Consider the following 144,179-nt stretch of genomic DNA (forward strand, 5'->3'; position numbering starts at 1 on the left):
CGGACCCCAGAGACCCACAGAGAGAGAGGGAGAGAGAGGGGGAAATAAACAAGATAAACACATTTACTAAGGCTGCGATTGTGTAGAAGAGTGATAGGGGTTTACTTCTTGTGCAATAAAATAAATTATGCAGCACAGTGGTGCAGACTGTAGCAAAGATCAACATAGCGGATGCACCGCCTTCTGAGGCGATTCTTAAAACACACTGAAGCTTAATGCAGAGACATGTGGAACGTCTCAAGGGATTTGCATGAATCACAGTGCTGTGTGAATGCCACTAAACGATTCACCAATAACCTCACAGTTATTCTTTCCTGCGGTTTAATCATGATAAGCCAATGCCAGTTAGTCAGACATCTGCTGTATTGTTTTGTGCTGCAGTTAACAGCATACAGCTACAGTCTGTTGCTGTAAATGAAGCCACAAACTTGTTTGATGACCCCTGATATATATCAATTATATTTATGATTCAACTGTGAATAATGAAATATTAATTGTTCTAAACATATAGTGTCATGTTATATCCAAGAATAATTCCTCTGGCAGTGTATATGTGGTTAAAATATTTAGAAATGTTTGAAATTGTGTTTGTTTTTCCTGAGGTCAAATTGACCCCATACATAATACATGCTACTGTCCTTGATAATGGAAAATGCTTTCACTCCAAATATTATAAATAACACAAACTAGTACTTGTATTAATAATATAGTAATATGGTTACTTTAAAACACACAAAAAAAGATCCAATTTTTAGGTAAATTGGTAAGATATTTGTTTTTGTTTTTTGCCTATATTTCCGAAGTCACATTCTGGATGTATAAGGAGGTGTTTGAAGTGCTGCTAAAATGTTATTTAGGTAGTCAACAAATACCCACAATCTTGAGTAATAACTTTGATTATGATAATTTTCTGGATGTTTAAATTGCTGGGGTCAAATTGACCCCAAGGATAAACGGTGTTAGCGGAATTTGAGGGTAACAGGAGGGTTAAATATAACTTTATGTCAAACTTATATGGTCTTTAAACTGAAACGTTACTGTAGTGCTGTTTATCCATGTAGATTGTTTTGTTGCTAGTTGCTGAGTTTTGGCGAGATCAACAGTAGAGCTGTCTGCCTTCTCTTGAATGTAATGCGACCAGATGGCGCTCGGCTCGTGGTGCTCAAAGCGAAAAAGTAAAATAGATAAATATTACATTTGAAAGACTTAACAGCACTGTCACTTTACAGAAAATGCAAAGTAACTGAAGATGATCCACAGACCTAAGTCGTTTCATGTTGGCGACAAGTCAGCCAACTAAGATAACTGAGCTAGCTAAATTTACAGCTCGGCCGAGGAGAACATCATTAATCTTGACCGTAGTTATTTTAACCCTAAGTGTGATGTTTTCTTAAATCACACCTAGAGGTTTTTGAGCCTAAACCTAACCAAGCATCATGATATATCACAATGTGTTAATTGTTCGTTAGTGAGCTTTATTTTGAAAGTCTAACCGGACATTGTTTATTACGCATTGACATCATTATGTGCTTAATGTCACTGACCGAGCTGCCACATTTGATGAGCTGGGAGTGACAATGTGTTGCCTGTCAGGGTTAGATATATACTGTGACCTTAAATGTAACCTTTGACCACGTTTGAACCTTGTGCTTCACAACACAGTTCCAAAACAGTCTTGAATGAACACAGCAAATTGTGACCGCAATTTCATGTCTGAAATGACATGCCCGTATCTTCACCCACATTGCGTGAGGTTGTTACAAGGGGCCACATGTGCACTAAAGAGTGTGTTAGAGGATATTGCCCCAGGGTTGATTTTTGCACATCACTGGACTAAAGTGTCAAGAAGTCCAAAAGTCCTGATCAGAAAGTCTGTTGTAATGAAAACAAAAAATGTGCACATAAACCCGAGCCCACATTAACATTAGCTTCCTCGTGATCTCAAGTGGTCAATATTGTATCTGTATGCTCGTCAGGTTTGATGGCCGGGGGTGGTGGAATGACTGATGGCATGTAAAATATGACATCATGCCAGTGGGCAGCTTTTTTGAGCGCGCTGCACCAGTGAGGTCACTGGTCTCCTAATGACTTCCTCGGGGTTTGGAGCCAGCCTCCTTCTCTGCAGCTCTGAGCCTCCCAACCCATCCTGTACGTGGCCATCAACACTTAGCTATAACCTCTCTGCTTATTATTCTTAACCTATAGTTAATAAAAGGACCTATGCATTTATGGAGCAACTGAAAATAACATTTATGTTTTAGTTCACATCACATTGAGTGAATTTTTGATATGCGATATCTTTGCTTTTATTATGTTCACTGTGTAATGACATGCAGTGTGTTGTACAAGATGTAAAGTCCCGTTCAAGTCCCTGTGAGAGAGACCAGCTTGATGGTGTTTGCTAGCCAAAACTCTGGTCGCTGGACAAATATGTCCTCGGTATAACCGCCTCACATCTGTATTTGTTCTGCTCTGAATCATAGGTGGCCCAAAGCTGTCTTGATAAATAGCTACTCCAGGCAAGTATGGTGTATGCTCTCTGACACTATAGGTCACATAACCTTGTTGTCGGGACTAAGACTAATGCAATGTGAAGTGTCAAGTTATTATACTGAAACTAGACTGTGGAGCGGAACCTGAGCCACTGTGGTGATAGCAAGTAGGTGAAACAAGGCAAGGTGAATGTAAAAAGGTCATAAAAGGAGGAGATACTGAGCAAATGAGAGGGTACGGGAGGGAAAATATTCGACACTAAGTGGGTCTTGTTGGTAGTGAAAAGGGGCACGGAGGTTCTCGGCAGTCGACGTAAATCATAATTGGCTGCTCTGAGCTGGAGCGATGCAACACAACACAATGCTGACTTGGTAGTCGCACATGAAGCCGGGAAGGGAATGTGTTTGTTTATTTCAGGAGAACTAAATAATGCAGTAATAATCCTCCTCACCATGTCTCCCGAGCAAATGCCTCAGCACCTGTCAAGAATTTGCAGCATGTTGTCTATTGAGAGAGTTGCAAGAAGAAAACATGTTATTATTACAAAGCCAAGTAAACTAAAGTAATTGTCTGCAGATGGCAAAAACAAGCCACAGCTGTTAATACAGTGTGAAACATAAGATATGAAATATAAATGTAGCAGCGAGGGACTGAGAACAAACTGCATCAGACCAAAAGCTAATGACTTCCCATTACACGATGTAGCCTATAGCCACACTGCACAATATAGTGCATGGAGGAGGGAAAATGTGTTGCAAAAATGTGTTGTTTTTTTCACTTAATTACCAGAAACAAAGCAGCTGGTTGGTGGGTTTCAGATTTGAGATATTTCAGGAAAATGTACATTTTTTACCGTTATGAAATGCAGCTGTGTGTAGATGTTCACTGTGCATTTCAAACAATGCTGTGAGCTCCGACTCATTCTAATAGAAATGACAAGAAACTCTCAGTGAAGACATCACAGATAACGCAATAGTCAAATATTTAGCAAAATACGAGCTCAATTCCACTGTAATACCTGTCTTGAATTAGCAACACACTACAAAAACTCAAATACTTACCAAGTATGCTGGTCTAATTTATTCTAATTAGACTTAATGAAGACCCAATCGCAGAGAATGTAGTATCTTAGTGAGATGAACGAGGCTTGTTTTACATTTTTGGTTCAGTTTGTATTAATTTTTGGGGTAATTTCTGAAGTGAATTTTCACTCATTATGCTGAATAAACGGCCCTTGTCATTGTTACATTATTTTATAGTATATGGTTTGATTATTACTGATGCATTTATATGTAAGCGGCATTTTAAAGTTGCACTGTAGTAATTCAAGATGGAGCAAGTTTTTGCTACTTAAGTAAGCTTAGTTTAGCTTAGTTTACCTTAGCTTAGCATAGCTTAGCTTAGTTTACCTTAGCATAGCATATCTTAGCTTAGTTTAGTTTAGCTTATCTTATTTTAGCTTAGCATAGCTTAGCTTAGTTTGCCTTAGCTTATCTTATTTTAGCTTAGCATATCTTAGCTTAGTTTAGTTTAGCTTATCTTATTTTAGCTTAGCATAGCTTAGCTTAGTTTAGCTTAGTTTACCTTAACTAATCTTATTTTAACTTAGCATATCTTAGCTTAGTTTAGCTTAGCTTAGCTTATTTTAGCTTAGCATAGCTTATCTTAATTTAGCTTAGTTTACCTTAGCTTAGCTACTGCAAAAAAAGAGGAGACACTATAAAAACGGGTGGTAACCAGTGCAAGTTTCAGCAGACAAAAAAAACATTTTAACATTCATATGTGTCATATCAACATTTTTACAGTATATGAAATTCATTTTAATTTTTTCCTACATGTTAATCCCCAGAAAAAGTGTAGTTAATGGCATGGTGTTAGCTGGTGGGAATCCCAAATAAATAAAAATGCACCACTGTCTAAGACAACTTTTAAATCACAAAACTGGGTATTTCAATCAAATCATGAAATATTAAGTTTCAGCATATCCAATTGTTAAGTTGAGCTGAAACGACTTCTGTGTTGCAGCGTCAAACAGTGATGAGGGTAAACAATGAGGTCCATCTTGGTTTTAAACCTCAAATAGAACTCTCACTGTAGAGTTCCGTAGCTCAAAACTGCTCTGAGTACTTAAAGAAGCTTTTGATAATCTTTTTCAGCATGTTGTCATCTTACTTTGAATCACCCCACCTCCAGCATGAGAATATGTAGCTAAGGGTATTTAACAAGCCATTTTATGTCTTAGAAAAAATAGCAAACATCAGAGGCATCTAGCCTCAAACATGTTGTCACTTTAGGTAGACCTGTCACTTTATACGTCCTTTAAAGCTTGTAAATGAATTTAGTCTGTTGTCTGGTATACTCATTCAATGACCCACTTGCCTAATCTGGGATAACAAATAGGTTCAGCTGCTTTATCTTTTTTCCAGAAGTTGACAACGGGATCATTTGTTTTTGGATGTCAGGATATTTATCCAAGAAAAAGACAGGGAGACAGCGATGAGACACATTGGGAGGGAGGAAGAAGACATGAGACAAAATCCTGGACAGTATTTGAACACAGGACATTTACATATTATAATTTAGATCTTTAAGCCACTCGAAGAACAACTTTTTATCATAAAATGCCACCAAAGTGACTGTATTACTTTATAGAAAGACTGGATGAATCAATGGAATCATTGTTTGTCCTGATATATCTGCATGCATTTTAAAGGTCTACAATTTTCATGGTAAGTTGGTGGTAATTACAAGCCAGAAATTTGAAATGTCTTTAAGATTACCCCCTAATTACCATCATAATTACCTCAAAATTGATTGAAAATCACCCCAATGATATTTGGTGATAACGTTCTGCTATTTCCCAATAGGCAGTTGATAAATATCCGGTCATTTCTTTAATACATAAACAGGAAACTTCCGACTGGTTTCTGCTTAACTTCTGCTGATCATGCTATGTTAATTTTAATGCCTAAGTTCTGCAAGCTAGTAAAATGAAATGGATTATTTAACCATTGACATTTTCAACTCTTTCTATCAGCAGGTCCGTCCAACTTATGAACCATTTTCCTTTTATGAAGTTGTTTTAGCCTGCGATTAGCAACTCATGGTGGCGATCGTTAAAATAACTGACTTTAAAGAAAATGGTTCCAAAGTTTACATTTTTACCTCTTTTTACCTAAATAGTAGAAGCCAAAGAGATTTGTGTGTCCCATTCTTGTGACATTTTTAATGTCGCAGCCGTTGTCAGAGCACAGGTTAACGGTGTACCTTGATTCAGCACAACTTTTACTGTTCCCTGCCAATATAGAATCTCCTGCCAACTCATACTCTTACATGCCAGCTGTGTCTTCTAGAAATTATGCTTATATAAAACACAGTCCTGAGCAAGTTACATTTTCTATTAATATAATGAACAAGTGTAGCTAGTCAACGTACCAGGCAAGTCACAAAAATGTTGAAACTGAACGTATCAAAGGAATGTTCATTTACAACATATTTCATTTGTTTACCGCTAAATTCTGCAATCTTACAAAACACTATCCACGCATTCAAAATGGCTACAAGTCAAGAGGTTCACATATCAATCTTTAGTGTCATTAATAGGTCATTAGCACTCTGAAATCATCTGCCTAATGAAGTCAGCCATAAATAACTTTTCTCTTTTCAAGAGCTGACAAAGAAATATCTGGCCAAATTATAGGACAAGCACCTACATACGCCTGCATTTCTAACATTATTTTGACAATCAAAATTTCGTGGATTTGTTTGTTGAGTTTAATTCATCCACATATATGTTACATGTGTTAAGGGTTTTTGTTTTGTTGTTTTTAGTTTTTTCCCTGCTTACTTGGATTCTATGCAATGTTGTAACACTTGTACTCTATCATGACCTCATCCTTAATTTCTCTTGTTTGTGGACCATCGACTGCTGTGTTCTCCAAGTTAAAATTTTTGTCAAAAAATGGGGCCCAGGTTTAAACACATGGGAAGTGCCCTTTAAGCCTCCCACTGATTCCACTGAAACATTAGCATGAGTGTGACGGGCATGCAAAGCTTCCCCTAAAACACATCTTTCATAATTTATCTGTAGAAAAATGACACATTAACTAACATTTCCTTAAAAACAGAGAGGATTATGTATGAATGAGGTCACAATTTAATCAAAAGCAGATGCTGCACCTCTATAGATCAAATGCATTAAATAGCTGTCACTATAATCAGTTTTATATTACGGTACTTGAACCTTTGGTGGCTTTATATGAAACTGTGCTCCATACTGTAGGCTACATCTATCATCTGACTTGGTGACTTGCGCCTGCTTAAGTTATGCCGTTCAGTGAATGGTGAGACACTTTGCTTGGTAATGAAGTCAATACCGATAGTTACACAATATAAATTTTGGATTTGTATTGTGCAACTCACTTATATGGGTTTATTAGAGAGAGACAGTAACACACAAAGACACAGAGAAACACAGATACAGGTCCTGTTTTCTGCTGTTTCTATTTTTTTGACTCGGTGTCAGTATATTTGAGTAGCACAAAGGCAGCCCTTGCTTCCTGACACGCGTCTGCTAAGAGGTAAGGCAAACATCTGTCTCCTGTCACAAGCCTTCACATGCCTGCTTTTGCCCAACAAGCTATGATAAGCCACCATCAGTTCAGCGATGAGGCTACATGTGATCGTGAAGCAATCTTCCAGCACCAAAACGAGTGAATGGGCTGAAATGAAATCGAAAACGAGGCTCTAAAGATGTAAGGAGAGGTAGGATCAAATGTTAATTAACTCCCACTGTTTTAAGCTCAAAGGCCACTCAGGACTCATCTCTTAATAGAAGCCGGTGCTGCTGAAGAGATCAGCGCAGGAAGTCTCTGGTCCATTATACTCCTGCTCAGTAAATCAAACTACTGTACAGTATTCTCAGGCTCGTGTGTGCGGGTTTATGAGCACCTTATTAAGCAAGCTCTAACAAAGCAAAATCAGGGTGACATGAAATAGTAGATTAACCAGATGAAAACGGAATTGAAGGGAGATCATAGATTTTCTTCAGTTTTTGTTTCTCAAAACAATTTTACAAAGGAATGTAAGCATATGATTTTAGATGAGCTTCACATTTTGAATATAATATATAACTGCTGTTCAGTTGCTTTTGCTCTAGGGCCTCAGTATGTCAAAGATATGAAATATGTAGGTTCAACCTTTTACCAAAAATAGAAATTTGGTAACAATTAATTATTACAAACATTGAAATGCTTTATAAACTGTGTATTTAGCAATTGTTGTTGTGAAGTTACTGCTGATGTTTAATATGGTTAATAAACATTGTGTAATCAATCTAGAACCATTGACTAAATGGCCGATATGAAGTTACAACAGTGTTTATAAACCTTTACAATTGATTAATAAATGGTTTATGAAGCATTTCATTGTTTGTGAACAGTCAAATATACATTTTGTATTAATGTCACCAAATTTAAGCGGTATATAAAAAAACATTAAATGGTTTAACAAACAATCTCTTTATAAGCAGATGACCTGTTTATTAATACATTCATCTTTAAAGTCCTCCTCCTGTTGGAACTCACACAGTAATGGAGGCTGATGTATAAACTGTTAATGCATTAAAATATAGTAAAATACAGTTCTAATAGCAAACAATATGTCTAAGGAGAAGATTGAATAATAAACCAGACAAAAAGCACAGCGTTAACAAAACGTAAAATTAAAAAGATATTTAAAGAAAGCTCTATAAATAGCTCTGCAGTTCAAAAGTAATCAGAGAAAAGAGAAAAGACATTTTCTGGTATCCCTGCCCACTTTATCCAATCAGGACAGAGTGTTCCATAAAGAGGCGGTCCTTTCTGCTGGTGAGCACACAGAGCAGGATCCTCCTGAATGGGTAGCGGGGTAAACTAACAATGCCAGTGCTAGCGATGACAGCTTACACTACCATATACAGCAAGCTAAGACAAACGCTTGAAGGAAAGGAAGTGTCAAACAGAGCTGCCTCAAATAGAAGAAAGGAACCGTCCAATTGTGGTGACATAGAGAGAAAGGAGGGGACCACTAACTGCAAAATGGACAGGAAGTTAGCTAAAACGACAGCAATGCCTACAGGAGCTTTAGGGTTATTGCAACATGAGGTGGTGTTTCTAAATGTAATACCAAATACACTGAAGGATAATGGCATTATTCTGTCTTGTAACAATATAAATAAATAAATAGACTCTGAGTTGGCATCTGGCTCCCATCGCATTAAAAGTAGCTGGCTCGTTCACGAACAGCAAACATCTCTACACTGCACGTGCTGCTTTGTGTGTCTGAACATGCATCTGTCTCTTAAAATCTGTCCTTTTCTCTGGCGGTTGTCGTGTCTCTTGCTTGACATCTCAGATACAGTATGTGTCTTAAGGTCATGTGTATTAAGTGTTTTTATTGTGGTTTGTGGCCGGATAGGCAGGACAGCTTTCTGGTACCTGAAATGTATCTGCTGCTGCTGATTAACTGATATCAGCTTTTATGATCAACCTGCTTTATATTCACCAAACTACTAATCAGTTCAATAGTATACTACTATTAAGGTTGCTCAGACTGTGCATCTGTACACATGTCAGTCTTTGATCAAGGATCAAAGCTACAAAATATTGCATTATTGTCTTCAACTAACTTATCTCCTTCTGATATCACATTCCTAAGGCTTATGGAAAGCAGTTATTATCCCAATCAAATCTAAACTAGAGAACAAAGTAGTCGCAGACACTAATGGTGTTTTTAGGTCTTTGTGTGTTCACTGCAGTGCATATGGAGTCCCATCTAAGAATGAAAAATAGATATGTGGCAGCTTTTGAATTTCTGTTTGAACCCCCATACCAATTTAATTTAGCAGAAGTTTAATGCAATTACAGCTTTTTACATTTTAATATAAACAATCTCTCTGTTGAAATACAGTATAACATGGGTCTGTGAACAAAGCGCTATAGGCTATAAATCAAACTGTGAAGGAATTACATTTTACATTTAATCTAATATGAACCCTACCTTAATGATATAAATGATATCTTTCTCTAATTTAATTGGCACTAGCTATGTGCATATTGCTAATATAACTCTGGATTTCCATATTTAATGATGCATGCTTTTCATGGTGAATTTTACTTAGAAAATGTCGTCTTTAATGAACCTTAGAAAAATCTCTAATAGGCATAATCTCAGAAAATGTAACTTCTCTATTTAAAAGGTTCTGAGGCCAATTTTGCTGAGTGCAGTACTTAAAATCCAATAGTTGAAGTCTTGGGGAAGAAAATGTATCTATTTGTAAAGGTAGAATGAGCAAATAGATTGTAATCTAAATGGCAGCGTACAGCAGTGCTGGACTTAAAACTCTAAATGCTTTCATAATTCCTGAGAGATGGAATATGTATGCATATGCACGTTCCACTTTATTAGAAAAGAATGGTGGTATGCAGCATTATCTGGTATGTTGCTCTAAATGTTAAATGTTTCAAAACCTCCCTCAAGCAGAATTCAATCATCATTAATAATCAGAACAAAAATAGTGGTATGCAAAGTAGTTTTCAGAATCCATGATATTTCTTTTTTTGATTTACCTCAAAGGCTATTCTTTTAAGATTCAAATTGGAAAGAATTCATTTGGAAGTGTGTGTGATGGGTGTGTGATATCAGGATAGAGATATGATTTCCAGAGAAAGGTGTTCAATGAAGTTCTACACTGGTTGAGTGGACAAATGTGCTCTCCCGGGAAACCGTCTGTGCTTTGCGCTTGAATTAAACTCATGCTACGCTGTAACATCTCTTTTTTCCTTTTCCCTGTCTATTGACACTCATACGTAGGAATCAAAACAGTGAGCGTGCGCACTTGCATGCACAAAAAGACAGAAGCTTCAAATGTATCTGCACATCATGAGTGGAGATGTTCTTTATCAGTTGCAGTGTACAGACGCACTGTGTTCGCACTGTCAAAAATCCAATAGGGTCCATGACTGAGAGACACAAACAGTGGACACAAGCTCGGGAGGAAAACAGGAATGAAGAAGTCTGCTGAGAAAATGAGGATAAATGGATGTCAATCTCCATGTGGAATTGGTAACCAATGATCCATTAAGGCAGCCTTTCCACAACAGACAGACAAAATAGCCTGAATTAGAAGTGCCTGACATTTCAGTTAATTGCACTAACCATGTCAGCTCCACAGTAGCTGCAAACCAGGTTAAGTCTTCTATAACCCCCATATGAAACCAGAGCAAAGGTCTCGTACACAGCTTATATGTGCAGGGATCACTGCATGTTCACGGTGAAGAAATGGCTTGAAATCAGAGAGATTTCAAAAATATAGTCAGAAACAAACATTACTGAAGCGATAACGTTTCAACACCATGTGCATCTTCGTCAGAGTCAGACAATACGTGACAATACATGTATCCTCCCCTCATAGGACCGAATGCACTCACACAGACACAGGCTGGGTAAAAGGGGAGGGGGGCAATCACAGAGCAAATGTAAAATTGCAACTTTGAATGAGCCAGACTGAAACTAAAGGTTTTCCTGAATCAAGTGATGTATCAGCACGCTGATTCTAGAATATGGTAGGAAAATAAAACAAATTGAGGAGAGGGAGGCGCCCCCCCACCCCAAAATTTTTTCTAGGTCTTTTAGGCAAAATCCTCCCCTAATGAGGACACAATCCAGTGCAGGCTGGAACAAAGGGGAGGCAGCAGTCACCTCCATGTAGGCAGGTTTCACAATTAGAACAGTGAACTTGTCAATAATAAAATTCACAGAAAATGTAATTAGTATGAGTAACAAAAAAATACAACAAATACAAATAATAAACTGTTTACTATTTGAATTGGCTTACCTGCAGTCGATTGCCTCCTTTCTATTCCTCCAGCCCGTGTTGAATTATATTCTTATTAGGCGAGCTTAACCAAAAAGATGTGAGATGTTCTGTCGTTGTTTTAATTTGTAGTTCATTTGTGTTGGTAATTTATTCATTGTTGCATTTCTTGCAGCTGAGCACAGATATAACTTAAGTACTGGTTAGTAGTCCTGATTATTTTTCTAACAGTGTCAACCCAACTAACAACTGGACTAACACAAGGCAGTCACCTGGAAACCTGGGCATTGTAACTGAACTTACATTGACACATTAGCAGTCTTGTTCAAAACCTGTTATTTATGAAACCCTTGCTATCCAAAACCATATTGATAAACTCATCCACACCCTCATTTCCCCCCACCGCCTACACTACTGTAGGTCATTATTCATTTGCCTGAACAGTTCAGCAGTCGCCTGTCTACAGCTGGTAGGCCGACAGAAAACAGCAGCAGCATATCTCACAAACAGAGAACGCATCACTCCGGGTCTGTCCGAATTACACTGGCTACCCATTCACTACAGAAAAGATGTGACCGATTACTTTTTAAATCCCTACATGGTTTGACTCCGCTTTACATTTCTGAACTACTACCCCCTTATTCTGCTTCGAGAGATTTATTATTCGAAAAAGATTAATTAATAGAGATTTGGTTGGTGTCCATGTATTGTTTGACTCTGAAGTGCTCCAGTACACTCACAGAAGGACAATAATTCTTAAGTTCCTCCTGACACTAAAATGTACAACTGAGAGCACTGAGCAGGCTTTCAACCTCCTGTGAAACGGCTTAAGTGCATTGAACTTCTTCCATAAATGACTTGAAATAGTAGTCTGGATTTATATTTAATCACCACGGATGAGAAAATGGCTAAATAAGCAAGGTAAAATTAGTTTAGAAAATCAATAGCTGCATTTAAAGCTTTGTTTTTATCATCCATGAGGGGGAAATAAAAGTTACAGGAAGTAGCGGATGTAAAGGCCTAAATGACAAGAGCCCAGCCTCTCCTGCTGAGTCAACCCACAGGAAAGAAAGCACAACTTGGGTGTCATGAAAGCAAAAGGTTTATTCATGTTTGAAATCACACAACTACCACAAGGAAGACTTTTCAGTCCAGGGCGTAGTCTGGTTAGAAAGTAACACTAAACATCTTTAATACATTAGAATCACTGCCACAAATCATTTGTCATGACTTTTCAGTTTCAGAATCACATACAATAGAAAAAAGAGAAAAGAAGTTTGGAACCCTGTTGAACAGAGCTGAAAATGTACAGTTCTGAATACTGAAACCTCTATGCATTACAGTTTTTATAGTGATTTTTTTCTTTTCTTTTTTTGCATGATGTAGTAACAAGATGATCAACATTCAAAATGTTTTTTTTTTTTCTTCTCAGTATTTACAACAGTTTCACTGTTTGGTGTTAATTTATCAACAATGTTCATATCGCACCCCCCTCGTAAAAGCCACAGACAGACATCTTCTTCGCCCTCTCCCTTCCCCTCCCCAAACCCCCCACCCCACCCCCCTCCTGTCCATTTTCATGGTATTAATATTGTTATCATTTTCATTTTTTTATCTTTGTCATTTTGAGTTGCGGTACGGCAACAGCATTTTATTAAAAGATTAAAATATACATTAGATTACATAGAGAATGGAGAGTTTACAGTGTTACAAGATGTGATCAAAATAACTACATAAAAACATTAAATAAGGGCAAAAGAAAAAACTATGGTGGTGAAATTGTTTAGAGGTAGTAAGTGAGCACTCTAAGCTACAGAAATGTTGGAAATTATTGGTTTGTATGAATTCCAATGAGGTAATAAAGCTGTGTATTGATTGGTGGGATGTATAATTACTCTTAAGCTATATTATGTACAACTTTTCCTGTGTTAACGGGGGCCCGCTCCTGTGTGCCATGAAGGAATGATCTACTGTGGGGGGAACTGTTGATAAGCAGTACAAAAAAAATAATAAAATGTTTACATATGTACATACTAAACATCAAATTATAAAATATGGAATGGTGTCATGTTGAAGTCAAGCAATCAATTACACTTCTTTATGTTGCAGAGTTTGAATTTCCTTTGACTAATGTATACGGCTGTAAGGCAAAAATAAATCTTGAAAGTAACCACAAAGCTGCCATTGAGCTGTCAACAGTAGCATTGTTGAGTTGCTGGACAAGATTGCGAGCACATTACAGTCAAAAGAAACAGCTGCTTTAATCTATGTATCGCATGAACTGAAAGAGAACCCAATTATCAAGATGGAAAGTGGTAATTAAATCAAAAAATCTAACAAATTAAAATGTCATAAAAGAAAAATGAAAAAAATAAAATCAAGTAGAGTGTCATCCGGTATTTTAACTTCGGGTCTGGAGAGTGGAATCATCTGAGGGCTGTTTTCTGTTTGTACATGTGTGTGCTTACCCCTACGACAAACAAAGAAGAGCGTGGTGATTTATGAGGACAGAAAGAAAACACTGAATGATCAGGAAACACTGTGTGTTACTGATGGAGGTGTGTGTGTGCGTGTGAAATTTCGAAGGTACAGGGGAAAGAATCTGTTGTGAAAAGTTTTTTTTTTTTTTTGTATATCCTCTGCCAGTTAAAAGAGTCCATGCCCGGTTTGAGGCGAAGATGCATTAATAGCGGATCAATTCGAGGTATCGGAGTGCACACTTCCTGGTCCTTCTGTCGGAGAAATTACAGAAGACGGAGTCGTTGCATCTTGCCATCCCCCATTAGCCTGGAACACAAACGGAAAGAAGGAGATTACAAACACGTTCAGTGCAACATGAGCCTGGCACATTTGTATCCCTAAAACAAAATGGAAATGAGTCTTATAGTGTCTGGTGTTGTCAGCTGATGTTAAAACTTCTGACTAGAAATGATACTGTGTGATCAGTCCAGCGTTCTTTGCATTACAGTAGCATCAGCAAAGAGACTCTTGGAGAACAAATTTGTCTCGTGTCCCGGCCAATGGGAGCAGTCCCTGAAATCAGTGTCTAAGCAGATTTCTGCAGCGGCCGACAGCTTGTCGCTACATATTCTCCTGTCAGTCAGGAAGAGGGAGGGTTCGGGCCGGCTGAGGTGGGGAGAGCTGAGTGAAAGTGACAGGGCAGGGCCTCTCCAAGAGAGCCAGTCTTAGCCAGCCTGACTTTGCTTTGCTCCAGGCATGACCTAGCCTTTACTGGATCCTTCTACGTCACCACCAACAAAGCTAAAGGTTAGTCTATGCTAATATATCTATAAGGCACTTTCAGGGTTGCTGCTACAAAAAGGAGCTTTAAGCCACAATTTGACTCATTCAAAATATTTTTTTCACTGTGTTACTCTTTATTTCTGATTCTCTCTTTTCATGTGCTGAGGTTGTTCAGTGCTGCTGTTTTAGTGGGGATCACACGGAGCTCTGGTGAGCCAGTAGGCACAGGTCTACACTGCATGGAAGTGAGAAACCTTGTGAGAAAGTGAAAAAAACACTTGATCCTGGTAGGAGTTGACGTGTCTAAAGAGCTTATAGCAATAGGCTTCAGCAAAGCTGAAATGACACCAAAAGCACCGAACGCTGACAACAGCCCCCGCCATTTGTTTACAGAAAATGTGTTAATTTCTTTCCACAGAAATCTTTTTTATTTTCATTTTTTTTTATTTCCAGTAACACTGCTGCAAATCTAATACCTTACTTTTGATGCTTAAGCTTGAAATAATATTAGACTGAGAACATGCGTGCGTTTTCCCCAACAGGCATAACAATATAAAGAGCAAATACTGAGGTCCTGATACAGTGCAGAGAGTGAGAGAGAGAGAAAGCTGTCTGATACTATTTCTCTCTCTCTCTCTCCCTCTCTCTTCATCATCTCTCATCAACAAAATTAATCTTTACTCTGATAGCTTCAGATTATGCGCTGCTTTCCAAAAAGGCGCCATATCAAACCTCATCAAGGAAGATGGAATTCATGTCTGGAAAAGGGCTGCAGGCGATCACATGTTCATATTTTATCATGAAGATAAGGCTATGGAAAAATTCTGTGAAGCATTTCAAAACAGCTAAATGCAACAGATACTATGCAGTACACTCCCTCTTCTATATACATATTTTATTTTTGAGTCAAACAATGTATTAAAAGATGTTTATTAAAGTAAAGTTGGAGGTTTTATTAACCTGCTGTGTAATGTGTTTCATAAATACAACTTATTGGGTGACAAAGTAAGAAAATATGTCTTATATTGTAAGGCACAAACATATGGGTCAGTATCTACAATGTCTGTAATGCAACTGAATATAATGTATCATCATTAAATATAATCCAAATATAACTGTGCAGCCTATTTTGATATGAGTCCCTATTTTAGATGGAATGTCCTTTTTGCATTTCATTTTCACTGAAACAAATATTATGATGTCGATGTGATTTCCCTTACATCTAGAGAATCATGATATTTAGGCAGGTGGGGTCTCTGTAGCACAGCAAGGCTTCATTTAAAGATTTTGCAGTATGTTTTAACCAGTGATGAAATGTAACTGAGTACATTCAATGCACTTGAGTTAGATTTTAAGATAGCCTGTGTGTATTTTTCTTGAGTATTTCCATTTTCTACTAGTTTGTACTTCCCATCCACTACATTCTGGATGAAAATATTGTAGTTTTTACAACATTAGATTCATGTGATAACTTTAGTTAGTAGTTACTTTGCAGATTACATGCAAGTACACGTACAAGCAGTGCATTCTAAATTTCAATTTTAAATGTAATGCAATTATATATATATATATATATAATTGCATTACATTTAAAATTGTAATGCAATTATATATACACACACATATATATATATATATATATATATATATATATATATATATACCAGGTATATACCAGGTATATATATAAATATATATACCAGGTATATATATATATATATATATATATATATATATATATATATATGTATATATATATATATATACCAGGTCCATAATTAGTCGACCCGAAATATACAGTATATGTAAACATACTGTGTGTTTGATTTACTTTTCCTTTGACTTCTTTTACTTAAGTACATTTCATTAAATATCAGATATTTTCTATTCCTATTCATCTTGGGTGAGTTTCACTTTTGCCAAAGTCATATTTAAACCAGATTTTTTTAAAATCTATGAATAGGGTATTCTTTACAACACTGGTTCTTTTTACCTTCATGAAAACATTACAGCTCCTGCAATTTGGATACTGCATTCTGCAATATCATGATTTCAAAAATATTTCAATTATTTGTTCAGCCCTTAAAATATTACCCAATTTCACACCGCCTTTGTCTCAGCAATCTATGAACAAGTGGAACCAATCAAAGCTCTACTTACATTCAAGCCGTGTGGACTATACATCGTGTTTCCCCCGAGAGCATCATTGTATCCTGCCGTCTGACTGATAACATGGCGCAGGGTATCCACCTGAGGGGACAGACAAGGTGGACAAGCTGGTCAACTCAGTGTCCTGACGTAGGCCAACACTAACTGTTAACATGCTCAGTGAAGCAAAAGATACTGACTAGTGTGAAATCACAAAGGGAGTCCTGAGACAGCAGATTTGTAACATATCTAATAGATAAAAAAAAAAAAAAAAAACCTACTGACAGTACTAGCATGCTTGTATCTATTGGATTTTCTATAGTGGCTATGGAATAATAAACAAAAACAAAAGTGACGAATTAACAAATAAATGGCTGTCTTTAAAATTAGCTTTTATTTTTTACCTCATTCATGAATGAGCATAGATTGTTTTATGTGCATGGTAGCGTAATTGTGTGTCTGTTGTATAGCAGCATTAAACTTACAGAATGGAAGACATCAACAACACACAATAACAAGATGAGACAGGAAGATACAGAATACAGAAAAAAGGGGGGGAGAACACAGTACCAAAAACCCAATACCAACCCAAGAGTTCAAGTCAAAGCCAAATGCATTCACTAAATCTTTCATTAAGTTGTTTGGAATAGTATTCAGTAAATTGTGGCATGATAGCAGTGGGGTGGGATTATATTTTGGCTGCCAAAATATTCCATCCAAAGCGAAATAGTCAGTCAACACGTTAGTCAATCACTCGCTGAGAAAAATTTGAACTGCCCCTCGCACGGGCAGCGTGTTTCTCGTATTTTCTGTCTATTTTTGGTTGTGCTTCAGACTGCACTGTGGATGGCTCAGTACACAGGCAAGACAAGGACAGCTCTCTGCACTGGTAGTCAGGAACTGTCCCCGTTTGTTGATCCTACCTGTGACTGTACATTGGCTCCGACTTGTGCCCCTTGGTAAGAATCCCCATTCAGACTCTGCATGCTCAAGAACATGTCCCCAGAGTTTGGGAGGTTAAAAGAACCTGAAGAACCTGGAAAGGGAGGATGTAAGTAGCTGAATACATGAGAAGGCTATAAAGGGAAAGCACAGAGGCACACACCCACGCACAAAGAACGCAGACACACACGCCACGCACGTGTCTGCACGCACACACCCAACTCAAGCAGAAAAATACACTGAAGAGAGACTACCATAAAGCAGGCAACTACAAGGGTGGAGGAAGGAAGGCAAAGAAACAAACAGAGGAGGACGATATGCAGGAGGACTCAGGAGGATCTTTTCACGAATGCGGTGGACACAAATGAAATGAAAATCACATGACACAAGGGGGCCGGCTCTATATGCGGTTGGTCGCTTAAGCTCCCAATTGTTCCACATCACCTACTTCCAATCTAACATTGGCAGGGAGGTATCACATGGTAAATGACAAGGACAATAAGAAGCTTATGAAAAGACCAGTACCAGTAAACATGTTGGTTAAAAGAGTGTTTTTGCTCTCTGCAGAATCCAGCTGAAACTCTTCATCTTTCATCTGGAAGCCTGGGTGCAAGAAAAAGGGACCACTTCATAAGCTTACCACATCCCGACGCAGGTCAACCTAGCCCAAACTCAGCATTACAATACTCATTAAACCGGACTAAACATTCCCTTTAAGGCTTCCTGTCGTTACATGACTCTTATTCAATATGAACTGCATATAATGCTATTTTTATATCATACTATTACTGTATCTAAAAATGCTCCCAGCAATTATGTTTCACTTTATTTAGCAAAAAAAGCATTACCATTCAGTGGGACTACATACCATTACATTACAAATGACAGGAAGTTGACAGAAAGTCAAGGGAAAACAAATCCCATGGCATCCTTCTGAATTTTTTTTTACTGTGCCAAAAATACATGTGTTCTCGGTTCACAAGTCAGGAACGCTCTCTTTATGCATGAGTTTGCTTGGCATCAACTGTCTTATAGACAGGAGACACTGTGATCCCCAAGCTGGGAGCAGAGCCTGTCACTCTCGCCTGTGTGAATCGTGCATGAGAGAGTGAGGCAGGTAGGCAGCGGGTTAAAGGCTGAGGTAGAGGGCAGATATTTATTTTTTGTTTTGTCTATATGCAGGAGTGCCTACCGGAGTTAGGTGTGGTAGGGGAGTTGGCCTGGCTGTTCTGCACTGCAGCGGCTGCAGCGTGTGCCGCATTTACAGCAGTCTTGGCGGCATACAGGTTGGCTTCTTCCTGAAACTTGCCGATATTTTTCTTGTACCGGATCCTTTTGTTGCCAAACCAGTTGGATACCTGTGTGCGAGAGCAGAAGGAGGAGGAGCAGAGGAGTCAGACGTCAAGCAGCCACAGCACCGTGCACTGAGCAGTGTGATTGTTTCAAGATGTCATGTTTGGGTCCATCAAGTACCCAATTCCCAGCCCCTGCAGTAATGTCCGCCGGGTACACAAGCTAATTAAGCCATAATCAGGAGCCACTTGTGTCTTCTCATGGATGGGAGCATGACACGCTCTCAGATCTGTCTCCTGACAAAACTAAAACACAAGGGGCTCCGACTGCACAGACACTGAAGTCAATGTATTGTACATATTTCTCATATCAGGGCTGATTATTAAAGATACAAATCCCTCAGTGAAATATATTATTGTTCATATTTTACCCTCTAAAGAATACACACTGATTCCATATCAGTGACTCGAAGTGGTCGACACCCACTCATGTTAAAACATGACTATTAAATGATTAAATACTACAGGACAGAGGAGTAAATACAGCCAAAAGTCTGGTGACACTTCCTATGAAGCCTGTGTTTCTAATGACTTATAAGGCATCCTGAACGTACTAAAGATGTGCTATAATGCCCTCATAATGGCTCTGGATATCATAGTTTTAAACACTATTTTGACAATATCAATATAAATTCAAAACATTGTTTTGTTCTTTTGTTTTGACCCTTTCTGTATTTAATCTTATTTTGCTTCACTTTCCTTAAGGTAAACATGACTGCTCATAATGACTTCAAACCAGCTTGTAATGTATAACATCTGCCTATAACACAGGGATTTCACTGCTTTACTTAAAACACCCAATTGCCACCTACGGTAACGTATGATCACACTACAATATGATCCTTGCAAAAATGGTGAGTGACCAGCGAGTATGAAGTATTGATACTTGACTTTATAAATCATCATATAATTCTTTATAATGTGCATGATTATTGTTATAAAGCATCCTCAATATTAGTAATTGCGTATAACTGAAGAAACACTATAGCACATTAAAGTATGTTACAGACATTAGCGTCATAATGAGTTAAGATTATTGTTATAAATCATTAGGAACATTCACGACTGCTTATACCTTCGATTATACAGGGCTACCGTTGCATTACAAAGCGTTATGAATTTGTTCATTATGCATTATAAAGCTATATGACATGGACAGAAAAATGGAAAACATTGTTAATCCATGTTACATGTTCATATTTGACTCAAATTCTTAACTTATAATGTACAGTGAGCATTCATTAATGGCTGGCCTGGGTAGCTGTAGTTAATGCTTTTGTTTCTAAAAATAGCAACATTAAAACTGCAATGAAACATTTTTGTGTGTGAGGGTGTGTGTGTGTGTGTGTGTGTGGGCTAGTGTATGAGTGGTGTGAGTGTGTGTGTGTATGTGTGTGTGTATGTGTGTGTGTACGTCTGCATGCTCAGTAATCCGGGAAGCAACTTTTGTTTGTAATTAACAGAAACAAGAGTTCGGGGGTAAAGACCTGCAGACATGTGAGGCAGTACACATAGATTATCGGAGCAGTATTGTGTTAATTGTTGTCTATAAAAATATACATTTTCCAGAAGTGAAAATGGAACTGGAGGAAACACTGAGATCAAATGAACATCTGAATCTGGGCATGCTCAGATTTTGAGCGGTTAAATGCTAATTTTATCGAATTGAAATGATGACATCTGACATCCGTCAGAAAAGTTGCAATGAGGGGTGAACCTTATGTGTGAATGCTGGCTCTGCAATAACTGTGGAATAATAATGAGGTGATGCTTGTTTTTAATGGTTCTATAAATTAGAGTGTCTTGTCGCGGTGCTGCTGCCCCCCTCTCAGGCCCTGCAGCCCACGGCTGGACCAGCCAAAGAGCAGCTGCCCCTAATGATGCTTTATTTAATTTCCACCCATGTGCTTAAATTTTAATATCCCCAGCAGCCCGCCAATGCTGTTGCGTAAAAACTGACTGGATTTGCAGGACATCAGATCATTTCTATCCTGCACGTCTCTGTGCTCTAAATCTTTAATATCTAGGCAATTAAAATTAATGACCATTCAGCCGAGGCCCACTGTTGGCAGGGTTTCCTTGACATCAATTGTTTGATGGGTTTACCTAGAGGTTAAACTAACAAGCAAGGTTTAATTGGAAGCAATGAAAGCCCTGGCCATCATCCTTTTTACTTAACCTGCTTATGGTGGATTGTAGAGCCAAAGACGATGCAATATTCTCGCTCTTTTCGACAGCTCGCAAAGTGCCCACAAACCCCAGGAAATCATGGAAAATGTTCTCTAAAGCTCATCAGTTTGTTTAATTGAGGGAAATGTGTGTGCGAACAGTGGATTACACAGAACTACATTTATTAAAATGTCAGTTGTGGTGTTTCTACATGAAGACATATTTGTATCATAAAGCCTGGAAGTTGACAGTGGTCGATATACACTGTTTTTTTTACATACACCAATATGGCAATAATGCTAATTCTGCAAGTGTCTTTATTATTGTAATTATTTCACAAGTTAGTAACAGTTGCAACATAAACTTTTAATTGAATCATGTCCTTGATAATGAAGTGTGTCATGACTGTGTTCTGCAGCTATATGGTGTTACAAGCCTGGACAGGCATCGAATCCTCTGGACGTTACACCACCCTTTTCCGTTCCACACTTTCCTCTCCTGCCCACTGAACTCTGGCTTTAGTGATTCTCGGGTTCAGCTAAATATTGAACAAATGCACTGCACTGTAAGGTGTGGAGCACAACCCAATCTACAGAACTAATTCCCTTTTATCTTGTGGCAGGCCATGCATTCAATTGACTCCTATGTGTGGTGAGAACTAGGTTGTGAGATTGAATTACCTGACATCAGCAGCCTCAAAGGCAGCGATTGTATAATGACCATGCAGACTCCTTGCAAGAACACGATACTGTAGCCTTTCGATGCTGCCCACTAGAGAGGCCGCGGAGCTGTAGTTAATAATTCAAACTATTTCACCCTATTTCAGGTCAATACTGCTCGCTAGTCAATGTAAGGCAATGCATGATCTGTCTATGATTTCAATATATGTGAGGTTACAGCGCCCTAAGCCTTAAATACATACACAAAGGTGGTCTCGGTAGCTGTGATACCATCAATTATACAGGGAGCATTAATAATGAATAAGAACTCTTGGCTTCTCTAAATTCACTATGATCTGAAATATTGAAAAGTGTCACTCAGAAGAAAAATGTAAGCAATGTAGTAGTCTTTGCACTGCCTTAAAGGATAGGTTCGCCCCGGAATGAACATTTTATCGTTATCTAGTCAGCCCACTGCCGATGGAAAGTGGGGTGAAGTTTCGTAGTCCGCAAAACATTTCTGGAGCTTCACAGCAAAACAATGATGCAGCGTTCTCCTAAAAAGCTGAAGGGGCTGGGGACTTTTTACCAAATTGATGTACACCTATGAAGCAGAGTCAAGCTTGTGCAACCATTAGAGATGAGGTGCATGCTAACCCTTTTAGCTTAGCGTCTACAATTAATATTTCGGATTAAAAAAGGCGGTAAATAATATCTTTTCAGATCTAATCTTGATACTAAGATTATGCCAGAGAAGCTGCATGTTTGTTTTTTTTGTTTTTTGTTTTTTCATTTCATAACTAATCCCCATCTACCTCATTTATTTAGGAGAATGCTGCAGGGCTGTTGTGCTGTGAAGTTCCAGGTATGTTTTGTGGACCGCACAACATAATCCGATTTTGGCATTAGGGTGAGTAGATAATGACAGAATTTTAGTTTTGGAGTGAACTTATCCTTTAAATGGCGACCACTGACACAGGTCATATCAAATCGCCTCGATGAACCCTGACACAATTCAATTGTAACAATGTCAATACCTCATGTGTTGGAGCTGTTTTCTATGAACAAGCAGGATTCACTATGCATCAAATCAGAAACACTGACTTAATCAGATAATGTATACATTAAATATGTTTTTTTTTTTTTTCCTTCGAGGTTATCACTGTAGCCTTACGATATAAATAAAATACTGGCTTTGAGCTGCAGGGATCTCCTGAGGTAAAGGGACTTTTGCATCACTTGCATTTTAAATGATCTCCTGCTAAAATGATGCAGGGTGTTTCGTCAGCGATGATGTATTGTGCAAGGTCGCGGACCGTTATTGGCATACCATTCACGACGGATGGTTTTTACTTAATGAACTGCTTATGCAATCAACAAAGCCTGCAAAAAGTATTTCGGGGGTGTCTGAAGGATTACTTAGCCGAGCCCTCAGCGTGGCCAGCGTGGCGTATGGGACTCTTAGAGGCAGGGAAAACGGTGACTGATAACACACTTACGGTGCACCCGGCATCACGTCCAGCCTCCGACTTTGTTACTCACTTAAAATGAGCCAAAGCACTAAGAATAAGTCAATAAGAATGTCTGCCGTGGCCTCCGCTCGTCAAGGAGTCCGCCACTAATGGGGCCTGAGATGAGTTCAAGTGAATTTTTAAAAGCCCTCTAATTTCTGCACAGACTGATTTGTTCTCATGGGAACGAGTACAGTGGCCTGCTCTTGTGAGTGGAGCTCCATTTGTGAGGGGTCGGTGGCCATTTCTTTAACTGCCACAAAGCACACAGTAATCACGTGGTGGGTAGATAAAGAGTGCAGTTTCAAAAGACCACACAATTAGTCGACGCTCTACAACAAAACAAAATAAAATAATGTGGTGAACAGTAGCCAAAAAAGTAAAATTTCATGTGACACATTTGTACACACATAATATGGTGAGAACATGGGTGTAGCTTAAAAAATATGGATCAAAAATAGTCTGTGTTCTTGTGGGACTTAAGGTGGGATGCAAATGCTTAAAATCCACTCTTTTTCAAAATGTAAATTCAAACGTCAAATGCTGCAATTCATGATAGCATTAGCATTGATCCAAAAGTGTGAGGGAGGGAGGTTCTGTGCAGTGTGAGGCTATTACATACAGAAACAAAGGAGGTACAAAAAAATGAAAACAGTGGATCAGGAGAAGTTATGACATACCTGTGATACTGTGATGGTGCTTCCCACCCCCTGAAGGCAAAAAAGAATGGGCTTTTACAGTATCTGACTCTTCACGACTACACTCAATATACCCCTCAACACCCCCTCCCCACACAGAAAAAAACACTGCAGATTATTGTATAGATTCATGTTTCTCTGATATCGTGTCTCAGAGGACAACCATAGAACAATAGACCATCAAAAAATCTAGTCACAGTCATAGCAGAGAAAGAGAACACAGGATGATAATACTTTGGATGTGGGGGTAAGGTGTGAGAGATATTGCCTTCAGGTTTACCCAACAAGGAGATTATACCATATGTTTATATATATATATATACATATATAAATATATATATATATTCAAAGTGGGAAAGTTGCATCTTTTACTCTTAAATAGAACTGTGAATTAGCAGAGTCCTGCAAGGTCACTTGAACAGCAAACATACAGATAAATACCAGTATCATCGGGTGTTTTGAAGCACCAGACTTTAGTTCTTAAAGTAATGGCTGATGCCATTTTTCTTCCCAGCTTATGACCTGAGCGACTGACCAGGCAACAGAGGGAGCACACATGGTGGATGGGAATGAGAGGGGCAAATGGCAGGGGAGCCAGCGTTGGGGCGACTAAGGAAGGACAGCATAGTGCTTTGATTGAGGCCAAGATGATATAGGCCTCCCCTCCCTGTGGCCCTGCTCTGACTGGCTGGGACCAGCCTTGACTGAAGCATCATTAGGCAGCCACAATGTCAAGGTTAGCTAAGGACATTGTGTCTTGGTGGTGTGACCTACGGTAACTATCCCTCTAGGCTTTAGCCTTTCCCACCCTGATTACCCACCAGCTACTGTTAGAGGAGCACTACCCACCTGGGAAACTGTGATGCTGCACTTCTTGGCCAGCTCCTCTTTAGCCTCCTCGCTGGGATACGGGTTGCTGAGGTGCGAGTAGAAATATTCGTTCAAAATTTCCGTCGCCTGCTTGCTGAAGTTTCTCCTTTTCCGCCTGAGTGGGGAGCAAAACGAGAGAAAGGCCGAGTGAGCCTATTAGCGGGACCAGCATTAACTCATCCATTTGGATCGCACAAATTGCACAATCAATCTCACACATAAATGGTGAAAATAATGAGGAATGGGCGCTAAGGGCCCTCAGGAGCAGAATATCGTGTCCTGCTCCAAGAGTCGCGTCAACACACAGAAGACCAGACTCCAACCAATAAACTGACACGCACACACCCACACACACTCACAAACAAACGCAGTCACAAAACACATACAATGTTTAATTTGGTCTGTTGGTCTCCAATCTCCAGTCCAAGCGTGTAATGTGTAGAGTTTAGTGCAGCGGATGGGTGGGCTTTGTGATGGAGCGCAAAGCCCAGTCGGAGTGCATCTCGGTACATTATAGAAATCACGGCATGCACAGTTGAGCATTGTTCCTGAAGTGCCACAGCCCCAGGGATCTCCAGTAGAAACAAGCAAACTCTAACTAGATCTGGGTCCCCTTCCCTCCCAAGGGCACTACTTATCATGTTGTTGAGCATTTGCTTATTTTGCCTTGTTTACCGCGCTTCACACAGGCAGTGGGCAGCAAATGTGCTTCCACTTGGCTTGTTTGGCCCCAACTTGTGCCACTCTCTGCCGAGCTCCACACTGCACCACACTGTTAGTGATTAGAGTAATCCACAACACCTGCCGATGACCTCCCCTCCATCCATTACACATGACTCGCCCCCCATTTCATTTGGTCTTAACTGCTCTCAGGTGTGGGGCCATGATTGTCTTGAAAATGGATAATGCATGGAACATGGACACTATTAAAATCATGCATCTCTAGCAGAGCTCATACTGTGTGCTGTGCCAGAAAAAGTGGGAGAGGAAACAAACTTTCGGGCCTGCGCAGAGTCTAAAAATGACCTCGCCCACCGGATTTGCTTATATGGGTCATACGGAAGCGATAAAAGTTTCTAGATACCAAACACACACATACACACACATATATATGTATGCTACACACACGATCCACTGACCTGGCATCGAGGAATCTGGAGCGCAGGATCATGACAGCCTCACAGGTGCTCTGTTTCAGTTGCATCTGGATGGAGCTGAACTTACGGTGGATGATTCCCACCATGCGCTCGATCTCTTTGGGGGAGATGGGCCGCGTGCGGGACTGTTCCCTCAGCAGGTTCATCACATGGGTAGTGAATTCGTTACACGCCTGCCAAGTGACAGAGACAAAAACAGCCAAAGTGAGTTCAGTAAAACATTTTTACGACTGACAAAAAAGCTCTATGACTGATATTCTCACGTTGTAACATTTTTCATATATGAAATGAGTTCATTTACACGCAAGCTCTCCGTGCACTTTTTATATATTACACCGATGACATAATAGGTGAAGTCATCTTTGAATATAAATGCAGGTTTGCAATTTGGCTCGGCCCTAATGCAGAGCGAATTTAAACAGCTTTTCGTTAAACCAGTAGTTCATACATGATTAATTAGAATAACTCATTTACGTAGTGCACACTTTAGCTCATTACTCTGAGTAAAATTCGTTAAGTATTTACATTTAGATAATTAAAACCTGGAAACACCCTTAAGAAAGATGCATTTACTCCAGGCGAAGTGTTGTGTGCCCCCGCATACCCACCTCCTCTCTCAGAGTGCACCGAGTAAATTAGTCTAATTTACCTCACCGGCTTGCTGAGGCATCACTGTTACACCTTCTATTTTCACCCATAATGCCTCTGTGTTTAATGGCAGGCTCAAAGTGCTAGGTGAAGAAGCTGATCATACTTTCATTTAACACAGATGAATAAGGCGCTGCGTTGGATCTCTCTAATCTGCCACGATACAGTGAATGATACTGCAATTTCTTTCCCAGCATATTCTCTGCAATTTTCTGGCTAATGCAGGGAACGAGCTGCTATGGCTGCTCGGAGCTGATGTTAAGTATAAGGTACAACTCAAAAATGGTGTATTTGAATACATCTGAACAGTTCAAATAGGGAGCTATTTAAACCTTTTAGTGTTGACAAAATGAACTGAATGTATGCTATCCTCCTTTACTCGCATGCAGAGCAAAAGTGCCCTAAGGTGGTGTGATATTTCAAGCAGAGAGACTGTTCTTCTCCTCACCTGTTCGTATTTCTCCAGCTCTGTGTGGTAGATCTGTCTGATCTGGGTGAGTTTGGCTCTGTAGTCGGAATGTTCGATGGAGTTGTCGCCCGCCCCGCCCGAGGCCGCGGCTGCAGCTGCGGCGGCGGCAGATCCGCCCCCTTTCTCTGGTCCCGCCACGCCCTCTGCCAGCAGCATGTTGTCTAAACGCATGAGCTGAGGGTCTGGGGGGTCCTCCTCCTGGGCACCACGGATGCTGAGACCTGCAGCGACACACAGACAGGAAGAGAGGGTCAGCTAATGCCATGACGGGGGAAAAAATCTTCTTATAATGGAAAATAAAACAAATCAAAGGGGTCCAGTCTGAATTGTTAAGTGCGATTAAAAGCATCGCACCTGCGTAGTCTGTTATAGTGTGATGTTTCCCCTGCAGGTATGAACTGGGTGCCTCTTGTGTTTGTGCTGTGTTCCTGTCGCCCATGTCTATGCCTGTTCTCTTTTATTTACACACTGCGCTGCACACTGTGTGTACGGGAAGGCTGACATGACAGCAACATCCATAAACTGACAAATGCTCAATGGTGAAGTGGCACTTCTACTCTGTGAAAGGATGCTAAACAGAAAACTCTACCTCGAGTAAGTCTCTGTCTTCGACACAGTGGCTGCTGGGAACTCCGACGAGTAGCTGCTGCTTTCCTCATTTCTATTTGCTCATAAGGTTTGAGTCTTGTATTATTTTACAATCCGGATGTTGCAGTGAAGTAATAAAAATGTGCTGGTGAAATAAGACTCTAAACAAGGCAAAATGAGTGCAGAGTCAATTTTATGTAAAGTGCTCATGAATTTGTTTTTTTTGTATTTTTTGTTTTTTTCCAAATGTCTCTGCTCTCAGACCCTGCTGTTTTATTTCCTTCGGTTTTTTCCGTCTCACCAGTCTGTCAGCGAGTCGTAATCACCCGGCAGACAGCGCGCACACGCACACCTTGACGCATTGGCAATGCAGCCACAATGCCAGGCTTCACAAAGACCAAACAACAACAAAACCACTGCGGGTCAGAACTGCAACAAAAACAAGCCCGAGCAATCCACTCTAATAAGTGGATAGAAATGTGGCTCAATGGGCAGTAAATACTGAGTGGCTACTCGAACGTTATGATTACCAGAGTTGTTTCAATTCAATAATCCCTCCCGCAATTCAGGGATTTTCAACAGCTCATTACAGCTTCATTAAGATATGGCCAGCCTCTGGATTCTAAATAAGAAGATTAGTGCCTCTATTGTGTCAGCCAGTAGGCATGCAATCAGAGGAGCCCTTTTACCACGCTTTGACCGACTGACCCTGCACGCCATCAACTGGAGTAAATACTAGAAAGAAAACACTCTTTTATTCTCTCTCTTCCTCTCACACAAACACATTCTTGAATAACAACAAAAAAAAAATAAAAAAATAGGAAACACATCATATTGTAGCCTCTGATGTTTTCACCTCTGTTGGTATTTTGTTCGACTGCAGAGCCACTGAAAAACAAATTTGCCTCTATTTATGGATCGGCTGGCTTTGAGTCTTTTAGGTGTAATGGTGTGAGAGGAGTGGATGAATGTGGCTATTTGTGTTGGAGACATTGAGATGCTGGACAAGGCTCCATCAGGCTTGCAGAGCCAAGCCATCCATGTGGACAATATGCCGCTGCTCCACTAACCCTCGTCCACATCACACTGCATCTGCACAACTCCACCCAAAGCCCTCGTTCTGGACGGGCTCGGCTGTTTCTCTTCCAGTTTGTGCAGCATGAAACAAAAGCGGCACATGACTCAAGTGCTGACTGACCAGATGCCCGGCTACATATCTCAACATGCTCTAATAGCTGGTGGTTTGTCTGCCGCTACAGCTCATATTTTCCTAATTCAGTATTTACTCCCACTCTCTGATTCAACACAAGCTCAGCAGGCTGCATTTTCCCTTTGTGCTGCGGGTGGTGGTAAGTAGGTAGGCATGTTTTTCATGTCAGGTATATTAAATATAACTCTGGGACGCAGCGTACATTTCCACACCAAACCCAGTTGTCACTTTCACTCCACTCACTCTATATCCAGGGGAAATGCAGCTGGGGGAATTTACAGGGCTTTTCAGCTAAATGGGCATAAATCACTGGTTTCATTCAAACTAAATAATCACAAGCCATAAACGGCTACTAGTCTCTTACCATATATTACCACAAAGTTCCTGTGTGCAATAATGTGGCCATTCACGGCAAGAGGAAAACAGAGCGAGACATTGGAAAGTGACATGTAATCCTGTTAGTCCGCTGACATGTGGAGTGGCCGTGACATTTTTATCATACGTGTCCATTTCTATTTGGGAAATCAGCAGGATAAAAATGATTACTGGGCTGCCCCGAGAAGCACACCGCCCTGCAGGAGTCCACCAGGGTGTATTTGTGCCAAAGCAGCTACAGCCGGCCATTCATAACACACGCGAGTTGGGAGAGATGGCGCGTCTGTTTCAGACACATAAATACTAAAAGTAAAAAAAAAAAAAAATAAGACAACATAGCCTGCAGAAAATATCTTTAAAAAAAACAAAAAAACAGGTGTATCTCGCTGTCTCTTCCTGTGCGCCTTTTGTTGGAGGAGCGAAAGATTTGCGGATTCACTGTCTAAGCTCAGCATCATCACACAACTTCCACAAAATAGGCTCCGGCGAGATAATATCTTTAATTTGCTGTGTGGTTGACAAATCTGTATAGTAACTTGCAAAGCCACAGTCACATTCTAGCACTGCAATGCTGCTCAAATCCTTATCCTGTTTTTGTCTGATGATATGGGTATTAAAACAAGTTTGGGCACCCGAGTTGAGCTCTAATCCACCTCCACAGTCAAAGTGGGATTAATCTCGGTGCAAAGGGAAAGTGTGGGAGTCGTGTCACCTTGGTAAAGCCTGCGAGCGAAAGGGAACTTAAGAATGAAAAATCCATATATGGTCGAGTTATTTCACAGAACTCGGATGATGCCGGCTCACTTAATTACCAGAACGAATTTAATGATGTAAAAGAAGAAGAAAAAAAAACTTGAAATTCTTATAATAATGTAACATGTCCTTAATCTGCCTCATTTGTCATTTAACAATACAGGTGGAGGAGCTGGGGAAGAAGCACTTGCCTATATGATTGCCCCTCATTTCTCCTGTGTGACGGAGACAAAAGGAGACACTGTGATTAATCCATCCCTATCAGTCAGGGGTGGTTCTCCTTTTCATTTTTTACAGGTTTCACCGTCGGTATCAGATCCGAGGAAGTAACAAATTTGACAGATAAAGACAATGCAGCCCTTTTCTCTCATATACTCTCCCCTGTTCTCTGTTTATAATCATTTCCGGTCCTGGGCTGTTGTCTCGTACATCATTCCCTGCTTGAAGCCCTGACAGTGATCTGAGCACTGCCTCGGGCCGCTCTCCTTTCCTCCCACCTCTTTTTCCCCCTGTGCCCTCTTTTATTCTGTGGGCTTAGCTGACCTTTGGCCCGCTGCTTGTTTACTCTCATCACTGAAGTGTGAGCAGGAGAGCCATAAAGGCAGAGCCCTACTGGGTTAATGTGGCCTGCTGAAGAGGGAAGGGGTGGCTCTGGGCTTCTCCACCTCATTCTGCTGCACTGCCTGCACTGCCAGACGTCAGACGATGCGCTGGAAGAGCGGCGCGTCTTACAGGCAAAGTGAGAGTTTCTGTTTCTTTTTATGCGGCCCTTTTGTTTTTTGGCAATAACTGCTAAATGTTGATTGCAGAATGCGCCGACACGACACACACTTCCACCACCGTTTCCAAAACATCCTGTTCATTACGAGTAACCCTGACCTCCTGCAGCTCCTCTCCTCGCCAGTGCCTCCAGTGAACGGCTCCGGCCACATATCGACACTCTGTTCATCTAATTGCATTGATCCGCAAAGGTCTCCCAAAGCTAACTAATCGAAACAGAATTTATTTTCTGTCAATATTTGCAAAGGTCATCTCTCTTGAAGCCGCGGAGTAGACGGCGTGAGTGGAGAGGAGGAGGCTCAGAGGGAAAGGAGGAGGAGGAGGAGGAGGAGGAGGAGGACCGTGGCATCTAGCCTGTTACTGAGGCTCGTCCAAGGTGAGCTTTAACTCTGGCTTGGCACTCAGGATCCAAGGCTTCTAATCCACCGTGTTATTAAAACCCGCTGCCAAAGCAACACACTAGAGACTACAGAGGGCTTAGAGTATCCATTTCACAAAGAGGCCAGTGTCACTACAGCCGCGTTCCACGTCTCCTTTGACTTCATATCATCTCCTTTGTCGTGGCGCCTGGATCAGTGACTTTCAGCTGCAGGAGCAGGGAGCTGGATCAAATTACCATTGAAAATCTTTTGTTCTGACAAATGAAACATAAGGATCCTCTTTCATCGATGTTCTTAAAGCCTTTTTTAAGCTTGGCCTACATCCACATGGCACAAAGAATCTGAGAGAATGCCTGCGGGCTCTCTCTAGCATGTACAGTAATTAACATGCCATTAACACATTAATACACATTAACTATTCCCAATGTTAATGGCAGAGTAATTACCATACCTGATGCCACACTGTGGGGAAGCCGAAGCGCATTTGCCACTTTCACTTTCTTTGTTGAAGTGGGCTGAAAGGAAGAATTCGGGAAGATGGCTCATTCTGTTTTCCTCACAAAACAAATCAGCGTGCGTCTGCATATTAAAATGAGGAGTGCCTTAAAGGGTAAGCTCGTCGCAAAATTAAAATTCAGTCATTATCGTCTCACCCCCACGTCGATGGAAAGTTGGGGGAAGTTTCGTAGTCTGCTAAATATTTCTGGAACTTCACAGGCGAAACAGCGGTGCAGCGCTCTCTTTAACGACTGAAGCGGCTGGAGACTTGTGTGAGATCCTAAAAAAACAACCTAAAAAAAACATAAAATGGGTCCGTACAGCTAGTCAGGTGTAATCCAAGTCTCCAGAAGCCCAGAGATGCAAAATCGATTTGAAAGAACCTTATTACACCCTCGATAAACGGCCGAGATCATGCACCCACTTGAGATGGGGGTGGGCTAATCCCTTTTCCTTAAAAAGTGGTGTAAATAATAACTACTTAATAATATTAACTTTTCAAATCAGTTTGGGAGCTTGGAGCTTCTGCAGACTTTGATGAAGCTGGACGAGCTGTGTCAAGCCATTTTGTGATTTTATTTTATTTTTTTAAGTCCTAAAACAAAGTACCCCCTCTACTGTTTACCAGACTTTCCATCAGCATGGGGCTGAGTAGCTAATGACTACATTTTCATTTTATGGGTGAACGTATCCTTTAACACACTGATGTAGCTGCTCTGATTTTACTAAAAAAAAAAAAAAAAAAAAAAAAAAAAAACACCTGATAGGAGTTGTCATTGCAAAGCTCAGAGGACCGGCTTTAGAGGTGAGGCTGAAATACTGGAGGGGACAGAGAGTTTGGTGATTAAATGTGGAGTAAAAGGAAGCAAGGAACGGGCCCTGAACTGGGGAATCCCTGTCTAGAATGATGATGTATTTCCTCCCAGTGTGGTGACTGATAAGCTAATCAGCCGCGCTGACAGTGAAGTGTTACAGCCCCTCAGTGCTGGGTCAAGACTTCTCCCATCATACACCAACAGCACACACTAAACAGACAGCGCATGGAGGTGGTGGGGTGGGGGGGGGGGGGGGGGGGGGGGGGGGGGGGGGTGACAAAAAGTGGCTCTGGTCAGAAAAGAAGATCTCTGTCAGTTCAGGTAGCCTTTGTCCCTCGATGATGATGAGCCCCCGCCCGCCCACGTCCCAGAGGAGGGGGAGGAGGCTGTGACAGCGGGGGCGAGGGGCGTGAGGGAAGGAGGAGGGGGCGCTTGCCACTCTCGACCCACGACTCCAAGACACGAGGGGAGCGGGGGTGGGCAAGGGGGTGGGAAAAGACAACCCAAACAAACATCTTGAAGACATTTTGCCAAGCACACCAAAATTAATCACTGTCCCATGGTGGCACTGACATTTGTGGGAAGTGACACACAACATGACAGACTAGAGGGAGAGGATGAAAGGAGAGTGAGGGAGGGCGGGAGGGCCGGGTAAACAAGAGCCACTGTCACTCGCTGTGATCATGTGTGCATGTGTGTGTGTGATGTGTGTGTTTATATGTGGACGTGTGAGTGCCCGCTTTGTTTCCTGCCCTCTAAGACTCGGAGTGGGCAAACGGCCAAGTGGTGCGGTGATGGCTGACCAGGCCTGGCTGTGGCGGCCGCACGCAGCGGTCGGGGAGACTGGCCAAATGAGTGGACAGGACCTCCGCTACAGATCAGCACACTGACTGACCCTACAGAACACATACAGCATGGGGCTCCGGCATCGGGCTCACATGGTTCACATGGTCTGCTGGTCACAGAGTGAGCCGCGATCACTGAGACACTCGCGTGTTATTAAGGCAGACAGCCCAAATCTGAGATGAACATACAGGAAAACCCACTCAATAGACCAGTCTAATAATATTTTAATCTCAGTTCTGTAGGTGGTCTGGGACAGTTATTGTATCTTGTGTTTCAATATTTCATTTTATTGTGTTACCATGTTTTGCTTATTTCTTTTTCTTCACTTTCATTTTATATTTCATGTATTGATGGTCTAGCTGCTAGCCTCAATTTGCTGCAAAGGTAGGCTGATTTGTTATTCAGACCCCAAGCAAATAATGCAAATGTGGCACTGAAAGCCACTTATGAAATACCCAAAGGCAACTAATCACTCCTCCTCTCGTTCCAGCCTTTCTGCAGCCTCCTAATTAGAAGATGGAGATTGCATGAAACCAGGTCACACAGCAGGTCTTGTACACACCGATAACCAGGCAAATACGCAGGCAAACTTCATCCAGACACCAAGCCAAGCATGCATTATTTTAAAGGCTAGAGGTGAAAAAAATAATGCTATTCAGGTTATTAATCCCATATATTTCACTGTATGCTCCCAAAGAAAGGATTTGGGGCTTGAAGCATTTTGTGTATGTGCTCTGTATCTGTGTGTGTATCGGTGCGTGTGCATACACTCGTGTCTGCTTGTGCGCGCGCGAAGGCTACATGCTCGCATAAACAAAGAAACGGCATTGGTAGCATACAGCCAGCCATGATCCACTGCCAGAGAGATTATTCTTTGCAGTGGCATTTCTGCAAGAGAGTTGACAGTCCATCATTTAGATTTTGCAGTGTATCTACGAAAAGGCTGCATTGCCTGGAGCAGAAGGAGCTGCTCTTTCCTTCAGTGTCTTTTATAGAAGAAGAATTCAGCTCCAAATTGTGAAGCCAGAATCCTTTGCTAGCTGTGCTCGCGTGTAAGGACTCTGCTACGAGGCAACTGAGGTTACGACACTGGGATAAGTCTGCGCTTGACGTGCTCATTCTCGGAGCATCTCCTCGGCGAGGACTGATAAAGCTCACAAAAACACATCCACCTCCAGTGTCTTGGGCTGCACGCACCTGAACAAGAGTGCTGTTTCTGCAAGCAGCCTGAGCCTGATGGTGCAGGTTACTGCTAGGTCTATAGAGTGCAGTGCAAGGAGTGGATGTGCGGATCAGGTCCGGGCCAAACAACAGCTTGTGACAGAAGCAGGCCAAAGAGGATGTTGAGACACGCAGAGACTTAACAGGCAGCCGGCCTGCCATCCACTCTTTTTCAGCTCTCCTTATACTCAACACATCACTTCGGATCCATCGCAAGTGTCTCTCAAATAACATGGCAAGAATAGAGTTTCACATTACCATGAGAAAGGGGTGAAACGGCTGTGGAGTTTCCAAAGCAAATGAGCGAACGACCGCGGGGAGGAAATCATCTCCCCCGTTTCATTTGACCAGCCGAATCGTTTTTATTGCACACCTACAGATGATGCTCCACCTTTTTTTGTTGTGCGAACAAGGTAACAAAAAAAAAAAAAAGGTTATTTGGTGCTAATTATTCCCAGCATGTACTTTACACACCATTTAATGAGTTAGACTGGAGGCATGGCCATTGGCTGTGACTTGCTCGCCCAGTTATCCAAGATGAACCGTGCAATCTCCCGCACGTCACCCCTGTCATGTGTAAGTCCCCCTACACATCCAATTCCCTGCTAGGGCTTCACTGAAGCAGAGACGAGGCGCCACTGAAGCAACACAACAGCTCCCGTAGCGTCTCTGCACACCGGCGAGGGAGGGGTTGGGGTGGGGTGGGAGGGGGTGCTGGAGCTGGGAGCTCACTCTCATAATTACAATAATTAACAGTTGCAGATTTAATTGGAAGGGAAGGCATTAACAGGAGGAACATTGTGGCGGCGCGTGCAGAGGGAACCTTTGCTGCAAGAAGCTTTTGTCTTCTCTGTACCTAATGGTGCCTCGGCTGCGGTTGGCGAGTGCTGACACAACACAACACAACACCACCAAGCTGAGGGTTCAGACGGTGGGGCTTGTCAGGACTCAGACTGGAGGCAGATAATTAGGTGCCAGGTTAATGAGAGCACGGGCTCTTGATGGCATTTGGTTACTGTATGTGGGCAATTAATGACTTTGTTTTTGTGTTTTTATTGCCCACTTGAGTGGAAAACATAATACATTATTCACCTCAGGCCTGTGTGGCGTTTGATGGAGTAGCTCTGACTCTGGCTAAAGAATCCGTTTCATTCATTGGGGCGAATTCAAAAGCAAAGCAGCATGCTATGTGGAGTACGCAAAATGGAATCTCAGCTCACTCGCGGCTGCTGCGCCGCGTGACCTTTTCAGAGTGTATTGCCTCATGGTCGATGTCAAACCGACGTTGAAGCAGCAGGTCAGGCGCAGGACAGTGTAGCCACGAAAACACACCAGAACAAAGAAACCAAACCCTGTGGCCAGAAGTGTGCAGTTAATTCAGCGTATCAGGTTTCATAATGTATTTACGAAATTCCATACCCCCCTAGAAAAGCCCTGCTTTCATCCCAGAGGATTTATTGGCAATGAATCCACTGAGAGGTCTTTAGACATCCTCTTCTTTAGCCCAACCGCTCGACGCCTCCTATTTTGGAGTTAGTTGTTCTCTTGCCTGTGGTGGCCAATTAGAGTGCTATAAGATAAATGGGAACCCACAACTTTGATGTCCATCTTTTTAATAAGCTTTGGTTAAGATGACATCTGTGTGAAAGAGTTCAATATCTTCACAGTGGGAGAGAAAAGAGGTTTATTCTAAAATGAAATATCATCTAAATACTGCTGGAGGTTTAGGCTGGGTGGGGGGGATCATAGTGTCGGCTGCGACTCTGGCGTTGCATTCATTATCTTCCGCTGCAGTTGTGCAGATTAGTCAGCGAAAGATGATTTTTAGAGCCTCGTGAAATCTGTGCTTTTATGCTTCTGAATCAGCTTCAGCGTAAAGGGAAAAAAAAAAAAAAAAAAAAAAAAAAGCTTTTTTTTTTTAATGCAGTCTTTAAATAGCCAGAATTCATCAAGTCTGAAAAACTAAATTCTTTATACACATTTAAAAACTGGAAAAAAAAAAAAAGAAAAGAAAAGAAAAAAAAAGAAAAGCCATTTAATTAGCCTCCATACAAACACAACCAAAATCATTCAATGTTGGGCATATGAAGCAGTAATAGAAGAAAAGTACAGTGTAACAATATCCAAAATGGTGGGGTAATAAAATGGTGCATGAGAGAGGTGGAGAGAGAGCATATATCTAACCTAGCCTGCGGACGTGCTCCTTTATACGTGTGTGTAACTCAGTCAGGAATAATGTAAATGTCTGGAGAGTCTTAAGACTGAGCAGGCCCGTATAAAAGCACCCTGTTTCAGGCTAGTAAAACAAGTCAATAAATACAGCGGAGAAGCCGGTGCTGTCTGCTGCACTCTCCTGAATGAAAACAGAGGTGAACTGCTTATTTTCAGTCTGGCACCAGAGGTTGACAGCAGCATAATGGGCGCTCATACATTCTGACTATCACTCGTCACAAGCTATATCTGTCAATATTACACTCAAGTGCGTTTTAGATGTAAAACGAGCGTTCCCTGGGAAAGACTATTTATGACCTGACGTGGTCAGCTGCTAAACGAACTAAATCCTCCCCGCAGCAGCCACTGGCCGCGCTATGATGTTTTTAAAACTCGATTCATCAGTTCGTCTTTTTGTTGATTCGCGCGGGCAGAGCAAACACCGAGCCTCGGCGGGCTCGGCGTTTACGAGAAGGCAGATCCTTCCTGCCTCTGCTCCAAATGGGAAGCCGATGACACAGACTCCCACAAAATGGAAACACCATTAGGTAGGCAAACACTTCACTGCGATAACTGCTACCTGATTACAGCGGGCAAAGCGCCGGCATGGTTCTGCTTTTTTTTCATACTGTGTCAACACTTTGGGAAAGCAAATATTTCAGTGACTACCCTCCTTGCGCTTTAATCCATATGGTGCATTCTGTTTGTCACCACAGATGTTCCACTCCCAGGATGGGATTTTCAGAATAGGAAGAACGACTCCTCTACAAGCGCCGGCTCACCTGCTCCGCGCTGCACAATGAATACACAGAGGTCACACACCGTATCACAGCGGGGCCAGCGTCAATCCTTTATTAAATTACCTAGCTATCTTCTTTTCTGTCACCACACTGATATGAGGGTTATCTTTTTCATTTACGTAGCGGATTTCCAAGGGATTATGCATTAAAGATTAAGGGTGTGTATACCTAACACCTCAGCACAACAAAAATGCAATACCTCAGACGGCGTACGGCTGATGTGTGTAAGGCAAAAGGAGGTGCTATAAAACAAATCTTCGGCAGCCAGAATCGGACAGGGTTTATTCTCCTCAGACAATACGAGCTGTGACTATACAGAATGTTTCAACCCCTAAAATACTGTGGTAAGCAATACAAATCCCTTGGACAAAATGAAATGTATTAAACATGTGGATTTCATAAATCTCCCTTTCCTCGGTCTGGGTCAGAGGTATATTCACTGTAGAGCTCAGCAGGCACTTTTCCCTCAGCATTGTTACTCGGAGTCGCAAGTGCTCCGAGTGGTTTTCAAAATGAATGTCAGCAAAAGCTGCACGTGTATGGCAAACAGCAGATCCTCACAGTGAAACAGCTCAAATCACTTACCCCTGCTACTTTGTAAGAGTATTACAGCGGTGCGGGGATTTAAAGGTCTGCTATAGAAATATTACAGCGGGGATGGTGAGCTAGGATCTACATTGTGGGTGTAAAAAGGCTCCAAAGACGAACAGTCCTGTACAGTTCTCCGGGATCACTCTCCTCAGTGCAGATAGTGTCAGAAAATGGGAGGAAAAAAAGCCATCCGGATCCGAGCACAACACCGTTAAACACCCAACTGGGATCCCTTTAACCTTGAGTAGCATACCAAAGGTAGAGGCAGCCTGGGGCTATGGAGGGACTGGCTACCACAACTCCCAGTGCCATGCTGCTCCACAGTGGGGGCCCAACATGGCCAGATTGCCAGAGAGGCCGGCAGAGGTGGTGCTCCAGAGTGAGCCGGAGCTGATCATTCGTCTGCTGGAACATTCACTTAAGTCGCTCCATTATCTGTTTGTTTTGTTTTTCCCGAATCTTTTCTGGCCACCTCGCCGAGGAGACCGCCGCGTTCACCTCGTGGGTGTCGGAGCATCTGTCGGGGGGGGCGAGTTCACGAGACGTTCCCGCTAATTATTTAGCTAGCCTGTGATCATTAAAGATCAGAAGAGCTAAGAAAAGATTGGTAGTAATTATCATTGCTCTGTGGGTCCCCGCTAATAAGTGGAGGGCTTTGAAAGTAGCACGTATACACAATTAAATGCCCTGTCTTCTGTCCTTTTTTTTTTTTTTTTTCCCCCCCCATCTGCTTCAAACTAAGAGCTGGTAAACAAAAGTGTGAATGATGTATGAATGTTATACATGATTCTGCCTCGTGTGGGGGGCCTTGGAGGAGAGATGAATAAAGATGGAAGATGAATTAGCGTGCGAACGGATATTCTCTCCCTCAAGCTCACGTTACGGCTGAAGCAAAACAAATAATGAAGCCTACAACCTATGAGTCACTTCAATCCCATTGTATAATTCAATCATTTCTGTGACAGCTGACGATTACTTCATCATCGCATAAAGACAGATTAAAAAGTTGTCAAATTAAATATTAAAGAGGGACTGCAGGCGGCGGTGAATTTTTAAAGGAATAACACAGATTGGAGATGAAATGAGGCACCTATATGCATATTTTATGCCATAGGGAACGAATGCATATATTTTCCTCCAGGCCACCTACTTTGTAATAAAGAATAGTGAGTGTATAGATGTGGTAATGCAGCACAGCGGAAATGATATGAAAGAGAAATTGGTTTTACATAATGATGTCAAAAGGAATATGGCTCTGCATGGTCATGCGGAATAAAGATAAGATTCTCTTTCTCCGTGAGTGAATATTTCGCTAATGGTTTCTTCATTTCCTTAAAGAATAAAGAAGTCAGCTTTGAATGAACCTTGAATGAGCTTTCTATTGAATGAAGTTAACATTTATCTTTCAATAGCAGGAGGGATCTGTTGAAAATACCCATGTGCGGCGCAGAATACCGAATGTAAAAGCTTTGTCATGTGTTGAAATAAAGAGAAAGTGACAAGTGACAGTAATGCTATCACATTTTCAGCTGGAGGAAGGTTTGAAGAGGAGAACAAAGCGGCAGAACGCGACGCGAAGAGGGTTAAATCTCTATAAAGAACAGAGAGGAGGGCGCGTTTCACGGAGTCAGCATCGATTGGAGTAAACAATGCCTGATCAATACGCACATAAAAGGATCCCTCTAACAAAGACTTACATGTAGATTTCATATATCTCACCAACAGATAATGTTTCCTCAAGCCTGTTGAATTAACAGCCCCCTCTTTATTAACACTGTTTGCTGCTTCTTCTTTATTTATTTTTTTTCCCCCCACTCAGCGCCGATACACTCCTGTGTCCATACACACTTACTCATGCAATAAGCATCATTGTCACAGAGGCTTCCTTTCCAAATGGTTCAGCCTCCACCATCTGCAGGCGTTCCCAGACACACCGCTTTGAGTCTGCCATAATGATGCATGACTAAGTACAGTTAAAGTGTTGCAGTCTGTTGGCAAAAAGCAGTCAAGCACTTTGCTATAGTGTCACTACGGATAAACCATACAGCTGAAGGTTGACGATGGATAAAAGGCAGTGACAGCCCTAGTGATGTGACTCTCTGCGTGTGTGCGTATGTGTGTGTGTGTGTGTGTGTGTGTGTGCGCTAGCGTGGATCCACATGTGTATGAGAGGTTAGAAACCATGGCACAGCAGATTTGTAAGTGTACTTAACTAGGATGTGAAATAGGGTTGGACACAGTGACATAAAATGCTGCGCAGGAGTCTGTTGAAACTGGGACACGCTTTAAAAGTTATTCCCTTTCGCCAATAAGCAGGCGTCTCCCTCTACGGCGGCGGCTTTAAGGGAATCGCAACCTCACGGATTTGCTAATATTGTTTGTCACACGCATGTCTGGGGGAAAAAAAAAAAAAAAAAGAAGTTGTTAGCCAGCACAATATGAAGTCTTGAAATTGCGATCCAAAAGAGCACACATTTTCTTTCAGCTCTTACAATAAGAACTTTATTTTTTGGATTCTTGTGTGTTCTCTCTGTTGGTCCAAGTCCAGCCCTCGCAGTGCACAGTTTATTTGGCTTAGACGGCCTTCTACACCCGACTCTCTCGCTTGAACTCGGCAATAAGGTACTCAAGCCTCCCTCTCAGTCTCTCTCCTCATTTCCCTGTCTCCTCCACTCCTCTTCACTGTGGATATTCAGCATACAGTGAATACAGAGGAGACAAAGAACTCTCCGTTATACTGTACTCTGTTTGCCAAAGTCTTTAGTGTCAAAACGCTCCGCAGACTTTGTTGCCGCTTTGTCGAGTTCACCGCTGCAGCCGCTTTCATGTAAATGATCTTGAATGTTATTTTCTAAAGAATGCATTTTAAAGAGAAATTCCCATTTCTGCCTCTGCGTCTTGTCACAAACCCTTTTCTCTCCTATCTCCTCCGCGCTCTCCCGCTCCCTCCTGCCGCAGCCGCAGACTGCATAATTGATGCAAATACTGTCACATGTGTCAGGAGTGGAGGCTCTTCTAGTTTACTTCTGTGCAACACTTTATCGGAGAACATTAAGTGGAGAAAGCAGCCTCATGCCAGGGGTGGAAAATCAGCTTGTCAGTGGTCTCATTCACGCAGCCATTGCTTCGGGATTGTTTCATCAAGGTGATTGAGAACAAAAAGTGCGCCGGCAAATTCCAGCTTGTGTTTGGGAGCCCTGCCACATACATTATTTATATTTGTTGCCCACCCCAGTCTCTCCAGTCATCTGAATACATCATTGCCTAATTCTCAAATATTTCTTCAGATTTCCTCCCATTCGCGCTATATCCTTTCCACATCAACCACGGCAAACCATTAGGGCTCGTACAGCGCGCTTTCTGTGTGTGACACAGACCTGAAATTATAGATAGCTGCTTTCAAGGAGTCTGATGGGAAAGCTGTAATGGCTGTTGAGTGACTGGAGTGCAGTGAGAGACAGAAACAGGATTTCATTTACAACAACGATACAGGAGGAATTATGTAAAATGGTAACATTCCATGCCATTTAATGAGCCATATTCACTAATGTCGTACTCTATGGTCTAGCGGTAATAAAACGCACCGCCTGCCAGAGCGCCCCGCTACACTGTTTCTGTCTATTTGGAGCTCTGTATGAAACAATGGTGCATAACAGAACAGGCAGACATTTGCAGTTCTTTACCCAGCGCGCTGAATGCTCTGCCCTCAGACAGAGTGAGGCGCTTGTCTGCTACCCTCCCCCCCTCCTCCTTCCTCTCCCATGCTCTCCCTGTCCTCTTTTTTTTTTTTTTTTTCTGGCCCTAGTCTGTGCTACAGATTAAGTGACTTGATCCTGCAAACATCTGAAGAATTCAGCTCCACAAAGGGGTCAGACAAAGGCCAGGGGATAGCCTTACAGGTCCTCCTCCATTAGCAGATCTACAGAGGTGTCATCAGGAGGGCTCTGCAGGCAACAAAGACGCCACAAAAAGAGCAGATTGCCAATTGATGTTTATCTCTGGACTCATTATTAGAACCCTCACAGCCCCGCGTCTACTCGGACATATGATCTCTGAAATTAATGGGAAAAATTGATTAGCCTTGCGCTGTGCACATGTCATGTGTGATGAGTTGTGTTGGGAAAAAAAATATTCTTGGACTGGTAAATGCAATCCTACATCTTTGCTCAGTGTCAAATCTTCACAGTTTTTCGCAAAACAATTTTTTTTTGCACAAACAAGTTCTCGCTTGTGAACTGCAATACTCGCGCCAAGTAAGCCGCAAATGCTGACTGTCTCTTTGTTCACATGTCTCTTGATATAGACAAACAAAAATACCCCATATTTTCCAGCATTCACAAAGAATATCTGGGGCTCCTAGAAAAACATTTCAACTGTAATAAGCTTTCTCCATGAGAGTCTGAAACATTTCAGAGAGCTTCTTTGAAGCTCTCACTATGTTGACTCTTCATATATAGACAGTGCTTGGAAAGCCTGAGCGCCATATCGCTGTAACCTCTCAGCGCTTCTGCATTAATAATTAATTGCCAATGTGAGTAAACACCACTGTAGATACAAGAATGCCCCTAACAACACCAACTGCTCCCACTTAAAGCCGTACACTCGACACATTTGGATGAGTTTCCAGATACATGCAAATGTTGCAAATAGACCGTATTAAGTCACATTTATCACGGAAGTAGCTTATGAGCATATATTCAGCTTCAGAGATTAATCAATTAGTTGCCAACCTTTAAATTAACCAACTGTTTTGATAGTAATAAATAGAAATAATTTGTATGATACATTTTTTAAGTTAAAAAAGTCAAAATGATCTGATTAAACGTGGATATTTTCTGGTTTCATTCCTCCGCTTCTACAGTCAGTGGAATACTTTTGGTTGTGTTGAGCTGAGGACATGTTGGGGCTTTGAGGAACACTGATTGGCATTCAACCACATCCTTTAAGACCAAACAACTTATTGACTTATAGAGAAATAATCGGAGCAATCGTTGGCACAAATGTCCTCGGTTCGCTCCTTTTCTGCAAAAACCTCCGTATCTGAGCCGGTGGCTCCATCTTTCACTCTGGGCATTCAGAGCTGCTCAGGAGGAGATTTGGAGGCGTTGCTCCTGTGCAGTTACCCTTTAGCTTACAGGCAACATGCTGTGAGTTTACAGCTAACACAACCTCATTTATATTACTTATAGTGAGGAATGTATGTGCGAGGCCTGTAGAACATGCTGACCTTGTCACTGTTAGCAGCATCTCCCCGTGCTAGTGAGGAGCCTTGCTGGTGCTCAGGTACTGTTACCCAACCGCCGCTCGTGTTACGCACAAAGGAGGAACTAAGGGCTTCTGAGTGTGACAACAGAACAGCTGCAGCATAAAAGCTCTGATTAAAAGATCGTCTTACATCCGCGCATATCATAGCGAAGGGCAATGTCCAGAAACGTGCGTTTTTTCAGAGGAATGAGAGGCGAAGCAATACAGAATACAATGCAAGTACTAGTCATTTTACCACGCTTGTATGCACGAGTCTTATTTAGCTCTTAGATGGTGGAATATGAGCGACTGTTCAGGATTGAGGAGCAAGGAGAGCGTCTTTTATCTTACTATAAATCCTCATTATTTCTAATAGCACTTGTGAAGGCTAAAGAGTAGAGCGGAGCATGTTCTCTTTATTCTGCAGTCACTGACAGACATGGCCAAGCACTATGGGTTAATGTAATATCACAGTTGGATGCCTCCTCAACTCACTTACATTCCCTGTTAGCTTAAAGTCCTTATGTGGGGGAAAAAAAAAGAAGTGTGCGATGCATGAGAGGAGGTGACGATTGTTGGAGTCCATTACAGCAGAAGCCCCGCAAAAGTTGAAATGATCGACTACAAGAATAATAGTAAAGAATATGAATACGCCTGATAGATTCAAAACAGATCAGATTTAAATGTTTTCAATCAAACAGTACATTATTCTAGTGTAAAACTCTGTCTGAAGAAAACAAAAGACTAAAAAAATCCACATCTGTGATATCCACGCTCCCATTTTGTCATGGGGAAACGTTAGTCTAAGAATAGAAAAATGGACTGTAAAAAGTCCATGGTTCATCTACTGAGACTGGCATATCAATTAGGATTGTGAATAAGAGTGTAATTGAAAGCAACAGGAGCAGAAAGAAGCGGAAATTCATCAAGGCAAGCATGGAAAAGCACAAATGAGTTCCGAGCGAGACACAGGGAGCCTCATCCCTATTCTTCTGCTCCCGCTCTGCCCAGAACAGATTCCACCTAATCTCTCCGACCATTACCAAACAATGAAATCAGCAACCAAACAACTCTGCCTGCTGTAGTTTCCTTTAACAATTCTAAAAGGGCTAATTGTTTTATTAGAGGTACAAATAAATATTTCTTGGACGGTCTCTCCTTCCAGCCACAGCAGATTCATAAACTTGGTGTTAACAGCACATTGGGCGCTAAAGTCTGCCGCCTCGGGGCCCCAATAAGTGGTAAATCTAGTTGTATAAAAGTGAGAAAAAAAGGAGCTCCATGTGTAGCATTTAAACCAATTACTGTTAGCTCATCAGTCACAACCTGTTGAAGTGGTTCGCCACCTCTTACCATGTAATTTTGAGCAAACTGGGGAAATGTAAGTGGTTTTGGGGTGAGAGGTCATCTTGCTGGGACTTTTATAGGTGGTTTTATTGGGTGTGTTGGTGCTCTGTGCCTGTGATTACTTTCCAGGCCTGGCTCACCATTCAAAGGCTGACTGGCCAGCAGCATCTGTGTCTCCCTGCACTCTTATCTCTGCTGGCAAGCGAGGCCTGCCACACAATCATTGTAGCACGGCTCCACTGTCACTAAATGGCACGTTCTCTCAGCCCCAGTCCTCCCTTTCCTAGGCACGGGCTTCTCCAGCTGCAGCCTAATTTCCTGTGACTTGCCTAATTACTGTAATTAAGGATTAATTGCCATTAATTATTCACACATAAGCTCATCGCAAATCATGGGGTAAATGTCTTATGAAAGCTGCCATACAAGCCATGTATAAACACACTAGGATGCTCCAGGCTGCTGAATCGATCACTCAGCCCTCCAGCAAATCTCCACGCCACACTTAGGAAAACAGCGATAACTCTCCCCAAAATCAACAGCCTATCCAGGTGATGGAGGAATCAATTCACATGCTTTATTCGTCTCAGATGCGTTCGATGGCTTCCAGGATCTCCAGGACACGAAGCAGACGGAGAGAAATGTCTATGGAATGCGCCGAAAGTTTTGATTCGAAGCTTCCGAAAACACAAGATAATGGAACAGATAAGGATGAGTACAGGCTAATTCTGCTTTAGCTACTCCCGTCATCTTATCTTTGCTCTCAGCGGCGTAAGAATCCATTTGATCTGCAGCAAAGCGGCAGGGAGCATGAAACTCTAGAGGAATTTGTACCCGAAAAACTAGTCATATCTTTCATTGTTTCTCTAAATTCTGGGAAGTCCACTTAAACCTGAGAGATTGATTTTGGGTCAAGGAGAAGCATGTCATTAACCCCCTCCCCTGGGAGAGGCTTTTATCTCTTTGAAAAAAAAAAAAAGAAGAAAAAAAACATGAGCCGTGATGTCTGAGTCTGGGACCTTTCTGCTTTCGGTGGGAAAGAGGATCTGACATAAAGTTGGCAAATATTTACACTCGCCAATACGATTCCCAAGCATTTTTGGGGAAACAGCCTTTAAGGCTCGAGCATCATAAAATCATAATAATGGCTGTAATGTAAATCTGCTGAGTATGAAATGTCTTCCAGGGGCCGCATGCAAACAGTATTTAAAATGAGACATTTTTACAAGGCTTTAAATCAGCGGTGGAGCCATGTGTTGATAGAGAGAGAAAAAAGAAGAAGTAAACTGTCTGGTGCTCCAAGTCAGGCCTGCAACACCTCACAGTGACATCACAAACTCCTTCATAACACACGAGACTGACAATTATTCTCCGAACGCTCTGGAAGCTGCTGCCTCAGCAGTGACATATCTGCTAATCAGTGTCTTTGTTTCTCTAAACATTGGTCACTGAGCGGGTGGTGGATGGAAACGAGAGGGGACTAATTGTTGGACCAAAGGCAGCTGTGGCAGATTAATGCAGGAAACATCTTCATTTTGGGTGCATAAGTTTGTGTGTCTGATTTAAACATTTATGTTAATGGACCTTCTGGCAGCTCTTTAATGCTCTACACTCTCTTGTAAACAGCCTCTTTGTAAATCCATCATTGGGCCATCCTGCAAGCAAAAAAAAAAAAAAAAAGAACTCTGCACAAGGAGAGGGGAACAGATAACACCATTCCACACGAAGACAAGGGGATAACAAGACTTGAGACATACAGAGGCGGCTTGAGCCAATGCTGGCAGAATTTCCCCTGATCAGCATTATTGCAGCCGGAGTTTAATTTATAGAGCCGAGTCGGTCCCGTTTTATGTGTTTGTTAGATTAATGTGCGGAGCCGCACTTTTTTACTGCTATAGTCTTTGATCAAGTTCAATTTATTGGGAATAACCTGAGGTTCAGGTGTGGTCTGTGATCCATTTTAGTTCATTACAAGGAGCTCCTATTTCCTCCAGCTGTGATTGAGTTTCTAGACTTTATAATTAAACACAAGTTTAAACTGTCACATCTGTCCAATTATGATTGCTTCCTTAATGACCCTTTTTCCAAAATGTCTGCTTATTGAGAACTAACTTTTATACCTTTCGACTTTGCAGCGTGCCCCTTAAATTAGCGCGTCTTAATTGTTACCTTATTACCGGCGCAGTGCTGTGATAAATACTACTTTTCACTGAGACACAAGAGAAGTGCGTGATTGTGCCGTGGTGTTAATATGGAAGCGTGTTGTACAGTCGACGTGTCACCGCGGTGTGTGTCAGCTTGTGAGTTACAGGACCCCACAGCCTGCGCAACTTTCCGTGGACCCTGCTGCCCCCGCACATTTCACACTCCCACCTCCCTCTGCGTGACACCTCCCAGCACGCACATGCATCATCGTGTCATTGATGCCTAATTGATACTTTTCTATTTATTGTCACCTTCCCTCTCTGTCAGCTGACTTGGTTCTCCGTGTCGCTTTGCATTTATGGACTCCCGGCTGCCTTGATCTCGGTAATTAGAGTTTATGTGCTAATTGGTGTAAATACAAAGATGGGAGTTGCAGGCGAACACTTCACACCGCAGCTATAAATTGTGGCTCTGATAAGTGTGGGTTGTAGTGCTGAGGGGATTGCAGAAGTGTCTCTAGGAAACTGATATTTCTGTCACCAGCACTCGTCCTTCTTTACACACTCAGAGCGCAGTACAGCTTGAAAAATATTTGGACAGCTTAAGACATCGTTGCATGGTCTGCCTTTGAAAGTCTCATTTGCCGTTGGATGTCAGATGTCACTGTTCCTATTTCAAGACCGAGTTGTCAGCGACACGAGTGTTTCCATTCTGGATTAAATGAGGATGTATGGTTCTGTATTTCCATCAGATCTGCAGCTACTTTAGTCAAACAGGGTGATATTAAATCAAACACAAAATATATATTTAAAAATTCATAGCGTGCAATTACTGGTAGAAGACTGCATGCTCTGAAATAACGGTTAACAGTTGCTGTACAGCAGACTCCAGCCTCAGGAATTCTCATTCTCCTGGATTAGAGCTGCAACGATTTGTCGATTAATCAATTAGTGGATTGAAAGCACATTTTTTGCCAATGATTTGGATCAATTGATTCAGTCACTAGTCAAGCAAAAATACCAAATGTGTGCTTGTTCTGCGTATTTAACGGGCTTTTGTTTGTCATTGCATAGTATATGAAGACACTCTGCGACTTAGACTGCTGGTTTGGCATTTTATAGAGGAAACAACCAACCATGAAAATAATTTTCCTTATTGATTAAACTGCAGATTATCAGTTAGTCACAGCCCTAATTTGGACACCATGTAACATCAATTTATTGTAGCATCGTTTGGAGGGAAAAAAACTAAAAAAACAAGATAATAAGAACTGGGTGACACTTGCATTGAAGATATTTTAAGATTATCACATGATCAGGAGTAATAACAGGGAACTAAAGATGACTGTAAGCTAAAAATCTCAATAATAATAATAAAAATAATAATAATAATACAACTATTTAATGAATTCATTTAAAGGAACGATAACCCTGACAACAGTACAATAGAAAGAACTTTAAAGGGGCTTTATATGGAGCTATGGGTGGAGAACAGCAGCTGAAAAAAATACTGGTGTGATTTCAATCTGTCTAAATCAAAGCTACCGGTTCTTAATGTGTAGTGATTAGCTCTGTTGACAGGTAAAATAACACAAGTTCAAAGCCAAAACATCAAACCCAGTGTGTGTGAGTCTTTCCATTACTATATAATATGTTTCTTAAGCCATCTGCTCAGAATGCTCCATTTCACTGAAATGGAAGACACATTTATGCAGATATCAAATAGCAAACTTCTGCCCTGATTAAAATCGCGCCTCAGCCGTGTGCTTTTCACATGCAAACACACACAGATGCATGTTTCTTTCCCCCCCTTTTCATTTTCTACTTGCTTCTTTTTAAACTCTGTGTTGTCAGCAGATGTCCTTCTAGCGGAGACAAAGAAAATGAGAGGGGGCTGGATATCATCAGCATAGAAATGAGCCTCCTCTCGATGCCCCTTCCAAGGCACAGCCACAGCGCCGCTCCAGCCACTGCACTACCTTTTCAACTTGCAAATGACAGTGTCACCAAATGCTATCCTTCCATCAATCAAGTCGAGGGGGTCATGAATATACAAAAGGCAAAGCGGAGACTGGCTGCCTCCCGCAGCTCTACTTGGCCCAATTATACAGGCTCAGCTTTCTCCTGTGAGCTTCCACTTTTTGTTTCAGTCTAAAGGGTACAGTCCTAGGAAGCCCCGGGCTTAATCAAGGTAGGTCACGCATACTGGACCTCTCAAGTGGACTGCAAATGCAAGTTAAATGTGGACACCAAATGTCATCTTTCTTTTACATCATTAGTGCTGGGGGGCGAAGACAGCAGGGGTCAGCTCCGCACCCCTTTCTCTGTGCACAGTCCGCCACATCCCATGTACAGAAGTCCTCCTCTTTACCCAAACACAAGACCAGAGCAGTAGGCCGTTGCAGCCCCCTCCTCTCCTCTCTCTGCAGCAGCCTGCTTGCCCCTTTCTTTACCCCAGCTGTCAGATCATAGTAGTGAATTAGCATTCTAACGGATACGCCTCAACCCAGGGATGAATTAGCACACAGGAGTAACTAATGACCTCCCTGCTGAAAGTGGACCTTATAATCCATGGCACAGCTGATCAATACCACCACTTCAGCTCAGCTTACCCTCTTTTTTCGCATTCAAGCTTCCCTGAAATCCTTAGAAAAGATATCAAAGACAGTTTTACACCAAATTAAACCGGATTATCACAGGAGTCATACGTGTTAATGTTCAGTTTAAAAAGCGAGCTTGAAACTCATCAATACACACGAACGGTGCCTGCCGAACACAAAGCCCATTGGTCAATAACGTCTCATTGTTACGTATTCATTATGATGGAGAATGTAAACAAGACAAATCCATGTGTTAATGTAAGTAATGTTACCTGATAGCATCAATCACTGAATGCAGCGATTGTGCTGCTGCTCTGTGTTGACAAAGTGTTTGCGAGAGCTGACTAATCAATCATCTCATTAAAAATGATGATTCTAATTGTTTTTGATGAGTGTGGCACTGATGCAAAGGTTAAGACCATTTTGTTACTTTGAAAGCCGGCTGGTTGAGTGAATGCGTTGTAAATTTGTTACGCAAAAAGCGTGACACTGATGGAGCGGGACTGGACTCTCTCACCGCGACACTTGTGAATGACTTATTTCTGAATATACCAACTGCATAGTCTCCATTCACACGGTTAGAACATGAAAAGAACTGGCTGTCATTTTTGTTAGTCAGAATTTAACACCTTCTGTAAACAAATTCACAGATAAAATATGTCCTGGAAATAGACGCGACAAGCTGCTCCTGAACGAGCTTTGATCAGCTTTTTTGATGTGTTAATGTGTCAGCGGAGGCGCGGCAATCAAGCCACAATAAGTCTCAGAGGAGTGCGAGAAAGCAGAGGGTTAATGTGGGCCTACGGCTGAGAAAATAAATTACTCTAAATATGTAAGTGGACGTTGGAATGAGCCCTGTAAGAGCAGAGCGGGTTTGGGTAAACCAACAGTCTGTCTGCAGTAATTTATAGACAGCTATGATAAATACTATTTGTCCATGACAGTCACATGAAATAATAAACCGTGGATGGCGATAAACATTACTAAATCCTGACACTATTGATTTATAATGTCTAACAGTGACATCAAACCAAACAACTGACAGAAACAATGCCAGGGCTTTAGGAGCAGTTTGTCAACTATTAATTCTGTCAAAGGGGGTTTCGCTCTGAGCCGAGAGAGCTTGTCTTGCAGTTGTCAATCCCCTCGCTGGAAACGACTGCAGCACGTCCGCAGGCACGGGCCCTAGGCACTGCTCCGTTAGCCCTAATTACCCCCATCCCTGCTTTGGCAACGACAAGACCAGCCTCTATTTAAAATGCATGTTAATTATGCAAATTATTAATTGGGCTGGTGCTTGAGGATTTGTGTTTATGCCCGGATTAGAGTTAATAACTGTATCAAGCTACGTTTTAAGCCTGACCTATGACAAGTAATGCTGAGGTGCTGAAAGGGATATTTTCCAATACATTACCCTCTCTTCTCTTCCAAGTCCATTCCCCATTACAGCAGGCTGAATAAATGACACACAGATTCTCCCACCTCGCAACAACAACCAGACAGTTTGGTTCTACACCGTGTGCTGTTGAACATCACACAGCACTGCCGCACCACAGCACTCTGTATAAGGCTCTTGTGTATGTGCGGCAGTTTATATTTGCTGGTAACCAGTATGCAGCAGACCCTTAACACACGCACACACACGGACACAGTCACAGTCACATAAACAGTTGAAGGCCTTATTTCAAGGCAATCTAAGACTAGCTGTCAGGCTAATTGCACACACCTGTGACGGGGACCACACATGTTCTGTCACCACCTGCCATGGAGAACCACAACAGTCTGCGCTCTGGTCATCCAGTTAACATCAAGTTCAAGTAGATATCATACAGCCAGATGTCTTAATAGCTGTTTGTTGTGATTTTACAAGCTAATAACGCAAGTGCACGCAGAAATTACTCGTGACTTAAAGCAGCTACAGGAAAAAAAAGGTTTTGTTGATTCTTGCGGCCCCTGTGGACAAAAAAGGACGAGCACCACCACCTCATGTTGTCTCGGGTCTGTGGAGTATTTTTCAATATTCTTTTTCAAAAAACACAACTTATTGTAGGATGCATAACTATAACCAATGTATTTATTTGGGACTGTGTAAAATGATTAATCAGTCAGGATAAGTTAGCCAACATGTAGCCTAAATAACAGATTCATTTGCTAGTTATTAAATTATTAATATTTCCTTCGCGCTGATTGTCTCATTCGCTTACGTAGGTCATTTCAAGGGATCAGGATGAAATTTTGACCGTTTCATAGTCAGTTAAAAACTCGGCGTAGTAGCTACAATTAAGGAAAAGCTGCAATCGTGCACCTCATTCCTCACACCTCTTTACTTATGCATACCACCATATCCTGTATGTATATTTCCCAATAAATTGTGACTGTATGTTCATTATGGATTTGCCCCAGGTCCACAGAGTCCTCCACATCCTGTCAGAGCTCCCCAAACCTTTGGGAGCTCTTGGTTAAGCTTGAGTTTGTGTGCCGACAGTCATGCATGAACGAGGAGCCGCTACACAATACCCAAGAGGTATGGAAGGAATATCAACTGCCAAAACCTTGGCATTAGAGGAGCAGATAAACACTTCATTTATCATCATGTACTCTCTTTTTTTAAGGTTGTTTCATATTTTTGAAGGTCACAACATTGAACATTGATTTCAAAACAGCGGATGGTTGGCGAGTAAAAGGCTAGCCTTTCCTTTAACCCCTTCATATGAAGAAAAAGGAAGTGCTGTAATGTTGTCATATGTATTAACATGAAATCAGCTGGTTGTGTTATGCCTTGAATGTACCCAGAGTCTGTGTTTTTACGACACTGTCTGTGTGTCAAAGTAAGCTAGCGAGCTAAAACAGCTAGCTCGCTAACAAAATAATTCCCTCCATCTCATTTCCATCCGCTCTGTTTTAACAAACACTTTATTAAACAAAAACAGACTGCAGAGGGTGGCGGCCCCTGTGTCAGCCAGTCAGCACTCTTTCCACTTCCTGCCACGACTGAAATGGTTAAGGGCGCATTAAGCTGTTTTGCTCAATGGCCCTTGACCAATATAAAGAAGTACTGAGATAGCATGTTCTGATTTATGCCCTGTGAAGACATTATGAATGCATGCAAGCACATGCATGAACACCAACACACTCAGTTTCTGGAAAATAAGTAAATGTAAAAAAGATAGATAGATAGATAGATAGATAGATAGATAGATAGATAGATAGATAGATAGATAGATAGATAGAAGGAAAATACGATAAAACATCATCTGTGAAGGGGGCTAAGACAATAAACCATATAAAGGACAAAATCCGTAAAATTGCAAATAGACTTTCCAGTTATTTTCAACAAAACCTTTTGTTTGTTGGATCTAAATTATAGCTTGATTAAAGCCTAACGGCGGGCTACAGTAAATCCTGTGTGAATGTTTGCTGCGGTTCCTCTAAAATGGGAAATATTGATCAGTATGATTTCCCTGGGTACTAGGGAGCTGTAGAGGAAGAGTGAGAGACATTATTTAAGGGACATAGAGCCTATGTTGAAAAAAAAAAAAGTGACATTATGGTCTGTGCCTTGAAACATGGTTTAGTCTGAGTGGCCTTTGATGGTAAGGCAAAAAGGTAGTTCATCATTGTCTGCATGGGAACCGGGGGGTGGTTGTCTTGTGTTGATTTTACATTATTAATTTGAGGCACACAAGGTCATTGGGGCCGCCATAGTCATGAGAACCAGTTGTTATCTTAACACAGCTGTCGGGCTGAATCTGCATTGACTGATTATGCCATTGATTGGTAACACAGAGAGGAGGGAGCCGTTGGGGTATTGCTCCAAATTCAGAGCCTTTTCAATGCCATGATTTCATTTTAGGACCAAAGACTTCTCCTCAAACGGGCCTTATTATTTGTGTTTTACAGTGTCTGTTGTGTTAACCAGCACAGTAGCTCCTAGAGTATTGTATAACCATGTCTCAGACGCCTTCAGTCTGCTGTAAGCAAATCAAATGTGAATGTCAAATTGTTGCAAACATATGCTAATGCAGGAAAAACCTCATGTGTGAGGGGAAAGGGGGGGTAGAAACTAAATGGAAAATAAACATTACAAAAACTGTGAAATCTTAAACAAAGGGGGTTGAATCCTGAGCAGCTGGCATGGAATGAACTCTTCTGGAGAGGGAATGCCAGTTTCAGAGCGCCCCGAGCATCGATTTGGAGCCAAGGCAGTAAACAGCTTTTATCAGCAATAATGATGGCATAATCCCAGCTAAAGAGGAAAGTAGCATATGGTGCAAAGCTTACAACTGCAATCCCAACAAAGTAGGGGGGATTTTCATCACTTTGTCCACTTGAAAGACACTCTGCCAATTCATTTTTTTCCTCTACTTCCTAGGATCGTGCAGTAAAATTAACATTACTTGTGTAAAATAGACTTTTTTTTTCCTCATCTGTTGACTCTAGGCCAGCTTGATTTATGGGGCAATTCAGTTACATATCTGCAAAATATTAAATTGTACTGCAAACAGTATAATGATATAGTACATAAAGGCTTTACAAGGTGACAACTATTGCCCTACAAGCTACCAGGTATTCACCGCATTACAGTCCTGCATACACAAATGAATCATGGCTATAGAAAGAGAATGGCAAATTAAAAATGAATTTCAAACAGTGCATTAAACTGCCACCTACACTGAAGTCAAACAATCTCTGCTGCAATGTCTATATTTCATTTGTCAGTTTGGTCGTAGCCTCCTTCATTAAACCTATCAAGTTTTCCTTTTGATCAGACAGGCCAGAAGACAGCTCTTTTCCAGGAAGAGTGTAACGCTGCCAAGTAGCACTCGAGACTGGCTTCAACCTCTGTCATTGATTTTCCTCCAAGCTGTGACCATTCATTGTTTGTGACATTCTCCTGTCGGCTCTTTAACACCCTTCAACCAAATCAATTTCATATTTTTGTCAATGCCTTGCAACTGGATGAGCCAGATGGGAAGGGACGTCACATGATTTAGGATGTCGATTTTCTGGCAACAGTTTTATCTGCAGTTTTTACAAGACTTAGAAAGCTGGCACGATGGGTTTATTTAAAGACACATAATGGAGGGGAGGCAAAATAAGCTTGTGTGCGTTATTGTAGAGCTGAAACAATTAGCCATTAATCAATTAGAATTTTTAAAGCATAAATTATGTTTTAAGCTTGAAGGCGAAACATTAGTGAGCTCCAGCTGTAGACTTGGAGGATTTTCTTATTTTCTTTACCTTTTATTTCCGTGATGTGAATATTTTTTGTTGGTAGTTGGTAAAGTGGTATTTATGAGAAGAATAGAAACTTTAAAAAATAGTTCATACCACACTATAATGTAGTTGTAAGCATTAGGACCATTCCAGTGTCAACAATAAACACATGAAAATAATTATTATTAACTATATATTATTTGCATCGGATTCCCTGATTATTTCCCATTTCTTTTCCCATCAGTCACTGTTTGGTTAAGTTCAGGAAACATAGTCTGGCTCAAAATAGACCTTTTGATGTATTTGAACATGTATTTGAAAGGATAACTTCTGACATGTGCAACTCTTATCCTGAGTTGCTAAGCTACGACATTACGAAGACCTGATTGGTCCGATGCAATGTTGGTCATGGAGCAACATTAATCATGATGTTCCAGGAACCAAATGGAATACCAAAATGGGTGGCAACATTTGGACTGGTGGTATGGTAGGAATTGGAATCGGGAGTTTTCAGTTTTCTCAGATTTTTGTGGCAAGTCAATCAGCATTAATGCATAATACAAAAGATCCTTAGTTGTCGCACTGAGTAAACTGTTTCTAGCACAAAAATAAAATGAAGCTCTGTTTATGATTTTTATTTGTAGTTATGTGAGATTAAATGATGTAAAAATTGTATATATTCTCAAAGGAGAGAAAACAATTTAGACCAGACTCAGAAAATGCATCAGAATATTGCCTCACTTGCCTCTCTGGGCTTCCGTATAGTTTACACCTTGCATCTTAACAATACAACCCAATGCTTGTTTTTGGCCTATGCTGCACCATTAAAGCAACGAAATGTAACTTCCTGTAGGAAAGCAGTTGATTTTTGAGTCTTATCCCTAAGTTGTCAAATACTGATGCTGTGGTTTAACGTCTCACCCAGAGCATCAGGATCGGACAAACTGAGACTCGACTTAAGTCTAAACCCGTCCAAGTTCACAGGAACATTTACTGGTCATCATAGTATTCATTGGCAATAAATAATAATAATAATTAGTTGCAGCCCCTCTTACACATTTATTTTGTCAATATCTGTATTTATTTAGCAAGCGCACCGCAGTTCCACAAACAGCTTGACAGTGAAGCTCGACAACTGCATCAACTAACCAACTTTAAGAAATGATTGATGGTGACGGTGATGCGTCCATTGACGCTGAATATTTTTGTACCAAATTTTGTTGGTTTTCAAAATGTCCTAAGCGGCAGTAATAGTCACGTACATGTCAAAACAGCCAACCGCCTCTTTCCTCAACTCTAACAAATGACTAAATTTATTCTTTGCCTCTTCATAAGCCCAGCAGACCATCTGGCTTTGCCCTCTATTATACTCTCAATATCACACACTAACAATGACAACAATAATAGCAGGAGTGACCTTGACTTCCCGTCTGGACTCTAAGAATAATATTTGATAGCAATATTAAGTGCAACAATAATGAGATGAATATTCCCCATTTAGTGTAGACAGCTTTAGGACAAATTCTGAAGGGAGAGCTGCCTGCTGCAGCTACATGCTGGTCACTCTTAGTTGTCAAGGCTGATTTATTGCCTCCTAGCTGTTCAATTTCACATTTTGTCCTCGTCATATCCCCGACTCATGATCATTCTGCACTGACCCTTGTAGGGCAGGCAGGGAATATTGATAAAACAATTATCTGCTTGCCGTTCATTTGATTTTCCATTTCAATTACGGATTGGAGGAGGCAAAAAGAAAAGATTGCGGCATTGATTTTTTTTTTTCCCCTACCTTACAACAGGAAGGAGGCAGGCTTTGATGGGATGCTTTGGTGACATGGAATCGAGGAAGGAGAAGTGTGCAGTAGCTCGAGGCGCTGTGCTTGTTTTTTGCTGTTGTTAACGGCTTTGCTTTATGGACCGTTTATGAATTAAGTATGATTTAGAATGGCCGACTAATAGTATTTTAAAATGTAAAAAGACATACAGACTCTGCAGCCCACGTTTTATCTTATCCCAGACGCATGCATCCAATCTGACTGAAGGTTATCTGATTATTGATTTTGATGATTCAAACGTGATGAGCGCAATGGGCCGGGCTTTCCTCCATGGGGGACTAGCATGTTCACACTGCTGCTGACCTGAGGTAAACACTGTATGTGCCTTGCACTCTGGAGGCCAGAGGACCCAAAGGTCATAGCAATTTGTCAGCGACACCATTCCACTCTCTCCCCCTTTCTGATGGTCTGCCACTGTCTATTTGTCACTCTTAAATGACAACACGGTTGCATCACACTTGTTTTTCCTGCAGCACTGACACAATGCTCCAGCACCTCTGCATTGTGCAATATTGCACTGTGATGGAGAGCATATCGCGAGGACATTTTGAAGGCATAGATGGGACAATCGGTGCTTGTAACGGATAAAAAAAATAAATGGAAAATAGAGGAAGAGTTTCAATTGGGGTAGAGTGAATGTTAAATGTTGAGATTCTTCAGAGCAAGCCATGTCAAATGAATCCATTACCACATAAAGTAAATAGATTCTTCTGTAAATGATTTGGAACATTGGTAATGGGTAAAGACCTAATGGGAATCCTGGTAAAATAGCCTTTGGGGAGCCTGGGAAAATCTGCCTCAGTGAAGTGGCCGGCTCTTGGCCAAAACCCTGTGTAGAGGGGAAGGGGAGGGGGGCGTAGACTTCACAGAGATGACAGAAAGCAAGAGAGGGAGAGGGAGAGAAAGACAGACAGAGAGGGGTAAGAGAGAGAGAGAGAGCAAACTCTCAAGGAATCTCCACCCATGGATGATGTTAAGTTCCACTGTTGAGCATAATCGCGAAAAAATGCTGAAGACTTGAAAGGGCTGATGATAATGCTATTGCTGTCCAGTGATCCAGCACGGTCACAGGCAGCAGCAGCAAGGCACAGTGCTGTACTACTTCCTATACTGCAGTCCGCTTCGGCGAACACGGCGGCTCCCAGGGGATTTCACATGGCTGACCTTAAATAAGTTTGGCTTTGATCAAAGTTTAGCACGATCGGTCTGCTTGATACAGATCAGGGGATCAGGGAGATGAGACCTGTGCTAGGAGGTCCTGGCAAAGACTCCTTCCTAAAGCTCCACCGCACCCCTCCAACAACGGATTATGTCGGGCAATTAAGGTAATGAACTGGCTAACGTAACAACGCATAATGATCCTTTTTATCCTCGTTCTCTAAGGTGCCTCTTGCAGTTTTCCCTGACACGTCTTTCGCTGTATCTCTTAAAAAAAACAGCTTTGCTTCCTATTTGGTGTCCTGCTAGCGGATGTTCCCAATGCAGGAAATGATATCGCAGGTGAATCAGGACAAAGGAAAAAAAACACCGCCAGGCACGTCTGTGAGTAAAACAGACAAGAGTTCAGCAGGACAAGTGGAACAGTGGAGCTCTTGTTAGGCCTGACGAGCGTGCGCGAGCTTGGTCAAAGGAGTAGAGAGGTGAAAGAGTGTAAAAGCACCTGTGTGAACATGTTCTCGTGCATTTTCCTGCGCCGGTGTACGTACAAGTGAGCGTCCAGGCCTCGCGTCCGTCTGTGTGGCTGTGGAAGCCTGCATTCCAGTTCCCCCAATCAACCTCCCACCCCATCAGAGCACAACTTGTCTGCCTGCTCCCTTTTCATTTGAACACATTTTCTAGCCAAAAATTTCACTTCAATCTCACCTCATCTCTCCATACTACATTAACCCCTGGCAATTGCCTTCCAAATGACCCCATTAAGCTGTAATTGCCTCAGCAGGCCTGCTCCCTCGCTTGTAATTCTGTGCAGCGAACCCACCAGACGTTCCCCCGGCATTGTTTCATGTTCTGGCTCCCATCAGCCAGTTCAGACACTGACCCCCCCCCCTCCGCCTTTCCCCCTTTTTACTCCCCACCTCCTCTCTTCTGTCGTGGCCGGAGCTGTTGGTGCTCGCCACTAGCAGTGCCACTGGCAGACTCTCCTCATCTCCTCAGTGAGCTCACACAGGAGGTGTCGTGCCCTCACTTCCTCCTCAACAGCTACGCTTGCTGTCAATTACATAAGCACGTACATTGACTAAACCAAATACCTGGCTTTTTCGTTACGTCACCCCGAGGCCCTCGTGACATAAACACAGCACATGCACAGTACAGTTATCCGCCTGACTCTACTAGAAACAGAAACAGATACTCGCTTTGGCCGCTCAGAATTTCTCTCCGCGTGTCAATTACAGAATTAATTGCGCCATAATATTTGTATGTTGAACCATCATCTCCCACTTCATTTGTCATTAGGATGCTGTTGGGTACAGAGAGTACAGCCGGCAAAGACACCCGCCGTGGCACCTCCCAGCACAACTTCACCTTTTCTCTTCCCACTAGGGAGCGGATGTCAAGACTGCTCAACTTTTTGACGAAGGCCTCCGCGGATAACTAACGCACAAATGCGGATAGGTGGAGAAAGCGATCCTGACAGTGATGTATTGCAACTAGTTGCAGGTGTCAAAAAGAAGATGCTCTGCCAGCCATTGGCGCTCATGCACTGGATATATGCATGCATGCACACGTCTGTGCCCCTGCATGTTTTCCTGAACGCGTGTCCCTCATGCACATCGTGTTTGTGTACATGGGTGTGTGCGCTCGTGGTCGTTCGGTGTGTTTGTGTGTGTGTGTGTGTGTGTGCACATGTTCACGATGCCTCTAAGCCTTTACATGTGACCTGCTATGGGGGGGACCTGGACTAATAATCCATTCAACACTCCCTCCATCTCAAGCAGCACATCCTCCCTGCCGCCCATAACAGATTGGTTAGCTCGTAAAGGCTCTCCGCTGCCACAGACACACACGCCGCCTCAGTGTAGTCAAGCTACAGAGTGATAACAACATCTTCCAACATACATCCTTTCATTTGGAGCACCTCTTTAGAAAAGTATGGAACAACATATCGACAAAATACAGTTACATCGATTTCCCCCCTCTAACACCGCAGAGGTTTACTGTGATTTGAAACGTGGTTTTTAAAATTAATTCTAAGCTTGAGATACACAAGCTTTCTCTGAACACACAAACCCTCAGAAACGCTTTAGATCATCTCGCTCTCTCGTTGCCCGTTTATTTAAATTCATTCTTTTTTTCCTAAGCAAATGTTCCCAGGAATATCAAGGTGTTTTTGTTGCAAAGCTCTAACTGATCCGGGGGGATTTGCTTCCAACAGCCTGTCTCTCCCTCGCCTTTCAACACAAAACTCTGCGCTCCAATCAAAATGAACCACCAGGGACCCCCCTTCCCTCCCCCCTGAGCTACGCCTGCTCCGAGTGCTGTGATAGCAGCCTCTCTGCCATTGATCGCGGAGTTTAGCACAGCGCATGCATGCCACCGTTAGCAGAAAACAAAGACCTCTCTCCCTTTAATAGTGGCGCGCACCGTTAATGCAGCTAACGTCTTCTGTTTGCCTCTGCCCCCGACGAATGAATGAAAGAAAGCAGATAGCAATTAAAAAGGTTAACTAGGGTCCACGTCTAGTCACAACTCATCTTTTTCACACAAATCTTTTTACCTCATAAACAGATTGATATCTTTTGGGGGTGCACGTTCACTTGCCACAAGTGATAAAAACACGCATTCATGTCTTACTTCTAATTGTGTTCCAGGTTGCAAATCTAATTGTAGACACTGAATTCAAAAAGGAAACACAGCTTTATTGATCCACCTAACACAGACCAGGAGGATCTCATGAATTAGGAATGAGATAAATCACCATTAACCCCGGAGAACCCAGCTTGTGGTCGACCACTGACACACCGCACTGATCTTTTTTTTTTTTCTTTTTTTTTTTTTTTATAATCGGGATAATTCGTCCTGGCAAAGTATAAATATAACTCTTCAATGAATACAGCATGTGTCTGTTTATTTAATCAAGGGCTGATTTACTTGTGACAGAGAATACATTCTTCTATTTTCTGTGAGCCTCTATAAAATTGCCATCATTTTTAATTAATTCTTAATTAAAATATATTACACCACAGCTTCTACCCATCTCTCTTGATATTCTAACATAATCAATTCAGAACCATTTACATATCATTAATTAAAAGCTTTCCTCTCTCATCCTTAAAATCATAATGAGGGCCGATTCCTCATTAGTAACCTATAAGGGAGAAAATAACAATACAGTAGAGAATGGATGGCGCATTCCACTGTGAGTCCTTTGTCTCTGAGTTTCTGAAAAGCATTTTTTTTTTTTTTACGCTTCTCAATTGGATTTAAGAATTACTGAGTCAATTTTGTGGACTCAATGAAAATAAGTGAAGCAACACAGGCTCTCTTAGTGTTTATTTGTGCCTCCATGCTGCTTTAAAAAGGAAAACAGAGTCAATCTGTGTCATCAGCCCTATTGAATTTGGACCTAATTCTATTCTAAGAACTACAAAGTACAATTTATCATAATGCGTTTTCAGCTTTTTTAATGATGCGACAAAATAATAACATTGCTTTTGGGTCATTTGAAAAAAAAAAAAAAATTAAAAAATCCAACACGCTTATTTTACATATGAATGTGACTGTGTCCTCTGAATAACACAACTGTGAACAACGATGCCGGACCAGAACAAATAAATGTCCTCACCTTGGTGTTTGTTTACAATCAGCCTGCAGACAAACAAACACGCTCCGAGTAATAAGCAATATTCTGCATGAATATAAAAGGCAGCTCAGTACCTGTTGATATGCCATCAGACTGCATAATTCAGCATCACTGTACATGTTAAGTGCATCTATGCAAACAACGGCCTCGGATCATTTATTATCCTGACTTTAAACACGTGCGTACTATCTTTCCATCTTGAGCTCTCTCTTAAAGAAGAGTAATAATATCAAGTAATGATAGGTATTGTTATGCCGAGGATCAGGCATATCCTGATTTTTATCGCCCGTCTCTCACAGGTGCTCCGGCGCTACTTGTCAGGACTGCATGTCTGGGTCTTCCACATGTCAGATAAAAATCGCTGCACTTGGTGTTTCGGCAGCCTGACAGCAATTTATTTGAATGTTTTGTCACACTGGTGTTGGTGCATTTTGTGTGGGCTGCTCACCGGAATGGCAACAGCTCGTAGCTTCCTGACACTTGTGCTCGCGCGCACACACACACACACACACACATACACAAAAAACAAAACACACACCTGAACTAAGCTAAAATCACAGATGCATTTTGCATGTGTTGCACTGTGGATAATTAGAACCTGCATAGGTACGAAAAAAAATAAAAATAGGTCTTGTAACTGATAGTGTTCATTAATATTTAACACCTCATAAAGCAGGTGACACTATCGTTAGCAGCCGTTATCCTTTTGAAAATATACATTCTCATTTACACCTCCGTGACCACACACACTACCCTATATGGACCCAATATAAAGTGTGTGTGTGTTTTTTTTTTTTTGTTTCTTTTTAATGTTCTACTTTGAATAACGCCTAAATAAATAACACGCTGGATTCAGAGTGTGTTCGGCACAAACCTCGTTGTAATCTTGTGATTCTCCGAGCTGACATGGAATATTGAGTAAGTTAATGAAATCCTCTCAAAGACAGGAACTCTATTTTTACACCATGATAATTAAAGTACGACACAGTTATAATTTACAGCCCTCGCTTAATTGCATAGGAAAAGTAAAATGGGAGAGGTCTATGAGAGGAGATTAAATGTGCGTATGTGTGTGTGTGTGTGTGCGCGCGCGTGCGTGCGAAAACGAGCGCGTGTTTGCGCGCCTCTTCACTCAAGAAGAGTGAACATAAAAGCGCCTCCTGTGCATCTAAACAACGGGATCGTATCTTTTAGCATCGTGGAACGTATCAAAGATTAGGTAATGAAATATGCACCGTCCTATTTTTCTGCTACCAGGCCCTTTTGACAAATCGAGTACAATCCAAAATCTCCATAAATCACTATTAAAGACAAGTATATCATCACCAGCGCATATATCTTCCCCAGCCTGACCTGTAGACTAATGAGAAAAGGCCCAGACTATTTTGTCTGATTAATTAATTCAAAATGTCGGCTGTTATTCAAATGTGAGGCTGGTGTTATTTGAATAACACTTGACAGCGACGCCTGAAGAAATAATTTCTGGTTTGTGAGGCTGCTGCGGCATTACTGATGATGGCTCATGGAAATGTTAGAAGCCGAGGAGTATTTTTTCCCTCTTCGCCAGTCCTCTCGCTTTCTCTCCCTCACCTTCTCAGTCATGATAGCTCCAAGAAGTATTTCATTACTTCAACCGACCCCCCCCTCCTTCCTCCTCCTTCACAATTATGGCTCTTACCGTTTTTTTCCACTGTCTGTCCTTTCTCTGTGTTTGTATTCCCTCCCACAGCCAGCCCAGATCTACAGGGCAGCGCTTTGGCTCTGCGAGAGACATGCTGGCAAAGAGGAAGGTCATGGTTTTTACAACTGCAGCTCCCCAATGCTGACAGCCCGTGCTGCCAAAGTGACACACTCTGTTTGGCTTTCCCACGTTCATAGAGCTCCACAGCACTTCGTCTTTATCACGGAGCACGCCACACACACACACACACACACATTTAATCAGGCTCCGAGCTGCATTTCCTGTCAATGTGCAATAAAATGATCACACGTACGGACAGACGCGCAAAATATTGCAGCAGACAGAAGTGGAAATTATCCTATTTGGTGGGCATTTTTTCCTGTTTCTTTCCTTTTTTTCCGTGCAAAACCCAGTGGATTGGGGGGCAGGGAATAAAGGCACCGGAGAAAGAAAACCGTGAACGTACGTGCTAGGGCCTGGGGGCAGTGCACACCCCTCTATCGCTTCCCTCATCAAGCATGGATTCTAATCAGGGCTGGGGAGATATAAGACGCTCAGTCATTAAATAAATTAACTCTGCCACTCCATGCTCTCCTTCAGCACCCGCGAGAGGCCCGCCGTGCTCTGCATACTTACAGAGGCTCCGAGCATCACGCACCTCACCTTCACGCCACAACCTAGCCGGCCTGCCAACACACACGCGCATGCACACACACACACACACACACACACAGGTTAAGAACTAATCTTGAATATTTTAGAGAAGGAGAGGAACCACACCTCCTGTCTCTCCACAACGGATGTTCACATTCACGTGGAGGGCTTTTACATAATTGCATTAAAAGACCACAAACAACCCTTTGGGACGTTTCCCTGCGAAGAATGCGGGTGTGTCCCACACATTCTGCATTAAGAAATCTAAGTACATGAGTGATAAATAACCTCTGAAGACCACTGCTGATTCACAGGGCTGGTGAGACAGCGTTAGACATGAGTTTTTCCGAGGATCTGTGCAGTGCACTGCCATTCATCAAGAGGAAGCAAGTGCAGTGACGAACAGTAAGAGAGCTCAGTGTCGGCTCGGATCACTGACACAAACAATCAAAGCTGACACAGCCTTCGTATAGCACCTGCCACTCCGGCAACACAAATAGATCAATATGAGGGGGAGCTCGTTCACTGTTTAAAACTCATATCCGTGCACCCGCATCATCTTCCAGAGCACCGTGATGTAAAAAGTGCGTGCTTAATACATATCAATCACTCTGGCAAGAGGAAATGCTTATTTGAGGAGCCAACGTGAGGCAAATGCGCCGTGTCAGCAGAATGCCCCTTGTCAAAACTTGCCATTTGAATTTTCAACCATATTGCGCCGAGACAAATGTCCTCAGAAATCCCTTACATTGCAATTTATATCATTTTAATGCACGCTTTAATTCTCCATTACTTAGAGAGGAAGTACCTGGGAGGGTGGAAACACATTAGAGAAAGTAAGAAATGAACAGAAGGGTCTGGGGATCTCTCGAGCAGACACAATTAAATATTCATGTGTCTCCTCCTAGGACACAACAGATACAGATCATTATCATGGCAACAGCACACCACCATTTTGTTCACACGTTTGGCCTCCGAATCCGTGTGTGTGTGTGTGTGTGTGTGTGTCAAATTCCACGAGAAAAGAGGAAAACCTACGGAACACGTTTGCAAATCCGTCATTCGAAATAAAAGTGATTCTTTTTTCTGTGCAAATTATCACTTCAGATGAGTTATTAAAGATATAATTAGCAGTTCAGGCCATTAATTACTGGAGTTAAAAATATGAGCAGAGCGGGAATGTCTTTGCAAAGGTGCACAGGTACGTGTCTCATAGAGCCACATGCCACGGGACAATACGCCGGCTCACAGTGTTAGTGAATCATTCCAAAATTCATTACAAGCGCTCACTCCTCTCCTGCCTCCCGCTTGAGGAAAAAGCAAGAGAAGAATAGCAGTAATGTACTCTGGATGACCTCCACTTTCTAAAGAGAGGAGAAACCAGCCTTTTTTTTTTTTTTTTTTTTTTTGCTTTTCAATCCCCATCAAAGAGGAGCAAAAAGGAGGGACAGCATTCCCCTGCTCGCCGTCATTAATCATAGCTTTCTGGGAGCAAGCGCATATTAATTTCTGTCATCCCAAACATCATTTGGTATTGTTATGCCACGGCTTAGTCCTCATTCACCAGCAGACGCCGGCCGTTCCTCCTGGTTTGAGGGAAGACAGGGCCTGTGTGGCTGTGTTTCAGAGCAAGAGGCCTTTATCCCTGGGGCTCTGACACCAATTAAGCCATTTCACCGGGAGACGAAAACAGGGCCCGCCGTTTCGCTGTAACATGAGCCAGCACCTAGCTGCTGGCCCCTCGCCATCTTTCCATGACTTCAGGCGCAAACATGAACTTAAGAAAATAAAAAGATGGGAGCCAGTGGTCATACTTTACTGACGAAATTACAAAAGGGGGGGTGTTTTGGGCTTTTTGCACAGATCACCGGCAGCAGCAGTCCAGCCTCTCTGTCATTAGCTCCAGTAACATGATTATTTAAAATTATTTTAAATACATGTTTAAATTCAGACACAATATCAAAACATTATGATAATATAATGCCACACTTGATAAGGAAAACGCTCCGTGTGCAGTTCCCTTTATGTCTCTTTTTTCCCCCCATAGTTGCCTCTTGGCAGGCAGCAGAGTGGAGCTTGTCTTTGGGCTAAAGCAGAATAATGCAAGGTTTGTTATGAATTAAATATTAGAAATCTTAACACAGCAGCCAATAAGAATTATTTGCCTTATTAAAGCAGCAGAAGACGCTGATTAAAATTTCATTGCATTGCAGTCTTTTTCCCATTTCTGCCTTCAATATATCATTCTAATGTATGAAACATGTGGAACAATGGCATATGGAACAATGGGGAGAGGGGCTTCATTTTCAGGCTTGTAAATGAGGGAGAAGTCAGCGCACTTCCCGTTTTTTTGTGTGTGTTTTTGGAAAACAATCTCGTGCAAAGACAGGAAAGGTGACAACAGCCGTCTCTGTGTTTTTGTCAGGGAACACGCTGCACTGTCAAAATATTACCAATGAGATTTAAAATGTGTGCATTTACTGACGCCTGCCTGTAATTCCTTCATCGCTTTATCTGCGGAAATCCTTCACCTGTAGGAGTGATGCCTCCACGCGGCACGTGACGACAAAACAGTCTCAAATACAGGCATTTAACTGGCTGCAAAAAAAATGAACGTACAGTTAGTCTATCAGAAAGACTGAACGCAGGAGAGGTAACCTGAGCGAAAGCAAAGAAAGTGACAAAAGCCGGATTGTTTTCGGGGCTCTCGCACTCACACATGATAGGTCATTTAGTTGTCCACATGTAATGTGTACAGAGTAAATGAACATCATGGTGTCTGTTGTCCCATGAGGAAAACTCTTCCCTGAAACACTAGAGCTAATGAAATAGGGACCTATAAATAGCAGAGTCATTACTGAGAGAGGACTTGCTTTGCACCAGTCGTTCACTCTAACCCTTTTTACACTAATAACCAGCTCTATGGCATTACAGTACATAGACTCGGCCATCGAGTAATGCGGTAATGAACATCATGACACAGGAGACTCAGGGAAAAGTTCATGTTTAAAAAAGAATCTCTAGCTGTAAATATCAGTAAGAAGAGCCATACGCCCTTACACCAACTGTAACGCTGTAAAACAAAGATAATTAAGAACATAATGTGTTTTTCAGAACATGAATGGACTTTAAATGTTTCGTGTGCTTATGATTACGTTTCATTAAAACAGCTTCAGTGCATTTTTCATGCATTTCCGGTGACTGAAAATATTTAAGAAGCACGAATGTGACTTTTTTGCAGAGTGAGAATTATCAAAAGTGTGTAAACTTTATTAAAAGCAGTGAAAACTCCGTATTGCAACTCGTAAAAAAAAACAAACATTTTGGTTTAACTGCGTCTGGCAGGTCTTTTACTGTTCTGACGAGAGCGCAGCCCTGTGACGCGTGAGAAAAATTCTTGCTAACTCATGCTGACAAGACAACAAGTTGTGTAGTTCACGTTTATGTTTTGCGTGATTTCTTCGAATGGACACAAAGGTGCAGTGTGTGTTTCTGCAGAGGGTCATAGCTGCTCCCTCTCTGCTTCAGGTTTCCATTTTCACCCTCACCACCAGACAAAAGTCTCAAAAAGCAAGAGGGAAATGCAACAGCCACGCTCCTACTGCTGTAAACTAGTTTCAATCAATCCTTCCTTTTTGCATCCCAAGCAGCCTCTGCTGGCTGCCACCGCCTGAAGATAACTATTTCACCACCTCTGTCATGCCTAATTAACAACTCAGATGTACAATTCAGAAATTTCGCAATTAACCTACTAAAATATTGTTGGAGGATGCTAATTGTTATGCCAGTTGCCATAAAGACTAATTTGCATAACGTATGTGCAAAAAACAATTATGAGCTGTTGATCGCGCAGGAGCCCGCAGAAAGCGCTCGGAGCGATGGAGGGGGAGCGAGGGAGACGTTTGCAAGATGGGTGCTCGTGTGTGCAGATGGAGGGACAGCACTGAATCATCGTGCAAAAAAAAAAAAAAAAAAAACAGATTTGAGGAGCCGTGTGTGCTGATACCAGGCAGCGCCGGTGCAGAGGCATCTATCTCCACAGCACAAAAGCATTTTCCCTCCCAAATGAAACTGATATGTAGACTCTTGTTTTTTTCCCCCCTTTTCCCTCTTTGTCTGGCTCTCCTTCTTTTCATCTTTGCTGATGGGGAAATGGAGGGTATTTGGGAGCTACTTAGATAATAGCCACATCTTCCCCGGTCCCCCTCGTGCTTTAGAGGAGGAAGCACTAGTGGCCCTGCCATTGAGCCAGTCAGGAACCCAGCTGTGCGCGAGCTATTCGGCACAACACTATCTAGTCACTGCAGCCGCATCACTGGGGCTCTCTGAGACAAAAAGCAGCCAAAGTCAATTGTCTCTCCTGCTGAATGGCTTTCTGTTCTCTGCCATGCATTTACTGGAGCTTTTTCATGAGGGGGAAAAAAAAAAAAGGAAAATAAAGTCAAATAAAATATTTTCTTGTTCCATTTTAAAAGGGATTCTTTTGTTTAAGCTGCAACTCCAACAACAATATAACAATAATATTTATAATTATTCTAATAATTATTCATTTCATTGGTATTATTATTAATATTATTATTATTATTATTGTAATGCATTTGTATTAATAATAATAACCCGATTGGAATGAGAGGGGTCATTAACTTTGTCAGGAAACATTGAAATTAATGTTCCCTGTAGATTTCAGAAATGCTTACCTCCTCAGTCCTAACTCTATTTACTCCAGGTAATGCTTTTAGTCAGCCTTGCATGTGGTTAATTACAGGCTCATCCTGAACTGTATTTAATTAACACAGTCTTTCCTAGCTGAACATTACATATATCTGGGACAAACCAATAAACACACACGGAAGCATGTTTAGCCGATCTCAGAAGCCAAATCAAACATGTGCAACAAAACACCGACATTGGCTCGGACTGTGAGTGTAGTCCCTCCCTAATCCACTGCTATAAACACTGGGTCGGAGCATTTATCAGCCTGAATCTGCCACGCTCTCTCCCTCTCCCTCTCCTACCTCTCCAGACCCCCTGTTTCTGAACCTGATGAGTCAAAGGTCAGGAAAACAACAAGTCAATACGCGGCCAAAAGAAGCGCCACGCAGCTGAGAGAGCTGTGGAGAAGGCTAAGCCTCTCTGTGGCACTCCGTGATTTAGCCTGTAATAGTTTTCTGTAATCTCTTTCTATTGATTAAACCTCACATCAAAGAGTCCTGCTACAGAACCTCTCTTTTCCTGGTCAGAAATACCATATGGAGGTAATCTTTCACCTTTGTTATTCTTGCCGCTCCCGCTGCTGCTGCTGCTGTGAGCCTCTCTTCCAAAGCATGAGAGCAAGACAAGGGAGTAGCCAGCAGGATAAAACAAACCCAGCACAGAGGAATAACTGCAAAACTCATCTGAATCGCAGGCAATTTTCGCTCAATGCATTCATTGTCCTCTCATGCAGCCTACAGGGAAAAAGGTACAACATGAATGTATCCTTTGTCCTGCAACAGCTACAAACACCCGGGAATAAAACATTTTAATTGCCTTTTTTTTCATGTATGTACCAAAAAGAAAAACATCACACACTCAAGGACAAAGAACTCCACTTGCCAGCCGAATCTCACATTTAGCTTATCTAAATGCAAAAACCAGGAAATTTGGGGGGAAAAATCCCTCCTGCTAAAAACACTCAATTTAGTGACAGGCAAATGACTTCATGCTGCCACTTAATCTCATTTCTTGCATAATGCTCTCTAATTAGCATATCAAAGTGAATTAATACTTCTAGGGCATTAGCAATGCAGAAATACGCTGTGGCTCTACAATAACAGTTAGAAGAGTGCCAGAAACTTCTAAACACCCTGAAAAGTCTTCAGAATATCTCGCTATTACTAGAAAATGCACCTCTTGACCCCTTCCTTTACAAAAAAAAAACAAAGGAAACAGCGATCGTTCTCGCCGCTTTGATATTTGTCTCAGCACTTATCACAAAAAAATATGTTGAACATAAACACTCGTGACGCTTTGAAGCTGAACCCTGAGCTCACTTTTCATCTGCACACTAGACAATAAGTCTGGATAACATGATACATGCGCGCAGTAATTACAGCCATGATTCTTGGACCGCTTTCAAATTTATTATTAAAAGTCATTTTCAGCCAACGGTTGGATCCCATGGCTAAAAGACAGCGGCCCCTGTGCCATCTGAGCGGACATGAAAGGGGCCAAGGAAGCCCTGTGAACGATGCTACAGCAGCCAGTGAAAGGCTCACTGTGTGCTGCAGAAACAGGCCGGTCAACAAGGCCACCAGACCAGCTGAGCTCTGTCAATGGCTAAGAGGGGGAGGCTGTGACTCTAAACCACAGGTTAACCATGCACACACACACACACACACACACACACACGCTTGTTCTCCCTCTCCTCCTCCGTCTCATCTCGTTCTCACACACACTTTCACACACGCTCATCAAAGTTTTGTCGTTTTCCTTTACCTTCCTCAAACTTGAGACAGCAGAGACACACAAGTGTCGACAAACAAACTGGTGAAACGTTTGATTCAAGTCATCTGTGGGTTAAAACTGACCTGGATCTGGATTTTTTTATTTTTTTTTTACATGACTTAACTTTTCATCTGGTCTCACAGATGCAGCAGCGCTGAAGTACAGGAAACCCTGTTCACATCGCATCAATGATTGCCGGAAAAATAAAAGTGTGCGACGTGTAATCTGCATCCTTTATCTCTTTTGTTGTCTGAACTCAACAGGCACACACACACACACACACACACACACACACACAGCAGAGCACCTCGGCTACACTGTGGAGCCTCTGCCTGCCCCTGTGGACGCCACCTGTGTTGGGGAAGTTCATAAACTTTTATGATCCCTCCCAAGCCAATTTCCTCATAAACTGCACAAAGGTCACAAATCTGACAAGGCATTAGCTTTGGTAAATTACACCAAACCCACAGCATTGTTTTCTTTTATATTCGTATTATTTTCCCTGACTGAGATATAAAATACATGTAACTTGGGAAATAAATAGTGAGGGGTTTGAACATTTGAAACATCGGTTTACTTTGCTCAAGAACAATCCGATTACAATAAGGAAAAATGAACATGGTCTGTAAAATCTGTTAGAGCTAAGAATCAGTTATTTCTTCACTTAAGAATTTAAAGGGGAGCAGAATATAGTGTGTCCTATAAACACTGTGGGGAAAGTGCAGACACGGCACAATGTCTGTAAAAGGGTGACTTTTTCAAAATGCATGACAGCAAAGTTTGAGCGATTAGAAAAGTTATGAAACGTGAAACCAGTAACCACGATCTCTCTTATATGTGTGTGTATGTGCACATACATTGTTAAACTGTTCAGCCATGCTCGTAGAATTTGGCAGACGTGATGCTTTTAAAGAGAAACTGCTAGATTTTGCAACCAAAATATTTTTTCGAATTTTCTCTCATTTTCCACAAGCTCATTCTATCATTTGCATTTCACCTTTAACCCACCACATCTGTAGGAAAGGACCCCATGTGCAATTTTGATACAATTACTGACGAAGAGTGCGGTCGCCTCCCTATGTTTTAAATCCTGGCAATTGTCAGGTTAAAGCATGAATTCATTGTGATCTCAGCTATGGTGAGCATATGCTACGGGATTTCCCCCGTCCTGCTCGGTGCCAGGGTGGTGAGGGTGAAAGCTGGAGCGTACACTTTCCTGCTTAAATCCAAGCAACCAGTGCTGGGTAAAGATGCTGCTGCAGAAACAAGAGCATCTTCAGAGAAAAAAAAAAACAACAACAACAACGTCTGCCACTGTCTGTCTGTCTCTGTGTGTCACAATGACATATTTAAAAAAAAAAAAAAAAAAGAAGTGATTGATTCATTTGGGCAAGAGGTCCCCTGTAACCTGGATACAGGCTGCCATCAGGTCACCGGGAGGTACATAAAATGTCTGTGTGCTGCTGCTTATTATTTGCCTTTGAGTTCATATTAGAATCACTTTATTTTACACAAAGATCTTACCTGTCTTTTCTTTGATTTCACAGAGAACGCTGAAGAGTGCTGGTTTCATTCTGTGACAGTTCAGTCCATGTTTCCTGTTTCAGTATAAGACAAGAAATAATACTGAAATAAATTCACTGATAAATCACATGCTAGATACTGACAAGGACAAGGATTCTGAGATGTTACGCTGAGTTGTCACTGTGTCCCAACACACACATGTCTCTCTCTCAGGAGTCATTTACAGGTTTACAGCAGTCAAAGTATGAAATCAACCAAATAAAATATCTGCTCACATGTTTAGACTAACACAACGTGTCACTATAAACACATGCCCAGTGACAACTTCTCCATATATTAATACCAGGGTGATTCATTTCAGTTTTTAGAGATTATTGCACACATATGAGCCTTTACTACAGGACATGTGCACACCAACTTTTTGCTCATTCAGTTTCACCACAGGCACTTTAAATAAAACGCTGCCGTTCCCTAAGTGACAACTTTCTCATGTGTTAAAGCTTTTGCGAGGCAGTAAATGCACCTTGGTGTAAGATTATCATTACAGCCACTCCAGCCTATTGTTACACATGGGGGAGTTAAGTTAAGCGGGCCACATCTCAATAATGATGCGTTCAGCGTTTTGTTTTGTTTTGTTTTTTTTTCTTTTTGAGGGGTGTGGGGGGGCAAAGTTAATAAAACATATAAATCAACCAACTTTGCTTGCGCCTCGTCCAGACTCTGATCAGTTATGGTCATTATTTGATGGAGAATGTCACCAATGTCTTGTTTTCTTCCGTCCCCGTCCGTCCCATCGTGTCCATGTGGAGGCGGCAGTGCCATGCCTCCTTGTACCGAGTGGCCGGCCAGACTGACACCGCCGATCGACTGCATGATCCGGGCTTGATCGTCCATGGTAGCCGCTAAAGAGTCTGTGCACTGAGCCACACAAATTGAAAAACTCATATACGAAATCGGCTACAACATGTGCCGCAGACAACTGGGTGATGCACGGATGTGTGATTCTTCACCGTCACGGAGCACACACGCGTTTCTATATAAAAAAAACAAAATAAAAATTTCTAGCAGTGATGTTTTAGCGTAAAATCTTGTGTCCAAGTTCTCGCTGTCCTCACGCTTTTTTTTCTTTCTTTCTTTTTTTACGCGCGGTCCAAAGTGCCAAAACGCGTGACCGTGTTTGTAGAAAAACGCATCAATATGTTCTTCTTCTTAACACTTCTTTGTCAAAATTGACGGTCCATCGTAACCCGCACGGATCCTCATGCCAATCTGTCTTTTCTCTGGGATTTGACGGCTGGTAGAGACAGAAACGCTCCTTGGTGATCTCTCATTTATTAGCGCTCTTCATGGGATTCCCGGCGCATTTCCTCTCCAAAAAAACAAAAAACAAAAAAACAAATGTCCAAATCCTCCTCGTGAAGCGCCGGCAACAAAAAAATATCCAATGTGGAAACGTGTAAACAAATATATATTTTAAAAAAAAAGGAAATCTTGCAGGTGTTGCCAACTATATATGTGCAGAAATGATGCACGCGACAACTGACAGCGTTAAAAAAGACACACAATCTGCGGCACAAGGTGTCCAAATGTGACTATAAAAAATAGGAAATGTACAAAAAAAAAAAAAAAAGTTGGGAGATTTTCTGTTTTTAGAGAGAAGGAAAAAAAAAAAAAGCAAGCACGAGAAGAAATTAATGAGGACACAGCGCTGTGTAAAGGCGATGCGCAAAAAAATATCTTGCCCCTGCTGAAATTTATGAGCTCCAGCCTCTGCCTGTGTGTGTTTTATGTTGTTTGATGGCAGCGGTAGTGAGCGATTGACAGTGTGCCAATGCCACTCACTCAGTGCAGACGTGTCAGAGCAGGGAACAGGGGTAGGGGGAAAAAAAAAATAGAAAAAATAAAAAAAAAAATACAAAAATACGAAATGAAAATGCACGCTCCGCCCTGCCAGAGGAGGGGTCTATATTCTTGTCACTTCTCGCCTGAACACCGAAAAACAAAATGTTAAGAGCTAGTACTTAGGATGGTGATTATAATGATGAAAGCGCGGCAGAGTCCCCTCTCTCTCTCTCTGTCTCGCAGCGGCGGCAGCAGGGTATCCTCGTTTCCTCACGCGCGCACGTGCAGCTATGTGCATATTCTCTACCAGTGATAAAGATTTAGTCCTGCAACAACACAGGCAAATACATAATGAGAGTTTTTATACAGTTTGATGTAGAACTGCATAGTCCCTTGTAAGCCTTGAGCCAGGCAGGCAGTAGACATGTTTATATTATTGGAAAGTAAAGCTCCCTCGACCAATCCCGGGCCAGAGTGACGGAGACTGACGAGCCGCGGGTCCTATTACTGGCAGATGCATGATGCCGAGGGCCCACCCACTCCATCCCTCCATCTTCACACCGCTCGCACAAAAGGATGGGAACTTCTGATTGGCCGTTGCCACGAGTGACATCCATTGCACAAGCAGGCGGCGCTGCTCGGTGCTCCTCCGCAGTTGCTATGGCAGCAGACAAGTTGTTGAGCTGGATGCAAGGCAGCAGATATAGTGTGCACCTCTGCGATAAGCATCCACAACACGGATTTATAAAGAAAAATAAAGGTGGACTCTGTTATTTTGGGGGGGCGTTTAGTGGGAACGCTGCAGGGAAAGAGAGAGGTTTGATTTTCCTGCATTTTAGGAGGGAAAGTTTGACAGAAAGACATCTTTCAGTGGAGGACAACAGCACAAGGCCTCCATATTGAACTTCTGACTTTGTTTGATAGACAGTGGTGAAGATGGATTCAATTTAAGACAACACAGGCAGTATTTAAGGACAACTCTGCGGCTTCATTGTTTGCTTGTGCATATTAAATCCTCCAGGAGCCAGAATTACAACCGTGGACATCATTTCTCCCCAGTCACATAATCAACATCAATAATTGTAAGTATTTCGGAGTGACCCAAGGAGACTGTGGTCTGCATTTTCCCTCAAAAGTCTAGCTATGATAAGGATTTTACTATAGAAACATGCAAGACTTGGAACATTGGTGGAGTCTACCTTCTTGCCTGTGATTGATTACGGAGATGTGCTGTATATGAAGGTCTCTGCTCACTGTGGTTCTCTCATCATTCTCATCATTGTGTAACATACTCACACGTGAATTGTTCTCCCTTAGGTGCATTTGGAATGTTTTTGGGTATTTTTTGGAAAGCCATTCTTGGCAAACTTCCAATTCACTCACCTCCTCTTTTAAACTTGAAATGTGGAAATCACACCCTTTGACATTTCCTCGTGATATTTTGTTCCCAAAGTCCAAACTGAGGAAGGAAAGTTGTTCAGGTTTCTGAGGTGACTGAGCTTAAACTTCAGAATATTGTGCCACTGAACAATTTTAAAATCTGGTAAGATCCACTGACACAGGGTGTCTGTGTGCAGACATTTAATCTGATTATTTTTTGTGGGGTTTTTCTCTTTCTACTGTTGTAACTCTGTGTTTCTATCATTCTTGGCAAGGTCTCCATTGTAAGAGGGATGTGGGATCTCAGTATGACAACTCTGCAAATGTGAAATCAAACTTAAAATTGTCCGCAGCACTTTTTCTTCTGCTTTTTCCTTTTTTAATTTCACTTTTCTCTTTTTAACGTTTTACACTGAAGTCCTGACAGACTTCCTCCTCATGTTCCCAGGAACCTGATCTGTTGTAGGAAATAACTTTTTGCAGTCACCAGTCGCTCAGTGGGAGAACTCCATGTTTCAGGAGTCTGTTGATCATTTTTGTGCACACAAAATGTCTGTACCATGCATCGATGCGATCTTCACAGTTAGAGGCTGCAAGCAAACTCCTGCACACTGACTAACTTGCGAAAAATACATGTATTTGCAATGATTTGCGCTGGAGCTTCATCAGGGAATTGAGGGGCCATCTTAAACAGTGTGGGTCGCAGGTCTGCAACCAATCACATTCCCCACATGAAATATAAAAACAGTAATAACAAACATAAATTTCCTATATGACAGAACATATCATAAATAGTATATATAAATGTACACCAAAATGTTTGCATAAGTTAATTCATGCAAAATTGATGCTAAGGCCCCCAGACTAAACAGTTATTACAGAAAAATACCATCCTAATATCGCAGGTTACATTGGTAGTTGTCTCACAAAGCACATCAAGCACACCTTTAAAGACACTATACAGCATTTTTAGTGATCAATGCTCACAGTGATCAGTACTGCCAGACAGACCATCATTGGGTATCATTGGCAGCCTATAACTTGGTGCCTTTGGGCCAGATTTGAGATCTGCTTGACAGCTTTACAGTAAAAATAAAGAATCATTTGCGTTAGCTAAACATTTATTGTGAAATTAGTCAAAAACATCTCAAAGAAATACTTGAAACAGCACGGTGGCGCTGAGATTAAGTGCAGCTACAGCATCATCTCTGTGACACAAAGCTATGTAAATTTGATGAACACCGACTAAATCTCTGGCGTGGAAGCTCTTGGTCTTAATTATTCAAGTGTACAGTGTTTTGACAGTGATGCTATACATAGTTTTAGCTAACCTATCTGAGACTTCAAGTTGTTTTCTCTCAGTAACAGATGGACATAACCACGAGTTTTGAGACACGCGGCTGGTGTCCATCAAGTTCTATCAAACTATAATTTTTGACTCATTTTCAGAAACATGGTCTTTATTAATTCTCAACGACCTGCAACAATTTCTGGGGTGCCTGATTCTGCTGTATTTAGTTTGGTTTTTCCACCGTATTTTGGCAGTCAGCATAAAGTGCCTCTCATCAATTGATTCAGGAGAAACGTAATTTTCCTTCTGGCTTCAGTAAAGTCCCAGTTTTACATTTAGTTTGTCTGAGAATTGATGAATTTACCAGAATGAAAAAAACAAAACAAAAAACACAATCAGTTACTGTTAACTCACATAGAACCTCTCAAGCAGTGCGTTTACATGACACTCAAGAAAACCGAATTACTGCGTTAGTCTGACTATAATCGGATTTTTAAGATGCATGTATACACCTTAGTCTGACTAAAATCGGACCGGATCGGATTTCTCATAGTCGAATTACACCACGTAGATTATTCGATTGAAAGTCGCATTAACTCCTGCATGTATACGTTTCCAGCGGATCGGATCGGATTTTGCGTTCTGCGCAGGCGCGAGATTTTTCCCCCGGGGCAGTGAGCCGGAAGTAGATGGACGGCAGTGGCGGCGTCTTTCCTCCGAAATCACCGCAAGAAAGAGCGCCATTGTGCATCTAGTTTGTGTAATTATCATGTACACCATATACGAAGTGTACAAAGATGTAGCTTCGTCTCGCTCTTCGTACGCCATCTTTCTTGAATGCCGAGGCAGCTGGTGACGTAAAGAGGTCAGCCGGAGGTGCGCCGTTAACACTAGTTGAAATGGGCACAGCGCCACCTAGCGTACCGGGGTACGACATGCTTTCGGCAGTAATTCGATTTTCTCACTGGCATGTATACTCGGATAATGGCAGTTGTCCGATTGAGCAGCATAGTCGAACTATGGCTGTAATCTGACTAAGCTGTGCATGTAAACGCACTGAAGGTTTTGTTTTTTTAACTATTAAAAAGATGTACTTAAGTGTTTTAGAATCATGATTTTTTGTCTACCGCTGACCTTTCCTAAGCAAGTAACGGAGCCATTTATCATAATATTGTCCTCTGCATTTTTCAGCGAAAAACAGGTGTAATCCTAAATTTAATTTACTGACTGTACAGATGTGTCTAATAAAGTCCAGAGAGTAAATAGAAAAAGGGCAATTCAATCTTAACAATGAAGGACAATGAAGCAATAGTGACTTCCAGAGAAATATATTATACATTGAACATAAACAACACAGTTAAATAGAGCAAGAAATAGTGAAAACCATCTTCGGAAACTATAAAGATATGTCAATTGAAAATGTGCGACAAAACACAAACGTTTCAAACTTCTTCAGAAACGACAACATGAGACGGAAATATACTGCACAATACACAGAGCAAGTGATTTTCACAAACATAAGACTGAGAATACTTAGTTAAGCATATCCAGTAATGCGTATCCTGTCCTGGTATTAATCAGTGATCCTGTGAAATACTGTGTCCCCGGTACATAATAATAGATCATGATTCATCTTCATGAGTGGATTAATTAATCTTCAGAAACGGAAGCAACGTTTACTGACAGAAGTTCAACTGAGGTCATGATACAGTGAGTCAGTGCTTTGGAAAACCTTTGATTATCTTTCTAGGAAAGGTAAAAAAAAAAAAAAACACCTCCCTGCTTTTACCTGCCTGGTCTTAAATTTTGAGTCACTGGATGAGGATGAGTCATAGATGTCCAAAAATAAATGAGGAATAGCATACAATAACTGTAGTGCATTTAGTTAAAAGAGGATATAATCAAAACAGGTTAATATTGACAGTTGTATTCACATAAATATTAAGATAATGTTTCAGGATTAAGGTGTTTAATTTCTCATTAACAGGCCATATGAGGACATCACTGATGCTCGAGTGTCTTTGACTTTGCATGGCTGTGGATATGTGAGATAATGTACAGATTGTCTTTAGCGGTCTGTGTGGTTCGGCTCAGTCATTTGACCTTGAAGTATCGGAGCAACACACTCTTGAGTTTAGTGACTGGGAGTCCCAGGTCTACTGCATTTATCATTGAAATACTGAGCTGTCAAGTCACACTACATACCTGTCAGGAAGGGCTCAAAGGTACAGCTCCGGCTCCTCTCCTCTGTTGCAGTGCATGATTCTTCATTGCATTGCATAGCGGGCCTATCCGCCGTTGTTTTCAGCCATATGTCAACATAATTCATTTCCGTATGTGACAGCTCCTTACAGTCAGACACTGTGGCGCTACCAGTTCACAAAACCTTGTTTACATAGCCAAGAGGTTGTGCTAGCCACTGTTTTCTGTACACTTCATTTCAGAAATTGCAGTGCTGTAATAATGCCCGGAAAATGCTGCAGGTCACTTAATTTGAAGACAAATAAATTACATGTAAGTTGACAAGTTGTTTCCACATGCACTGTACATTAGGTTAAATAAAATGACAATATTTTTACAAACGAGCTGAGCGAGGCATGAGAATTAGCACCTATGAGTGCAGAGACAACACTTTGTCATCATGCTTCTCATTGTGACATCTGAAAAGACCCACAGGTGCTGTAGAAAGTGACTGTGTTGTCATATTTCATTTAGGCATCCTTCTGCAAAGCTGTAATTGCCTAATTAGCTTGTTAATTAGGAGATTAGCATTTACTGATAGAGTGGCTTGCTCTGTTGTGATGAGAGTAATACAGATTAAGTGAGAAGTTATGGGTGCATGATTTCACAATTTCGCCATCCACAAAGGGGTCACAAATCATTAAAAGATTTGTGAAATCGCTGCATTTTACATCTGAGGATGATGCCCGTCTTTTCTCCCGGCTGCCTTCCATCACAACGCGTGCTGAAAGAACGCTGGAGCCCCGGTAAAGGCAGCCTGTCACACAGCAGCAACATAGCTCCTGGTTTGAGTGTCGCCTGTGTGATGCCCTGTTGCTCGGGGAGATAGGAGGAAATGACTGAGCAGACGGTGCCAGAGACATTACTAACCCAATTATGAACAGTCTTTCATTCGGTTTGGATACTTTATTCTTATTTATTTCCTGGTATTTGTCGCTGGTATGCGTGCGCTTTGTCTTCATTTCTGTCGCACATGTGAAAGCAGAGCGAGGTAGCATGGGCATTTTGTCGGGTCTGGTTTCATTTAGTAAACTGCCGTCCAGTGATCGGTGCCTTGTATTCAGATGCATGTTTCAGAGACAATATTAGACGTTCAAAGTATCAGGAATTGTGTATTGAAGACAGTGGTGGAAGTTTCAGATCTTAACTGAAGAAAAAGTAGCAGTACCACCACAAATTAAGAGCATGCATTAGTTTGATTAGCAATCCTACATTTTTTTTAGAAGTGCAAAACTGTGTGTAAGAATTTAGTTTAAAACATTCAAAACAAAACAAAATACAGTTTAATGTCATTTCAAAAAAACCTTAATGTATCACAGACATATCTACTAGAGATTAGCATGTTAATCTGCTAGCCTCAGCCCGTCCTGTGGCATAACACCACTCTGTACCTCATCAGGGGGGTTTGGCTCCTGGCACCTGGGGGCTGATCCTAACTGATGCGCGACCTCCCTATCACTCCTCTAATGCTTCCCTTCTCTCCCCTCCCCAGTCCCCGGACTCACTGTTTCTTCGTCGTCCTTGGATTCAGCGTCCTGGTTGGAGTGCCTGTAAATCACCTCGGTACAGTGATCCCTGTTGTCAAGTTGGTCTCCCTTGGCCTACGTTGGTCTCAGAGGCTGTGCTTGGTCCGGCGTACGCTGGGAGGCTGCTCAACCTGTCTATGGTCGCGATGCCCATTCGAGCGCTACCCCTCGCAAGCATTCACCAGCAATCTCCCGGTGTTCTGAGCTCTCAGTCCAGGCAGAGTAAGCTGCATGACTAAATCAAGGACATGACATTAAATCTGGATACAATGTTGAAGTATGATCACTATCCATTTCTATGAAAAGCTGCTCAGTGGCATTTTGAAAGCAAAAAAAGCTTGACTTACTAGGTATGGAAATACCCGGATGTTCTGTGTTGTGCAGCCCATAGAGTATGAGTAATAGAGACTTGCGCTGGCCAAGCCAGCTAACTTCCAGCTTGGCTCCAGGCTAACTTGAATGGGAATAAAATAATTTAATCGTAATTTTTTTGGAGTCTTTGTTTTGACCAATTGGCTCAAATTCTGAGAGTGAGACGGAACATTTTTGCAGGGGTTGTGATGCCTAAAAATTATATAGCCACCATTTTACAGACACTACTTTCACAATGCAAGTAAAAAAATTAAAAAAAGTATTTTTGGGCCACAGTGTACGTGATGGTGTAACTATACGATTTGGCCACAGAGAAAACTGGACTGTATAAGACTGGCAGTCTTCCTGCGGACTTGAGCTAAATGGGCTAACTAATGGTACATACTGTTAGAAGCAGTTATTGTTTGGAGTGTGAATTTGACAACTATTAACTACTAACTATTACATTCAATGCCCTTGAGATGCACACTTTTTATGTATATTTCAATTCCTATTGAATTGTCTGATTAATATATGTTGGTCTTTATATGTTGTATATATATGAATACATATATATGCACACACACTTATTTTGTCACATATTTGTGTACATTTAATTTGTTAAGCGTTTGTTGTCCTTGTACACATACGTATTTGGCAAATCAAGTTGATTCTGATTAAACTGAAATGTACTGAAAGTATCTAAAGTCATAAGCTTGTGATCAGTATCAGTATTAAACTGTTGAAGGAGAACATTTATATGTATATATATATATATATATATATATATATATTCAACTGAGTAATCTATGAGTAAATGTGTCATATTTTGTGAGCTGATCATGTGTGTTTTGCTGTCAAACAAATTAAGAGGGATAAAAAGTACAATATTGTCTTTTGACTTATAATGGAGGTAAATTATAAAGCATCCAAAAAGTAAAGTACAAGAATCTTTAAATTTCAGTACAGTAAGTTGTTACATCCAATCACAGACTGCACATTCAGTAGTGTTCTTGAAAGGTAGATAACAATGTAGGAAATATTGCATCTGCTAATGAGCGTTGTTAACTCCCCCTGCAGTTATTAAATCATTTCAAGTGTTAGTGTGGGAGGTAAACTAATAAACTGTTAAGAATGTTAAACACACAATTAGGGAGTTGATACATCTCCAACATGTTCGTGGGACAGGGGTGACTTTGCAGGTTTGTTTTGGGTTTGTTGGTCTGGAACGTCTCATAAACATCCTAAAAGGAGAAGTATCTGTTCCAATAAAATATAACCATGTAAATGCACTTCATCAATACACCACACCTGCTGTAACCTCAGCCACTCCGAAGTGCACCTAGCCCATGTGTGTAACCGCACAAATTCAAAGCAGGATGTTCCTTAAAAAGTCAATCTTTTGACAAAGTTTTAATCCCAGGAGTGAAAAGTATCATATCTAAGGAATCTGTATCTTTAGGAAGTCAAGACAGATGTGAGAGATCAGGAGCAGGCAGTAATCAGAGGGGGGAAGGTGAGAGGTACACAGCTATACTGCTCACCGCGATCAATCATACTATACTTGTCCTCCCTCGACTCTCTCGCTGTTACTGTCTTCACTGAATGCACTTCTCTCTTTGCTTAAAATTATTACACAGGCCATAAACCCAGAGAGGTGAGTGTCCTGCTAATGTGGGTACATGTAGTGGTTGCAGTAACCTTTAAGATTGGCTAGCGAGTGTTGGTGGCTTGGACACGGGCCATATACTGTGGTCAATACCAGAGACAGGGATTGACTTGAGGAGGCATTTTAAGGCCTTACGTTTTAATTGTCATCCGGGCTGCAGCCCACATTGATTCTCTGCATGCAGTAAAATCAGACCTTGATTGCAGTGCTTTCATTGAAAAAAAAAAATGCACAGCCATTTCACAGATGTTTTTAAGACTTTTTATGTGACAGCAGATAGGGGAAGTTGGGATGAGGAGAGGGACTTGCTCGTCGTGTTTCTGCCATGACACTGATGCAGATCAGCTGATAGAAAATGGACAGATAGATGTAAAAAGCTGTTCATGCAACTGTAAATATCAACTAGTGCTGAATTCACTATTTTAGTGTTAATTCTTTGGACATAAGCTGCTTAATCAAATAGTCAAACTTAAATTAAAGCTGAACTGTGTGCCCATTTCCTTAATCTGAAGTCTTCATCGAAGTGCAGCAGCCCTGCACAACATCGACTTCGGATCTCTTTTGCTTTATCTCCTTCATATATTTAATTGTAAAGATTTAAACATAAAATTTTACAACTTTTTTCTCCCTTCAACATCAATTTGTCTGGTAATGAAGGGAAAAATCTCCAAAGAGGTCAGAGTGTTGCGTGTCTAAATCACTGTGGCCAGACTGCCCTCAACTCAGCTTGAGTATTGACATTATGCCAGCTATGACACCATAACTCAGCCCACTGCGATGGTCATTTGATAAATGGTATCATAAATTGTTGACAAAACAATTTGTGATGTATTATGTTACCGATGGGTTGTACTGCTTATCAAATCAAGTAATCTGGCAGGGCTCTCCATTCATCAGCAAAATGCAGGCGCTCGCTGTAGATAGTGATGACTTTGTTGCTTTGTCGACATACAGTTCAAATGTAGTGTTGCTGGAAGCAGGGAGAGCAGCTAGCATCAGAGTTTCATTATTTTTATGAGCCTCTTACGGAGGCGCAGTGTTACTATCTTTTCTTCCCAATTGAGGGAAAGAGTGTAGTATGTGCAGTGTTCCAAAATAGCATGTCTTATCTGAAACTGTTGTTTCATTGAAAGTCTGTGGTGCATGAAAGAATAGTGGATTGCAAACAAACAGAACATTTTTTGATTAAAAAAAAAGATAATAATAAAACAATAGCAGAAGAAGACATAATGGATATTGTACGTGTACATGTAAAACATGCTTGGATGCTTTCAGCAGTGGAACAGTCCAAAGTTAGAGTCAAATGTTTTTCTTTGTTGACACTAGTCAGGCAATGCAAATCTTTTTGTATAGCACCTTTCAACAATAAGGTAATTCAAAGTGATTTACATAAGACATAAAAAGCACTGAGAGGACAAACACAAGGCAATATAACATAGACAATATAAAAAGACACATTCAAATTGGATTTGAAATAAAGTAGGAGATAAAAATGGCTAAAACAGGATAAAACAGCAGAATAAAAATTGAGGTGCAACTCCACAGGAGGCCGGTGTAGTGATGAGCCACTCTCTGTCTCAGCGAGGACTTGAGCAGCAGCATTTTGAAGCTGTAAAGACAGCGTTACAGTCTACAAAAGATAAACGCATGTTGAAGTCTTCCTACATCTCTCTGAGACCAAAGTCATTTCACTCTTTCATAAGGTAATAGCAGGCTGATTTTGCAATTGTCCAATGCAGCTTTTGAAATTTCAATCTATGACTGCAAATCTTGGCCTGGTTAGTGGTCTAAGGTATTTTTGTGTTTCCTTTCTGCGCTACTGGGAGAATGTAGATGTTGAAAAGAGGAGGCTCGAGGAGTGAGCCTTGAGGAGCTAAATGTCATTTTCATATCCAAAGATTTGTTATAACTGATCGACACAAAGTAATCCTGATTCTTCAAATTGGATTTAAACCAGCCACCCATTATTTGAGTCAGTATATAATAGTGGTGTCGAATGCAGTACGGAGCTACAGTAACACTAAGACTGAAACTTTTTCACTGAATGCGTTTAAGTCGATGTCAATTAAGAATGTAAGAGCAGTCTCCCAGTTATAGTGTTGAAATGTTGAGAGTGAGCCTTTTCAATGATAACGCTTAAAAATGGGAGGTTTGATATGGGTATGTAGTTGTTCATGGTTGGTATTGAGATTATTCTTCTTATTCTTTTTTACAAATGGTTTAATAACTGCAGTTTTCAGAGCAACGGGGCAATGAAAATTATATTTGAAGGCAGCCGCAGGATTAGTACTTTGGGTTTAATAGTTGATGGGATTGATTTGTGCCCCGCTAAATAAAGTAGTAGACACAAGCAGAAACAGCACAACTGATGCCTGATATGAAGGTACTGACAGCTCGTCTAATATTCTGAAAGTTGTCAGTAAAGAATGAAACTAGGATGCTTTCCTGCCAAGAGTGAGATAAGACAATTGAGACAGCTCACATGTCTGTACAGTTAGCTTGAAGCTACCACCAGCAGCAGATTATTTTACAGTAGATTAGCACAAAGACTTGAAACAGGGTGAAGGGTGTTTCTTTTTACATCTTTGCCGAAAGACAAGAAAACATGACGTAATGTGTTAATAAGGGAACTTTAGAGGTATTCTATCAACTTTGGACAAAGGTGGGCTAGCTTCTTTGTGCTAAACTAAGCTAATCAGCAGGAGGTTCTGGTGCATTTTGACCTCAGATAAAATGACCGTATATAAAAGTGGAATAACTCTTCCCAAACAACTTTTCTCTTTTTTTTTTTTTTAACAACTTTTTCAAGAATCTCAGTTACAAACTCCTATAATATAAACTTTAAATTCCTTTTACAGTAACGACGTGTACTTTTGAACGTTTCATTTTGACATGCCGACGCAAATGTCAGGCAGTCGATAAGACAGTTGTTTTTCCCCTTTCCAAACATTTGTCATCCTTTATGTCTATGAAAACACACCCGAGAGAAAATAATCCCATTGTACCTAACAGCTCACCGGTGAGTTCATTAATGTTGGAGTGCTGACAAGCAGTGGTGCGAATGTGACCGTACTCACCAATAGCTGTCTTTTTTTCCTCTTAAGTGTCCTGTATGGAGAGCTCAAAGAGAAGGAAAACGAAAACAAAAAGAAAGCAAGAGGAAGATCAGGTGCATCTCAGCAGTCAGTCTGGTTGGTGTAATCAGGGGCATTTTAATAAATGCTAAAAGAAAAAAAAAAAATCTTTATTTTTAGCTTCTATGAAGTCACAAGATTGCACTTTTTATTGTCAGCTTTCTTCAAACATCTCCAGGTGAATATGTCTGTCTGTGTCCCGCTCATCTTGTTAGCAAGGCATTCATGTGAAACATGCAGTACAATATTTATGAAGTACAGCAGCATACAGCCCGCGCTACAGCCAATTTTCAGCTGAAATATTTGATCTTAAAAGCCCATGCAACAGAAGCCTCGTGCTCTTGATCAAGAAACAATGGTGTGTCTTTTCATCATGCCGCTCTTTGCTGGAAGTCGCTTGTCCATCCTTTCTCTGACAGTGCCATTTCTGTTTGGCTGGCAGTGGGCGACCCCTGGGCTTCAAAGATACATTGAAGTTCCGCAAATAATCTGTCAAGCATGGAGACCAACGACTATAACAACATCTGTCCACCACATCTCAACAAACCCATTCATGAATGCACCGTTTGTTGTTGACATGATGGAAAATGTTTGTTGTCATCAGAGTATTTTAGCACGGTGAAGCCCTCCAACACAACCGCTGCTTATTTCTTATCATTGTTTTAATGCAGTTTGTAGAGGAAAAGGGATTAGATGACCCACTGGTTTGTGACATTTAGTATCCACTATCTCGCTGAGGAGGCGATGGGATTTATGAAATGGGTCATACACATGCACATGAGTCTTACTTAAGCCTCCCGTTAAAGCCACATGACCTTAAGAGAGAGGGAAACGTATCACTGGAAAATGCTAATGTGGTGCATTTGGTGCACATTAATTCTGTGCATGAATCCGACACATATTTCACTTCAGGAAAAATAAAAATGGAGCTTCAGAGTGATGCGTTCTTTTTCTCTATCTTAAACATTAAGCGAATCTGCTCTTTAGCAACTAGGACTACATGTAATTTGTTAACTGGTGATATCATCGCTGCCATAATTATTTCTCTTGTGATGATATATGCGAATTAGAGAAAACTGCTGATTTGAAAGGTTTTCAGTGTGTCAGCGAGAGTATCTTGGAATTCAGTAATTATACAGTGTATGTGTTCCATCCCCAAGAGGGGCAGTGTGAAGTTAGAGAGTGTGCTAGGAGAAGAAAGGTGTTTGGGTTTTGCTTCGGCGACACTGTTATATATGTTGTGGATTTACATCAGCCTAACTAGATGTCTCTGGTAAAAATGTTGTTCCAAATTTCTCGATTTTCTCCCCAAGCTGCAGCACCAATTCCTCTGGAAAGTGTACCGCACAAAGTTCTCAAGGTTAATGCTTCTCAGGAGCCTTTACCTCTGGCCTCCTGTGCAGATCACCGCAATTAGGCTTCTCACATGTGAATTAAAACCGTTTGAAATGGAGAGGTCAGCTTTCATCATCTGCCCCCAAAGAAGAAGATAACACAGAGTTCAAAGGTGTCACATTACAGGGCCAGGATTCTGAGCGCTGAATAATTTGACGTGCACTCTCTGGGTTTTTACTGTTTTTCCTGCAAATATGTGCTAGTATTTGATGTGCTCGATGGGCCTTTCATTCTGTATTAATTTGTTGCCTTGAATGCAACCCTGTCCCTAACACAATTGATGGTCCCTGTACTGTTATGAGAGAAACATGGTTATGTTCAGTCGAGATGTTCTGTTCCAGTGAACCAAATGTAATATTCACTCTGCTGTTGGCTCTGTTTTGCTCTCACTAAATCCTAAGGGAAATACTTAGCACATATTTAGCTGTTAACTCTCTCAATGCATTGTGGTTTGGTGCCGGGGTGGTAGTGTATAGCAAGGTTGTAGTAACCCAATCATCAAAATAAATGTTGGCATTGTATGCTTCTGCAGACCACACACATGTAAACGTGTACGCTTCATATTTATTACATCAACATTTTATCTTTAAACTTTACATTTCTTTACTTTTCAATTTTCAGTTTCATGTTGTGACAACGCTGTGCTCTGCTTAGGAACACAAAGGAAAAGATATGTTTAAAATCATAAAATCTTCATAAAAGGCTTCTAAACATCCCCACATTTCGCTGAAAATATCATAGGTTTCCTGCCTACAAATGTTCAAATGCTAGGTCACTGTCATCTCCTCTTCCTCTACCCGACATGAAATTAAACAAGAGGAGGGTGTGATCTGAATGTGGTATGACAAGTAAACGTTCAAATTTAACATATCCATGGTTTACAGAAATGTATTACACGGCTCTTCTTGATGCCGTAGAATGCTCCATTCACTTGAATGGGCCTTCCCAACATTCGGCGGTCAATTATTTTCGTACAATTGACCGCTGCTACGCATATTTGACTGTTGTCAAGGAAAGTGGCCTTTTTGCCTCTGATTCACGTATTTCACAGCACTCCGCGCTCTAAAATCTTTGCTCCGCAAGTAGTCCGGTCACTTATTACCCAAGCGTCTTCGGTCACTAAGCGACGTCAGCTGATCTGTTGTCTACTTCATATCGGAAAAAACTTACTCCTAGGCCACTAGTATGGATGAGTTTCACATTAAAGGGACAGTGTGTAATATATCAAGTATTTAGCGCCATCTAGCTGTGAGGTTCTACATTGCAACACTCCTTTGCTCACCCCTCCCGTTCTGAAGACGTTGGAGACGTTCCGGAAGCTACGGTGGCCCTGACGGACAAGAAACTCATTTTCAAAATATGGACTCTTTCCCAACAGCGTTAGTATTTCTACTGATTCAAGTAATGAGGTAAAGATGTAGTTAGTTATTGTTATTGTTAGTGACGAGCGCTTTCGCTGAGCTCCCTCTCAGTTCCGCAGTCAAGCTGGCTCTTAGCGAAAACGCGTTTAGCCTTACTACGTAGTACTACGTAGTGCTTTGTGTGCCTCTTGGCAGTCCATAGTTTTTTTAAAACCAGAAAGACATGGCGGCCTCCATAGAGCTTGCTCGGCTATATATATTCTGATAGCTAATTCTTCGCTCAGGAGGATAAGTCAGATTGTTGGCAGAGGTAATTGTACACCAATGAGGACTTACTTATGAACAAAGACGTTGATTTGAGTTAATAAATTACTTTAATCATTACACACTGTCCCTTTAGCTTTAATATTCTTGGAAATATGGTGATGTCAACTCTTGGCAAAAGGCTGAGATGTCGTCACCGGTCAAGAAAAGAAAAAGAGTGGAAAGCAGCAAAGAGGGAGAAGCAAAATGGCTTCGGTTTGGCGAACTATATTTCTCTGCTGAAAAACACTATGAACGGTAAAAAATAAATTGTAAAAAGACGACCTGTGTCAAGTTTCAGGACTCCGCTTCGCGTTGGGGTCCGGTTCGTCCTGTCGAGACTTAATTTCCCGATACTGACCGCCGTTCTATACATTATCCCTTACATAGAACGCCAACGTTGTATTCTGGCACCTGGACTGGGTATTGGAGCCATTTGACTGAAAACAAATGTATGCTGCTGCTAAAAATGACACCGTGAGATCAGTGAGAGTGAAAAAAAACAGTAAAGCTGCTGGCCAAAAATCAAAACAATGTGCTGAAAGACACTTAAAATCTTTGTAGAGCTGAGGGGAACTGCAATGTCCGGTGATGATTCACCGTGGGGAAAAACGACCCTTTCACAATAAAGTGTAATTTATTGTTAATGTAAAAATATTGATTACAGCCACTTTAACAAAGTGCTGGCCATACGTACCCTTCCAAAAAGTCTTAGGACTGATATTCAAGGACAACATTTTATTTGAATCAAGTGTTTTGTGACTTGGCACCTGCATTACGCCTCTAAAAGGTGTTTTTACTGTTGTAGATTGTACTGCATGAATGTGACTTAAAGGAGTCAGGATTGTTCTCCCAGGCTGGAAAAAGCAAACTAAAATAAATGTAAAAAAAATCTTTTGGAAGTGTTTACTGCGGCATCATTATGCTGTAGCATGGCTCAGCATGTTTGCTTTCCACAGTGAAAAATCATAACATCTTTGCCTGAGGAATAAAAGGAATGAGCGGTAACTCAGTGTGTTAGAAAAAAGTGATTGATGAAGACAACGTTAATAAGATTGACTTCAATTGCAATTAACCATGCTAACCATGTGTCTATTGATATCCTGAGAAAATAGTGCACACTGCAATTCAAAGTATCGGAAGGGGCTGAAGAGGGAGGAATGTTGGCTGTGAGAGGGGAGATAGCACAAACAGTTGTGTTGATCAGGGACATTTTTTGGGCCATTTCATTGCACTGTGACATATCTTTCATTAAGGTTTAAGCATTAGATTAAACTAGATCCAGTATCCAATAGTAATTAACTTGAGTATATCGGGAGGCCATTACTCACATTAAAGTAACCTTTTAATAGCTGAGCCTTTAACTCCACTGCAGGTAATGACTTTAAAGAGTGCTTATTAAAAGAGAAATGGTAATGAGCTTTAATAAAGCAGAACAACTTTGAAATGAAGAGCGCTTTTCAATAGAAAAGGATAGAGGGATTGGACCTGTGATTCCATTAACGAGACTAATGATTCTTTATCAGCCCTCTTATGTGTACACGGAGTTAACATTAACAGTGATTGAGGACAGGTTTCAGTGAAAAGATGGGCCTTTTCATTGCCCTTTAAAAGATCAGATAAGAGAAAAAGAACTTTGGTCATTTAAATCATTGAGAACTGATAACACGAGTCGTACGACCTCAAACTCAGCGAGTGGAGCCGAAATCTCCTTCAGCACTTATGGACTGTAACAATGCAGTACATCTGTAATTATAAAATGAATCTGTCTCATTATGTGTGAAAATGAAGCGAATGAAAGGAAGTAGATTAAGTGATACGCGAGTCAAAATTTGGCTTAGAAAATGTGACTTATCAAGTGTTTTTCAATTTCTGCGAGCTGCTTTAAAGGAAGAGAGAGAGCGGCACTTTATATGTGCATGAAAATTAAATGCCTAGATCTGAATATATATCATGCATTGTTTTGACAACAATAGACCTTTAGCTTTTCATATCACCACGGAGTCACGGCGGAGAGAGAAGCCAAAAGGCAACAAGGTAGAGAAGACAAAGAATTTAAGAAATACAGGGACAGAGGGAATGGAAATAATTAAATCAATCTTTGGCGAGCAGCTGGAGCAGGACTCCAGCTGACAACAGCACCTGGGTGTGCAGCACAGGCTGCCTGGGGCTGCACTGCCTCGCCCCCCCACCCCCCACCACCACCAACACCACCAACGCCCCCCCCCTTCAAAGCCCCCTAACGGCCCCCGGCCCCTGCTGGAGCTCTGGCTGGTACCTCGAGCCCCGTCTCCGTGTTTTCAGACAGAGGCAGCGTCGTCACTCTGACGCTCGCAGACTAATTAAAGGGATGATTTGTGAAATGCCATCTTTTTATGCAATTAATCACAGACACAAAGCCATAAAATGACAAAAACCCGTCATCTAAAAATATTTTTGTTGGTTTGCTGTGTACATAACAGATTAAGGTACATTAAAGAGGCGGCGGAATGATCTATTTTAAAACATGGCGACCGAAAAGGTTAGCAAACCTCTCAATATTTTTAAAGCCTGTCAATCCGCTTGGTGTGTCAGCGTCACGGCGACAATACAAACGACTCGCTGTCGCTATTAGTGACAACAACTTGCTCTGTGTTCGTACATCACTTTGCTTCCTTTAAACAGAAGCCAAACATACGTGTCTAAATGAATGACTGTGCAGTTCTCAAACAAATGCTTCCCTTCCTCCATGTTCTCCTCCTCATCTCAACATGTTTTAATTAGTGGTGAAAAATGAGTTCATTTGGAAGATAAATAGCGTGAGCTGTGCATGTCTGTTTTTGGTTGGCAGGGCTAAAGATGGGTGTTTTTCAGACCCGTTCGCACAGAGAGGGGAGAGACGCGATTTGCATAGCCACTTAAACGGGAATGCCGATGGTTTCGTAATCCTTTAAAACAATGTAAAATTATGGGCTGCAAATAAAATGGTAGTGTTTGTAGAAGGGATTAATTGAAAACATTCTCAAAATATTGCCATATGGGCACCGTAATCATGTCTAATGCTACTTGATTAAAATGTTCATTAATGGCAGTATGCAGTGACAAAAAGTACAACAGTTATCGCTCTGCTAACTTGTTTTTTTTTTTTTTATGAAATAAACTTTGAAAAAAAACTTTAAACTTTGGGAGTTTTACTTGAGAAATAAAAGAGCCCAGTTTATATTGAAATAATTCATGACTGCAACATCCACTTTGGTCAAAGCGCAGTGCAGTGTTTGAGCTTTTAATTGTTCAGTTTCGACTCGCCTTCAGTGAAGACTTTCAAGTCTTCCACCTTGAGGAAATGCCCCTGGCTCCTTTTTCCCTTTTTTTTTTTTTTGCCAGGGAGCATCTTCTTCATCAACCAACACAAATATCCTGCATTCTGGTTTGAAAGTTTTTCTTATTTCATCTTTATCCTCAGAAAACAACTTCACCACATGCAGAAGAAAATATCATCAATAAATATTTATTCAGCGGTTGTGGTGAGCAATGGGTGTGAACTCAGGTGTAATTTGGTTTCAGTCTATCAAGATTAATTTTGTCAGGAACATGATGAATGCAATGCGGGCCGACGCTCCGATGCATCAGTGTCATTCCAGATGAGATTTTTCACGGGAGTTGAGAGTTTCTAAGATTAACTGCAGTATTAGTCAATGTTTTTGGGATAAGGCTTCACACTAATTTAGTGAAGAGCAACAACCTGCAGAGGAGGCTCCATTAGCAATGACAATGAACTACAGCTCTAGTGGGAAAATCTGATTAACGCCGCTTGCTGGAAATGTGAAGTCGTTCCGCTGGTTGGGCGATAATTCCACATTTGCAGGAATACCAGCTCATAAAAAGTGCCTTTGTCCGTGCCAAAGTCTCTCTTTACTCGAGTATTGTCGTATTTCATGAGTCCCCAGAAGGCGACGCCAGGGTGAGTTTTGACACTGAATTTACAGATATGTCAGGAGAACAAGGTACAACAACATATCTGAAAAACCATATCAGAAGAGAGAGAGAAATATGTTAGATCTGCTCTGTGGAGCAGTGCACGGTGCCACATTTCAGACAAAACCAATAAGAAATGTGGAATGTAAAGTGTGTAAAAAAAAAAAAAACATGGTAAGATCAGTGTATTCTCATCAGGATACTAAACACTTAAAGCACGAGCAAATCTCCCCTGCCCTGTTTTAACTGTATTCACAGTGTAGGATTGACCTTTCACTACAAAATATCTCTTCATTATTCTCCTTTTCTGCAGGAAGTTTCTCTATTGAGATCAGATGTTCGGAATATATAACACTGACATGCTGCTGTCAGCATTGATTTCCATTTCTCACAGAAATATGGTGTTGAGATCCTCTCCAGGCAGATAAGTATCTTTACACATGACTGCCAGATTTGATTGCCTTCTGTAAAGGGGGCTGTGTTGGAGTCACTCTCAATGCATGCCACACCACATTGTATTCTCCTTCTGTTATCCCATACTATGCCCCTTGCAGAGCCCTCATCTAAATAAGAATATTTCTTCCATGCTTGGCTGTGCTCAGAAGGATTGGTGTGCAGCAGGGCTCAGTTGTTGGATGTACAGGGGGTGGGGTGGAGGGGGTTATCCACTGTCTGCCTACTGTAACGGAACATGTGACCTTACCAAACTGGAGATGTCGGCTTGTATTGCTGTAAGAGCTGTTTTCTTTGTACTGTGCACCCAGGATGTCTGTTTATCTTTAGATATAAGATATGAGAACCAAACTGTGGATCAACCATTTATACAAAACTGCAAAACGGTTAGTAGGATGAGAGGTTTGCTTTTTATCTGTTTAGTTTTTTTAATTGTTTGTTCGGTCTATTTGATTTATGTCTCTGAACGTGAACTCAGGTGAAATCATCACCCCCTGATGTTCTGAGGTAAATATTTATCAATCACAAAGAAAAGGATAAACATTTCATTGTTGCTTCTTTCAGATGTCAAATGTGTACAAGTCATAAATGATCAGTGCTAGAATGTAACAACATTTACAAATGCACTGTTGTTACATACATAATATATCTAAGATTCCTGCATTAAAATTCTAAAAATGACTAGAGCTCTGTAATATAGTTTGTTGAGTTGTGTACTTTCACTCTCCGAAATGTTTCCAAACCTAGAGAAATCCATAAACGTACTCAAGCAAATGGTGCATCTCATTTGGTCGCCTGTCTCTAAAACGTTGATAAAACTAAAGAAATGACCTTGTCTGTGAACAATTGTGCTTGAGTCACGTTGCGTCATTGTCATCAGCAGTGGCGGTTGTTTAATGGTGTGTTCACTGCTAGTGGAGCAAACATTCACCTTGTGTAACCCATGTAAGTTTGACCACGGTATCATTTGTGATTTTTGTTATACTAATGCCAGCTTGTATTTGCACTTAAACTGTCAGATTATTATGACTATACATTAGCCACTAGCTAGCAAGCAAAGCCACGTACTGAGGGTGTGAATGTCTATGTGTTCGATTTCAGGTCAACTCTCACTGTGTTCAGCACTCACTAGAGAATCCAGTTCTTTCTCTTTTTTTCCAGTCTCTGCTGCAGTCAGGTTGATAAATGCAAGTGAACATAAATGTATTCCCAAAAGTGATAAACTCATAAATGAAATAAGGCAAAAATCAAACTTCAGCAAAATTAGTACACTGGAAAAAGAAAATGCTAATTCAGTTATAAGTTAGTAAGTAAACAGTGTTTGCTAAAATGAATTAAGTCTCGCTGAAATACTACTTTCTAGGTGATTGTGTCAATAAGGGTAATGAGATATTTTTGACTAGGAATAAGACAAATGTACTCTAAATATACATAGATATATAAGTTTGAGGTTTTATGGGGTACTTTCATTTTTGATATTTTAAAAACACTTTGATAATACTGACATTCACTCAGCATTTCAATGGATTAAGTGCATTGTAAGTGCAAGTGCAGTGTCGCACTGCTACTTTTACTTAACCAAAGGATCTGAATACTTCCTCCTTGAAGGCTACATTAAATGTTCTCTGCATGATGAACTGTTGTGAGTGTTTACTGATGACAGAAATGTTTTCATCAGAGGAAATGATTGAAACAAACAAGACAATAGTTTTGAGGCAGACGTTCCTTATGACAGACTGCTATTTGGCCTTTGAAAGTAATTAGATCTCATGATTATACATCTTGAATCCAATTTATATTATGACTCTCATAACAATGTAATCTTTCTTATGAAAAACAGCACGTGCGGTTCAGAATACAAACTCTCAATAGCAATTATTTGCATGTCCTATAGACGTTAATGAGCATGCAGTTAGCCATTAGACAGAGATCTTGTTGCATTGAGCAACATCATGAAACACTGCCTGCTTTGCATGTTTGGGTCAATACAGTCTGACTGCCCCATCTAAATCTCTCTGCATATTGCATATCAATGCATATTTCTGATGGTGGAATTACTAAATCCAAGGGGATAAAAAATGAATAAATGACATGATTTACAGATGAATTAAAGACTTTACAAAGATATTTGTGACATTAGAATTTGTTAAAAAGTTTAATGTAATACATGATATTATTTCATATAAAGTTATTGAAGAAATAGACTAACAATCTAAGAGGGGGGATGTGAATAAAGTGATTCAGAGATTTTGATATGAGTTCAGTACTGAGAGCATAATATGTATTTCATAGTGTGCGAGCAGTGAAGAGTGTGGTACTGTATGTCGTGATGAGGGGCACTAGGTTTGATAGCTGCTGCTTCACACAGTGCAATAATAAATTTGGGGCTATGGGGGTCTGACATTGTCTGCGCTCAGTATAATTAAGCGGTGCATTAGAAAGAGGGCTGGAATAAAACATGAGTATGTAAATGCAGCCTGGAGCTGATGTTCTAGTGATTATTACAATGCAGATAAAGCATTTCTCACAACTGCCTGTGTCTACTGAAGCCTCCAAAAACATCTGGACCTTTTAATTGAAAAATGGCATGGTGTTTCGCTGTGCTGCTTTGTGCTAAGTGAAGTCAACAATTAAGACGAAAATGTAATTGATAAGAATTGCATTGCTTCATTATTTGGTGTTCTAGTCAAGAAAATTGATTTATCAATTATTTACAGGTCACAGAGCAGAGGCCAAGCATTGCTGTTCTTGTTGCATCATCATCTCAAAACATACAGCGCAGAGCTGAGAGCATCTCTGGAGCTCCTCCATATGAAATCAATCATAACACGCATAACATGTTCAAAACTAATTACTTTTTTTCTGCCTGTATCAGTATACATGTTGAATTGGAATGCATTGTTGTTGTTTCTTTACTCGTGTAGCTTTTTAATTATAGCCTGTGTTGAATGTGAAATGATGAGCAAAACGTAGCAACAAAAATAAACACCCGGAGATAAAAAAGCAAGCACTGTTGACGGTATTTAAATGTGTAATACGTGCTTGTGGACGATATCTCATCAGTCCAACTGAAATCATTGTGATTAGAGATTCTGGCTTAACTGTTTGCATGGATGCTAAATAAAGTGATCCAATAAGATGTGTTATTACATGCACCAAAGCATTTAATCAGAATAGAACTCTGTATTTGAATTCCACCTGCCACTAAAGGCAATTTGTTTTCAACTCAATCAAGGCTCTTGATTCTTTAAAAGAAACATTTTTGTGGAATAAGGTTGCTGACTTTCCTGTCATTAATTCTCACCGCAGTGTGGATGTTGAAATTGAATTACTAAAAGCGGGTTTTAACAGGTGTGCTACTTAAAAGTGTTGCTTATGATTTCAGGCAGTGCGAATGATAAATGATGCAAACCTAAATGATGAATAGGAAACTGAGTTATAAAAAAAATATTAAAAAACAACTCAAGACCTGAAGACATTTTTTTTCCATTGAGTAACTTAAAAGTTGAAAAAATAATCTCAGTCCACGATGTCTGACAGGATCACATATATTCCGTATCAACCCTTCACTGAAGTTAAATGATGTTTACACTGAGTGAAATATAATAAAACTCAGGACTTTGCGTGTTTTATGGCTGCACACTCCCATCAAATAAAAACATTCAGAGCTGGTGCATCATCTTTAAAGATTTACTGCCTGGCATATTCAGTGTCTTTGGATCTCCAATAGAGTCTTAAATAAAGGTTTTGGGGACAGTGAAGTTGCAGGGTTTTAACTGGGCTTTGGTAGTGAAGATGAGATTATGTAATCAGATTACATACATTTATAATCAGATTCCTGTTACATGTCATGGATTATTTCATCACATGTATTATAGCATCTGTTGAATATGGCTGTTTTAAATAACAACACTTATTGATATTAACTAATTAAAAGTAAGTTAAGTACATTTAATATTAGATACGCTAAGACTTTTACTATTCTTATGGGGGAATTTCACTTTCACCGCAGTATGTTTATTAACAATAAACATCAATGTAACACTGCTCACATGTGATATTTATACTGTATATACTCCTGGATGCCATGATTGCGAAGAATTTCTTGCAAATCATTGAGGGAATGCAAAATCAAAACAATCAAGAAGTAAATATGTGTACTTCATACGGATAATCACACCTATTATCGCCCCCCTCTTGGTGCAGAGAAGTCTGCATCTGATGTGAGTGAAGGCAGTGAGTCCAGTCTTTTTGATGCTCAGCGAACATTCCTTCATCCTCCCTGTCTGAAGTCTCTAGATTAGTGGGCCTGGGGCAGAGGCTGTTCATCTGCCAATATGGCACCAGCCTGAGTGATGGGCATGTGGCGATGTCACTAATGATCAGACCATAATGATTCGCTGACAGGGGAGGAGAGCAATAGATTGTCACTGGGGGTTGAGTTAAAGAGGGGCCCTAATGATCTGCCTGCAAACACTGCCGGAGCACCTCCTATATCACTCCATCTCTTTACTATACCACTCATCAGGTTCCTCTCCAATGGAGGGAGCCACTGTGTTGTGTCTCAATGCCATCTCGCGACGCACTGTAAACATCTGTCACTTCCGTATCTATATTTCATGCTATTACCTTTTAGGCCTTGGGCTGCGCGCTGTAAGCCTCGGGGTACTTGATTTCCGCCAGCGTGAGCTTTCAGTGGAGGAAGGATCAAGTCGTAATCATGGTGCTGCATGGCGGTGTTTTAGCAGCGGGTGTCCTATATACCAACATCCCAAGTGGTTCCAATTCTGTAGCACTCAGCGAAATGAAGAATACCTTATGACCTCTATTTTTATCAGATGCTCCGTTACCCCGGTCTCCCTCATGTGTATCTGCTGTAGTTCTTAACCTGCCATGAGAATAAATCTGACAGGTTGAATTTATGCAATGTGTATACTAAAGTTGACAAAGAGAAAACATCAAAGCCTCACTTTTTTTTCAGCATATCATATGAATTTGGAGCAGGGGACTCTATTTGCTGACTCAATATGCAGTGTTTTCTTGATTAATAACTCATTAATGTGCTTTTCAGTCATTTGCAGGAACTGAAGAAAATAAATACAAAGTTTTCTGATCATCTGAGTAAAAAAATCTCAACGATATGTACCGGCTAACATACACCAACTTCTCGCAGTCAAACCTTGTGACAAAGATATGAGGCAGAATATTTTACAGTAGCTCAGTGGGTAGAGCTGGTTGACTGGTGATCAGAAGATCACTGGTTCGAATCCCGGCTCCCCAGGGCGGGACTGAGCTACATGTCGAAGTATCCTTGAGCAAGATACTGAACCCCAAAGTTGCTCCTGATGTGCAGTTGGCACCTTGTGTGAAGGCAGCCACTGCCATCAGTAAGGGTCCTGCGATGAGCTGGCGACTCATCCAGGGTGAACCCTGGCCTACGCCCATAGAGTCACTGGATTTGGCCCCAGTAAGCCCCGCAACCCCTTAGGGGGGAAAAAGCGGCAACATCCCGCAACCCTCACGGATAAGCAGGAAAAAGAAAACAGAACGGAACGGAACAATAAACTTTTTAACTTAAAATGTTTAATTATCATAGATTTAATAATAACAATCATAATAATAGATTGTAGTAGCTAAAGATGGTTACACAAAAACAACATTAACCACAAAAATAGCTGTGGATGTTGACAAACCTCACTGTGATGCCTCGGGGCAGTGCAACGTCTGTGTTACTCCTGAGTTATCATCATTGCTTTTAACCCCTTCTTCTGTGCTCCTATGAAAATCATCCTCAGTGTCAAATTAATCTGGAAATCAGCATAACAGTTGGTAGAAATGTCCAGAATGCAGAGTTTTTTTGTTAAAACTTAACCATAACCATCTGGTCGTGTCCAATTCTACCTAATGGTGGGATTGGCTGTAAAGAACTCACTGAATAGTTGCCTCTGTTATTTATTGGTTTGAATGCTTTTTGACGCCGCAACGGAGTACCTGAACACAGAGAACAAAAAAAGATTCAGACTAGTCTTAAATGTCTCCATTTCATAAACGACAAGGCTATAAAGACAGTGAAAGAACACGCAAAATAGCATAACGTGCAAAAGTGCAAACATTTTGAAACATGTTGGACTTTACTTAATGCAGAGTGAGGGTTGCATTCTGGGTCACCTTACATGTAGGTTACACCACAGGTGCACCTACTCAGTCATCTAGGGCTTGATTAGACGCACATGAAACCAATTACCAGCAGCTTACGTCATTACAAACACACCAACAATACAACTCCAGCTAATGTTAGTGCTGGTCTGTTTTTGGTTTAAATCTGAGTAAAGGTTTTTGAGTAAATCTTTGTTTTACTTTATTAATTCCCTTCTTTTTCAAATTATTTGATTAAGAGGTTTATGTAAGGCCACAGTTCCTGCCGGTCTTACTTACTAAAAATATATTATCATCCTTAAAAGAAATGTGAAATATAACCGTGTCTGTAGCTACTGAGGGCTGATTAGTGTTAAAGACAGTTAACACATACATGAAAATGTAAAACACAAGTGGTGGACTAGGTTTTTACGGTGCTTGTTTTTTCCAACCATCCAACCATTTAATAATAAAATAATAAAAGAAAACTTAAAAAAAAAGTAAATATATATATATATATATATATATATATATATATATATATATATATATATATATATATATATATATTAAATATATATATATATATATACATATATATTTCAGTTCAACATTAAAAATAATTAATAGTTAATGCCTAAATCCAAAAACCTTTTTTTTTTTTTTTTTCAGGATGACATCATTCACTGGGGTTACCAACACACACAAGTGTAGCTATTTTCTAACACACAAATCTGTTCTCTGCACTTATCCATCACACTCCCACAGACAGCCGTGTGGATTGAAACACAAGTGCTTCACACGATCTTAACTCACCGCAACATTTTCAAACAGCAGCAGCACTCGAGAACACTTTAACCCCATCAGTGTATTTAATTATGGTTGGACTTGATTCAATGCTCATCCTCTCAATATTATTTTATCTCATTTAAGGGAAAAAATGAAAGGTGGAGGGGAAAAAAAAGCGCCAAGTACTTTCGTAATTTAAGAGAGTGTTAATGAGTTGGTGCTAACCTTTCTCAGTTATCCATCATCCAGTAATGGAGGCAAGGATCCCTTTTCCAATCTGCTTCATTAAAAACTTTCTATTAAATCTAAATATGACGCCGCGTACTGCTGAAATTAATAGAGTTTCTGAATGTCTAATTCATCCTTATGCTGCTAAAATCCTCCTTGAACATTTTAACCGCATTGATTTTATATGAATATTATTTAGGAAGACAGAGGTCCTTAAAAGCATGTCTGAACAATAAAATGCTCCACCAGAATTACTTGAGACTCAAGTTGCATCATTAGCATTAAATTTATCATAGCTGCTGTATATTAGAGTGGACTGTTCGGAGCTACGTCACTTGATGTTTAAGCTTTATGGTTTCGGAGAAAAACAAACCAAAGTAAATTTTGAACCCCTGTTTGAGTGGACTAATGGCCTGAGGTTATTCCCCTTTAATGCTACAAATCTGTTCAAGTGCAGCGTTTATGGGGTACATAAGATGCTCTTTGGCATCACAGCTTATAGTATTTACCAGCTTTTTATGAGTTTCTATGCAGCACTTGACCCAAGGTTCACATCTCAATCATCTCTCTCGCGTATCAATTTTTGCGTCAAATTAATCTGGAAATCAGGATAACATTGGGTAGAAATGTCCAGAATGCAGAGTTTCCTTGTGAACCCTTAACAATAACCATCATGTATAAATGGTAAATGTATAGTTAATTAAACTTTAGTAAATCATTAATGCACATTAATAATATAATGACATTTTTAATTCAAAAATTGTTTATAGGTGAACAACCCAGTATGTATGAACTATTTACAAAGTATCAATCAACAGTTGCATCTTTACAATAAACAATTTCCTTTTAAATGGTTTATAACGCAAATTGCATTTTTCAGATATTAACATGGAATAAACCACAAACTATACATTTACCATTTTGTAATAATGGTTATCATAACATTTGTCTTGTTTTGTTTTGAAACCTTTTTTATTTACCAGTAGTGAAAAGAAACATAGCAAACACTTTAATGTAAAAATACTTAACTGTAAAGAAAAGTCCGTATTGAACCCCTTACTTAGACTTTTATCAGGAAAAAGTACTATAAGTATAAACAAAGTTGACCTTTTATCTTTAATCATTTCCTCCTGGAAATACACCATGGTACTTCTGTTACAGATGGATGTATTTGTATATATTTCAGTGTTGCTAGTAAAGATGTGAACCCAGACCAAGTCATGAAGACCAGAGTGTATCAACACCAAGACACTGAAGAAGACAGAGGCAGGGTGAGAGCAAATGAATACAAACACTAGACCAGTGCCGCAAGTCCTATACTCACATGCCACATTTAGTGATGGCAATCACAGCCTACAGTGATGTGTATAAACATGCACACCATAGTCTATCTTGACGTGGATCTGAATGACTGATCTCAAGCACTACAACACTGCCTTCATCCAAACCGTTCATACATGCACATGTACAAAATGAGCACTTTTTGGTACTTAGAGACAGCAGAGACCTAACTGTAAAAATGTGCGACTTCTCCCGCTCCACTCAGAAGATGACTAAATGTGTCCTGTTTGCAGTTACTAAAATGCCTGTTTGTAATACAAAACCCTAAACATTCATGAAAAGTAATGATATGAATAATACTTATGGAAATGTAATCTTTTCTGAGCAATTCTATACCAAACAAAAAAAAGGTTGTTTTTAATTTGATTGATTGCTTTCTTGGTTAATTGATTAAGTCATTTGGTCTAAGTACCTATCGCTAAGGAGACTATTTTAGAGGGAGAAAGCGAAAGGGAGAGCTGAAAAAAATCATTGTGGAAATGCATTTTGTGCATTAACATTCTTACAATGAATATATTACAACAAAAGTCAAAGTTGATGTCACTGCTTTTCTTTTTAAAAAGGGAAAATAGTGCTGATTTAGATTAGCTGCTACCATAAATGCATCACAATTTGACGTGATTTCCCTCTGAGAAACTTAAATCTTCCGGTCAGTCAGGTCGCAGTAATATTTCAACTGACACACCCGACAGAAAACGTGCACTCAGCAGTGTTGTTTGAATCACAAGTCAGCAACCAATATTTCTGTATGTGAGAACATAAGCGTAAAAGATATATCCCCTCCATAATCTACATTTACTCGAAAAAGCTCACAAGCACATTATTCTTCTCGAGTTAGAGAAGTCCTGACAACAAATCCAACTATGTGGGACCTTTAAAAAAGCAATAATAATCTTTATTGTGGATACTATTCCCTCCTTTGCCACATCGTATTTCCATTTTTCCATTTCCACCTATTTCCTTCAAATGGTTGTTGGCTTGAAAAAGGCCGGGCTGTATCTTCAAACCAGATGTGTGCAGTTGCTTGTGTCAATCCAATACTCTCGAACTCCTCTTGGACGATATGGAAAAGTGCAGGAGGGCAAATGGTGAAGTCAGAGATTCCCCCCTCCCTTTCTTGTCATAAATCATGCTTGGCAGCACAGAATAAGCTACTTCTAGAGACATCGCTACTGGCACTATACCCATTGCCATTCATCACCTCCAAGGAACTACAAAAAGCTAAAAAAAAAAAAAAAGGAAAAAAAGAAATCACCACAAGCTACCCATGTAACCTCTGGACCAACACCACCAACATTAGCAAAAATGCATTCCTCTCCCGGAGACGAGACAATGTTTGCCACCTGTACAATCATTCCTTTTTATTGCCACTGTGGCCTTTTGGAGGATTTAACAGAGCTAATTGCTCTTCATTTACTCGCAGGGATGGATCTAATCTAATGAGGCATTTGAGATGGAAAATGTGCCTTTCTCACATGGAAATAATTTTCAAAGAGTAAAAAGTGCAGTGTGCAGAGTTGAGGACACTTTTTTCTGTGTTTTTTTTTCACTTTTCGTTCGTTTTAAGAACTAATCGTGACAGCCTTTAAAATCAATTCCCAGTGTGTCTGTCAGTCTCAGAACAGTTGCTGCAGTTCTCTATATTCTCCATCCTTTACCAATAACCTTTTTCAAACCCATATACCAAATTCAGAGGCATTTTATGAGCTTTTGCTCAGCTTTTTGCTCTGGTATGCACAGCGCAGTTCACTAGAATATACACCAGCATGGGAGAGAAGCACACTAGAAATGATGCACCAGACTCCCACTACATGAACTAACCTTTAGCCTGCACCTTAAAATGACTGCTGTTTTTCATTTCCCTCGAAGAGATCTGACGGGCATGGCAGTAATGGCACTGATGAATGCCAGAATAAACAGACGGTGGGAGACAAGACAAAGAAGAAGATGAATGTATCTGAAAGGTAGGATTCTTGGCAGTTCTGAATTCAGAGAAAAAACTCGATTTCTTTTTTGGAATTCATCTGTTTGCATGAAAACGACTCCCGGTGTATGTCCAGACAAAGATGCACTTTTACAGGCTTCATACATAAAAGTGTTGGCCATGGACCACGATAAATTTGCCAGATTGGTCATGGACAGACCAAGTCCTTCTATCTTTCTCTGTCTTTGAGCATAAATGTATTTATCATCTTTGATTCTGCCGGCAGCTTCAATATGTCATGATTTTGGTCACTAGAAATATGGATAATAAGGGTAAAAAGACATTCTGCATGTTGAGGAAGTTGGAATAAATGCTTTAAATGACATAACCGTGCTTGTAATTTATTTTATTTTTTTTAACCCACTTGCCAATAAATGTTGCCATTGTATGAATCTGCAAAACTTGGATATGTTCAACTTGTACAATTCATTTTATAAGGATATGTTGAAACTTTTCTTCACATTTCAATTTTCAGTTTCATGTTGAACCAATGCTGTGCTTATGGTCTGGTTAGGTTTAGGCACAATAGTGACATAGTTAGGGATAGAAATAGACTGTGGTTTGGCTTAAAATACCTGTCGTTTTGTGTTGTGCCAACACTGTGGTTAAAGTCTGGTTAGGTTTAGGTGGAAAATCCACATGGTTAGGGTTAGGAAAAGACCATGTTCGGCAAAAAATACATGGTTTTGTGGACTGTAAAATGTTTGATGCCCCATATAAAAAATACTCATGCTGTGTTGCCCCGGAGAAGGAAGCAAAACATCCATACGTCCCTTTGAAAACAAGCCGTGTTGTTCCCCCAAAGACAGAAGAAAAAAGTCCAAACGTCTCATTAAAAATATCCCGCCCAGTTGAACAGGAATTGAACAGCAGACTGTCGCTTGGCAGAATTCGTGCCTACCTGGTAATCTGGATGTAATATGAATCCTATTGCAGCAGCAACAAATGAAACGTGGATTGAAACAGTATTTAACGTATTCCGTGGTCTACAAAACTGTACAATGCTAACACTTTCTTCTTTCGACTAGGTTCTGAAGTTTGTTTGAATATATTTCAATTTGGTAGGCCTCCTCACTGCTTCCCACTTTGGCCTCCGTAGGCTGCCATCCCAGACAGTGGCAGCCCTGTGTGCTGTGGCAGACACGCAAAGTCCATGTACTTATTTGAAAGTGTTTTCTGTAGCTCAATGCTGTAAATTACTCTCACCATCAATCTAGTGTTGAGCTTAGCAAGCTAGATTGGACCAGCGATTTATTTATTGCCTACAGTATTTATGTAAAATATTTACATGAGTGCGCATTAGTAAAAAGTATGATCTGTCAGTCGTGTATTGATGGCTAAACCTAACTTCAAGCAGGGGAACCCATTACCAAAAGAGTGACAAGTCAAGTCAGTTTTTATTTATATAACCCAGTATCACAAATCACAATGTGCCTCAAAGGGTTTTACAATCTGGACATGCTCTGTCCTTAGACCCTTGGATCGGATAAGGAAGCTTCCTTTCCTTTTTTTCTTTTTACAGTTTAATGGTGAAAAAAATGAAAGAAACCTCAGGAAGATCGATAGAGGAGGGATCCCTCTTCCAGGTCAGACAGACGTGAACCCTTCAGGTAACAACAGATGTTTTTTCCTCATTTTGAAGTTCAGACATGTCAGCACAACGATCATTATGAAACTTACTGGAGGCTACCCATTAGCTTCACAGCATAATTTCGTATTCACGTACTGTAGATAAACATTCAACAAATTGTTCATAATGCACTTAAATGCAATTGTAACACATAACAAAGATATTTGTTAGTCAAGAATCGCAACTCTATATAAAGCATCCAACAATTGTATATAAACGGTTGCCAACCCATTTTCACTCCCAACTCTAAAGGACTCCATGGTCAACTAAGCAATACTACATAATATGATATGTCCGGTGCAGACAAGCACTTCAGATATGATAACATATTACAACTTATTATGGTATCTTTCAATATTTCAATATTTTTACTATATTTATTTATGTTGTGAAAACGTCACAGTTTGATTTGGTTTGGGCACAAAAAACACTTGGTTCGGTTGAGGCACCAATCCTTCCTGATAGGTTTAGGATAAGATTATAATTTGGGTTACAACAACTACACTCAGTCATTCACATAACATCTGTCACTTACATTATGTAATTAAGTTAAGTTATGCCATGTATCTAGGTTAACATACTTACATAACTTAACACAAAAACAAATCTTTCTTGACTCATAGTCACAAACAAGATGCAAACTTCGATCTCTGGAGGGAAAGTCCAGTGTTTGACCTATCCAACCGCTTTCCTCAAACTTTTCTCGCTCTTTACGTGACTGCACTAGAGGGGCCCTTGCCAAGCACCACAGGGGTAATCACAGCATCAAACTTTGAAGTGGCCATGGACCAGGCTGCTGTATTTAATGCAGAGGGAGTGAAAATATATAATATCCATATTTCCCATAATCCCTGCATGCATTCCAGCCCCAAAGAAACCAAAAACTAAAATAGTAATTAACAGACAGGAAGTTGAGTGTACTACTGTGCCATGGTGCTGGACTACGATTGATTGTTTCTTTGACATTTTTATGCAATTGAGTGTATCTAAACACTATGTGTGCTTAGCTGTATTTCATCTTAAAACAATAAATACAGAGCTGAGGAGGCAGCATGATAACATTTACATTCACCACTGTAATACAAATACTGAACACACTGATTTTTGGTATATTTTATTCCTATTATGGAGTTGTTCCAAGGCATAGTTCAACATTTGTGACACCCTTACATTTATACTCCTTTAATGTTTTCCAGAGAGTGTCCTACAAAAATGTATCATACATTTATATTATTGGCATATATATATATATATATATATATATGTGCAGTTTATTCATGAGCATTTCCTTTAGATTGTCCTTCACACGTCTTCTCAAGATAATTCACCTGTAGCTCACCGAACCAAAAAAATCAGATTCCTCCCAGATACTTGACCTTACTGAGGACTTCCACTTCAATTTGCATTAAAAATGTGAAATATGGATGGATTTACAATGACAAATGTTCTCGGATTGGTTTCTGCAGAGCAATATGAAAATTTACAGTTTGCATTAATATTAATGCATCATTATCAGCTGTCTGATTTCATAAATAAGTACAGCAGTGTCAGGTCTGGTATAGATCACTTGGATAGGGCACACTTTGCAAAACCACACTTTGTGAATTTAATTGGTAAAATTGCAAATCAGGTAGTCAGCCGTATAACTCATTGTCACATTTAATCAATAAACTTTGTAAATCAACTCATTTAATTTATAAATGATCTTATATAGATCAGGCAACCAATTAAACAATTAGCATACATTTAGCAATTAATTAATTTAACCATTAATCAAGCCATTAAAGTTCAGTTTTAAGCCAGCAGATTTGGGAGCAGACGTGCAGGCTGGCGTTGGAGCACTACATCATGCCTGGGGAGTGCAGATTGTGACACAGCTAGATTTACTGTGCTAAAAATCAATGCAATTAGGAAAGAGGCTGGAAGCTGGCCTGGGGTCCAGCATGGTCCTTAGGAAATTTTTGACACACACAAAGACACACAAAAAACTTTTTTTCTTTTTTTTCAATTTGGGACACATGAAGGCATCATTAGCAGCAGGGATACCAGCGAGTACATCTGAAGCAGTGCTTTAAGGTTCAATGTGTTGCTTTTTTAAACTTCAATATGTCATTGTCAAATTAATTGTGACACCTTGGTATAATTACCACAAACAAATGAGACAACGGTTCACATGATTGGTTGCCCCTGTCTCACACCACCTTTATTGATGTTAGCGTTTATCAAAATTAAGACCACATACCCCATAAAACCCTTTGCATACGATACCTCTACTCTGGTCCAAGGTTTACATGCAGCCATGACATCTCACTCTGTCCAGTGTCTGTTAGCAAGAGGAATCTTTAACACATCTGTGGGTGAAGAAAATTAACCGCTGTGTGTTTAGTGCCTCAAAAGACACTGAGAAAGAACAGGAAAGGAAGATTCACTTTTAAAGGCATTTGATTTATTAATGTGTATATATTGTTCAGTGACAGATGGGGTTCAAAATATGAGCAGAACTTCACCTTATTAATATCTTATATTGACATTCAATATTTAAGCAATGATGATTGTGAATTTGTCATTTCAATTATTTGTTTTGGTCGCTATAGAGAAGTTGAAATTGAAAATTCAACATTCACATATTGTCAAGTTGACAGAGCGCACGTGTTAGCAAACAATTGCCTATTTACATATCAAGCAGACAATGAACAACATTGGCATTTATACAGAATTGTGTAATTGGCCAATATTTTTTTGAACAATTTCTTTATTGGCTTTTTCCAGATACATTGACATTATGCAGTGTTTGTGATAGGGAAAGTACAGAGATTGTCGTAATTGGCCAATATTGACTGTTAATATTAGTCTTAATATTCACTCAGTCCAATAATGACTCCTTTTAGCTCTGTTGTGGTCTCCATGCTGAGAGGAAATATTGGAATCTTTCATGCCTAAACACCTCACATAGTTCCCTACGCTAGTTGTTATCTTTTCATGTCAGCAGTTTGGTGCTGGGCAGGAAGAAAAGGTGTTTCATGTTATATCACAGATATTCAACTAGAAAAAAGACAAGAATAAAAAATAACAGGTGCCTGGTGCAGCTTGAATCAAGGTTAATGACAGAGGTGAGCGTAAACCAAAACAGTGAAGTTGAGGACCAGAAAAAAAAAACATAGAGAAAAACACTACATAGAGCTGAGAGGACCTCTAAGTCTGCTGATGATATGATACTGTATGGAAGAGAGTATTTTGAAAATGCATATAAAAGCGTATGTATCACTTATATGTATATGTATTGAAAATGTTATTCTTCAACACTAGAATGTCTGAAACGACTAGACCTTTGCCATACGTTTGGCTGAGTTGTGTACTTGTTGATTTCAACAACAACGCAGAGAATTTAATAATTTTGTTTTATGTAACAGTGCATTTCGTTTGTTCTGTCGCCTTAATCTCTGTGAGAGAGTCGGAAAGTGTAGAAGTAAGTCAGCAAATGAGACTGAATGTAACGTGAGTTAGTTTTTCCATCAGATAGATTTCCATCAGCCTGTCCTCATCAGAAAAAACATCCATATGGGTCGACTTTGAAAGCAGCTTATTAGAAGCCATATTTACATCTCTTGTTAGGGGCCTCTCCTGGCTGTAGTAATTATCACGGCTGTATATAAGGAAGTGAGAAGAAGCTGTGTGAAGAGCAATGTCGATATCATGAGTAGGTCGGGAACAGAAGGTCGGGTTAAGTACAGAACTTTATTCAGGATGCCCCAATTCATGTCCAGGGTGAAACAAAAGTAAAAGGTGAGTTAATTAAACTCACTGAAGTAGTTAAGAAACATCATGTACATAACATAATGTAAGTTTCTTTCGAAACGTATGTTTGTAGTTACAGAAGTGACCCAGTTATTTTAACCCAACCATGATGTTATTCTTAACCTGACCAAGTAGATGTCCTGCCTAAACTGATCAAACTGACTGTATAGCTTCAAGTTGTTTTTGGGAACGGTGATTCGTGTAATTTTGGGAATCACTTGCCAGTTGACCTACCCAGTCATTTTGGTATGAGGATGTGTTGATAATGATGCAACAATGATACATGTCACCAACTCCCATGATCCCATGCTTCACTGCGTCATCAAGCTAAATCTTTCGTTTTCATCGGTTTGACGGAAGGAGACAGAAATTGCAAGTTACTGGATACAATATTGCACATTAGATCCACGGGAATTATTTAAAGAAAAAACTATTTATTCAGCCTAAAGAATTCACATTATAATTATCAACAGAATACATCATATACATTTTGGACACCAAGAATTCTAGCACATTCCTGAGCAGTGGCCTCACCTCCACATTGCAGCAGAGTGAAAGGTGCGTTCGGGTTTGAGATGTTGTGGAAAGCTGCCCTCAAACACAGGATGCAGGCAGAGCTGAAGAACTGTCCAGGCCTTGGCTTGCTGATTGTCTCATCTGTCTTGGCTAAGTCAGCAGGATGTGACAGCCGCCCTCTCTCTGTTACCCGCTGACCACTGGGCTTGGCATCCTCTCCACTCACCTGCCGTATCACCGCCTCCACCGTTATCACTATCCTCGCCTCACTCTCACCTCAAAGTCTTTGCAGCAAGAATGAGGATCAACGCCTTGGTGTCAAAGAGGAGAGATGTAAGCTAACAATTTCTGACTGCGGACTTACAAGTATCGGTTCCGGGTGCTGACTTCGGTTTGTTGGTTTTTGATAATTCTCCCAGTCTGACATGTGACAAACCTTCACGTTAACCGTAAGTGACTAATACAGAGAATGCAGTTGTTGTTTTGTCTGGGGGGTGTGGAAAAAACATTTATTCTTGTGGTTGCATGTATTGCATGGCCATATAGTGTCAAATAGTGTAATACTTGGGAACTAGCCAGACAACTTTCATTCACTGAGTTTTGCTGATGTGGAAGATGGAGTTTCCTCTCCATCCTGACTGAGCTGCAAATCGTCAGTGTCACAGTGATTGTCTCTCAGGTTGCTCAGTTCAATGTGTCATCATGTCTCTATGCCTGTCACTCCTGGAGGAACTGTACATCATGCACATGCCTGCCTGTGTTGTTGCTCTCTTTCTTTTTTTTTTTTTTAAATGCAGGATGTCAAAAAAACATTATGTTGTGTCATATGTGATTACTGTGCAACAAGGAAAATCATTTTTTAGGACGGTTTACCTTGTCAGACACCCCTATGTATCAGCTAGGATTACAATATGTGTTTGATTTTATCTGCATGTGGTCTATCAAATTTGACAAAAGTATACATCCACTGGTACCTGCTGTTTACTTCCAATTCAGCATCACAGCACCAGGAAAGGGATAAATTATTACCTTCTAACGAGCAACATAAAAGTTCCAATTTGTCTTTGAAAACCAAATTCAAAGGGAGATTTGATATTTCACATCTTAAGATCTCAAATTCAGATTATTATTTTTTTTCCCTCTCTGTGTATTTCATTGCAGCTCCTTTTTACTCACCACAGTCCTGATCCCAGACTTGAAGCGACGACAAAAGCCGGCTCGTCAGGGATAACAGATGAGCGTAGATGAACAGTGTCAGGTAAAGTGCTGTGAAAGACATTTAATGTGTTTTATATCAGTGTGTCTGAATTGTCCAGGAACACTTGAATCACTCAGTGTCAACCAAATACGGCGTAATGAGACTCGCCTCCTCTCATCTGAAGACACATGTCTCTCTGCTGTCACTCAGGCTAACGGAGGAAAAAGGGCTTTTTCGAGCCTTTTGAAGCACACAGGCTATATGATAGCTCTCCGCTTTGCATCAGGAATTGCTCATGCGGGATTATTTCATTACGAGTCTCCCAGAGAGAGGACAGAGGTCACACTCTGGAGCTCATTCAAACATCTGGAGTTCAGGAACATAAATTATTAAATGAGGCAGCAATCTGGATTGAGACACCTGACTGTTTTTCATGGTGCACTTGAAAGTATTCAATTTCCAAAGGCTGAAAAACATTACATTTCTTGACATTTTTTTTTTACTTTACATGTCTACCAAGCTTGAGCTCTTTTGAGCGGTAGATTAGTCCTGGCCATGAAACACTCCCCGAGTCCCGCTGCTCGTGGTTTTTCTGTGCTATGACATAGCCTTGCCTGACAGGAGAAGGTCTGCTAAGGAGCTTTGTTTTCCAGTGGGATGTTTCTTGGTGTCTATCTAGAAAACTCAGAGTTTCCTCCATTGTTGCCAAAACAAACCACCGGTATAGGCAGGGTCCAGGGGTGTCACGGACTATAAAGGAGAAGCTGTATGGCCGCCGCTTTGTTGTTCTTACCAAGGCTGTGATGGGGGTAAGGAGGCTGATGATGGGAGGGGGCGTAGCCTCACATCCTAGCCTCCTTTTGGTTGTCACAACCAGAAAAGAATCGACTTTGAGCGGAGCGAGCGATCTCTAATTATCCCCACCTGTGCCCGGCTACAATGGGAGGGTCGAGATGAAGCCATTAGCTGTCTCTCCACTGGCACCACCAAGAGTTTGTATACATCTGTGTCTTATTTTCTTTTCTGGCACAATCAGTCCAGCAAGCTAAGCAGGCATGACCGGATTTGGCAAGTTCCAAGGACTTTGGCAAAGTTAGACAAGGAGGAAGCGGTGAGATGTAGAGCGGGGGATGAGCTGGCATGGACTCTGTGTTTGCTTTCTCCCCTGCCTGTTACTTGAAGCTGGGTGTGTTGCTTAGAGAGGCTGCTGTGTTGGTCAAAACAATCCAGTGAACGCTGAAGGATAAAGTTGCAGAGAGTCGGCTAAAAATGTGATTAAAATGAGGCTCCCGTTACACATTAAACCGTGGAACTGTTTGTTTAATTCTGCTAACAAGCAGCAGTTGTTCCACTTTCCAGGTAATCTCTGTTGTACGGGTGCTGTTCTAGATTATTGGGATACTTAAGCTCATCTCCCATTTGACTCACAGTGCTTGATAGAAAAAGGCTCATTGTGTTTTCAGTATTGTCAGTTTCGATTAGCTGAGTCAAGCCTTTGTCTGGCCATGCAAGTGTGCATGTTGTCAAAGCTATTTACGAGCAATGACCAGATATGATGCCCAGACTATTGCGGTCATGTAAACAGCCACATCTGTTTGAACCCACCTGCTCCCCAGTGTTTACTGGCCCTGTAAATAATGAAATAAGTCCGGCATATTACTGTTACTGCATGAGAAATATTACAGCGGCATGGACTTTGCATTAAATGACACAATAATTACTCAACATTATAACATAAAACATTAAAGTAATCCAGAAAGTCTGTGCATGGTGCAGTCTGTATGGTCACCTCTTCAGAGGCGTATTTTTTACTCAGGTGCAGCTATGTACATTCATTCATTCAGCCTCATTCATTCATTTCTGTCTTTATTTATTTATATATCTCCCTGAGTGTTTGTTTTCATTTTAGTCCCTTGAACCTTGCCACCCTGCGTGTGACACCCGGGCTGTGAGAGAAGACGGAGAGGCGGGCTGGTTCAGAATGATCACTATCATTAACATTCACGGGGGGTTCACTTATCATCCCTGACTGGAGGGACATGGCAGCCATTATGAGACGTCCGCAGGTGGAGCGCCATGATACATATTGCATCTTGCCACAATGGATTTATGTATTCAGTAACAAAAGAAAAGTCTAATGAAAAAATACAGAAGGCAATCCTTTATTCCTCGCTCGACTTCAAGTGAGGCCACCATGTCCTGCGATGAGGAGGAGCGCGGGGGGAATTCCAGGGCTGTGCGCTGACCTGCCACTCAGGCTGTGTGCGAGGGGCCACGCTATACCTCACATTAGCCCCTTGTTTTATTGGCAACACATTGGCGCTCTTAACCTTTACCCTAACCCTTCAGAACAGGGACGTGGATGGACTATGTTGTTAAAGGATATGACTAGTTATATTTTATATATTTCTTCATGCAAAGGCCATGAAAAACCCAAATTAACTGATCCTACTGACAAGCCTGTGTATCCAAAGCCTTATTCTTCTGTGAATGAACCACAGTGAAACGCACTGTCGCACCAGGTTCCTTTAGTTATCATGGACACACACACACACACACACACACACACACTGTAGTGTATTTTGGGTCAATCCCACGTAAATGTCATAAATATCCACCAGTGCATATTAATCCACAGCTGAAAATAGTCCGCAACAAATGCACTATTTTTCATGTTTGAGTGATATTTTCTCCAGCCAAGGTGTTTTAGGAAATAGCAGGTTTGCTGTTTCAGTGGGAATCAATGGCAGCGTATTGCTGCTGCACCAGAAAAAGAAATATTGGGGGAAAAAAACAAGATGTTTTCATAAACCTAACTCAGTAGCAAACGCATGACAAAGGTCTGGTACACTGGTGTTGATGGTAACATGCAATAGACATATTATTTTGGGAATGGTGGTATGTCGTTTTGGGAGTCACTGGCAATTAAAACATTCAATCGTTTACATTTGCGGATGTGATTTTATGGGGGTGAACACTAATTCTAGTTTCGTGACTACTGTTACAGTATGTCGGACAGTCTGGCAACAAAGCCATCCACCACCATCCATCCCTTTCTCTACACTTATAGTAAGAGTTTCTACTTCCTGCATTGATTTTGAATGCTGAAACTGGATGTAAAATGTATGGTGCAAAATCACCCAGTATGAATGTCTTAGACATACAATGCTGGGGGGGAAAAAATAAAAATAACTTTTTTTTAACAATCTCTTTCTTTATTTTTTTTTTTACAACATCTTTTAAGACATTCCAGCCATCCATACACACAGGTTTGAATAATCAATGCATAGAAGTTGTATTGATTAGTAGACTATTTATTTACATCCAATATCGGAGAATAATCATTTATGTACAGCATGAGGAAGTGCATAATTTGATTCCATACCAAAATGAACAGGATGAATGTGAGCTATTCCATGACAGATTTCCTTACACTTGATTAAAGACACAATTTCTATTCTGAAATTTCCTTGAGTAGAAAGGCTCCCAGACCAGTAATAACCTAATTGGAGAGAAGCCTCTAACTAGTGTTGCTCCTCTGTGTCCCTGTGTATAAATAGAGTCTATAATGGACCGAGGTGTGATGCCATCATTCATCTCTGCTCAGAAACACTCCAGGTTCAGGTCTTTGCTCATTTTCCTAATGATGCTCTTGTTTTAGGTATGTTTTCACTTTAAGGTTTGTAAGATTCCAGCTTAATGGATACTATTCATCACAGGCTTCTGTACCCAAGTCCAGTTCGCCCAGCAAACTTATTTGACATAACAAATTGCCAAAATGAAAGGCTTTTCAGCCGGGGAATTGGTATATTTTTCAAACCAATAGGTAAATGTGTGAAAGAAGGAGCACATCTCGGTGCTGTCTTCCAGGTCAGTCTCCATTTCCTGTTCCCTGCGAGTGTTTTCTCTGCGATGGGCCTGGGATGCTGCAACATCACTGACAAATTAATCTATTGTTTGCTAATTTACTTAACACGGTGTTGTAAAGTGCTTTTTAATTTTAAATCTTAATTGACTAAAAGAGGCTTTCGGTGCCAAATTCCATTGGCACCGAATGATGGGAGGTCTCCTAAAAAATTGTGTCTTGCGGGAGGCATATCCCATATGATAGCCTCCGGTTATGCCATGCCTTTATGTGGTAGATTACTCCCTGGCTCTAGCCCAAAAAAGCCTGCTTTTTAACCACTGCTTCTCCCATTTGCCTCAGGATGCTCATGGGCTGGCAGGTTGCACAACACATTACCATCCTGCAGCAGCTCTTAAAACACATTTTAGCCCTGAAACACAGCTGGTATCTTGGCCAGCACTGCTGTGTTGGGCATGGGAGGACCAAACGTGGATGTTAGAGAGAAATTAAAATGGAACCCAGTTGGAATAATGAGAGTGGATCTATGCTGCGTTGTCGGTGCACTTTTCATTCCCAACACATCTCCCGTCTGAACCGACAACTCTTTGCAAGAGCAGGCTTTGATTATTGCGAACTAATTTGAAAGATATGTTTGTGAAGGAGGGAGTTCACTGTAATGCAGTGCGCGAGAGAGTGCTCACATGCATGGCTGCCCCTGTGTGCACGAGTGTGTACTAGCTCATGCCAAATTCAGGGTCTATGTGTAGAGTTATGTGTTGCTAAACATCACTAAGATCCAACAGCCCAGTGTGATGCCTTTGGTTTCCAATCTCATGCTTCACGCCTGCTGCCCCTCTATCATGGATTCTTATTTACAGGCAGGACCCTCGCCGAATCCCCTGAAGAGCAGATGATGTGCAGGTCGAGGTAGAGACCATATCCCATGAATACTGTCCCTGCCGCCATGAATACGATTCAAGAGTTCCAGTAACTGATCCAACTAGCTTCAATATGTGCAGGGCGATGAATGCTGTCAACTTCACAACCTTTTTACTTCAGAATGAGGTTATCTCATGCGAGTAGACGTCTATTGTCTTGTCTCAGGAGCCACAGTCAGCTGAAACCCTCAAGATTATTAATCTCTGGGATATAAATGAACTAATGGCATTGACTGATTCTTTTTCTATATCCTGGCGCTGCTGTGGTTTTATTTAACAGAGCGTACAACTCTGCTCCACATTCCCTCTTTTAAAATGCATCATAAATTATGTCCTATCTTTAAACATGCCCAAAATGAAATGTGCAGGAGGAGCAGACAGTAAATATGAGCTGTCCGGTGCTCTTCTTGTCCATGTCATCAAGATGAGTGCACTGGAAAGCACCGTGGGATGCTAATTGTGGATTTCTGGCTCAGAAACACACAATCATCTAAAAGTATATTTTCTTTATTCACTGCTTTTAATCATTGCTCATATTCTCAAGACAAAAAAACGGATCTGTGCTCAGATCTAGGGATTGACCAATATGTTTTTTCAGGGCCAATACTGAGTTTTAGTAATCAAGGAGACCAATACTCGATATTTCTACCTGATATAGATTTGCAGTAAAAATACAAGTCTTTGTGTCAAAATTTAGAACAGCCAATGATGGACTGTAACTTAATACGTATTATATCTTTAATTTATAATTGATTTATTATGAGGCCTGGGCTGATATTAGATATTACTGAATATAATATGCTATATTTGCTGTCATATATTTATCACAATAATCATATACTGACCAGCTGTGTGATTCTTTATTGATTTATTAATTTATTACAGTGTTAATTTTTACCTGACTTGATGGAAGGGAACCTGTGACATACTAGCTGCACCTACAGTGGGGGTTCTAGACCAGTTTTAATAGGGGGGCCAGGTTGGGGCCGGCTTTTTTGTTAGGGGGCACATACAACCCGGAAAAAAAGATAAATCCCTCATTCAGACAAAACAGTGTTTACAATTTCAGCAGTTTTGATTGGGTAGTAAACTGCTGAGACACTTTATTTCTGCCTTTCCCTTCAAAACAAAATCATAGCAAGAAATCTGTCATTGTATTATTGATGCAGACTCCCTGTTGGGGGGGCCACAGGGGGGTCCAGACTCGGAGTTACGGGGCCACTGGCCCCTGTTGGCCCCCCCCCCAGAACCGCCCCTGTGCACCTAATATCGTAGGCTATTCTGTTATGTTTGCAATCTATTATTTGCAGTTCAACTCTAAATCATCGATGTCATTTTGTTATTTATTGTGTTATATACGTTGCTGCAAAGGGAGAAGTAAAAAAGGTGAACATCATATCAACCTCTCGGTCCAAATAAAATCTTTGTGTTTTATGTCTCGATCATAATATCATCCAGTGTGATATTTGGGTGGAACAATATCGTGACAGAACTTTTTATTTTATTTTACCTATTTATTTTAACAATTAGCAGCAATACTAGTACCATTTACCATTCAATCCTGATAGTCTTTGTATTTTATATTTACAGTATTGAAGTGATATTGTGTATGATACCAATAACATGTTATAAAACGAATCACTGTATCTGACGACAAGGAAGCTTGACCACTAAGATATTTATTTTACAAGAAATTAAATTGAGAAAAAACTAAACAATATACATTTCAGACCTCTTTTTTCTTATCATATATTTTTCAATTTAGAACCAAACCAGAAAAGGGGCTTACACTGACAGTTGGTTATTGAAATGTTATCTAGAATGTAGTAACTCTCTGATTTAGCGCATATGTGTACTAAAGAACTTTGACAACAGCACACACTGTTTTCAGCATTGAGATGGATGTTGGAAGTTTGTTGAAGTAACCTGATGTGGTGGTCTGAAGGTGGATATCCCACAATGCTGCAGCCCGCCACCTCCCATTGTCTTGATAGGGGAGCAAGAGATGTACAGCGGCCTCAAATGGAGGTGGCATCTGGTGCCCAATTTGTCATGCCTGAATTACCCAGGAGCTGATAAAGGCTGAAGTTTTAATAAAAGTTGGGAGCAGCAGATAGCTGGGTGAAGGACACTGATGAAGTGTCTTGGGGCCTATTTCCAGCTCGAGATAAGAACCTACAGAGAGAGGTGGGTCGAGGGTCTAGCGCAGTGTGATAATACGCTGATGCTGAGGAAAAAATAAAAAGTGCTGTTGAAATGCAACACAGCACACATAATGGAAAAAATAATAAATAAGCAAATAAATAATGATGATGATCTAAACGAGGAGAAGCCAGGGTGGAGGCTGTGGAGTCCTGAAGCGTCTCTGCCTGTAATTTGGCCACCCGCCAGCAGCCATTGCTCACCCTCAGCTGCGACGGCAAGCTCCAGATGTGCCAACGGCACGTTTTGGATTTTGCCAGCTGACTGCACCGTTTGATAGCCCGCTCTCTGGATGCCCATCACCGGCCGCAGAGATAGAATTAAATGATGATGATCTTCCCACAAGTTGGGTGAGGAAACAACGCATATAAATCTTGATTTCATCTCAGCGTGAGAAGTCTTTATCCATCATCACTCTTAATGAACAAGTCATTAGCCGCGATGAATGGCGCTCTGGGCTCCTGCTCGCCACTGCTGCTTTTGTTTGCAGCTTTCAGGGGCAACTTCCTGTGCCCTTTGAGAGGGTCAAACTCATTTCTCCAGATGTGGGGTAACCTCTCTGCTCCTGGGGTGGCTGCACACCCATGTACTAAACAGGGTCTGGAAAAATGAGGATATACTGGGGCTTTTTCTGTTTTTGCCACATTGTCTGTTCCTCAGCAAGTGTCTGCGTGCCCCATCATCCAGAGAGGCACATTAGCAAACTCGGTGGCCGCCTATTATTGTAATTGTATGTGCACAATCTTCCACTTGATGCAAGCTGAGTGTGTAAACAGAAAAAGGCTTTTTGTTGTACTGTAATAGAAAACCACTGAGGAGATGTAAAACCACGCTGTGCTCTACAGCTACACTGCAAATATACACTACACCATCAACACTGTGACTACACTGGAATTTTTTTTTTTGTGCATCTGCAAACTCGATCATTCTTTTATCTGCACAGATAATTTCTGCGTTTGACATGGACGACCTGTTTGGTTTCTTTTGAGAAAAACATTTCCTAGGAGCCTTCGTTTTTATTTACAATCATTGTTCGGCTAAAAGCTTTGTTAAAGAGTTTTACAATGCACCATATTCCCCGAGGCTACCGGAATCTAAAACAGCTACATAAAAGTTGGATGAAACTGTTGTGATCTTCTCCTCCTTCCCCTCTGAAGTACAAGAGTGCTTGAAATATGAAAAAGGGAAGGCATCAATCCAGCTGTACGGCAGTCAGTGTGGAGAGATAAAGGTTGACACGAGATAATTGAAAATATCTGGCACTAATACACCAGAGTCTGTGCTTGTATTTGAACATAAAGGAGAAGAGTGGCATGTGACTTTCCTTGTTAGTGACAGCTGCCATGTTCCCCAGTCTGCAGGGACGTACTGTACTGGAGGATTCATCTGACTTGTACAGTATGTCTGAAGTTCCTCAAATCCCCTGAGACACATCTTTACATGTTTGATGATTTTCCTGAAGAGAGGTTCCAGTTAAATCTTTACACAAGTTTTGCGCCTTGAATTCCCTGAACGTTTATGTCCTACAAAAAAACAGAGAGACTAAACAGAGTGATAGTGAATTTGTAGAAGCTACTGTTTTACCCATGGGATCATTTCTGCTCTTTTAAGACAATCTTGTGATTTCAGTTTCTAATGGCAGTGTGTCCAATGAGCAATGCTCCCACTAGACTGTGGTTTTTCTAGTGATCAGTCTAATGCTTCAGTTGATGAAATAGAAATTTACTGATGTTGTGGATACGCACCATATTTATCTGTGTTTCCAGTTTCAACACGCGCTCAGTATAGGTGCAGAAGTGAAATACCCATTACTGCATGTGTCAGTGTCATAAACAATAGCGTCGACTCCTCGGAAGGAGGCAGGGCGGTAATGGAGGCAGTGCATCAATGTTCAGCACAAGGTCTGCAATTCACACCAGGAGAACACTCACCTGAGCATCAGGAATGCTGCTCGGAGACAGCATTAACAGGAGCAGATGTGTAGAGGAGGACCGGCTTGTAAAACGAGCTCTGTACACACACGTGCGCAACTTAAAGGGTCAATTCACTCAAATCACATAAAAATGACATATTTTATCAATTAGCCTGAGTGGAATTCAACCATGTGGATACTGTTGGCTGCATTAGCTGAGGTTTTGAGATAACTCCCACCACATTAATGCAGTGGAGGTGATGGAATATCATTTGTGGGACTCAAACAGATGATATTAGAAAAACTCAACAGCGATGCCCCTGAGCTAACTGTAAAATGTATATGTTATTTTTTTATTCTAACCTTAGAGTTAGGGGAAATACAGTACATCCAGTAAAAATGTATTAACTAGAATTAAATGTTGGAGTTAAAAGGAAATATCAGTCATTGATTCGAACAGTTGTTGTCTGAACTCACACTGCTGGATATGACCAAAACTATCTGCATGGTTAGATGAGTGAACTGTAAATTAATATAACATAAAAAGGTGTACTGAAGATCCAGTTTGGAGGATTTTGTGGGTTCTATCGGTGAAGTTGCAGACTGCAACCAACTGAACACCCCTCACCTCACTTCCCCTATGATACCCGATAAAAATGCAAAAGGCCCTCTATGGAGTCCATGCTCTGTTCATTCTGTGCTACCGTAGAAACTTGTTTATGGAAAAATTGGGGACTCCACAGAAGCGGACCCGCTACATTTACTTTCAGTGTACCTTGGTAAAAATGTATTCAGGATTAAAATCAACACATACAGTCCATCTCTGACATCACCATATAGTAGGTTAGTTGTCGTGTACGTAGATAAACAAAAAAATGGGCCAAAAGAAAAGTTTTGCTAGCCTCTACTTGGGACATTTAATTTGGTCTTTCATAATGCAGGTCAAAATGTCCCCTTTCAGAGCATAAGTGCATCCAAATCCAGCTTTGCCATTTGATAATAAATAATAGAGGTGCTAACAGTCTTCAAGGAGCTTAAGTCTATGAAAACGTTACACAGGTCTCTCGTGACCTGTAATGCGATGGTGCCTGAGGCAGAAAGTGCAATTACTTAAAAAAAAAAAAAAAGCAACGAAAGAAAAAACAGCTCAGAGGGGTTTCCTAATCCGTGAGAGAACATATTTAGAAGTTTCGCTGGTGCCATGTCATTGTTCCAACGGCTCAAAATTATGAAATGTCAATAGGTAGAAAAATGTCACACTGGACCAAAATCTAATTTATCCAACAGCCCAAAAACAAGCACCTATTTCTCTTAAAATGCACACTCTGATTGGCTCCGACTCCAGCATTTTTTAATCTCTAGCCATCCAACCAATCCTCTGATCCTGACCCTGAACAAGCAACACACATGAGCCAATCAGAGTGCAGAGTAGGGTGCGCAGTTTTAAATACTTTTACCACGTATCTTAATGACAAGATGCAAAATTAACATGTAGCTCTCAGTTCTGAAATCTCTTGCTTGATAAGAGGCTAAATAATAGTTTAGCTTACAAACAAAAAGTGTCCCATTGTCCTTGTCAGAAACCGATTCTCAGCAAGTGCTTGACAATTTTACCAATGAGCAGTGAGAGTGCAGCCAGCTCCAAGTAGCTCTTCTCCTTGCACTGACTGTCTGTTGGTCCTCTACATCAGTGGTCATATCGGCAACCTTTCCATTCCATACTGTCCTTGACTTTTGTTTGGTAGTGAGCTTGATATTTTCCCAGAGGACCTCCCTCAGCCATTCTGCTGCCCCTGGGATCAGAGTCTCAGGTGAGTTTGCCAAATCTTTTAGCATGAGGTGAAAAGTTGTGGGTCACCCTGCTCTTACTACTGCAAAATTGAGCTCATTTCTATTGGCCAAAGTTTCCGCATTCTTGTCCAAATTGTTGAAAATCCTTATACTTTGATTCTAGTCTAAAGGTGGGCTTAAACCTGTACACTACATTACCATACAATACCACAGTCTGCAATTTGGAACACTTTTCACTATAATGTGGTCTAATACAGTACCACTGCAAAACTATGGCCCGAAAAGCATAATGTTAAATGTTAGAGAAGAGAAAATTAAAGCAACAATCTCGAAGATCTTCTCTTTGGCGGCACCTTTGCCGGAAAGTGGTAAATCAGCTCTTTTTGGACCTGATTTCCCAGAGATCCTAACGATGTCACCTGCAGTCCTCCATTATTTCTCTTTTTTTTTCCCAGCCATAGTAACTTTTCACTAGCAGGTTGCGATGCTAGCAGGCTCCAGAATAAACTTGTGAAAGAGTGAATCTGTTGCTGATGGTTATTAGTTTTGTGTAGAAATCAAGTTTGCAATACTGCGAATAGAAGGGTTTTCATCCAACACACCCTTTTTACATCAACCACTAAATCTGATGCCAGTGACTCCTTAAACAACATACGCTATCATGGTCCACATAACAAAATGGCTGTTGTTGCATACCAGTGACAGGCATATTAGAACTTGTTTAGATCCAGTGTGACTGACTTTGTCAAGAACACAGCTTGGTTAGGTTTAGGAAAACACTGTGGTTTGGGTTAAAATAACTACTCTTCTTTTGTAACATTTATAATTTCAGTTACATTATGCATGTGACATTACCTAAAAGAAAGGTACAATATGTATTGGCCACCTGTCAAATTCAAACAACAAACAAAAGGGGCAACATATCACAATAGCAAACAGCTGTTCAGACTGTGAGCTGAGAACACCATGGGAGTGATGGTGGCATTTACGCAGTGAAGAAGAAAAATGCTAAACTGTGCAACACAATAAGTCTTTGACATAACATCAAAACTGATTTTGCTTCACCATTTTGTTGGCAGTTTTAAACATTTATTTTTATATACTGCACCTTTAACTACATTGGTCACAAAGAATAACTTGACTGTCGATTATCAACACAAACAGCACCACTGTCAACCCCCACCTCTGTACTATGAATACTTTGTGATCCTTTATACCAGGGGCCCCCAACCGCCGGGTCGCGGACCGGTACCGGTTCTGTGGGTTGTTTGGTACCAGGCCGCAGAGATACGTTATTTTATTTCCGTTATATTGACGATCATACTCGGAAAGTTGTTTTATTTTGAAAACGGATTATCTTTTAACAACATCCGTCTGTTCCTGTTGGCTCGCTTGACACTTACCTGTTTCAGTCACAGTATAGCCTAAAATAAGCCCTCAAGCTAGCTAAATGAGTGGAAAACAAAACGTCTTTGGAGAGCAACTTTGCAAAGAAAAAAGGAATTATGATGAGACGGAAGAAGAGGGAGATGGACAACTGTATTCAAGTTGGCAGATAAAGTGTCTGAACTGCAGCTGCGGGGACGGCGAGTGGACAACTGCTGGAGACTGCATGTTACCTTAGTAAGTTATGGAGCAGAAAGGAACAGACTTCGGGTGTTTATGCACTTTGTTGCATAAACACCCGGTCCGTCAAATTATGTTGTACAAGAAACCGGTCCGTGCTGCAAAAAAGGTTGCGGACCACTGCTTTATACCACTTCCACTGACTTCCTCCTTTGCTGCTGTTATAATTTCTGAGACCACTAGAGGACATCACCTCATCACCATCACTTACATCAGTGTGCCACAGGCCCAATCACCATTGTGTTACTGGGAGGTGACTTAACAGACATCTGTTTAAATGAAGATCTTTGATATTATGACTTTAAAAATAAATTGGCAAATTTTAAACATTTAAAATGTAATGTTAATAAACATGCTCAAAAACTCATTAACGCTAATTTACTATTTATTTTAGAATATCTAAAATGACCTGCTGAGTGAATGAGGCTTGCATGCTGGTACTAGGTAGTACTTGATCATATGTGCACTCTTCTGGTCGGCTGCCATGGTCATCTACTGTATGAGAATTTTGACAGTCTTGATCCCAGTTTTGATTTGATATGTAAGTAAATAAATAAATAAGTCTTGTCTCATTGATAATGTGAGCTGCTGCACAGTAGTACATCAGTAGGCTGAAATGCAGTCCTTCAGATAAAAGAGACTGGTACTTGTAGAGGTTGATGGCACACCGGCTTCAAGCAGCTTTTTTTTTTTTTTTCCCACAGAGCTGTTATTTCCCTGGTTTAAGGTGAATGTAATGCAGCTGCTGATGGGTGTTGTTGGAGAGAAAGGCAGAGCGATACGGTGATGACTGTGGCCTTGTCAGTAATTCAGCAGATCAGATGACACTTCAATAGAAGAGCCAGAGTGTGGGGTGGAATTTGAAAATTGAGTTGACAACACCAGCTATAAAGGCGTTATGGTCTCTGGTATTGGTCTTTAAACGGCTGGTGATTCTGTTGTTGAACAATGTGCTTGTGAAAGATTGCTCTATGAAACAGCAGTATTGCCTCTTGTACTTAAAAGTTTGGGCTTTAATATTTTTGTGTAAATTGAATAAGAGCACAACAGGAAGCCTCAGTAGGTGTGGACAGAGTCTAAATGTTGCGATTCAGCTTGGCCTCTGTAGTGTGATAAATGTTCACATTCTGTAATTCTTATGAAAATAAGTCAGGAAACAGCACTTTTTATTCTTTAAGACCATCAAAGAGTGAAATTGCATACAGATTATAAACCAGCGGTGATGCAATATTTTTAAGAGGTGTGAACGCGTTGGATTTAAACAAAAGCAGATGTGGTGTAACATTAACGTCGCACTATCCTGTCAAGATTTCCGTTTAAAGTGTTATTTTTTTTTCACCCTCGCATTTCTGTCTGATTTAAAATGGTTTGGAGGAACAGTCTGCAAATCCCCCTTGAGCGGATTACAGCTGAGGTTGGAAAACTTGGGGCAATTTCATGTACTTGCTAAATTGCATAGATATCAGTGAGTCAGAGGCATATAATACGGTAAAGTCCATTTTTTTTTTACTTTTTTCTCCACTAAAAGCATCACTGTGACTTTGTTGCCTCCCTGTGCTGGATTTAGAAGTTCTTCTGAAACATTATATGATTTGTTATTAGTAGAAAATTTATTTCATATGGACAATGTTGTATTATGTGCATGTGGATGTGCTTAAAATCACAGCATTAACAGAGCTGTGAGCATTCTGCATGCACTGAGAGGTGTGATTTTCAAAAGAAATTGCGTCAGTGTCTGAAGAATGCCTTTATGTTTCCAAACCCGGCTCTTTAACACACATTTCAGAGGAGGGCTGTCAGCTTATGGCATATTAGCCGGATGGGTCTGTTTCCCGTGGGACGCGAGAGGCTAGCTTGGAGGGATCCCAGGGAAGAAATGGAAGACACACTCTGTGAAATGCTTTGCTCTGTCATTCCAATTCAGCACAATAAAAATCAAACACAGCTTGGCCACCGACCGCTGCTTCACCTGGAGCCTTCCACAGTACAGTACCAGCCCCAGACACTCTACAGCTGTTGTAAAAATACTGCTGTCCAGATTCATTTTATTCTTTATAAAACAATGGACTATCATTGGAAAATAAGTATTTTCTCGCACAGCAGTAGCCCGTAACTCACACACTGCATTCACAGCCGTCTTAAACGTAGTGTTAATGGCATGTGACTGGATGTTTGATCTGGAATGACACATTATTGCATCATTATTATTATTGCATTGAAATGATTGTGCATTAAAGCAAAAATCTAACATTAAAAATATAGAATCTGTTAATTTTATACATTAAAGTCTTGTTTTCGCACGTCTTTTCATTATTTTTCCTGAAGCTGTACTTTTTCAGCGGTGACGCTCTCGGTGCAGTATCCATGTTGTTTTCTGTGCATCGCTGACTGAGTACAGTAAAACAACCTCCGCCACGCTACTTGCCCTTATGGACCTAGAAAAACATGAAATCAATACTGCATGCATTTCAAGCAGGAAAATTCTGTTATTGAGTATACTGCTTTATAATGGTTTCCATTATTGACATCTATGAGTTATGAAATAAAACCTAATGCAATGAGGATGAGGAAAATAGTATTTGAGGGTTTTTTATTGGATCAATTTAAAGTCTGAGCAGTGTATTCTGATGACAATAAAATGCTAATCTCGCCCCATGTACACAACATCAGGGAAGGTTAGAAAAGTGCAGCGGTATCAGAAATGTTAACGCGTAAGAGCGTGAGAAATGATGCATGCACAGACTTGTCTTTTTTGATTTTGGGGCTAAATTCTCGTGGAATATCACTTGACAGTAGTGAATGTGATTAGTTATGTTCGCTGACTACAAAGTGATGGGTTCAATGTAGGAAAATGTTCTCTATAGATTATAGATACAGAAAGCTGATAAATAAAAAATAAAAAAAGGTTAAAAAAATCAAGTTATCAAGAAATCTCTTTTTTGGCTTCCTCTCCTTGTGACAAAAGAAGCCTGTTCTATCTTTGTGATTGTATTTAACCTTTATAATATCTCCCAGGATGGTCACTTAAGATGAGCATTTATCTGATTCTGGCCCTGGAATGCCCTTTTGCAATAAAAACCACTCGAAAAAGTACAGTAGCTTCTCTTTTTCTACTTTATTTGAGGTTTTTCAGATTTGTGCATTTAATCATGCATTGTTATCATCGTCACCTGGTCTCATGTAGCATTATTTGTCATGCAAAAATCTGTATGTGTGTTTAACAGTCTCTTACAAAACAGAGCTTGTGCATACAGTCGTCTGTGGGACTGTGCTATTGATGCAGCCCTGTGAACGTGGCTGATCTCAGATGACCCTTCCTCTTTTCTCCCCCATAGCCCACCCCCGTAGCCCCCCCCCCCCCCCCCTTTCTTATCCATTACATGGGAGCTGAATGATGGTGATTTGGTTGAGGCCCAGTGAGTGCCTGTAGAAAATTGGTTGGTTGATAAAAACCCTCCTATCAAAGGGGGCTACTTTCTCATTTACATTTAGATGAGTATTGATTATTTATTTACTCAGTGGAGTGGGATTCTTTTCCAATCTTATCTCTCGTCTGTGCCTGTCACCTGGAAAAAAAGAGATAGAGTTCTTGACACTGCACTAAGATAACGGCATTTTGTAGACCAGATAAAACTTGGAATGGTGGTCCCTGCCTCTGTATACCCCTTTTTCCTCCTACCCAATTTTGACGGAAAAGAGAAAGTTCGGAAAATTAAAACTGATAGCCCTTGTTCAAAAGGTGGGGGGCAGGTGAAGGAATCTCAATTTGCAGGGGGAACAAGTCAAATTGGTTGTCCAGATATGGCCCGGCTGCTTTCACAGGGAGAAATCTTATCTTAGTTGTCTCAATAGTTTAGGATTTCTATCAGATATAATATAATATTGTTTGATAATTGTGCTGTGAAACTGTATTGCACATTTTATCTGATGCTACCTATGATAACATTTCATCACATAGTGCATGCTGGGTTACATACGATCCCAGTGTGTGCAGACTGTGTGGAAATGAAGCCCCCGGACGTGTCTGTCATGTTCTAAGTGCTAAACTCTGGTGATGTTTGGGTGGTTGAGCTGGGGATTGGTCATGCATTGCCAATGAGTCTGGAGGCTTGTGGCAGCGTGAGGAGCTTTGTGAGACTGACTAAAGGTGTTTAGGGTGGGAGGTGCAGCATGTGGGTGCTCTGTAGGAATTGGGAACCCCTGACAGACCCTGCCTCTTCTTCTCAGCTCTTTGATGGAGAGTGAAGAGTCTCTTGAGGTGGCCTCTGTCAGCTCTACTCCTCCTCAAAGCAGACACACGGCTTCAGCACAACACTGCCGCGCCTTCTCACCCTTCACCCCCCGGGCCACTCCCATCCTCTCATGGTCACTTTTCATCTCTTCTGTCGCTGCACAGAGGATGTTGCCACATGTAAATGGAATTGTAATCACTCTATTTAGAGTGTATCTAATGGGGAGCTTGCATATGCTTTGACCCCAGAGTACATCAAGGTTGGCTGTATGCGGTGAGCAGAGCTACATGGACAATGACTATTCACTACAGCCTCACAGAAGGTGACTTATTATCCTGCTCAAGGATTAAAGCCCATTTTTCTTTGTTAGCCAGTCAGTCATTAGCCTAGTTACACATCTGGATCCCCACAGCAATTTAAGGATATGGAAGGTTCCCTCAAAAAAACCTAATTAGTCCAACTGGAGAGGAACATCTTGTTTTCCTACACCCCTAATGGATTGGACCAAGGTCTTTTGAAATGCAAACCCATCAAGAAGATGGCTGAAAACAGCCCCCACCCCCCGCCCAGCCTCACCGCGCCTCAGAGCCAACCTCCTTACCGCTACCCTACTACCTTTGGTGCTGTGTGGAGCTAATGCAGCGTTCTGCATCAATATTATTTCACACATCAAAAAGGCAGTATGCAAGCCTAGCTTAGCACCACTTTTAAAGGCATCACAATCACCTCCTCCGCTAATTAGCTGCTTTTAATTAACTTGAGATACAATTTAAGATACCTTTATTTAAGACACTTCAATATGGTGTTTATCATATGAAAACATTTGAATATGCCATTTTCCTACATTTAGAGTATATGACTCACTCTCGCAGAGTAATGCATGATTTACAAAACAACAACAGCAGAAACAACAGTAATACATTCAGTCTAACCTATGCAATAACCTAACCCTCAAACTAAATAGCCCTGTATCACACAAAATGTTAAACTACCCATAACACAATAGATTGCATGTTTAATCAAGACCAATGCATTATTTCTTGATAAACTTAACAAATGTCAAAATACTAATTTAATAATTTTTTTAAAAATGTCCATTTATCTTCAGTTTTTGTGTAATCCTGCTGACAAACCAACCAACCAACAAACGGACACAGGTGGAAACAGAGACTCCTTGGCAGAGGTAAGAAGAGCGTAGCTGTATATCATCTGGATTACATGACCTTGCGTTCTCAAGTAAAGAAAGAATAAAATGGGACCAAGAACAAAGCCTTGTGGGACACCATACTGTTCTTTGCACATAATGGTACTTACCTCCAAAAGCTTCCTGAAAACTATCTAATGAGGCAAACCACATTTACAGAGATCAGAAACAGCTTGATTGTCTGGAGCAACATTCAGGTACAGAGTTGTTAATTTATTTTGCTCTCAAAGAAATACTATGTTCAAACTTTTTTGTAATGTCAAAACTGTGCACATTCTTATATTTTGAAATAATCTGGTGTCAGTTATGATGAAAACAGACTGCCACGTTTATGTGAACTTAATTTAGCGGTTATACTAGAATTATTAATTTGGGGTGGGAGGTTAGAAAAAAGAGACAGTATACTCAAGGGAGGGCATCTGTTATTCTTGGGTGAGCAGGGGAGGGTCTTTAAACGTTCTTTCATCCTACCATTATATATGTTCTTAGTTCAATCTGGGGCAAAAATATTACAGCACTTTAGTCCATCTGCACTAACACAATAAGGTTTAATTCATTCATTTATTGGTTGCTAGACCCAAATGTCACAGCTCTTTACTCAAAAACAGAGAGCTGCATTTTTTAAAATATTTGTAATAAATGTCTAATTTGGACCTATAGGGAGGAGGGTAAAAGGATCCAAAGCACATGTTAATATGTTTTTCAAGGACCTTGATTTTTTATAAAATAACATTTGGGATCCCGACTATCTGTTCAAACTTACAATTTTTCTACCTCCCCTTAAAGATTTTTGAGTCTCACTCCCAATTTGTCAAAAACTGATGCTTTGGACTGGCAGCCGGTTGTCCTACAATCCCAAATGATCATTATTTGACGAGTTGGGATTGAGACTCAAAACTCAACTTTTCTTACAAATAGGCTCTTTAAAACAGTCAAGACCAAACAATGCATACGGCAGTGTTCAATAATCGTCACTATTATTATTATTATTATTAATAATAATAATAATAATAAAACATTTACCGTATCTCTTCACATCTAGACATACAGCCACGTATCAACATTATGCAATGACGTAAACATGGCAAACATCTTGGTGCCTTAGTCACACAAGTGCTTTACATGCAGCCTATAGCTGGGTGTAATAATGTTAATCAAGGTTGTCAGATACTTGCCGGACGGTAAAGCAGGGCCAACAAAATTCAGTAGATCATCGTCAGTCACTCAGCCTGTCATATCGCTCATACAGAGATAAGTAAACAAGCCACAGTCTCTTGTAACTAACCCACATTACACTTTGCCCACAGGAGGAGAGCACGCATGTGACTGGAGCTGTGTGGCATGACAAGCTGCCATGTTGTGAAATGTAAGTGACACGGAGCTGCACTTCCTTTAATGACCAAACACATTAAGATCTCTGTCTTGGAACTATGTCATTTTATTCTTATTTCATACCTCTGATTATTAAATATCACAAACTTAAAAGAATGGCAGCACAGATTCATTCAGCGCAATGAAACATCCAGACCTCTCCGACTCAATGCGTGCCTTGGCATTGTTACTGTAGCTGTGAAGGAAGAGAAGTGAATTGGTCCATCAGCTTTCCAACAACAACAGACAGTGAATGGCAAGGTAAGTACAGCACAGACTTGGTTAGCCCACTGATTAGTTGACAGGCTGTAAGGTTCGGTCAATCAAGTCCGCTTCAGAACTGCTCATTTAGAGCTCTCGGTTAGAAATGACGTTCTCAGCTATCCCCACAGGAGCGCACAAATCCAAGAAGAGATCTCATGTTTCTATTTTTTCCTTGAGCTTGTTGAAGCCTGGGAATCTTCAAATACTTCTCAAATTCAGCAGAAGACAACAGCGACCAATCTATGAGGATAACAATTGAATATTGTGGGGGTTTTTGGTACATTATTGGGCAAGTGGCAAAAAATGTAAACTTGAAATTGAAATTATAAGAAAAGAGAGCAGATGACAGGTTGCTCTATTGCTCTACACAAAACTGTGTCAGGTGCAAAATGGGAGAAAAGGGTGATTCCAAAGGCAAGCCAGGCATTGCAAATAAGAAAATATCAAGACACAAGAAAGGAAATATCAAAAAGCTTGTATTGTTGTGGCTAAATCATTAACAGGGCAACCATTAGAAAAGCCATCATCTCTCAACCATTAGGTCTTCATCAGGGCTCCAAAAAAACAACACCATCTTGCCCCACATATATATTGACCACAGCCAACTGGCATGTTGACTGGATGGTAAAGTTAATGTTGATGTTTTTAATTAAGTGTTATCATGTCATATAATCATGTGCAGAGAAAATAAATTGGACAGAGAGAGGGTATCCTTTATCTCCTCAGAGAGCAGAGGAGTTTTAACTTTTTCCAGTTCATTGTGGAGCAAACAGGGCTTCAGTCCATCAGTACACATGTTGATCTTATTGTCCAGTTGGTTTTAGTAATATTAATATCATTATCTGAAGTGTGATGCTTTGCAGTAATAAAAATTTTGTTTTAATGCTGCTCTAGGTCGCTTTTCTCAAAATGAAGTTACTAATGTTCTTGTACACCTGTTAAATTAGGCTTGAAAATGCAAAATATGTTTAAAGATGCTTTCTGTCATTTAATACAATGGGAGTATTGAACATCTCCGTTTGTCTCAAGCTTAATATTTTCCACCAGTGTTCATAAGCTCTCACAAGGTGCGAATGACACTCATTAACATCAGTGTTCTTACAAATGAGACCTTTAAGTAATTTAGATAATTTTATTTATGTGACCAAACTTTTGACAGGTGTTTCTGCAGACACCTGGATTCCTCCTGCCAAACTTTTCAGAGTGCCATAAAACTCACCTTCGTTTCACACTACTACAACCCTTTCGCTTTCTGCAGCGTAACAGGGCCAGAGGTTGGGAAGAGGACCTGTCTGAAGCATCACTACCTTCATTCCTTATGGCTACATCTGCCAGAGCCTCCTCCCACCTGTCTGATGCTGCTGAGATTTATGTGGCTGTATAGGAGGAGGCCAATCCAGTGTGCCAGGCCATGTGTAGACCTCCTTTTATACTGACAGTTGCGTGTATGATACTGTAGCTGGCTCCCAGTGAGGCTTGGCCCAGTGTATCTGAAATCTGTCATAAGTGAAAGCTTGAAAAGGTTAGGACAGTTCAGGGAAGATAAATGGTGAATTGGGAGGACAGCTGATGTTGGAACACAAACACTTCAAGACGATGGAGTGGACTGAGGCCCTATCCCGCTGCACACTATGGTGGGGGTTCCTCCTTGGCTCACCCTCTTACCTGCTACGGCAGCTACAGACGGGAGGGATCATCCATTGTGTTCTCCACTAACAGAAGTTTCTACAGAGCGGGGCCATCCACATGAGCCACTCTATTACTCTCATCAAAACAAATGATAAAGAATGGTTATTGGGTTTTCACAATGTCTTTTGTATAATAAAGCTCGTTAACTGCATTGCGCAAAACAAATGGGCAGAATAATCAGTATACTTATTGACATTGTGTCATTTCTAGTTAGAGCAGGAAGAGGACTCTCACTATGGCTCCGGGCTTCGCCTTCTATCTCTCAAGAGGAAGAGCGCTAATGGCTTCTGAAAGCAGGGATCGAAGGAACTCATAAAGCTCTGCAGGATGAGACGAGAGGAGGAAGAGCATTATTAATCCTCTTTCATCTGAATACAAGACGCTCTGCGCTGTGCTGCATCCAGGCTCGGGACCAGTATTTCGCTGCATCTGCAATCACATTAGCTGATTGCAGATGGCGTTTTTTATGGGGTACACTTTAAAAGTCTGACTTTCAAAATAAACTTTTCCAGAGATGTGGCCTAAACGTACTGTTTATTGTTGTAAATATTCACAACCCAGTCGTGAGAATAAATGTTTGCAATGAATGTATGTCTCTGCATACCACAGATAGGTTGACACTGTGCATTTCCTTATATTCAGTTTTTGATTCTATGGTAGCAATCTTGTGGTTCAGATCTGGAGAGAGTTAGTAAAAGTTCATGTTTTGTATTTCCTGTTCTGTCACCGCAAAAACACAGCTGAAATTGACAGATTGTCGCCTAGACTTAAGTGTCATGCTTACAAATGTTGAAAAACTACCTTGTCTGTGGCTTGGTTACCATCATTGTCAAAGTAAAGTGGTATGACACGTATAGTAGAAAGGTTGATATGATACTTGATACTACATGCCAATATTTTGTTCTGGCAAACTGTCCTAATTTGCAGCATAAGATAATTTCCTTCTGCATTAATGTTGACACATTTCACCCATTAAAACAAATGGGCATGCAAATGATTCATAATGTAATGCCTTTTTGGCATCCAACTACGATGGAGAACAATTTGCATAGGGTAAGAAAAGGAATTGTGGCTTACCTAGTTCTGTTGCTACAACAAAGCTGAAGATGGCCCCAATATCTTGTTGAAAATATTCAGTGTCCAGTACAAACTGTCCTGCTGCTCCATGAGTCATATCATGTTTTGTTGCCACTAACATGGCTGGAAAAATTCCAGATGTCTTGTCACAAATATAAAATATGACGTTGAACTGCCAAAACTGATTAAATGTGAAAAAAGTGTATGGTTATATTGGTTTGGAACTGGTTTTACGGCTTATTCTCACCAGTACAGCAACACTATTGTCTGACAGAGGTACTCATGAGAAGTGAAGGACTCTCATATTGCAGTGAACAATAAACATGAAATAAATTTTGTCTTTGATTTTAACTAAATCCCATGACAATATAGTCATAAAACCACACGTGTCATTTTTATAAAATTTTTTGGTTTTTGATCAAGAGCCAGCCTAGCTGGTTAGCCCTGTTTCTAGTTTATATGCTAAGATAAGCTAACTGTCAGCTGGCTGTAGCTACATATTTACTGTACAGACATGTGAATGGTATCTATCTTCTCATCCAACAGTTGGCAAGAAAAATATTTTCCAAAGTGTCAAACTATTTCTTGAAGGATGTTGTGCAGATTGTTTTTTTCCTGTGATTAATGTGATATTATCTGGTGATGTTAAATGCTCTACCGCTGTTTTAAGTATTACCCATGTTTCACCCCCCGCTGTTTTATATTTGCTAATAAAAGCTAGTAGGTAGATAAATCAAAGTGTGTGTGTGTCTATATGGCCTCACAGGTCAAACTCCCGTGGAGTGAGCTGCTCTGCTTCCCCGTTATTAGGCGATGATTGACAGCTGTCATGTCTTCATCACTGCAGACTGATATTTGTCAGAAGCCATCTCTTTGACAGGGGATCTGAGGGTCTTCTCAGCCAGAAGACGGCTTACTGTATGACTGCTTCAGTGCGCTGCAAGGCTTCACCTGCAGGAGAGCAATGCCTGCAATCAGCCTTCGCAGATGGAATTATGTCTGTATTAATTTATATTACATTTTGTCATATCACAATATATCTTGAGCTTTTTTATTATTATTGTTATAATGCCCTGCACTTTATTGTATCATGTGATCATGTTATTACTGAAAACGCAATGTAGCATGAACACACAACTGGATTTACAGCAATGATTATTAACTTGTGGAAGACAGTATACACACCTGTAATCTGTTTCTGCATCAAGCTGTGGTCTGATTTTTAATGATGCATACTTTATAATTTATTTAAAAGTCTATCTTTCACCTCTTGGCTGTGTTCGCTGTTTATCATCATTTATCATATGCATCAATCTGCCGGCAGTAAAGACCCATGCAGGGAGAACGAGGCGCTGCTGCTGCCGTTGCTTTGTACTGCTACCTTAACAACCCAATCAGCTGGCCCCGCTCTCACTCCCCTCATCAATGCGAGCTCCGTAATGTATGATAGAGCTATGATTTATAATCCATGCTCAGAATTAAACAGCATAAATTACTCTTATTTACTCTGCAGGTGATAAAGATCCCGTCAAATAATGTCACTTGAGCATAATTTTTATAGAACAAATGAAATTTGTTATCAGGGAAAAGCAGGTCAAGTTCATCAATTAAAAGTCTACTCTTTTTTTTTCCCTCCCTTCGCTGTAAATGGTCTGGCGCTATTTAAAATGATTGATTTTATTATTTCTTCATTTATTAAAGTACTACGTGAGGCTGTAGCATGAGTAATCAGGACAACAGAAACTGACTCAGCATGAATGTCTTAAATTGGCACCTCACAATTCAGCAACTCGGACTCTTCCATAACACACTGAGGAGGGTGTTTTGTTTTGCTGTCTAATGACCTTTAAGATAAAATTCAGGAAAAGTGACATTTCATGTTTTAGAGAGAATCTATTTCAAGAACTACCATGAGTGCAGCAAAGATACTAAGAGCTCTTATGTCTGTCCAACCTTTGGGAAATGACTTTCGTGCATAATGTATACGACAGGGGCAGGTGGAAGGATTTTAATACGTGTCTTGTCACAGACTCAACACATCCTATAAATGAGACAAATCTCTTCTTACGTAATGTGTTTTTTAATTTTTTATATTGTTATTTCTATCTCTTCAGAGGTAACCCACTGCGAAAGTCACAAAGGGGTTAAAATCTGTGCTACTTGGAGTGTGTCCCCCTAGAAAAGGAATGAGGTCCTGGGGAATGTTTTACAGATAAAATAAAAAGAATCTGGAGAATGAGGGAAAGAAGAGAAGTTGAATATATATTTCATGTGATAAGAGAAAGATGAAGCGCGAGAAAAAAGATTCCATTACAGCTGCGACAGTTACAAAACTGCTGCTGTGTGGAGTAGCCTCTGTTGAAAAGATTGATGCAATAAGGACTGACCTTGGCTTGGAGCAGGAGTCGGTGATGTATGTATGAGCATCTCCCTGCTAAATGGACCCAGATTTGTAGCACTAATATACATGGAAGCCCAGTACCAAACTCGCTACGGCTATAAATCAACAGCCACTTTGGGTGTCATTTCTGGTTTATATTCTACTATTGTTCTGTGCTTTTAATTCGTGTCACTGCCATCTGTTCATTTGATGCAGTTTCATACTGTATGATTTGGCTGTGGAGATACTGTTATGTGCAGACAATCCCTGTTAGACCATCAGCGCAGATTAACTGCACTGGGTAAATTCCACCGGGGCTTTCTCTGAGTCGAATGTAAATAGAATCTGATTTGAGTGAAATCTTTACACGTTGGCTCCGTGCAGAAAAATAAGAAATATAAAATTAAAACTTTTTATGGTTTGTCAGGAAGTCTGCAGGGAACTCATTCAATATAAAAAGCATAAAGAAGATGAATAGGGAGGAAAACTCCTGTTAAACCACAAAAGTTCAATGGGTTTGATTGAAATAAATCTTATAGTCAGTTATTCACTGAAAGCTCGACCACAGTGACATTGACCATTTAACCCTGAACTGAAGGCTGACACTCGACGTAGTTTGTGTACATATTGTATGTTGCATCGACACTCTTTCTTCTCAATAAAGGTTATTTTGGTAAAATTGAACGCCCTTTAAGGCAAAATCTGGGCCTATATACAGGAAAGTTGACCTGACATTGTGTACATTTACAGCAGACTAAAGGAAACAAACAGAATCAATGCATGCTCTTTTGGGGTCTTGTCGACCTCTTTTAACAGCTTAAAAACACACTTAACATTGTTTAATTACCGTGATACATCATGATTTGTTGCGTATGTTCCTGCGAAAATTGCATTAAATAAAATGATTTCCTACTGCTTACCTATTTAAGTCAACTACAGAAAAATGACACATTACTTCCGTTTGGGTTCAAAGAGACACCAGCTGTGGTACATGCTCAAATATCTTTACACGGCATTACCCTCCTGAATCCCAAATAAATATTTTGGGATTTCAGATATGTGGACTTTCAGTTAACATTAAATATAAACGTCCTTGTAATAAACATCAGTTAATAGGTAATAACGTCCTTTTAGAGATGCTGGTTAAAATTGATAAGAGTTAATAATAGCATTGACAAGCACTTAGAAGAAATTTGTTCATAGACTACTCAGGAACATTTGTAAAAGCCATCTTAGTTTCTTGTACTTGTTTGTAAAAGCATTACAAACACTAACACTAAGTAGGTTTAATTCACATACCTATTATGTCATTGTTAAACCTTTCACTAAACGTATCTGTTGTTTGGTTCACGCTTTAATATGTATTTATAAAGCCGAACTGTGATTTTTGCAGATACCAAATCTAAAACAAGAATAATGTCCTGTTGGGGTTCTGAGATCCTTCATTATGCACTTATTCACAGTTAAGCATGCTTTTTCCAATTGTTAATAAGTCAATAGTTAACTGCTAATGAATGCATAATAGGTGTGTATTAAGGCAAGGCAAGTTTATTTGTATAGAACAATTCAGACACAGGGCAACTCAAAGTGCTTTACAGGCACACACAAATTACATTAAAAGACATACAAATTTCATTTAAAAGACATTAAAAATTGCATTAAAAAAATAAAAAATAAAAAAATAAAAAAAAATAAAAATAGCATTTTAAGACCAGTAAAAACATTAAGAAACAAACATCAAAACAAGTAGGCTAAAATAGAAAAAGCCTTAAAAGAAACAAGACTGTAGAGTCAGAGTCATAATGCAGTTCAAAGACTTGAATTGCTTCAGTTAAAAGCAGTGGCAAAAAGAAATGTTTTAAGTCTTGATTTATATTGATTTTCTTGATTTATGTATAATAAACTATTAGACGAAACAGAGCTTTCTATATCGTTCTTGAGGACTATGCACTGAAAATAAATATCTTAATGATGCTAATACTGTTCAAAATCCTCTTAAGGACCTACAGGGTTATTACGCTTACTACAAGGATCTTGATATAAAGTGCTACAGACAGTTTTTTCATAAGAAGTCAAAGTGACTGTAAACCTAAGTAATGCTACTCTGCTGGATAACCTCCTGCATGTTTCTTTGCTTGTTGCTGACTTGTTGACAGACAAATATTTCTTCATGCATGGCCCATATAAAGTACAAAACATGAAACACGGTGTTGTAGCCTAATATTTCATGCTATTTTTTTTTTATTTCTGTATTATTTGAAAAAATTGTCAATTTTGTGATATTGTCTCTTTTTTATTTAGGGTCATCTTAAAAAACGTCGGCCGATTTGTTGTTTTACACTGAGGCCAGATATGAGCCTCTTTAAGCAACCCCCCCTCCCCCGACAGCTAAGCGCTGTTTCAAATGCAGAAAGAGGTGCGCTGATGAAACAATGTGACTGATTAAAAGAGTCATTACCTGACTGGATTAGATACTGGTCAACCCTGTCTTCATGTGCAACTACAATTATGTCAGGGGGACTGATATGATCTGAGATGGATCCGCCACCAAGCAGAGATTGATTTCTCCCATCTGGGGAGCCCTCAAGGGACACCGAAAGCACCCAAACATGGTTGCATCAGAAAGTAAACCACAGAAATCTTCACACCTTTAATAGAAAAATATGATTAGAAGGTACATTTTCATAAAATGCAGCTGATATAAATAAAAACAAAACAATCGGCAAGACTTTCCAGAGCAAAAGTCAACACTTTTCTGATGTTGCAAAGTACTCGACAAAAACTTTTATATTCTGTCTTACATGTCGTAACCTCAGATCTCTTTTTATTCCCGGCACATATAGGATTATATTTTCTCCGCCGTTATGTGTGTGTGTTGGGGGGGAAATATGTTGACAGAGGTCAAAAAGGCCATTTTTGTTTTCTCTTTTAAATCCCCTGGCAGTGTTGCAGGACACTGTGTCTTAAATTGTGTACATCACCCTAAACCTAAAATCATCCTCGAGTGCCTTTAATAAAGCCCCCGATAAGTCCCCTTTCATCCCATGGCCGCTTCAATTTTAGTGTGCCACCGAAGTTATTTAATCAGCGCTGCAGTCTCCCATTCACAGTGTATTACCAATTCTGTCTGCGATCTTTATCAGCGCAGTGATGTATGTATGAGGCAGATGTTCCAAGAGGCAGAGGAAACAGAGGCCATGAATGAATGAATTATTGGACTCACGAAAAGGAGCTATAGATATAGAATTTTGAGCCCTGTAATATGTTTGCTTTCTCTCCCTTATCTTGCCAGACAAAAATATACCTTATCTCGGACTGCTGGGGTCTGCATGAATGTGGAGCCTCTCCAGATCATCCTCTTGTTCAATTTCTTTGTGTTGCATCTGGATAGGTTGTTACTGTTCGTTGGGGCTGTTGTTATTTTGCTGTTGGGTTGCTCCTCTGCATGTAATTCAGCGACGGAATCTTCTGCTTTGTTTTTGTGTCATTGCTGCTGTCGGTGGAGGTGAAGGGAGTGTGGGGAACTACTCTTGATACTGCGTGTACTTGAGTTTATGCAAACACAATATGATCACCCATCCAAACACACACACACACACACACATGCAGGGCCACACCCTTCTCATGCCGCACACACAGATAAAACACATGTACCGTGTCCGCTGTGTGCCCCAATTTGGGTGCCTTGACAACAATAAAAATGCAAAGATGCCAAATGTGTTTCCCCATGTTTCCTGTTTTGCGAATTTGCAGTGAGTGTGTGGAGAAAGGAAAGGGCATCTGCACACACACACATACAGCTGCGAGCCAGAAATACACTGGGCTGCTGGATAATGAGGGTGGACAGGGCGGAATTATCACTTCACATCACAATAATATTATCCTTCTCACAACTCCCGCAGCATCTTCCATGACGGTGTGACATTTCCATTTTACTCGAGTTTAATCTTGGTCCTCTAAATAAAACCATAGCCTACAGGCCCTTCCCAAACGGACCCAGTCCCATTTTAATCACATGGAATTAAATAACTACAGTTTAACACTGTACTTGTTCTGACAGCAGTCATGACAAGTAGTTTGCACAGCAAACTTCCCCTCTAGTCAAATAAAGAATAAAAACAAAGTAAATGGAGGCTGAAGATGACAGGAGTGATACTTACCATTACTGAGAACTATAGTGAAAGATGTTTATGAAAAGAGATATCAGGGTTTTCTATCATTATAATTGACCACATTGTTATCATTTACTAGTTTGTTTTTTTCTTAAATAGAGTTGCATTATATTTCATTTCATGGGGCTGAGTTACCAAATGACATCACAGCCAAATAGTTTTGATAAAAAAACATTTTACCTTAAACATTTTTCTGCTGACTTAAAAATAAGTCAACTGAACTAAAGTTAAACATAAAATAAATTTGACTGAGAAACATTAAAAACATTACTTTATATCATAAACATTTTCTTTGAAAAATGGGGGTTCTTCGGGGGGTTCTGAAATAATGCATGCCGGGAAGTCTGTTGATACGCTAGTCATGCGTGTGTTTTAGCTGCCATACTACCATACCATTTAATACGTCCCCATACAAACAATGTGAACTGCAGAATGCCTAAAATACTACGTCCGGTCTCATTTTGCAGAATGCAAGCCTGCATGCTTTTCTGGCTATTCTGACCCACAATCCTCTGCGCAGCGGAAGATACGTCACGGTGTGCTGTGCGAATACCAATAAAGCCGAGAGAGCATAAACATGTGACAGCTCACTGACAGATGACAGCTGCTGTGACAGAATGACAGATGCCGCGATGACATATGACACCACATTCAAGTAGAAGTACCTTTTCTTTGAACTCCTAAATTTTGCGCTAAGGTTTCGACGGATATAGGCACAAGAGGGTCAGAGTTCAAGGCACACTCACACTTTGTCATGACGAAGCAGTATGTTCCATTTGTATGCATACTGCATGCTAGAGTATGTACTTTGTGAGGGCAGCTGCAGTATGTGCTAGAAGTAAAAAAAAAAATTAAAAAAAGAAGAAAAATCGCGATCCTGAACGCAGCCAGGGGCGTCCCCACTGGGTTGCCATGGCTTCCCTGACATAATTTCTGCAGTTTGTTCTTTTCACAATATGAATTTATGTAGGGCCAGATATATCATCATCATGAAATGAGAATATTTAATTTTTTAATATCTCTGGTGATATGTCATGAGCGTTGTCTTTTCCTGTTTTTAAAGATTGCATTACATTAAAGTGATGTCATTTTCTGACTGTTCTACTTGTTCTACTTGCCTTTTCCCACGTATTATTTATCACCTACCTCAGTGTGTTAATGTTTTGTTAAAGTACTAACAGTCATCCCTACAATTTTTGGTCAAAAAAAATTGCGATGTGTGATTTTGTCGCACCTGTCACACAAGTGCTTTTGAGATTTCAAAATATCGAGATATATCTGTATCGTGACGTATCTTGATATATCCTCAAAATATTGCAATATTATTTTAAGACCACATCACCAGCTACTGACATAGTCTGAAAATAAAATCCAAAAGTTTAAACCTGAATAGGCAAAATTGTAATACCTCTAGGAGTAGAACAAAGAACACAGCATTATATTGCATTTCTTTCTCTTGCGATACAATCATCGATACCCTGGTGCCAAATATCAATATCTTTATCATAACATCTAAACCGATTCCCCGGAGTCCCTTCTTCATGACTCCTTGTGGTGTTATCTTCTCTAAACTCAATTTACACAGACAGAAAAGATTTTTGCAAAGATTAGTTTATTCCACTAAAAGTCCTTTATACTGTATTCCAATGAAAAGCCTTCGAGCTGCTGGCTGTTCCCTCTACGCTGCTTTAAAAGCTTTTCTGACAACTAGTTTATTTGACAAATCCAATCCAAACTGTCAGATGTCATGCAAGAGCAGGTTAGACCACTTCATATTCTTACTTGCATATGCCAGTGGTTTTCACATTATATATTTCTAATAATCACCTCTGTTTTAACAGTGTGATGTCAAACGTGACCGTAAAACTACCCTGTTAGTTTGACATTCAGTTTGTTATGATTTTCACTGGAAAGGGGTGACATAAATATATACTTGCGTGGTATTTTTATTGGCACCCTGGAGTTTTTCCACAGGTCAAATAACACTGCGAGAACTTGCATTTTGCATCTCTTGTCAATTCAAATGCTGTGCATCTCTCCCTGTGAGCCAGCTCTCCTCCTCCATCTCATTCCTTTGTTGCACTGGGGCTGAACACTATGTTAACCTAGTAATTGGCACTGGGCCTTCCCCATTATACGGCTTTCTATTGAGCCGTTCTACATGACTAGTTAAAGAAGATGGCATGAAGATTAATGAAGTCCAGCTTATACAGGAGGGGGGGTACCTCTCCAACACTTCCACTGAGGAGATAGCACAGACCAACAACAGTCAGCCCCCAGCTCTCGTTTCTCTACACCTTTTTTTATATTGCCTGTTTTAACCCGTGAACTCCGGACCTTCCACTTGTGTAGCAAATCCACCGCAGCGTCCCAGTTTGATTGATGTCACTTCAGCAGTCAGTCTTTTTCCTTCGAATTGAAAGACCCAGCTCTCCAAAATAGATTTTCCAGCACAATTCACACTGGCTGCCAGTAGATAGAATGGCAGGGCAAGCCTTTATGCAGTTTCATTTAAAACCATGAGGTAGCTGACGTGTTCATTCACTTTTGCCAAATGCCCCTTCGGATAAGGTCTACAGTCGTCACTTTTCTATTGTCTGCGAGGGTTTCATTGCTTCTCTTGAGCCACCAATAACAGTAAAATGATAAAACAAGAGATTGATGGTAAAGCAGATACTGTTCCTTTTGAAACCATAAAAAAGTACCACGCACCGGTGGACCAAACTTTAACACCCCATTCCTTATTTTCTTTTATTTATGTATTTCTATTTATTTATTTATTTAGCAATATTTTTTTTGGGGGGGGGGGGGGCAACCACTGTACATGGCGAAAGTTAAAATCTTTATTTTTTTCTCCATTATCTGGCTGCTAGCATCAGCTGGAGTAGCCTTAGCAACACGGCTACTGCTTGCAGCCTAGCTACTGTCCAAAGCAAGAAGAAGAGCTCTAAGAATCCCAATTTGACCTATTAACCTATTCAAATGCCATGATAATGCCGCATCCGACACGATGGCCACCTATTTGTGTCCCCCTAACTATTATTCCTTCACCATGTGTTTGGGTTGGGTCAGCACGTGTATACCGGGACTTGTCTCCATGCCAACGGTACAGAGAGAGCTGGGTCACTCACTGCTGCAAGCGCAATTTTTAACTTTCACTTTCGTTTTTGGAGCAGTTTGCATCATTTTGCAGACTGGAGGAGCCTCTAGATTGCACGAAAATGGCGTGTTTCAAGTTCACTGCTAAAAGAAAAGTGGACAGTCAAAACAGTCGGCAATTCGAAGAAGAATGGACTGAAAAAATTGCATTCATTCTCCCTCCAACCAGCCCAAGACCCATGTGCTTAATATGCCAGGAGACTATAGCTGTGATGAAGATTTCCAATTTGAAACGGCATTATGAGACGAAGCATAGGAATTTCCTCAAAATTCAGAGGTAAGAATAACAAAAATGAATGCACTGAAATCGTCATATCAAGCTGCAAGCAGGATTCTGTTCACATTTATGACACAACAAAAAGCAACAGAGCGCTCACTTAGAGACTTAGAAACTTTGTTTTATTCAACTATTTTAATTTGTCAAAATGGAAATGACATTTTATTTTAGTTTCTGTTTTTGTTGTTGTTTTGAATTAAAAGGCCATTTTGTTTTGAATATATATATACATATATATATATATATATATATACATATATATATATATATATATATATATATATATATATATATATATATATATATATATATATACAGTATTATTTCATGTGGCCTGACCGACCTCAATACAGGGACCTTTGAGTCATTGAAAAATATCTTTGTGGCCCTTTAAGATTTGTATTTGAGGACCCCTGTTGTAGAGGAAACGTATTTTGACACAGCACCGGAGCACTCTCCATTCTGTGAATACCTATCCATTTATTCCCTCACTTCCTCTCCCTCTTCACCTTCTTTACCTCCTCCATCAAGAGGGTTCTTTTACTTAAGTACGTTTTTCATAGTTACTCCAGATGTTCCACTAGAGAACCAAAGAGATCTATCTATATAGAGATCTAAACACAGATTGTGCCATTTTTCTGTCGCCATTACAATGTGCAGTCAATGTTTACTTCATATTTAAAGGTTTAAGCAAAAAAATAGTTTATTTCAATTTTAATTCTGCATTAAGTAATTGTTTGGCCACTTGACAAAGTCACAAGCAGGTGTAAATATGATTTAGCTAACCTGTTAGCAAACTGTTTAATTCCACATCCAGCAGCTACAGAGAGACATCAGCCTATTCAATTGGAAACATCTTTATGGCGACCTTTTGAATGCCTAGCTTGCTAGCAGCTAACTTTGTGTGTCTACTTGAAGTGTAGCAGGGTTTTAAAGCTTTTCTTGTGGGAAACCGAATCTGAGGAGAGATGAGCCAAAATATTATAGTCGTGGGCCATAAAATGAAACTATAGACCAAAAAGAAGCTGCGGCATTAGTGACAGTGACCCTTTTCCTGTGATAGTGACCCTTTTCCTGTCTTACCTAGTCATAAGATCCTCTGTTGATGTAAAAATATTGATTAAAGCAGCTTTATACTTCTGCAGCATAGGTTCACTTACCAAGTAGGCATATGATGTTCTTTTACTAAGAGGAAAAGAGAGAATGGTACCCTTCATTGCTAACCATGACCGCGCCACATTGCTAACTGCGTACGTATGCACTCAAACCACAGAACTGCTTGGATGCAACACTTGTGAAAGGTTGACTGCAGCTTGTTCTTTGGGTGCTCTTGTAATCAGATAAATTAACCAAAGCTATCAAAAGATTGCAATAACACTCAACGCTGCCATAAACCTAAGAGCTGCAACTGTGGTGGGAGCTTTATGACAGACGTCACTAGAGCATGCTGATTTATTTGTGCACCCCTGTCCTATCGATCTTTCGTACGGAGGCCTTACTCTGCCTCTCAGGAGAGACCTCTCAAAGCCAGGTTCTCACCGGTAACCATCAAAATCAACTCTAAAGCACTGCGGTATTGAATGTACATGTGTGTGTATGTGTGTCACTGCTTTTATGACCGCAGACATGTGACAGCGAGTGTTTTTTTTTAGTGTATGCGCGCATGTATTCCTCTGGTGTTTGTGTAACATTAGTACATCAGGAAAGAACG

The 144,179-nt window shown here is 40.6% G+C and overlaps 1 protein-coding gene and 2 long non-coding RNA genes across 12 annotated transcripts; 2 read left to right on the forward strand and 1 right to left on the reverse strand.

Moving 5' to 3' along the window:
- Positions 1-12,431: 12,431 nt before the first annotated feature.
- Positions 12,432-74,120, reverse strand: pbx3b (pre-B-cell leukemia homeobox 3b). Of its 10 annotated transcripts, none has more exons than XM_030417704.1 (11): positions 72,509-74,120; positions 71,812-71,891; positions 27,193-27,434; positions 26,079-26,269; positions 24,919-25,054; positions 24,052-24,081; positions 18,873-19,038; positions 18,206-18,283; positions 17,662-17,774; positions 16,751-16,840; positions 12,432-14,134 (listed from the first exon to the last, which is right to left on the reverse strand). In XM_030417704.1, exons 1-11 carry the CDS (start codon positions 72,754-72,756, stop codon positions 14,042-14,044), a joined length of 1,467 nt encoding a protein of 488 aa, XP_030273564.1. In that variant the 5' UTR covers positions 72,757-74,120; the 3' UTR covers positions 12,432-14,041. The 10 variants fall into 10 exon arrangements, with proteins under 10 accessions (XP_030273564.1, XP_030273565.1, XP_030273566.1 ...); XM_030417705.1 differs by having other exon boundaries at positions 71,812-71,885; positions 72,509-74,118; XM_030417706.1 differs by lacking the exon at positions 24,052-24,081 and having other exon boundaries at positions 72,509-74,119.
- A 186-nt stretch (positions 74,121-74,306) lies between these two features.
- On the forward strand, positions 74,307-103,168 carry LOC115582025 (uncharacterized). Its single transcript, XR_003984122.1, has 3 exons — positions 74,307-74,735; positions 80,058-80,313; positions 103,074-103,168. It is a non-coding gene; the product is annotated as an uncharacterized LOC115582025 (long non-coding RNA).
- Positions 103,169-104,710: 1,542 nt separating this feature from the next.
- Positions 104,711-129,039, forward strand: LOC115582026 (uncharacterized). The gene is made up of 3 exons (XR_003984123.1): positions 104,711-104,798; positions 110,291-110,387; positions 127,984-129,039. It is a non-coding gene; the product is annotated as an uncharacterized LOC115582026 (long non-coding RNA).
- Positions 129,040-144,179: the final 15,140 nt, after the last annotated feature.

This window comes from Sparus aurata, chromosome 5 (genome assembly GCF_900880675.1).
Source record: "Sparus aurata chromosome 5, fSpaAur1.1, whole genome shotgun sequence".
NCBI classification, from domain to species: Eukaryota; Metazoa; Chordata; class Actinopteri; order Spariformes; family Sparidae; genus Sparus; species Sparus aurata.

Coding starts and splice junctions, on each gene's coding strand:
- pbx3b (XM_030417704.1), bottom strand. CDS start 72,756: ATGAGTTTTTCAATTTGTGTGGCTCAGTGCACAGACTCTTTAGCGGCT. Junction 71,892..72,508: donor CTGGACGAGGCGCAAGCAAA/GTTGGTTGATTT, acceptor TGTCTTATACTG/AAACAGGAAACATGGACTGA. Junction 17,775..18,205: donor TTTAACCAACATGTTTACTG/GTACTGGTCTTT, acceptor CTCCCTTTCCAG/GTTCTTCAGGTTCTTTTAAC.